This window comes from Copadichromis virginalis, linkage group LG14 (genome assembly GCF_057382275.1).
Source record: "Copadichromis virginalis isolate Kocher_CV1m ecotype Utaka linkage group LG14, C_Virginalis_male_GT1.1, whole genome shotgun sequence".
In the NCBI taxonomy this organism is placed as follows: Eukaryota; Metazoa; Chordata; class Actinopteri; order Cichliformes; family Cichlidae; genus Copadichromis; species Copadichromis virginalis.
The window spans coordinates 42,943,072-43,084,095 of NC_140631.1; the positions used below are offsets into that span (position 1 = coordinate 42,943,072).

Sequence of the window (141,024 nt, forward strand, 5' to 3'; positions counted from 1 at the left end):
TTTTTCCGGTGTTCATAGAACAAGTAGTAGAATCGATCGTTTTCACCCCCAAACGATCACTGGGAAACATTTTGGGATGTACAATAGGCGATATTATTATATCAGATCATGCGCCGGTCTTTGTTCAGCTAAGTGATCTAAATCCTGTCCCTCGGTCTCATACCTGGAGATTTAACAATTTTTTGATTCACGACCCAAAATTCGAAATATTTTTAAATGATCAGCTTGAACATTTTTTAAAGGTTAATGCAACCCCTGAAGTTTCTCCAGGCCTGCTTTGGGACACCCTGAAGGCTTACACCCGTGGACTGATTATATCATATTCAGCAGGCCTGAAGCGGAAAAATCAGATGGAACAACGGAAATTGGAACTGGAATTGCACAAACTGCAAGCTAAACATAATGAATCACCATCAGAGCAATTAAGAAATGAAATTCAGGTGGTTAAAACAGCTTTGGAGGCACTATTGACAAGAAAGGCTGAGAAATCTCTTTTCTTCATGAGGCAGAGGTTGTATGAGTTTGCTAATAAACCTAACCGCTATCTGGCCAATCTTCTTCATAATAAGGGTGCTGGTTGTAATATCCCATGTGTTAGAGACTCATCTGGTTTACCTAAATATGACAATTTAATTATTAATGATACTTTTAAAACTTTTTATAAGCAGTTATATACCTCCCAGTTTAAATCAACATTGGAACAAGGTATGCATCACTTCTTCTTAGGACTAAATTTACCTAAAGTTACTGAAATCCAAAGGGATGATTTATGTAAACCTATAACGCAAAGTGAAATTTTGAAAGTTATTCAGATGCTTCCAAATAACAAAGCCCCGGGTCCAGACGGGTTCACGGGGGAATTCTTTAAGAAATTTAGTAAGATTCTGACTTCCCCACTGTATAAGATGCTTCTGTCCTCTTTTGAGGCAGGCACTCTCCCCCCCTCCTTAATGGAGGCTAATATTTCGCTAATTCTGAAGAAGGGGAAACCTCCAGAAGAATGCACCTCCTATAGGCCTATATCTGTTTTAAATCTTGATTTGAAGATACTTGCTAAGGTCCTGGCTGTACGTCTTGAGCCAATACTACCTTCGATCGTTGAGAATGATCAAACTGGTTTTATACGAGGGCGGTATTCCACACATAGCGTGAGGCGCCTACTTAACATTATTCAGCACTCATCTTTGTTCAACCCTGAGGCTCTAGTCATCTCACTTGATGCTGAAAAGGCCTTTGACCGTCTGGAATGGCCGTTTCTTCTTTTCACACTTCAAGAATTTGGTTTAGGTGACAACTTCGTTAAATGGATCCAGATCCTTTATACTTTCCCTCTTTCGGCAGTGATTACCAATGGTTATAGGTCGGACAATTTCAGTATTGAACGTGGCAGTCGGCAGGGCTGTCCGCTGAGCCCTTTGTTATTCGCCCTGGCTATGGAACCCTTTGCCACAGCCATTAGGAAGGATGCTGCTATTGAAGGACTCTGTTTGAACAATTCTCAACATAAGATTTCACTTTATGCAGATGACGTCTTAATTTTTCTAAATTCTCCTGCTCACTCAATTCCTAGATTAGTTGCGTTAATTTCCCAATACGGCTCCTTCTCAGGCTACAAGATCAATTTTTCTAAAAGTGAGGCTATGCCCCTCTCTGTTCTAAATGAGGTTGATCCAAACATTTCTCAGCCTTTTCGTTGGTCTCCCTCCGGTTTCACTTATTTAGGGGTAAAGATTTCACCGAATCTAAAAGAAATGTATAGTCTGAACTACACCCCTTTAATTCAGACCATCAATCGCGATTTGGGTAGGTGGTGCAGCCTCCCTCTGTCTCTCTTAGGTCGTATTCATCTGGTCAAGATGAATATCCTCCCTCGCCTCTTGTATTTATTCCAGATGTTACCGCTTGCTCTGTCCAAAAAGGTTTTGTCAAAATTAAATGGTTCAATTATTTCTTTTATATGGCGTAAGAAAAGACCTAGGCTGAGATACAGTTTTCTGTGTTTGCCTGTTCAGAAAGGCAGTCTTGCCGCTCCCTCCTTCCCACAATACCTCTTGGCTGCACAGTTTAAATTTCTTACAGAATGGTTTATGGACGATCCGGATTCCATTTACCTCAGCGCTGAGTCCGCTTCTTTAAAGGGTATCCGTTGCGGAACCTGCTATATATTTCCTCAGGTAAAGCCACAGTTCTAACACAAGATAATATGGTGCTAAAGAATATGCTCGTTATTTGGCGCAAAGTCAGGCACCTGGAAGGATATTATAATTGTTTCTCCCTTCTTACTCCTATTCATGAAAACCCTGACTTCTTACCTGGTCTTCAGGCTGGTTTTGCGGACTGGTCTCAAAAAGGGATTAATACAGTGGGTGATCTTGTTCATGAGAACTCTCTTCTTACTTTTAATCAACTGAAAAGCAAGTTTGGTCTGACCAATAAGGATTTTTTGAAGTACTTTCAGGTAAAGCACTATATTACTTCTAAATTGAAGGATTTGAATGGAGGGTTTGGTCTTTCTCCTATAGAATCACTCATGGTAAAAACTACCCAACTAAAATGTATCACTAAAAAGATTTATAACATTCTCTCTGAATGGATGACTCTAACAAAATCAAGGGCCAATGGGAATCAGACGTAGGCGCTATAGATGCTGAAGCTTGGGATGAGTTGTGTTGTCGTCCTTTTAAAGCCTTGGCATCTAATTCTATTTGGGAAAGGCAGTTTAAACTTATAAATAGGCTTTATATTACACCCGAGAAGAGACACATAATGTATCCAGCTTTGCCTAATCTCTGTAACAAATGTCAGTCTGCTGTTGGTTCCTTTTTTCATTGTCTGTGGAGCTGCCCTGTTATTCTACAGTTTTGGAGATCACTTATAGACAAGCTATGTACTATATTTAATTGCCGACTGCATCTGGGTCCAAGGACTTGCCTGTTAGGACTGAACGATGAGCTACCTGCCGGCTTTCGCAGCAAAGATCTCCTTCACATACTGCTGCACTACGCTCGAAAGTGCATTATGGTACTGTGGATTTCTGATAAGGCCCCATCTGTCAACCAGTGGCTACAGTCTGTGATATGTATCATGCCAATGGAAGCCTTCTCTACAGCACTTAAGGACAAACCTTTCCTTTTCTATCGCATATGGGACCCTTTTTTGGCCCACCTGAACACTCCTTCTGCTCAGAGGTTGAAATCGGGCTTACGGGATTTAGCCTGGCAACAAAGGGACGATTGTTAACCTTTTTCATTGTTTATTAATATTGCTGTTGGCTTTCTCTTTCTGCCTCCCACGTCCTGCTATACATGTAGATGCATCTTTGTCCTGTGTATGTATATGCTGGTGACTGCTGTTTTCCTGCTTTGCAATTAAAAGTTCAATAAAGAAAAAAAAAAAAAAAAAAAAAGCTAAGCTCTTTAAACTGAATCACTCTCATGACAAAAATTAGGAAAGGCTTTTTTTATGACAGCTGTCTGCTTAATCTGGTATTTGTCTTTGTTTATGTTAATGACACAGCTCTCAGTGGCTGAATGATTGTGTTCTCAGCCTTGAAATAAACTCACAGCGAAGCCAAAAAAAAAAAGAACAGGACCCACAGGTTGAGGCCTACTGGTGAGCCTGTTGCTCCTCACAGACAGGACTGAAGCCTGTCACAGTGGTGCTTATCACACTGGGTGGAAGAGGCTACTGTGATGGTGTGCAAGTCCCAGGACTGCAGCCTCGTGGGGCCTTTGGGGTGTTTCTGTGGGACACATCTGCACACGCCGACCATGATTGTGTCACAGAAATAGCTTTTATATATGTGGTATCGTAAGGAATTATTTGTTTGTATAAATATATTTGTACACGTAGGCATAACAGTTATTATTTACAGATACAGACATGTTGACTTCATGTTTATTTTGCTGAAGAAACACAGGATTGTGTGAAACACGTTACTTTGAACTGACTGAAGGGCCTACAGCGTTTGTGTTTGTAGTTTTCACGGCGTTCAATAAATGCAGCAAAGCGGCGTCTTGAAGAAGCCGTGCCTGTCGCGGAGCTACAATGATGATGATCCATGTGACCCTCACTCACACACTCAGTCCTTAGTGTGGGCTCCTAGAGACACGCAGACCTTTGGAAGCGCTGACCTGCCTGGGTGGCGGAGTTACAGGCTTTGATGCACGTGATCCAGGAGTGGCGCCGTTTCCCACAGCGAGACACTGAGTGCTGCTTGAAAGAGAAGGTTGGTCACTTGCATAACACCGGTTCTCTGAACACCGAGTGAGATATCTCACCCAACTGCCCTACCTGCATGGGCAGAGGGCTGGGGATCCCCGTGTCCTTTGCAGTGATTGGACGGCCTCGCACAGACCAATCACAGGAAACGGAGGTGGTGGAGCTTCCGTGATTGTTCACACCAGAGGGCACTTCCCATACATAATGGACTCACTTTGCAGAGAACGGGGGTTACACAAATGACCAGATTTTTTGTTGAATTTATTAGAAATAACGGCTTTATTTTCTTTTTATTACCCATAAAAAATGGAACTGTGAGGCAGAGAGAAAAAGTGTATTATATTAGGGCAGCGACGAAGCTCGGCAGGTGTAGCCGAGTTTGTGTAAATGAATCCAATTAAAAGGACCCGACTCTGGGGCACCGGGTTGGCTCAGTGGGAGAGCAGGTGACCGTAGTCGCAGAACAGCAGGCCTGGGTTCGAGTCCGACTTACTTTGTTGTCTATCAGCACTCCCACGGCCAAAAACAAAAAAACTCTGGTGACAAATAAAAACAAAGGTTTCACTGCGACAAGAAGAAGAACTGGTCTCATGCTCTGTTACACAGTTTATTACTGGACAACCTCCAGCTGAGACAGAGGACCGCTCGCCGCTCGCAGCCACGGGCAGGGCGTGAACATAAGGAACAAACATCCACTCAGTCTAACCCTCTGGAGGCATGCCACACCTGTCAGATAAGCCCCGCCCCTCAACTAAAAACTCAATCACAGACGCCACCGTCCCTCTGTGCTCTGCAGGATGGGAGGCGTGGTCTGTAGCTCCCAGGGACCTCTTACTGTCCGATCTGCAGCTCCTGCAGCTCCTTCAGCAGCTGCTCCTCCTTCTGGATCTTCTCCACCTGCAGAGGAAAGGTTAAGCTCAGAGTTAGCGCCGCTGTGCTCGCAGCACCAAGATGTCAGCAACCGTTACCAGTCATCGTCTACAGCGTGATCACAGTTCCTCCAGACACCACCCAGGGCCCGCCGATGACTGCGGCGTTTGCCCCTCATGAGTGTCGGGTTGTCAACAAACATCACCTGGTTCTTCTGCAGGACCTTCCCCGATGCCTGCTGCTCCTTCAGCTCCTCGATGGCCTTCAGTTTCTGAAACGTACAAAAGTCACTGAGAGACTGACCAATCAGAGCACCACACACCACTGACCCCACCCCCAGGCTGAGATCCACCTGACTGACGTTCACAGAAATAAACCAGCCTTCACCTTCTTTAAGTTCTTGATCTTCTTTTCCACCTCTGGGTCACCGATGCTTGCCTCTGATTGGCTGTTACTGACAGCGGCAGGGTCAGTGGGAGGTTCTGGTTCTGGTTTCGCCTCCTGTTGAAATAATCAGATCAGTGACCGTGTTCACGTGACTGCCTCGAGCACCTTACAACATGGCAGAACCCGGAGTAAGAGGAATGCTGGCAGGCGGTGTGAGATCCAGGTGAGAGCAGACAAAGATCCTCCACACCTGAAACGAGGCTGAAATCATCAGTCAGGCTTTTCCTGTTTTTAGCAGATGAATATCAGCAGATCACATGATCACACGTCAGCTGATGATGAAGAAGCCTCTCAGCTTCTTCATCATCAGTCTGTCTGTCTCCTCATCATCCTCTGTGATGATGACACATGAATTTAATCAGACGCTGAATATCAGATGTTTCATGTAAACAAGTGTTTCACAGTAAAAGCCAAACTTTAGAGTGCTTTTAATTTGAAAAAGGCACAGCATGTGTAGTGTTTGTATAAACAGCTGATGCAGGAAGAGAGCAGGAGCAGGTGACCATTGCTTCTCCAGCAGCAGACGTCGACGCCGTGCGAGCGACGGTGTGACGGCGTTCAGCTCGCCTGGATTTCAGCACCTGTGCTCACAGGTACGTCACACTTTCGAGTCTCACCTGCTTCGCTGCCTTCTTTGCTTCTCGTTTCCTCTGGTTCTTCAGAGCAGATTTAGAGAGACTCTTCTCTCCCGAAGCTCCGGGACGAAGGTCCTGAGGAGGCTCGTCCTCGTGCTGACAGGAAAAGACAGGTGAGGTCAGGTTACCATAACGACGACTTCTGCCTAAATAAACCAGAAAGCCATCGTCATCTCACCAGTTTGGAGCTGGGCGTGGCGGGCAGGTGTCTCAGTGCGGGTGGCCGGTACGCCTGTGTGGGCGGGGCCTGTGTGGACCCCAGCTGGCTGGGCGCTGCCTGGTACTTGATTGGTCGCTTGGGGAAGCTGCCGTCGGGGAGCGACTGCCAGCGCACCTCCCACAGCTCCGAGCCGGCCGCCACGTCCCATTTCTGAAGCACGGAGCCGGTGTAGTGCCAGATCTTATAACCGTTACTGACCCGCAGCCGAGGAGAGCAGGTCGCCGTGACGATATGCTCACCATCGGGACACCAGGAGAAATGAGTGGCGTCTGGCGCCTGAGATTTGGACACCTTGGACGAGACAGGTGAGACTGGTGAAGCCAAACACGACAATGATGGAGTTTAAAGAGAAACCGATGGACAAGACGCCAACTCGTTCGATTAAATCACTGATTCTTCCTGTAAAGCTGCCTGTAACAGGACAGCTCAATGAGGGCTGGGTTTACAGTTCAATTCATTAAATCCTGAATGACTTTTACATATAAATGTATTTTATCAGAAACGTCAGAATCTCAGGTTAAAGCTCACAAAACTATTTCAGCAAACAGCTCAAACTAGGGCTGGGCCATATTATACCGTTCACGGTAATACCGGTATAATGTTAGGCAAAGATAGGAAAATGAAATATCGCAATAGAATATGAGTAAAACGCGCATGCGCAGTGCCTTTGTTTTCATACGCACATGGCCGATTGTTGAGTGAAACAGATGAACCAGAATTGGTTTGTAAAAATGGTGCAACTTCAGTGATGTGGAACTGGTTTGGTGTTTGTCCGTCAGATACACAACAAAGCACATTTTTTTGCAGAACATGCAAGCGGCCGTCGTTATTGTCATATTTGTCGGACTAAGATGCTCTTAAATCTGGGAGTAATCTGGGTCCTAAACTCCGTATGCTTCAGGTCAAACAACACTGCAGCATCACTGAGAGTTAAAAACTGTCTAAATTCTTTCATCTTTAATAAAACGATCAGCATTGCTGCTTTACCAGGTGTAACTATGAAGTTTAACTTCCAGGCATCCATGAAAAAAAATGTATTACATTTAACGGAGTTAGAAGTTAGCAGGAAGCTAGCGGAAGTTAGCTCGCTAGTTTCGCTAGTTACCTAAGCATGATATAGCATGTTCTGACTGAGAGATTTCTGGAAAAATTCAAACGTACAGCTCTGCTATCACTTCCAACATAAATGAAGACAGGAAACTAAACAGCAGTGATGTTTGTAGGGTTACTGAAGTTGGGCTAGCTGCTATATAATGATGTGCTACGTGATCGCTAGCGACACAGCTATGTTAGCATAACATAAACAGTGAAGCTGGAGGATGAACACTAACACTTTCCCACTTATAAAAGTTAACGTGAAGGTTCTTCATGGTTAGAGACAAATGCAATCGCATGGCAGGATGCTGTAAACGGACCAAACTTCAGTCAGGAGAACAACTGAGATAATCCATCCACAATACGAGGTTAGTCATTAATATACTGCAACAACATGGGAATAGAGCAGCTGCCAGAGAATTCAACATTAATGAATCAATGGTACAGAAGTGGAGGAAGCAAGAAGAAGGAGTTTAATAAAGTTTGATTTATCTGACTGCTTTGTTTCGCTTAATGTGCCTTATAATCCCGTGCACCTTATGGTCCGAAAAATACGTACTGCACACTGCAGTTTAATGTTGCAAAGCAGCTCTTTTTAACTTCAGTGGATATTATACATGGTTATGCTCAGGATATGTCAGCCCATTTCTACTGGAAATGCCTTTTGGTTAAACTTTCAGCAAGGAATTTGCATTTGCACTGTTACATTTTTATAAAGCTTTAATGTACATAAAAACCAGCTTCTTGTTTAAGTGAAAATAAATGGAAGGTTGTCTTTTTGCGCTAGTAATGTTGTGGAGTATTTTGTCTCGCATCAATTATATCGTCGGTTATATCGTTATCGCAAATTTTCAAATATATATCGTGATAAATATTTTTGGCCATATCGCCCTGCTCTAGCTCAAACAATTAAAGAGTAGGTAAAAACGTGGAAACAGAGCGTGGATCGTCCACAGACGCCGTCGGCGCTGAGAGTCGACGGCTCACAGATCCTGAAGCTGCAGGTTTCGTCACTCTGACCAACACTGACTGAACCAGCGGCAAAAGAAGATCAAACTGCGCTTCACGTTTGATAACCATGCTCATGAGCTCCCTCTGACTTTGGCTGCTGTACTTCCTGCACAGCTCTCTCTCTCTCAGCACTCAGAGACCAGTTTACCATCAAATCTCTGCTTCCTGCATTATTCTCTGTTTATTAGCCACCAGTCTGCTGCTGTGTTCAGTGCTGTCGGCCTCTGACAGCAAAGCCTCGTCTCTGCTGTTCAAACTGAACGAATGGAAACAGATGACTGCTCAGCTGTGTCTGTAATCAAACCTCATCAGGTCATGTTCACATGTTGATTCATGGTTTGCTTCAGTTTTTGATCGACTGCAGAATATTTTTAAGGTTTTCTGCTATAAAAAGCCAGAACAGGAAAACCTGCTTCATGTTTCTCTGTTTGATCCTCAGTTACTTTTAAATTTCCAAGGTTTAGAGGGTTCTTTGGACAGCACACATCTAAATGATCAGAATTATATTATTTCTGACAGTCTGAGTCAAAAATGAGCTGAATTGAATCAGTGATGATACGAGCTGTAAATAAGAGCATCGCTTTGAAATGTGATAACAGAAACACACAAACGTGACGGAAAATGCATACGAAACAATAAAACTGTGTAATGATACAGTTACAATAAAAAAAGCTTCAGTAACAGTCAAATCAGACTGAACACCATCCACAACCACAGATGGAGCGGTTTGACCAAAGAGCCGGGACCAAAGAGCCGGGACCAAAGAGCCGGGACCAAACAGCCGGGACCAAACAGCCGGGATCAAACAGCCGGGACCAAAGAGCCGGGACCAAAGAGCCGGGACCAAAGAGCCGGGATCAAACAGGTCTCTTTTACATGTTTGGTGTTCTTGGTTTGAGGCTCCACCATCGGGGCAGGGGTCAGAGCTTTGTGACCTGGCCTGGTGTCCCTCAGGGCTCCAGTCAGCGCCCCCTATGACTATCGTGTGAGCCGACAGCGTGTTGCTGAAGAATGAAACTCACGCTGGGCGTGTGCTTCAGCACTAACCGCATGGCGCTGTGACGCTCACAGGAAGTGAAACACCGCTGAAGGTCCATTTACCTGTTGCTTTTCGACCCACCCCCACCCTCCCTCCGCAGGTGTTTTTCCCTCACCTGTTTGTAGTTCTTCACATCCCAGACCTCCATCTGACCTCGCAGGTTACCGAAGCCGGCCAGGATCAGGATGTGGCCCTGAGGGCTACAGACAGGGAGACAGACAACATCCAGCAGTTTAAGGTTTGACATCCAGCCTGATTTCCCCTCACAGTTAAAAGCTACCAATCAGGTGCAGCCTCTCACAGGAAGCATCCCATCCTACTGACTACACTAGGTCAGCAGGTTTGGTAGCCGTTACCCACCGAGGAGCCAACCACGTTTTCTGCTGCGGTGATACGACGCTTTTCCATCACGTACCGACCTCCTCCTGAAGACGCCGTATGGCTGAGCCCCCGTCACGGTGGCATCATTAACAGACGTGACCAAAGAGGCGACAACACGCCGTCGAGCACAGGCGGATTCTCACCTGTAGTACGCTGCATTTCGCGGTCCGGTCCCAAAGTCGTAGACGGGGTCACATTTGAGGTTGAAGACGGTGGCTTTGGCCGGCATGAAGCCATACACCACGCAGAACTCGGTGGAGCTTGGACTCCACGCCACGTCGTAGATTGGGCCGTTCTTCGCTGTTTCAAAGCGATAAAGAAAAGTCGTTACACAAACATTTCCTGTCGCTATCGCCATATTTTACCCCTCAGGTGACCAGCGCTGGCGCTGCAGCGAGAAGCTAAACTGGGAAGTAAAAGGAGGATTTACACAGCTGGACCAGCGCCGTCTCTCCGTTAACGCCGAGGTAATGCAGCGTCTGCTCTCCATAGTACGACGCGCCAGTTTTATCCACTTCAGTACTCGCCGTCACCAGCACGGCCGAGGCTGCGGGAAAGACAGGCGGGTTAAAGTCAGCGCTCACAGGGGTCACGGTTCTAGCTGTCGGGACTCGGGACACCTACCTTTCTTGTTCCACTGCATCATCACTCGGTCAGCCTTGAAGAAGCTCTTGTTGGCGAGTGCAGCAGTCGGCCCTCCAAACGCCGGGTACTGATACAGGCGGACGAACGAAGGAGCTCCTTTGCTGCCCGGAACGTAGACGGCGACCTGACGGGGACAGACGGTGGGTGGGACCATGTTCAGGTAGAATGAACTATGCTGCTGGACGCTCCGCTCACCTTGCTGGGCTGACCTCCAGGCGACAGCGCAAAGTCGGACACCTTCTGCATGTGGAGCTTGTTGGCGATGGAGTCTGGGAAAAACGATGGCGCAGACATCAGCTGCTGGTTTCACAGCGACAGAGCCGCTGGCTACCGCTGCACGCGTCCTTACCAAAGTCGTTGTCCTCATAGAAGTGCAGCTCGTTGTTGACGATCCTCACGCAGATCTTCTCGTCTTCAGACCAGCTAGGACACCTGCAGACCACCACAGACATCAACACTGACAGGCAACAACCAATCAGTCGATCAATCAATCAGTCAGGGTGCGTCAGGACTCACCACGACTCGACCTTCTTCTGATAGAGGGCTTTGATGAGTCGTCCGCTGCGCAGCTCCCACAGCTGGAGGTTGGCTTCCCCCTGAGGACTGTCCTGAGTCTCTGCAGCGTCACAGAGTCAACTTTGTTTAAACAGCACCGTTCACACCAGCACGACACACCGAACACACTGAAACACGCCAATCAGCAGAAAAACTGACAATTTAGATTCAGACACAGCAGCTTTCCTCCTTAAAAACCGTTATCTGCAGCAGGCCACACCCCCACACAAACTAAAGCCACGTGCCGCTGACACCTGAAAGGGTCAGTGTGGGTTTAGCCCACACAGGAAATGTCCCTTTCCACCAGACTCCATTCACAAAAACAGTCATTTAACCTCAGAAAGTCTTTACCTGTGAATTTTTCTTACATAAAAAAGTAAAAACAGCTCCACCAGGTGTGCAGACAGCCCTCACCTGTAAACGCCTACAGAACTCAATTTCTTTGTTTGGATAAAATGAAACATGCCATGCTGCAGGAGAGAGGCTCCGTGCAGACACAGGCACACCTGCCTGCACAGGGGAACAAAAAGGAGTATCTGCGCAACCGGTCTAGTGTCACTGTCTCTGCGACTGAGCGTGAACTCCGAGTGCAGAGGAGAGTCTGCAAACAGCTGAGAAATGTTTATGTCACATGACATCAGTCTACCTGTCTGGGTGTAGAACGTAGGTGTCAAACTCTGGCCCGCGGGCCAAATTTGGCCCACAGCCTAATTACATTTGGCCCGCGAAGCCATACCAAATTACTATCAGAGCTGGCCTACTGGTATTATACAGCTAATATATATATTGTTTAGTATCAAGCTTTGCTTGTTCCATATTCAGTTTTTCAGCAAAACCTGTTTGAGTCCATAAGAAAAGATTCATTCTTATATCTGGAGGAATAAATATATTTCAATAAATATTAACGTTAGCCCGCGACTTTGTTCCAGTTTTGAATTTTGGCCCACTGTGTGTTTGAGTTTGACACCCCTGATGTAGAAGGACTCGTGACCTCATGTGAACTTGTTTTATCTCTAATCTCTCTACGGACGTGAAACTCCCTCTTCTTCTCTTACTCGTGTACAGTTGCCAGGTAACCAGGATGTTGTTGAGTGGAGAAAATTCCAGCAGGGCTGTCTTCGGGAGGTCAAAGGTCGACACCACAGCGCCATCTGAGGGGTTCACGATGGAGACACTGATGTACAGGCAGACAGAGGGTTAGAGGTCAGAGGTCAGACAGGGTGCAAGACAGATGTTACTCACAGGGATGGAGAAGCTCCTACTTTTGTCCGTTACACCAACCAAAGAGTGTCCCGTCTGTGCTGAAGGTCACACATCTGCTGGGCCGGCAGTCCCTGCCACACACACGCACACACACACACACTGTAAACAAACAAACTGTGTCCGTGTGTGTTGGTGACAGGGTGCGTAGGGGGCAGGGTTACCTCTGGAAAGCTGCATGTGGCTCACAGTGGGGGGGGCCTCGGAGCAGAGACGTGCCATCGGATCCTCGCACTGAAACACAAACACACCAGAAGTATGTGGACGGCTCACTGACGCGTCTGAGACTCCTGAGCACTGACGTTAGCTCAGCGCTGTGAGGGACGGTCTCACCGTCGTCAATGCTCTCTAATATTTTTGAACTTTTTTTAGTTGTTCATTCCTACAATGTTTATCCTTAAGACCTCAAATGTAAAACTGATTTTCATCGGAGCTTTTATTTTATTTAACTGTCATTTGAATGTAAACATTTTAAGTTCTTTCTTTACGTTCGCTGGATTGTAGTCATACTGTTAGGAGTCAACATGTCTTCGTGTTTACGGAGCTTCTGAGAATCTGTGAGACTGAAATTAAATTACAAATTATTCTTGCACCTGTTACTGTGAACAGGTCAGATTAAAGCGGCTCGCTCCTTCAGCGGTGAGATGCTGTTGAAAACAGATGCTTTACATCAGGGGTGTCCAACTCCAGGCCTTGGGGGCGTGTCCTGCAGGTTTTAGATGTGTCAGCTGATTAAAGTGGCTAAATGACGTCCTCGCCATGTGTTGAGGTTCTCCAGAGGCCTGGTAACGAACTAATCATGTGATTCAGGTGTGCTGACCCAGGGTGAGAACCTGCCAACACCGGCCCCGAGGCCTGGAGTTGCACACCCCTTTGGTTGCAGCACGGTGGTTAGCACTGTTGCCGCACAGCAAGAAGGTCCTGAGTTCAATTCCACCATCAGGCCGGGGTCTTTCTGTGTGGAGTTTGCATGTTCTCCCCGTGTTTGCGTGGGTTCCCCCCAGGTACTCTGGCTTCCTCCCACCGTCCAAAGACATGCAGCTTGTGGGGATAGGTTAATTGGAAAAATCCAAATTGCCACTAGGTGTGAATGTGCGAGTGAATGTGAGTGTGAATGGTTGTCTGTCCCTGTGTGTTAGCCCTGCGACAGACTGGCGACCTGTCCAGGGTGGACCCCGCCTCTCGCCCTATGACAGCTGGGATAGGCTCCAGCGCCCCCCCGCGACCCTGAAAAGGATAAGCGGAAGCGAATGGATAGATGGGTTGCGACCATTGGTCTCAGATATCAACACAGTTTGGAATAAACCGAAGAGTAAAAGAGGCCCTGAAAGAGCTCCATTTAAAAATCCCTTAATGTAACGTAATCCCGATTGAACCAAAACAGTGTCACGTGAGTTTACAGCAAACGCGGCGTTTGAAGCGCACAGCATCGCCTCGCACATCGGCTCTAACACAGACCCTAACGTAGCTGCTGCTCTGCTGTTGTTAAGCTCTTTGTACCCGAAACCTCACTGACGTGAAACAGAAAACAGCGTGGTAAAATTCAACCAGCTCAGTTTTATTAACGGAAACACACACGGGCGTTATTTTACAGCCGAATCAACCCAAAGACTCCACCGATTTAAAAACATACAACACTTTCATTGCGAGCGCACGTGACTTTGTTATATTCGCACAAATTAATATTTTATCCGATTCCTCACTGGGTTTGGCGGGCTGCTGGCTCTACCTAACAGCGCGGAGGCTTACGCTGGTCGTGGCGGATGTGTGACTTTGTGTCGTTGTCCGTGGGTTTTAAAAAGACAGACATTTTTATATAAATCAAAATAAACAAAAATGTACCCACCTGCCAGCAACGGGACGGGGGGCGCCATGTTTATTGTGCCGGAAGAAGAAAACAGCACCCCGGAAATGCTTCAGACCACCGAGAGGTGGGTCTATCAGCGCCACGTCAGCAGACAGTCAGTGACACGTCGTTAAAAACTGAAAAGAAGACGCTTACTTTATCATTTATTAACATGTAATTAACGATTCTCTGATAATCGCGAGCTTATAAGATCAGCCACGTTCAACAATTATCATTAAATATCATTTCTTTTTGATGTAAATTTGAGGTCAAAGTTGCATCAAAAATGTCGGAAACTGACTAAAAGGGATTCCGCTTTTGCTTTCAAAATAAAAGGCATCTGAAAGCGAAGGAAGGGTAGGAAAAATGAAGGACCTCAGTCGAAAGGTTTTATTTAAATCAGCTTTATAAAAACAACAGTTTAAACAGTAACACTGAAATGGCAGGTGGTGAGGGTGGGTAGATGCGTTTCCAACAGCATCACCATCAACACAGGAGCACCTCAGGGATGTGTCCTCTCGCCACTGCTCTACTCCCTCTACACTTCAGACTGTGTGGCCACCCATGGCTCCAACACCATTGTGAACTTTGCTGACGACACAGTGGTGCTGGGTGCCATCTCCAACAACGATGAGGCGGCCTACATGGATGAAGTGAAGAATCTGGCATCGTGGTGCCAGGACAACCACCTCCAGCTGAACGTCAGCAAGACCAAGGAGCTGGTGGTGGACTTCAGAAGGGGTCAGCACAGAGACTACAAGCCCATTATCATCAATGGAGCTCCAGTGGAGAGGGTGCAGTCCTTCAAGTATCTTGGTGTCCACATCTCCTCAGACCTGACATGGGCTGCCCACATTCAGGTCCAGACCAAAAAGGCTAGGCAGCGCCTGTACCACCTACGACAACTGAGGAAGTTCAGGGTCTCTCCAAAGATCCTCAGGATTTTCTATACAGGCGCTGTGGAGAGCATCCTCACACAGAACATGACATCGTGGTTTGGGAACAGCTGTGTGAAGGACCAAAAAGCTCTCCAGAGAGTGATCCGTACAGCAGAACGCTGCTGCAGGATTGCTCTCCCCCCGCTTCAGGACACCTACACCAGGAGATGCCGGACTAGAGCAGCGCAGATACTGAAGGACCCGTCCCATCCTGGCAACAAACTGTTCCAACTTCTGCAATCTGGTAGAAGGTTCCGCATCTTCCGGGCAAGGACAGAGAGACTCAAGAGGAGCTTCTATCCCCAAGCCATCCGTGCCCTAAACACACACACCCGCCCTCTCACATCATCTATAATTGACTGAGTCAGGACTCTTCCAGACACTAAACCAAGGCACAATGTACATTTCAATTCCTTTAATTTTAAATATGTTTATATTGTCTATCCTGTAAAATAGTCAGATGTCTATTCATATTAATGTACAGAATTCACCTGCTTGCTGCAACTACTGCACATTCACCCAGTGTATATACTATTACCCCCCCCCCCCCCCCCCTTTGCACATGTCGAGGAGCGTGTCAGGCTACATTTCACTGTGTGTTATACTTGTATAACTATGCATGTGACAAATAAAGAACCTTGAACCTTGAACCTTGATAAATCCACAGTGGAGAGGGGAACTTTTTCAAACACACATTTTATCAGAATTTTCACTGAGTCTGTAATTGTTTTATATGATTGTAAATAAATAAATTGTATGGCTATTAAAAAGATAAAGATGAAAAAATGTGAACCTTTCCTTTTGACTGGTTGCAAGTCATTAAAGAAAACTGATAATAAACAATTCAACCTGTTTTATACTTTATAAATTACAGCCTTCAAATTAAGTAACAATAAAGGATTCAAAATAAAAGCTAACAGATATTACATCACAAGTTATTACGACACAGAAAGGATATAAACTTGATTTAAACATGATAAAAATGGAACCACGTCCTCTTGAACGGCAGACCACAACTGGCTTTAATTTTGAAAGGTCCTGCAGGAAATCATGTTTGCGCAGTAAGGCGCTTTCCATGGAGTGTGGGCGTGACCAGCACGAAAGGGGGCGGGACATCAGGTTTTTGAGTACGTCGACAAACAAGAGTCGGTCCCAGTGCGTGAAACAGCGGAGCGACGAGCGCGAGGACGAAACGACGACAAACAAACAAACAAACACAAACAAACAAACAAACAACAGCGACGACAAGATGGTGGCCAAACAGAGGATCCGCATGGCGAACGAGAAACACAGCAAGAACATCACGCAGAGAGGAAACGTGGCCAAGACCACGGTGAGTAAAACCGTCATCATCATCGTCAGGGCGAAGAGCGCGAGCCGAAACTGATCGATAAACGATCAGAAACCGATCGATCGCGTGAGGATCCGTCGTCAGGTCCAGTCAGGCCAACTTCAGGAGCACTTCAGCTCCCCTATAGACAGGCTGTAACAGATGTGTTTAAAAACAGGAAAGGTCAAAGGTCAAAGATGATTGTTTTAAAGGTGAGACGCTTTAAAAGTGTCTCTACAGGAGAGTAAAGCGCAGGTATTGATCACAGGTGATCGAGTTTAGAGCCAATGTGACTCAGAAGTCTGAGAATTCCAGAGAAACGGGCTGTCCGTGAAGGCAGCGCACTTGGAGCTGGTCCCAGCAGGCCTGGGAGAAAGGTGGGGTACACCTGGACAGGTGTCAGGTCTAGTTTTAGTCACAATCAGAGTCAAACCCACAACCTTCCTGCAGCGAGGCGACCGTGATAACCGCTGCTCCACCCAATCCTCAATAAACACAGATCGGGATGAGCGTGATGGGCTGATCAATAAATTGTGTGTGTGTTTCAGAGGAGCCTGACTGATGACAAAGGTGTGGGGCCGTGGCTGCTCGCCCTCTTCATCTTCGTCGTCTGTGGATCAGGTGAGTCCTCCTCTTCTTCTTCGGTCATAAAGGTCTGCTTCACGCTGACGGCTCGTTCATTGTGTGTTATAAACGTGTCCTTTGATTTTCTGGTTTATGAAAGATTTAAATAACTGTTGACTAAAGAGCTGGAAATGGGTGGGGCCTGTCCCTGTGATGTCATGGCACGCCGTGCTGCTGTGACCTTTAATTGATGACGAGCACCTGGTGCTTCAGGTGTGTTTGATCAGGGTGATCTGAGCACGCTCAGACGTGATCACAGAGGTCGTGTCAGGTTATCTTTAATGGAAACTACTTTTAAAAAATATATTTCAAATAATATAAAATCAAAGGGAGAAAAATGCTTTAAAAAGTTCTGAAAATGTCATAAATATTTAAATAAACTGAATATTTTAACTTTAGGGCAAAAAAATCGCATTAATACTAAAAATAAGTTTGTTTTTTGAATAAAAATGTAAACAAATCCTTTAAATAACATCAAAATGATGAAGAATCACATTTTCCACGTGAAATCGTTTTTCACATAACTCGAGTGGTGTGAATAAAATCACCAGTGATTATTTTATTCTGAACGGATTAAAGACAAACGTGAAACGCAGTAACGCTGATGCCTCGTCTGTCCCGCAGCCATCTTCCAGATCATCCAGAGCATCAGGATGGGCATGTAGAGTGATGTCATCGACGGCGGCGGGGCCACGGAGGCGCGGCGAACGCCAGCACCATCAGAACACCGTGTTGCCGCCCCAACCCGACGAAAACATTCCTGAACTCTGACCACCGTCACCTGAGCAGACCAACCCCCTGCCCCCCTCTCAAACAAACCCCGCCCCCTGACACCAGCCTGTTATCTGTTGATTTAACCTGTCGCCACCCGCTGTCCTTCTCACAGTGTTCATGTTTCACTCTGTGCCTTTCTGTGTTTACCTGAGCTTTGGCCCCGCCCCCCTGCGGGGCCAGCTGCAGACCAAAGTGATGGTGGCGTCTGGACATGAAGGTCTTTTGAATCAGAAGGTAGTGAGGAGCTCACAGGTGAGCCTGCACCGTGTGCAGCTGCACCTGAACATTCCCGATCACTCAATAAAGTTCACTTTGAATACGGAGCGCCGTGTGTGTGTCGTGTCTAAGCCCCGCCTTTCCTCGCTCACCAAGTCAAAGCTGTCGGCACGATCGTCTCTAATCAGTCATCAGACCTGAGACGGCGACTCCGTCAGAGTCAGACGTCTGTATCTGTGAGTGTAATCAGATTACACTCACTGTGCCTTACTGTAGAGTCCCTGATTACATCACAGCGATCAGTCGGCGGTCACTGGTGGGTGTGACGGTGTCACAGTCGCAAAGACGATGAAACTATTTGCAAACTGAAACGAGGGTGTTTACAGTGTAATCAGATTACATTTAACCTCACAGGTGGAGAGTCAGTCGCTGAGTGATGTCACAGATTTCAAATCAAAGGTACCGTTAGGATTCACGCTCTGTGACGAGGACCGGCAGCTGTTCCTCTGAAGTCTGTGATGATGTCATGAACTGACTGATCAGCTGATCAGTGTTGAAGCTGCTTCCTGGATCAAGGCCTGTGCTGACCTCTGACCTCTGTGCTGTTACTGTGACCAATCAGATCTGAGCAGCTTTGGCTAAGTTGGTTCATCCTCCAGGGGGCGCTGCAGGGTTAGAGCTAGGGTAACCCTAACCCTCACTTTAGGACCAGGAGTAAAGGTCGTTGAAAGGGGAGGAGACATGCTGCTTCCAAACAGAGCGCCAGAGGGAGTGTACGCCCAGGGCGCCAAACAGGCTAGGACCGCCACTGCACCCGATGGATTAATAAAGTTTTATGTAATCTAATCTAATAACTTTGATCTCAGCCAAACCGATTTACTCACGAACAGACCTCCCTCTGGGCTTCTCTGCTTGGGCTGCTGCCCCCACGACCCGGCCCCGGATAAGCGGAGGAAAATGGATGGACGATGACATTTTTAAGTGACTTATGTATCATGTTTAACCTTTTCCAAATATGTGACGTCTTGATAAACCGAGCAGATATTTGAAGTTTACACAGAAACATTCTCGCCTGAAAATATCTTAAACGTTTATTTTGTGACCCAGAAAGATTAGTAAGAGTAATATTAAAACTGAGCAGCTGCCACCATTGTTGGAAACACTATGAATGCTGGGAACGCGGGCCACGAAGGATACACCGGACCCATCCTTCAAATCTGGAGAACAGGAGGACCCGTTTGGAGGAGTCTACAAATTTGGACAGCCTTTGCTGCGTCGCTGTAATCGGACTCAGGACGATGCAGCCTATGAATTTGGACATCGCAGGTGGCAGCAGGGAGCTGCTGCAGTGTCCCTGTTGGCCCACCAGGTGGTGCTGTGTGAGTGTGAACCATGTTTTCAGGCCTCATTGATCAGCGTAAACAAACAGCTGATCAGTCAATAATCTGCAGTCTGGACTTTTGAACATTTCAAACGTATTTTTACATAATTACATGAAAATAATAAAATGTTTCCATTTATTAAATACGATATAGAAACAACAACAACATGAATACACACATAAGACTGTGTGTGTGTGTGTGTGTGTGTGTGTGTGTGTGTGTGTGTGTGTGTGTGTCAAACTGGTTATGTACACTTTTGTCCTGAGCTGGTCTTCACTGTGAATACTTGTTTTTCATAGATTTTATTATAAATATTATTTTGTATCTTTTTACACTAAATGTAAATGTACACAAGTTGAGTCTGTTCATCTGGATGGTTTCAGTGGGAGAAACGTTTCATCATCATCAGCTGACGTCTTCAGTCTCAGCTGACTGCAGGTTCCAACCTTATAAACAGGACATTTGTACAATGACTGAAACCAGCAGCACTGAAGGAACAAAGGGCTGGGAGGTCACCTTCATCATAATTATGCAAATTCTCATGACCATTGATCAACAACCACTGATCAATAACCACGAGTCCCATTCACAGAGAGTTGGGGAATGGCTGCAATCACAGCAAGTAAGATGGCGACAGATGAACCCTTAGGCCCCTCCTCCATTCAGAGATGGTCTTTGCCTTTCACGTAAATGGAAGCCACTCGCATCACTTAGTAAATGTGTTTTAATTCTGTCATTTCTTGTTTTTAGTTTACTTCCTGTTTGGCTCTCGCAGCTCTTGCTGATTTGTTTGTTTATTACTGATAATTGTGTAAAAATCAAAAATATCACAAAACAAATCTTTCATTTACTTTTAAAATATTAATATTTCAGATGTTTATTTTGTTTTATTTATTAGTTGTAGTTATTTATTTTATAATATTTAACTTGAGATTGTTAAACTTTATTTGTTTTTGATTTTTAAAATGATTTTGTCGGTTTGTTTGTGTCTGCAGGGTGAGCGACCCACGCTAACCCTGCAGACACTCTTTGTTCTCAGGCCTTTGTTTCCACAGACAGTGTCTCTCTCACACACACGCACACACACACACATTCATCATCCAACCCATTTCTTTAAAGTCTGACCTGTTTTCATCTGAATATTTGGAGCACCCTCCCCCTCCCTCCCCCCAAAGAGAGCATGGACGACCTGAGAGCGTCTCAAACCTGCGTTCTCTCTAACGGCCACCAGGGGGCTCCACCTCTGAGAACTCGTACCTCGTACGAGCTGCGTCCAGCAGGAGAACATTTACTAAAATGTTTCTGTTTATTTCTGTAATTTGTCAACAAAACAACAAACAAATTTCACACATTAAGGACAGAAAGAGGACACCACCAGTTTACTGGGTGAAGGACTCACACCTGTCATAGTGCCCATCACTCGCATTCAGAGCGCTGCCGTGCTGTTTGTGAGGCGGGATTAGTCTGAACTGTGAATCATGCAAAGCTGCTCTACGTCAGTCCAGCACTCAAATCGTGGCGGTGAGGACGGGCCGGCGGGGGAAACAGGAAGTGCACAAAGATGTGAAACGGCTTCCCCATGATGGAGGACAGAGGAACAGCGTCTGACAGGACACAAGTCTAAGCAAAGGTCAAAGGGCAAAGAGGGATTACATGACTGTCGTTGCTAAGTAATTAACTCAACCGCTGCAACTAAAGTGGGCGGGGTCAAACGCCACAGTTCCTACAGGCTACAGAAATATTCTCACGTAGATGAGCAGCAGGCTGCTTATCACCAAAACGCCATCCAGTCAGCTCAGTCACCACTTTACACATTGTGATGTCATTCGCAGTCATGAGGATGTGGCGCCGTGACATCACAGAGCTGCCAATGGTTCGTTGTTCTTTAATGTTTAAAGTCCCTTGAAGTCAGGAAAAAAGTCCACAGACGCCATGCTTCCTGTCAGGTCACTTCCTGTCTGTCGTCTTCAGCTGTTGGATGCCTGCTCCGGCTTCAGTCTGATAGCCCAGGAGTTTGCAGAGACGATGTCGCCGCGGCGATGGACGCGGCAGGTGTAAACGCCTTCGTTGAACTCGTTGGCGACGATGCGCAAGTCTCGGTCCTTCATGACGATGTACCCTGGAATGGATGAGAGGATCTGCTCGCCATCTTTGTACCAGCTGCAGGAAAACCACAGACACCACAGACCTTTAAGCTTTCAGCTCCGCCCACAATCATTCAAACAGCTGTACAGAAAATGACCACAAGCCCCGCTCGTTAACTGTGACTCGTCCTGGCTCCTGAAACTCTCCGAGAAAGATTTTAACCTTGACGAGCTGTGTCCATGACCAGTGACGCCGCAGCATTAGCTTCAAAACATGAACAAGGAAAGTTTGAAGCCTAATCTTGAAAGTAGAGATAGTGTCTGTCTCCTGAATCCAAACTGGAAGCTGGTTCCACAGAAGAGGGGCCTGAAAACTGAAGGCTCAGTTATTGTAAATTTTATCAGGAAATGATCAGACAGGAAACTCTGTTACATGTTCAGTTTCTATGCCACATGTTAAAACAAGATCTAGAGTGTGATTAAAGTGGTGGGTGGGTTCTTTTACATGTCGACAGAAGCCAGTTGAGTCTAATAACAGATTAAATGCCATGTTGAGGCTGTCATTCTTAGCATCTACATGTTAAAATCACCCACAATAATGATTACGCCAGCATTGATGAGCTGACCTGATTTTGGGGGGTGAGCGGGTGCTTTTGGTCCCACAGCGGAAACCCACCACCTTTCCCCGAGGAACCATCTTGATCTTCATGTTGGCTGCCGGCGGTGTTGCTGTAGTGACCACCTCCAGAGGCTCTGCAGTGGGAACAGGATGGAGACGGGCAATGAGCGTCGTGCGGGCTTCTGTGAGGGTGTCAGAGGTCAGAGGGGCCTCACCGTAGCAGAAATCACAGCGCTGAGGACAGTTCTTCTTCATGAACGTCTTCCTTCGCTCGCAGAAGCCGAGCCGAGCCCACGGGTCGCAGACTCGCTTCTTATCCAGACAACCTGCAGAGCGACAGACGTGTCCAGTCACTTAAACACAACAAACACACGTCACATGATGCAGCGGCGTGTTTCCGCCTGTCTGCATCAGGGGATGTTTATTTCTGATCGGTCAGAGCAGTTTCCCCTCAGTCCACCTTAAATATCTCAAATGCATAAATGTGCTGTTTCCCAGCTTTGCAGCGAACAGCTGTAAACCTGACTGAAGCAGGACGAGCTCGTTTCCGGCCGCGCTGGGGTTTACCGTAGAGTCTCTGGATACCCCACACGTCGTCCTGGGCGATGTTCCTCTGTCCGGTGTAGGTGGCGTTGGGATGCATCAGAGCCTGAGGGTCTCTGGAGTGCCACAAACCCAGAGCGTGGCCGATCTCGTGTGCCGCCACCTGGACCAGGTCGTTCAGCCAGACTCCTGCAGGAGGAGATTTTTACATCCAATCATTATCATCCTCAGAGCGCCGGCTGCAGGATGGTAATGACGTGTTCTCAGAGGAGCGTCACTCCTGCTGCAGCCTCCTACAAACAGACCACGCCCACCACACTCGCACAATGATCTCTGAGGTTTCTGCTGTGCTCTTCCTGTCTGTCATGTTTCAGGAGTTTGTTTAGATTTTTATCATTTAAGAAGCATTGAGGAATAAATCCTGTCACGATACCAGCGCTGCTGTTTATAACACACACACATGTTATAAACTCAAAAAGTGAGGAACACCTAAAACAACATTTGTGCTGTTTCTTTCATCTCTCAGACTACGGTGGCCTTCTAGGAACACACTAAACACACACAGAACCATCCTACGTGCTCCAACCTTGTTTCCAGCTGAAGCGCGACTTCCCGAGGATCCAGAACTCGTGGTTGTCAAAGTGAATTTCTCCCCGTGGTGGCAGGAAGGCGTGCGCCAGCTCGCCGTTCAGCCCATCGAAACACGGGTGGAGAGGAGACCACCAGCAGTCCGTGTGGTTGAAGGTGTAGAAACCTGGAAATAGGAAACTGAAGTGGAACATCTCAGAGGACGAAAGCAGAGCTCCTCATCCTGCAGACGTGTTCGTGTCCTTTCATGAGGACGACCTACTGAACGCACTTCTTTAATTACCACCAGCAACATGTAGCTGCAGCCTTCACCAGCAGGGGGCAGAGTTTTACTCTTACCGCCGCTTCGTCCAGAACCTTCAGCTTGTCCAGAACCTTCAGCTTGTCCAACCCACTAGTAAAGGTTCGGCTGACTCACTACGCCATCTTGTGGTACAAACTGGTATAACATGAAACAACAGCCTGTCTCCATTTTAATATCAGCTGATATCTGTTCAACACAACATCGATGCCATCTCTCCACCTTCTGTTGATACTTTGGTTGGTTTTTCTAAGGTTTGAATCACTTTGAACACAGGCAGTTACAATTACGAGGCAATTTTTTAATGATATGGACTAATCTTGTATTAAAATAAAGTACCTGTGACCTGTTTAGTGCCAGGGTTAGGGCTCTAATCCATCACTTTAAGCAGAAGTTGGCCCTTTTCAAATGAAGTCTCCCACACAGAGAGAGGTGCGTGTTAACCTGACCCTGTGGGTCCACAGCCAGTTAAACGTTCAGTCCTACCGATGGTGATGTCAGCGGTAGCGTTGCCGTCAGTAACCTCGGTGAAGGTCAGCGGAGACACGTCACTCCACTTTGTGAAGGCGATGCCGATGGCCTTCCTGGTGTCCTCCACATTCAGGGTGTTGGGGAACTTGATGATCCTGAGATGGAAGAGACAGACAGATAACTGGACTCTGATTGGTCCTCAGAGAATGATGCTCCGCCTCCTCTGATTTCAGTTGTGTGATTGGTATAGAAATACAATGGGAGGGCAATCAGTGAGGTAGGTACTCATCAGCATGGAATCAGGAAACAAACGAGCCAATCACGATGCTGCGCCATTCGCTTTCTTCATCGTCATCTATGAACGTTTTTCAGTCGTTAACAAAAAAACCCCCAAAAAAACTGGTTGTCAAAGAAAGGACAAAATGTTGTTCCAGTCACCCGGGCTCCGCCTGCTACTACAGGCCCTTTACCTGCATGGAAGGAGCCAGAATGAAAATAACCACCCAAATAACTGCCTGCAGGCGTTACAGCGAAGGGTCCTGAGTGTCAAGATTGTTTCTAGACTTTGACCTGAGGCTGCTGCTCCTGCTGCCGACGATGAGGAGGAGGAGGAAGGGTTGGTTCCTGCGCTGTTTATTGGTTAGACTCTCGGACACCAGAGATTATTCTCTGCCTTGTGGTTTATATTCTGCTCTTTATTTTTGACTTGTATAAATTGGAGGCCGAACACGAGGCTCTGTGTGAGGGTCACTTTCTCTGTTCAGGCTCCTGCTGGGTGACATCCTGAATCACTGTAGATATGACAGCCAGCAGGCCCTCAGTATTAGCTTGAATTTCAGGCTCCAAATGTTTACCTTCATAATTAAATATTCTACACGTAGAATGTGCTTTAATACAAGCTGTGGCAGAGGTCCAACCAATAAACGCTGAAATGCAGCAAAATAATAGAAAGACGCAGAATTAGACGATGACGACATTAAATCTTTAACTTACACATGATCTTAGAGGACGATTAGAGAAACAGAGCATTTTGAAGTTCCTGACCTTGTAAAAGCACACGTGATGACCTCAGAGCTTCACTGAATGAATTACAGGATGTTACTAAGTCTGCACAGGTGTTTCTCTACCTGTACGTGATGTTATGGTGAGTCCACTTGTGTCCTAGAGGGTTGATGGCATAGCGTTTGCTTCTTGCTGCTCGGTCCCCGAACACCTCCATTGATCTGCTGCTGTCAGACATCTGAAACACAGCAAACATGCAGAGTTAATAACCAATCAGCTTCCTTAAAATCAGTTGCAGTGCCTCTAGCGTCCAGCAGAGGCAGCACTGAGTCAGTCCTCATAGACTCCCGTTTTTAAACTTTACAGCAGAATTAAACACGTTTACAGCCAGATACACAAACTGTTTGGTCTCTGTGGATACGCGACGTCTGGACCGTGTTTGTGCTGTTGGGGCCTTTGTAATGACATCATCTGACCAATAATATGTCTGCTGTGAGGTCACTGTACTAACAGAGCGTCCACAAGGCTGAGCTCTGGGTTTAATGCGGCAAAATGGAGGATTTTGATTGTATAGTACTGAGCCCTAACTGGCCCGTGTCTGTGGATGCAGACCAGCTCATGACTCAGCCATGCTGGCTTTGCTGGCTGAGGCTGTTTTATCGAGCACGGCGAGCTCCGTCTGGAGGTTTTCTGTTATTGATGATTTGACACCACCTGTAGTTTCAGGAGGTCATAGGTCACATGAATGACTGGTTTTACCAAAGTCAGGAGCTGATGCAGCTGCAGCGTTTTGGCCTAGCAATAACTTCCTGACCTCTGTGATTTCCTGTGACTATTTCAAAATAAAAGCTCAAGTCTCAGCAGCCGTGCATGATACGCTGTTCAAACAGAAACAGAAATACTGCAGCGCTCTAATGAAACAGGAGACTCTGGAAGGCTCTGTGCACAGATGTGGACAGATGTGGCAGTAGGGTGATTCCATACAGATGTGAAACACTTCCTTCTTTGTCTCTTTCATGTGTGGCTTTGATGTGCTGTGATTCCCCCCCCCCCCCTCCCCACGTTTCTGTCAGCCACATGTGAACTCGGCTGAACCTCCTTTGCCTCCACGTTTCACTCGCTAGAAAGTCTGCTCACACATCTGAGCGCTCAGACAGAAAGGACCCCACAGGCTCCACCCAGCGCCCCTTGCTATGTGGACACCACCTACAGGTTCTGCTTTGGCGCTGTTCATTCACACGTTTATGCTCTGCTCCCAGCAGCTGTTTGCTGTTACTGCAGGAAACTTGCAGAGCGCCATCTGGTGGACAGACTGTGCAACACCAACACTCCAAGCCTGGCTGAATGGTGTTTCTCCTGTTATCAGTGCTGACACTGACAGATCAGCTCACAGATAACATCAGCAGCCTCACGTTTGTGACACCGAACAGCAAAAGTTGAATATTTGATCTGTTTCTGATCTGGATCGACTGAAGGAACCAAAACTGTGATAACGACGGGTGAGTTCAGACTGACAGCAGACTGCAGGTGATGCTAACACCCCGGGGACCTGAGTGTGACTGAGGAAACAAACCTAAGACCTGCCTGGAGTCCGTTTCACAGGAATCGTCAGACTTACAGAGTTTGATCAGATTTCAGACAGTGTGAACGTTTCTACACTGAGTCTGAGACACGAAGCAGTAAACATTTTAATTAGCAGTGCAGGACTGTGTGAGGTCACCTCTATGCTCTGCAGGCTTTTAAAGGCTCATTCTAAATATTCAAACCAAACCAGTCAGCTATTTCATGGAAAATCATCTCAGCAAAGTCAACTTAAGATGTTTAAAGAATCATTCCAAAAGTTTTAATGAGCACAAAGAAATGGCAGAACCACAGAGACCACAAAACGTCTGCAAACGTCTTCAGAGAGCTTTGTGGAAAACAGACTCAGACCACATCACAAAGAGACGCAGCGAATAAAAAGATTACAGCGCAGACACACTCTCATCACGTTTCAATTTTGTTTCCTGACTTTAAATAGAAGAAAATCTTGTAAAACCGTTTCACAGATTTACGTTTCAGTGACTTTTCAGACCCAGAAATCAGCTCCCCACCCACTCTCACAAAAGCTGCAAACTGATGTTGGAGTCAGTTGCTGTCTGACCTTCAGGGTCCCTCAGCTGAGAGCCAATCACGTGACTCCAATCACGTGTTTTTTTTAGTTTGATGTGTGAAAGAGTAAAAAACGCTCAGATTCATCTTCAGTTTATCGTCAGAGAGAAAGAAAAGCGCAAAATCATCTGAACTCAGAAACTTCATCATTTCTAAGTCTGAGCGAATAAGAGCCGGCTCCAGCGCCAGGGTGAAGAGGAGGAGGGTTATGACCTGTGTCTGACCTCGGGCTGACTGCGCGCTCTTTGTTCTCTACCAGTTTGTCTGAAGTCGGTCCCGACACTGACCTTCATCATCACCATCATCATCATCATCATCATCAGCTGAACGGGGTCCATGGCGAGTCTCGGACCGCGTGCCCGTCAATATATCAGTCAAACAATCGATCGGTGAGCGCGTGCGTCATCCCACGGAGTTTCCAGGCGCGCAGATTTACGCACGCACACTCCGCGGAGCTAAAAGTCGCGCAAGCTCCACTTCAGGCAGAAAATCAAAAAGCGGGAAAGATCCGAACCCCGGAGACCCGACCCGACCCGCTCCGTGCGCGTGCTCAGCGTGGTCCGGGACCCGTGGGAGGAACGCGCTCCGCTGGGGAACAAACTGAGTGAAGTTCCCGGAGTGTCCGCTCGCTGCTGCAGCGGGGCTGGTCCGGAGGGGCGGGGTCAGGTGAGGAGAACAGTTTAACCCTTTCCCACCGGAACCACAGTTCTGTTTAAGCACTGAGCTCACTCAGCGGATAAACAAACCAGACCCGCTCCCGGTGTTTCCCTCTGGGGCCTCAAGGGCTCCAGACTGCAGGTTGGGCCACCCTGAGGTGTTTTCCCAGCAGCAGCGGTCCAGATGTGCAGCAGTTGTTTCGTCTCTGCTAAGAACATCTGTCCAAACACTCAACAGCTTCCTGTGAGGGAGACACGAAAACAGCAAAAACCAAAAATCGTTTACAAACTGAGAAATACTAACAAAACAGACCTGTAGACCTAAAAATACACACATCAAAAACTCCTTACAAATACTGCACTACTAGTACTACACACACACACACAAAGGTCCTGCGATTGAACAGGTTGAACTCGCTGCAGGTTTCTATCCGTTTATGACTTTACAGAAATAATTAAGAGAAAAAACATGATGTGGGAGGATTCAGAAGAGAAACCTGCGATAAAACTCAACAACGTGTGGAGTTCCCCAAGGCTCCGTCATCGGTCCTCTGATGCTGATGGTCTGGCTTTATTGATCTGCTTCATGCCATCTTTTGATGGGCCTTACATGTTTAGACTTTCAGTTTGGGGTTGAGGAGCATCCACAGTTAGCTGCTTATTCACACAGCAGCGATGGAAACATCCAGTCACGTTTTCTGTTGAGACTTGTGCTCTGAATGTGGTTGTGACCTTTTTTACACACCCACAGTCATTAATATTAAAGTATTGATTAATGTGGCTGAAGCAACAGAAAGACAAAGCCCTGCTGATGGATTAATTCTGGATGTCTTATTGCCTAAATTAATCTGGGAGGGGTGAATTAATCACTCCTTGCAGCCCCCTCAATACCCCCCCCCCCCCCCCCCCCCCCCGGCCCGGCTTGCATTGTTGTCTTGTTTATCTCTCCGCCCACACTTGGCGTCTCTGTCCAGCTCGCGGTCACCTTCACTCTGACAAAGTGCCTGCAGAGGCATCTTTAGAGGAGCTCATCATATGGTGCATGTTAAGCAGCTCATTAACACTGCATTGTGAGCTGAATGAGGTTTGAATGTTGGCAGCTGAGCGGCCTGGCAGATTCCCATCATGCACTACAACACTGCTGTGACCTCACACCGACTCACTCTGTGCTGGCAGGGTGAGAATCGATCGATACGTTGACAGAAACCTGAAACCAAAATTCATCCGAGAGGCAGTTTGTTAGAAAGTCAGTGATCTCCTGAGGAAAGTGAAGGTCAAACTGAGAGAAGAGCCGTGATTACGCTTTGGTCCCTGAATGTCTCATCATCACTCTTTCTTCACCCTGACGTTAGTCTGCAGGACTTGTATTTTCCACATTTCTCGAAGAGCTGCAAACACACCGTGCTCTCCGGCCAGGAGACGGTTCTGCAGCAGGTACTGCTGATACTGAGACTGCTGACATCACACGCAGTGCCATCCAACCTGTCTTTGTCTTTATTGTCACTATAAATACATGAAATATAATGAGATCAATGAGATCCTTTTGACAACAGTCATTCACATCATTGCACCTGTAACTCTAATGTGACACCATCACATGTGACGGTGGCAGAACGAGGTGGACGCACCTGAGCGGCATAAACGATCACGCTGTTCCTGCATTGAAAGGGTGAACGAGGTTTTTGGGAAGTGTTCAGTTGTGTGTGTGTGTGTGTGTGTGTGTGCGTGTGTGTGTGTGTGTGTGTGTGTGTGCGCGCGCGCGCGCATCGTGACAGCCACAGAGTAATAACAGAATCCTGAAAAGTATTGAAATGTGTTCGCCTCCGCCGTGTGTTTATCAAAGTGGACAGAACAAAAGAGACCTGACTTCAGAGCATGGAGAGATTACTGCCCACTGAACATCGTGGATCCTCTGTGGAGGTCGTCAAGAGCTCCAGATTCCTCGGTGTCCACCTGGTCCCTCAACACCAGCTCCATAACTAAGCTCTGCTTCCTGAGGAAGCTGGGAAAGCCCATCTCCCTCCATCCATTCTCACCACCATCTACAGAGAGACTATCGAGAGCATCCTGAGCAGCTGCATCACTGTCTGGATGGTAACGGCACCGTATCGGATCACAATGCTCTACAACTGTTAGTGAGAGCAGCTGAGAGGATCATTGGAGCCATCACAGAGGCCTGTCACACCTGCTGAATCGGCAAAGCCACCAGCATCGTGGAGGACCCCACACACACTCTGCTATCACTTCCAGCATAAATGAAGACAGGAAACTAAACAGCAGTGACGTTTGTAGGGTTACTGAAGTTGGGCTAGCTGCTATATAATGATGTGCTACGTGCTCGCTAGCGACACAGCTATGTTAGCATAATATAAACAGTGAAGCTGGAGGACGAACACTAACACTTTTCCACTTATAAAAGTTAACGTGAAGGTTCTTCATGGTTAGAGACAAATGTAATCGCATGGCAGGATGCTGTAAACGGACCAAACTTCAGTCAGGAGAACAACTGAGATAATCCATCCACAATACGAGGTTAGTCATTAATATACTGCAACAACGTGGTCAAAGGAGCTTGCAAAGAAAAGCGTCTGGACTTCTTTAAGTTACTTGAAGACGTTTCACCTCTCATCCGAGAAGCTTCTTCAGTTCTAAGGTCAAATGGTGGAGAGTCCCAGATTTAAACCCAGTGGGAGTGACCCCCCAAAGAGGGACAAAAGGACCCCCTGACCCTAGAACTCAAGAAGCTTCTTCAGACAAGACAGTAACGCGTTATGCGTTACTGTAATCCGATTACTTTTTTCAAGTAACGAGTAAAGTAAGGGATTACTATTTCAAAAAAGGTAATTAGATTACCGTTACTTTCCCGTAGGAACGCTGCGTTACTGCGTTACTAAAACCGTGATTTTTTGCGAGAATGTCTCATGACAGTGACGTAAGCGAGTGCGCCGTTCGTGACAACAGCTGTGTGCAGATCAACAGTGGATCATATATCAAGGGGAGAGAGTATGAGCGTGCAGCGTTTAGAGCGTGGAAGTACTGACCTTACTTTGAGTTTGATTCCATAAAAAGTGACAAAAACATTAGTGTCCGCTGTGCGTGGGAAGAAAACTTCTTTTTACAGCGAAAAAACCCCTAAACTTCCAACAAGCACCGAGTAGCTACGATGGGAATATAAAACTCACAGAGAAACTCGCAGATCCTTCCACTGACGGCTGCAGCACACCTGCACCAGGGTAAACCTCCGCCTGCCCCACTCCTGCTAAACAGGTGAAAATAGAGCAACAGGACCGCTGAGTCTTTGACTTTATTTATGTTCTGCTGTGTTTTACTTGCATCTATTTGAAAGACTGAGTGTAAACACAAAAAACATTTTATTTTATGTGCTGGAATGTGCAGAAAATAGGTTTAAATGTTAAACTAATTTCTTCCAGTCAGAGAGTGTTGCATATAATTTAATTTTTGCTTGATGCATAAAGATTAAAACTGATAAAACAAGTTTAAAAAGAGACTTTTCCATTTGATTACATTTTGTATGATGGATTATGCAGAAAAAGTAGAATTGGGATTGAAGCGATTGAAGATCTATCGTAAGGGTCCATAATCCCAGTCCACGAGGGCCGGTGTCCCTGCAGGTTTTAGATGTGTCCTCGAACCAATACAGGTGGTTTAAATTGATAAATTAGCTCCTCAACATGTCCTGTAGTTCTCCAGAGGCCTGGTAATGAACTAATCATGTGATTCAGGTGTGCTGACCCAGGGTGAGATCTAACACCTGCAGGGACACCGGCCCTTGTGGACTGGGATTGGGGACCCCTGATCTATCGCGTCATTACCTATTGAGGGTGTAAAGTAACTAAGTAACTAATTACTTTCAAAAATAAGTAATCAGTAAAGTATTACTTTTGGGGGGGAAGTAATCAGTAATTAGTTACTGATTACTTTTTTCAAGTAACTTGACCAACACTGGTCGTCAGCATACAGGTGATAGGAAATATGATTGTTAAAAAAAGAGAACTGAACCAAAGACAGATCCCTGAGGGCCCCACAAAGCAGAACAGCAAAACACCTCTCAGAAAAATGTGACATGAACCATTTTAAATCATCAGCAGAGGAACTCTTCTCCATTGTTTATGGGAATGTCCTAAAATCCAGGAATTTTGGAAAGATGTCATCAAATGTCTGACTGAAGTGTTTAAGGTAAAAATTCCTTTAAATGGTAAACTCTGTGTACTTGGAATATACCCAAGGGGATTTAAGCAACTGGAAAAACAAACTAAATTACTGGACTATGGACTACTTCAAGCCAGAAGAGCCATTGCACTAAGAGGATGCTCCCTCCATGGGACTCTGGAAGAAGGAAATTGCAGGCTCTAGGCCTGGAAAGACTAACATATATTGCAAAAACTGGGACTTTGTGAATATGTGGAAGCCATATATGGACATTTCAGGGAGTGGAGGTGAAGGATGTTTATGAGAAAGAAGGAAAAGAAGAAGGGAAGGAGGGGAAAATCTTGTTTATCCTTATCTGTAATTCCTTGTATTTTTGTATTACTGTGAGAACTATGCTCATTCTACATTTGAATATGATGTAGGCAGGTTTGATGTATGGATGGGTGTGTGAATGTGAGGTTGTTCAAATATTTGTTTGTATTGTACAACAGAAAATTTCCTGTAACAGGAGCGTACTGGGTCAGCCTTGGGAGCTGCTTAGCTCTGTAGCCCAGTCTGATGCTAGAGTACAGCTTGTCCAACGTGTTGAATCTTCTGGTAGTGCAATTTACACCTTGATGGAATTTCTGCAGCGCTATCTTCGATCCACATGATTGAAGTCCCCGCAATAATAAAACTGCATTTGGGGGGGGGGTGCTACTACAATAAATACAGTTATAAGCACAGTTTAGGAGGTGGGACTGTTGGTTGCATTATAGTATGAATAAAAATACGGTTTATAAATAAGGTGTAATGTCCATGGGTGTTGGCAGTGCAGTTATGCTCCGATCAGGGTGGAGGTAGGGGATGTTTGATAGCCTGTGGGTAAAAACTTCTGTTGAGTCTGTTTGTCTTCGTCCTGATGGACCTGTAACGTTTACCAGAGGGAAGGGGGGGAGTGAGTGTCCAGGGTGTGAGGGGTCCTTGATGATGATGCTGGCTTTCTGCTGAAGTCTGCCAGTATAAATGTCTCTGAGGGGGTCAGTGAGGTGCCGATTGCCCGCTCTGCTGCCCTCACCACCCGCTGCAGTTTCCTCTTGCCCTCCATGGTGCAGCAGTTGAACCAGAGTGTGCAGCAGGAGGTCAGAAATCTCTCGATGGTGGAGCGGTTGTGGTTAATTAGCAGTCTCTGGGGTAACTGGGCCTGACGTAGTTTCCTGAGGAAGTACAGCCATTGTTGTGCTTTCCCTACCTGGTGGGAGATGTTTGTGGACCAGGTGAGGCCGGCCGAGATGTGGGCTCCGAGGAACTTAAAGCTCTCCACCCTTTCTACCTCCTCCATCAATGTAGAGGGTGGAGTGCTCAGTCGATTACCATCTCCTTGGTCTCGGCTGTGTTCAGATGCAGGTTGTTGTCGTCATCGCTTCAGATGCTGAACCTCCTCTCTGTAGCTGAATCATCGCTGTTGTCGATCAGTCCTATGATGGTGGTGTCAGCAAATTTTATAATGGTGTTACTGGTGTGGATTGGTGAACAGTTATGGGAGAAAAGTGAGTATAAGAGGGGACTGAGGACACACCCCTGTGGGACACCTACATTCAGGATGAGGGTGGAGGAGGTGTGCTCTCCCATCCTGATGTTCTGGGGTCACGCAGGAAGTCCAGTATCCAGCTGCACAGTGAGCTGCTGAGTCATGAGTTGCTTATTAACCAGTTTGTGGGGTTGGACTGTGTTGAAGGCAGAGCTGGTCCACAAACAGCATTCTCACACAGGTGTTGCTACTGTCCAGGTGAGGGCTGTGTGAAGAGCTGTTATTATGGCGTCCTCTGTCGACCTGTTTGCCCAGTATGTAAACTGGTGTGGATCGAGGTCTGCAGGGATGGCAACTTTAATGTGTGACATGATGAGCTGTTCAAAACATTTGGTAATTATGGGTGTTCAAGCAACTGGATGATAGTCATTCAAGCAGCTCACTTTGCTCTTCTTGGGCACTGGAACGATGGTGGCTGACTTAAGGCAGGATGGTACTACCGACTGTAGCAGTGAGTGTCTTGATCCCCTGCCACAGGTTTCTGGAGTTGTTTGTGTTCCTTGCTGTTTGTATTTGCGCTCGGCTTCTTTTATGCCTTTAAGCAGAGAGTGGCGTGCCTCTTTGTAGACTTGCTGGTCTCCTGATCTGAAGGCGCTGTCACGTGCTCTTAGTAGGGCTCTCACCACACTGTTGAGCCATGGCTTCTGTTTCGGGAACACTGTAACAGTCTTTGTTGTTGTTATACTCTCACTACAGAAGTTGATGTATGAGAGTACGGCAGATGTGTGGCCCTCCAAGTCTTCTGCAAATACACTCCAATTCGTGTTATCAAAACAGTCCCGTAGGGCTGTGGTGGCTTCCACGGTCCACACTCGTACTGTTTTTTCAGATGGTTTTTGCCTTTGAATTAGAGGTCTATAAGCAGGGATCAGGGACAGAGAGAGATGGTCAGAGAGTCCGAGATGAGGCGGGGAGGGCTTTGTAAGCATCTGGGATGTTGGTGCAGACTTGGTCCAGTGTGTTGTTTTCCCTCGTTGGAAAGCTCACGTTTTTAAAAAAAATCCAGGCGGGACAGATTTCAGGTTTGCATGGTTAAAATCTCCAGCCACGATCACAGCGCAGTCCGGGTGTGTTGTTAGCTGTTTATTAATGGAGCACTGGAGTAGCTCCATGGCTGACTTAGCATTAGCTTGCAGCGGCACATAAACTGCTATTATTGTGATCGCTGTGAGCTCGCTCGGCAAGTAGAAGGGTCTACACTGAACCATCATGTACTCTGTGTCCGGACAGCAGTGGACGACTTTAACTGTGTTGTTGGTGCACCAGTTATTGTTCACAAACACTAGCAGACCTCCTCCGGACTCTTTGTTCCTGTCCGCTCTGAATGTAGCGTGGCCCGCTAGCTCAATGATCATAACAGAATAATCCAAACAGTGTAAGGTGATCCGCAGTCGTAGCTCATCCATCTTGTTATTTAGTGACCGTGAGTTGGTGAGGAAGAGACTCGGAATAGCCGGTCTGTGTGGGTTAGCACATAGCCTAGCACTCAGCCCTGCTCTCTTCTGTTTCCTGTGCCTCCGTCGCCTACGCCACTTCAGCGGTGGTATGGTGGAATTAGAGTCCGTGTCCCTCCGGATCTCAGGGGGAATTGAGTCCCAGTCATTGTCAGCAAAGGTTAGCATAGTTAGCATTAGCAGTTGGTGGAAGGTAAACAACAGTGTACTCCCTTGGTACGTAAAAGGGTCTGCAATTCATTTACTCCAGGTCAGGGAAGCAATGGCTGTCCACAGTAACTGTGTCTGTACAGCAGTTATTGTTGATCTACACACACCCCACCTACTCTTCTCTAACCACGGTCCTGATTTAGCACCATGTTGTTAAGTCCGTTAGCTTGATGGCTGAATTCGGGATGAATGGATGAAGTCAGGATTCTGTGATCATAAGTACACAGCTATCCCTAATGGTGCAATCTGTCACAACCTGGAGCCTTAGTTCGTCCATTTTGTTGAAGAGGGATCTGGCATTGCTGATGAAAAGACCGGGAAGCGCTGGTTTATGAGGTTGTCTCTGTAATTCCAGCTCTGCAACCTCACTTCTGCTTCCTTTCCTTGCACCACCTTCACTGCCTTGTGCTCTGAGCTGAAGGAGCACCTGCAATGCTGGAGGACGTGTAAGTGTTATCCATCTTAGTTCTCCTTTAAAAGCACTTTGAATTATTTTTACTGGGTTTTATTTAGCGTGACTTCAGATGCATCGATGCTAAATGAAGAATTCTGCTCCTGCAGCTCTGCTGGAGTGACTGCAGGCTTCCTGAAGGAAGTTCAACCAAATGCCCAATGAGTACAGAAAATGAGCCAGGTGCCAACAGGTGGGCTTCCTGTTCAGGTGCACCCGAGGGCTCATCGTCTCCCATCTTTGAGTATAATAACTATGAATGGAGATCTCCACCCCACATAGCAGAAACTGAACTGTTGTTTTCATACTTTTTAAACAAACCTGAGGAAACACCCTCACAGCTTACAGCCTCTCAGGTAACACCTGCTGGGTATCCCATCATGTCTCAGTGTTTCTGGCCCACTGCCCGGGGCCCACGGCTTCCTGGCTCGAGTCCAGCTGGCTCGGAGGCCCGGCGCATTGGGAACCTGACGGCACGTCACTCAGAGAGACGGAGGAGAAGACAGACTTTCAGCCGGAGCTGAAGGATGACGATTTAATTACACTTCTGTCCATTCATCTGTCCATCCACACACACACACACTCGTCAGCAGGTTCCCACACCTCACAAACAGCCCCTCCATCTTGTTCTTTTCTTGTATTTTTTCGGGTCGATGAAAAGAAACGATTCTGTTTTTACAGGCTGCTGGTTGCCGTGGTGACCGGGAGCGACCAAAAAATGTCCTGCAGGTCAAACTAGACGCCTCGACCATCAGCAGAGATGAGAAACCAGGTTGCTCAGTTTAACTGAAGCTCCAGTTTTATGACTGAAGATTATCACCTCTGCAAAAACTCTGTGTGTGTGTGTGTGTGTGTGTCGCGAAGTAGAGCAGCTTCAGGTTTGTGTTGTCTTTAGTGTCACAGCCTCAGTGTGAGCTGCTGTTAGACTGAACCTGAGATGTCCAGCAGGGGCAGCAGTGAGTCCGTCTCCATAGACTTCCATGTTAAAGGTTCGCAGCACAAACAAACATGTTTACAGCCTGAAACACAGACAGTCATAACACGCCCCACAGGTGTTATGAAGGCGGGGGAAATGTTTATATAACTCAGCTCTTTGCATTTTTAGGGGTGTGGCCTCTTTGACTGACAGGTAGATGGGCCTGCTCAGCATTTATCTACATGCCACGGAGCATGAGTGGATGTTAATTGCTTAATTGTACCATGCAGTGCACCTGTGTGGAAACATCTGCACTGGCTGTGTCTCTCCACTCATTTATTCAGGGTTTTTCTTTTAGATAGCCTCATTTATTATTGCAGATGTTTTGCTTTGCACGGGATGACTAAATTAGTCAGATATTGTGATTGGAGTGCCTTTGTTTATCCGTGATGCAGTCCATGTTCAGTACAAGAAAAAAGAAACACTGTGGCAGACATGAGGCAAAAAAATAAATCACTCAAAACTCTGGAACAGTGAAAGATTTTTAAAATCTTCCTTTCAAAATCAGTCATTACAAATAAGGGACAGTTGTATAAATAGGATAGACCATAAAATAATTAACAATAACCCATGACTAGACTCTTATCTACGCACATAAAAAGCGTTTTCTTATCAGCGAGACCATTAAATGTTGCTGTGGCTAATGGTCACTTATCCAAACAGAACAGAGGTCTTACGCTTTTTATTTACATGAATTGTTCCAAGTGTTGATGCCAAATTGTTGTCAAGGTGTAATGTGCTAATGTAATTTAGCTTTAAAAGAAAAAAAAAAGATCTTTCTAAAAAAAAGATCTTTCTAAAAAAAAGATCTTTCGCACACATCTACAAGCCGTGAACATTACCAGTCAGTTGATTTTGTGCTGCGCTCTTCTCAAACTCCGCATTTCAACACACAGCATCTGCAGTATCTGCAGTGTGGACCTCTGGACCAACCCAGTATTACAGCAAAGCGTGTACACGCTAACCTGTGTTTACATGTAAAAGTTTTAATGTCTGTTTGAATGTTTCACGTCATAATTTCCATGTTGGCTTGAAATGTCTCCCTCTGCTGGCTCTGCAGCTTACTGCACATTTGGAGGGTCACAGCATGAAATGGACACTGTGGACTGCGTGTCTGTTACACGCTTTGCTGTGATATCAGGACTGGACGTGTTTGTGCTGTTTTTAATGACATCATGTGACCAACAATATGGCTGCTGTGAGGTTACTGTACAGAGTGTCCACAAAGGCGGAGCTCCAGTTTTAGTGAAATTCAAGGATTTTGATTGGATGTTACTAATGCGCAGGTATCTGTGGTACCAAGCGTCAGCTGATGACTCCATCCTGTCATTTCTGATTGGATCAAAGCAGCCTGGAGTCCATCTTTTATTTACAGTCTACTGTGAGTAAGCACGCGTCACGCCGCTTTCACTGGTCCAGCACCAGTCAGCACTGGTGGCTGAAACAGGCTGCAATGTCAAATCAAAGGAGTCTAATCAGCATGATGACATCGTCAGCGTGATGGGCGGGTTCACGTAAACAGACTGAGACACTCGGAAAGTTTATTTTCACTCTGCTTTACTGAGGAAGATGGAAACGCTCTGACAGCGATCACAAACAGGAAGTGCACACATCAGCCTCAAACATCCAGCTGTGGCGTGATCGCCGAAGGTCAGCGACGCCTCCAAGACTGTCACACCTGAACAAGCCACAAAACCTGAGGAGGAGGAAGAGGAGGAGTTAATCAGCAGCAGATGATGAAGAGTGAAATTCAGCGTGTATGTGACGATTTCCTGTTCTCACCTGAAACTTGATGAAGGTCACAGGAAGTGTGCAGACCTCCTCACGTCCAGCAGCCTGGTGCTTGGCGCCCCCTGCAGGAAGTTCTGTCAGCGCTGTATTTTCTTTAGGTTTTGATTTTCTTGTCCAACGCTACAAAAATCAAAACCTAAAAAAACCACAGAGCCGCAGCAGCAGCACAGCGGCACCATGGGACACGCCCCTTCCTGTTTAGGAAAAAACAAACAAACCACACACTGGAGCTGTGTCCCAAAACGTTGGCTGCATCCTTCGGAGGCCGCATTTGAAGGCTGATTACGTCACAGCCAGGCGATAAAGGCTGTCCCAATTCGTCGACTCCTTCAAATGCGGCCGACAGATACGCCCTTTATTTCCCCGAATTTGAAGGATGGGTCGGGTGCGTCCTTCGTGGCCCACCATATCCCAGAATTCATAGCGCAGCTCAGCCAATTCCAGTTTCCAACAATGACAATTTACATATTTTCGCGTGAATGCAGCTGTGTAACCTTCAAATATCTGCTCGGTTTATCAAGATATCACATATTTGCAAAAGTGCTCCGACGTTTTCAGAGACGTCTGCTACCCACCAGCTCGATAGCTGACTGGTAGGGGTGCAACAATACACAAAATTCACGGTTCGATATTTTTTCGATACAAAAAATGTTCATACCTTTTTAATTTGACATTTATTAAAATTATAAATATATATTTTAACTCAAAAGTACAGTTTGATGGAGGAATCACTCATCTTTGGAAAAGAGAGTTTATTACAGAGAAATGGCTCTTTCAAAATAAAAGCTCTACTATACGCTTCTTCTGGGCTATATTCTCAGCAGCATATTAAACATATCAGGTCCCCATAAGGAGAATCCTGTGCTAACAGCTGTCTAAATGACTCGGGTAAAGTTTGTAGCATGCTGCTTGTTGTTTTTGTCTGCTTCCACTTGTCTTTGCACTAGGATGATGTCGGAGTAAATGTGCAGTCATATTCGTTGTGTTCCCACTAGTGCTGTCAGCGTTAATCTGAAATGACGTTAACGCCACAACACGGCAAATCTCCATTAACGAGCTACCGCGGATCGCCCTGTGCGTGGGGCTGGACGACCAACACGTTAACGAGCTAACTGCGCTAACGCACTAGTTCCCACCCATGTAATTGAGCATTGCATGGCACATCCAACATACTGTTTTACTTTAGTCCATGACGCGCTTACCTTCAGGGTCATACGTCACATGAAAACCAAAATCTGAATAAATTTGCCATGTTGCAATGAGCTTCGCTTCTGTGCTTGTGCTGCGCTCAGTGGATCTGCGCTCGACAGTGCAGCCTAGGCGGAGTAGTCGAACGCAGATCCACTGAGCGCTTAAGACAGACAGCATCGTCAGAAGAAAAGTTGATAAAATAAAAAAAAAAATTTTTTTAAATTTGTATTGTTCGATACATATGCCACACCTCCAAACACGTCGGTCAGCGCCGCAGTTTTCGGTCACGCCCTCCCTTAAAGAGGAAATGTCCTCCAGCCCCGATCTGCCATGATTCCTGACGGCATCCGTGCAGCGATGCAGGAATGTGGTCAGAGCTCGCGACCACTCGCTCGATGTCAGAAACACTCAGTAATAAAAGGTCAGAGCAGCGTGCCAAAAACTCAGTGTCTCCACAGGTCACGTCTCCACAGACGTGACCTGTGGAGCTGAGCGGCGGGTTTTACCGCACGGTCGCCGGGTTGGCGTCGCTACGTCAGTCCTCAGGTGGTTGAACAGGACAGGTGAGCACTCTGGGGTTCCTGTTCCTGTCACCTGCACCTGACTGTATCCAGATATCAAACATGGCCGACACCGCGGTGATCGTTACAGACCCCGATGCACACGCACAGTTGAGCCAACATCGTAAAAAAAGCTCTCCGTCATCTGAGACTGCCTCCTCAGCCTGAACACGAGGTGATCGGGGTCGTCCGGGTCAGAGTGCGCTACGTGTTTGATCCACTAACGTCCACGCCGCTGCCGCTCCAGCTGTTCGAACGCTGCGCTCAGACGTCTCCATTATACCCGAGGTCCTGACGGGCCTGTCGGAGCAGACGCTGTGCATCGGCTGGAGGTTGGACCAGCGAGCTCACCTGTGAGCCCGGCGTCACTCACTGAGCTTTCCATCAGCGCCGCAGCCCTGCTGCTGTTGCCTAGCAACAGGCTCCCTCTGCATGTCTGCAGGACCGAAGGAAGCTGCAGAGCGTCACGTTCAGCACGCAGCTCTGCAACGGCGGTGGGAGAGCACCTGCCTCAGGGCTCCATCGCATTTTTTAATCACTAGGGTTTGAGAGTAACGAAATTTCTATTCTCTGTATGTCCTGTACATGTGGCAGAATTGACAAATAAAGTTGACTTGACTTGATCACCATCGAACAGCACAGCACACCGTGTGACTCCACACTGCCTCTGATTGGTCCAGGAGAGTCGTGGTGCAACCGTGAGATCAGAGTTTAAATCTAAACGATCAGCTTCACATCGAAGCAGCCCCGCCTCCTGACGCAGACTCAGCATCCAAAAAGAGAGTGAAGCGAGGCTGCGGTAACCACGGGAAACGGCCGACGGTACAACGAGCTTCCTCCACTCACCGTCATCAGACAGATGGCTGGATTCGAGATTAAATGGAAAGCTGAACCTCGGAATGCTTCAGTGACAGCGCTGCAGAGGGCAATCACAGGAAGCAGCGTTTGGTGCAGCGTCTCACCTTTGACCCCAGCTGACCGTCACAGATTAGGTTCATTCTGCATTTACAGCTACTGACGAGCTGTCACATGACCAGGTGTTCCTGGTTTCAGTTCTGGGCCGGATCGATCAGTAATCAATCAACATTAATGAATCTGTATGGATGACCTCAGCGGGCTCGCTGCGTTACATCCTGTATGGGTGTGGAAACACTCCAACATCTTTACCATGGAAACACGTTTCCATGGTTACTGCTGGAGGATGAACAGTGAGGGCCGTTTAAGACTTTTCTACTCTGGGATCTATATGACATCATAAGCACCATACAGATGCCTGTGAGGGTCAGCCAATCAGAAGCCAGCTGTCTAAAAGGGGAGGGGCTACAGTAACTTCGGAGTATGACTTCGAGCCCTGAATCATGCTAGGTTGCCCTGAGTAAAAGATTCTGAGCATGCTGTCATGGTGACAAGCTCTGGAGATCAACACCTCCCCCGCAATCGTGGATGAGGTGCTGACACCGTCAGTCAGAGCCAATCATAACGGAGAGTTGCAGCTGCACAGACAAGAACAGGGCGCAAGTTATTACAGGCAGCGCCTGGGAAACACTTCACATAGCAGAGGGCACTGTTCCCGACTCGGAAAACTCCATTCCTCCTGGTCGTTGAGCTATCGATCCCGCTTATCGGTTCTTGCACTCGTGCTATGATCAGCTGATTTTAGTTGGCGTGTCGGAGGAGGAAAACGGCGGTGCAGTCTCCAGCGTGGATATGCACGTCACTTTTATTTTATTGCACAAAAGGGCGAGATACAAACTGCAGTCTGCTGCTAACACAACTTCACTCTTTACAAGCAACTGCACAGACAGCATGTTAATGCTGAGCTAGCCAAGAACCCAGAGTGCACCAGGTAACAAACAGATGAGCCGTCAGGCTGCAGCCTCCTCTACCTGTTCAGAATCACCGTGGCGACCGCTTTTTGTGCTGGTTTTCATTTTTGCGTTGTACCAAGACAGGGGTGAGCAACTCCAGGCCTCGAGGGCCGGTGTCCACGATCCAACACAGCTGATTCAAATGGCTAAATGACCTCCTCAACCTGTCTTGTAGTTCTCCAGGAGCCGGGTAATTAACTAATCATTTGATTCAGGTGTGATATCTAAAACCTGCAGGACACCGGCACTCGAGGCCTGGAGTTGCCCACCCCTGTACTAAGAAAAAGACCTGAGAGAGGTGCGTGCTGCTATGTGGGGCTGTAGCCTCATGGTTATATCGTTAGATGGTGATTATAAGCGCTTCAGATCATTTTACAGAGGAACATGAAAGTAACGAATAGTAGAACGAAGTGTTCTGTGTAATATGTTACCGAGTACAAAGAAGAAGGAAACCTCAGCACGCTCAAACATGCGACCCACAGCGTGTGATTCATTTACATGACTGTAATGTCTTAGTGATGCTGGTGAAAAACAATCCATAAGAGAATCAATACTGGAATCGCTAAATTCCTATCAGTTCCCATCCCTGGCCAGCTGATGACATAATGTTAAACTGCAACATGAAATGTGGACCTCGGCATCCATGCACAGAAACATCGCTCAGCTGGAAATGAATCCGCAGTAATCCTTATGACAGGCAGGCAGCTGAACACTCTGAAATCTGACTGTCAGAGCAGCACCTGAACAGAGCGTCGTAAATAAAGCAGAGTCCATCATTATTTTAATTTCACACGCAGAGACCAGCTGTCAGTTTACCTTCTTATAAATATACATCATCTTTTCTAAAGAAAGCTCGTTTGTATAAATATGAAGATGCATTTGTGGTTTCCCTGTAAACGTCAAGCTACACCACTCCGTGCGGATGCTTCAGATTATAAAGATGAAGCGTTTAAATGCTGGCGGACATGTTCTCCCCTTTTATTGTTTCATATGACATATTTATTTTAATCGTAGACACGAAAAGGCGTTTTGATATTCACATATGTGCACACAACAGGAACATCTCCACACTGAAGGTTAAAATGTACGCTGACAGCCTGCAGTTACCCGCTGATAAACCTTAAAAGGGGCGCACTCCGAACTCCATTGAAGAAATCTCCGTTTTAACGTTGGTGTTAAATTTCCCGGGATGGCGAAGGAAACCCTTCACATCGTTTAGCGGCCGGTAACGGCAGGCTGTGCCGCTGTTTTCGGCAGCCTCGTGTGTCCCCCCAGTTATTTGTACCTGGACGGGAGGACTGATGTTTCTACCCAGTCACGTAGGTTTCGGCGCCGCTCACGAGAATGGTATTTATCGACGACAGCGACACATAAAAACGCTAAAAAGGTTCGTTTGTCTTACACGAAGCTTCCTTATGGGTGAGCCGAATTGAAGGGCGGCTCCTCGGCTCTCACTGTGGACAGTACACCGCAGCTCAGGCGGGAAAGACGGGAGCGGTCAGCGCCAGGAGCGAAAACCGGGATTTCTGACGGCTGCTTCGGAGCTAGCCGTTAGCAGCTGCTGCTAGCGCTGCCGCAGCGGTCAGCCACCGCTGCAGTGCGGACGGACGGACTCACGGGCAGAGCGCGGACCGCTGCCGGTGTTCCCCGGCCCCGCGGACAGGCCGCTGGCTCCCGGCGAGGATTCCTCCTGGACCGCGAGCCTCGCCGTCGATCCATCGGGGCGTCAGGACCGGACCCTCCGTCTTCACCGTTCGGTGCCAAGATGTCTGCGCCGCGGCGGAGCTCCGCGTAAGCTGACGGAGCCCCGCCGGCCGCGTCCCACTCAGAGCACCGCCTTCCTCCCCCGGGACACTCCCTGCCCTGCGGGACCCCAGCGGCTCCCTGTGCCAGCGGCCCGGGGCCTGGTGTCGGTGTGGTTCGAACACCGGCGCGTCCCGGACCCCGCCGTGCCCGCTCCCGGAGCCCGAGGCGGCAGCTGAACGGTTTGGGACGCGTCCCAGCAGAAAAGAGCGAACCGTGAACGCGAGCCAGTGACGTCACCGTCCGGGCCCAGACATCAGGGGTCCCCAAAGACCAAGGTTAGGCTTCAGGGTGACCGTGGGAGAACGTGTTCACCAGAGGCGGAGCCAGACATTTGAAACACCCGGGGCTTAGCCCTAAAGGGTAGTATGTATGTGGGATTTTTTTTTATTTTTTTTTTGGGGGGGGGGGGTTTAGAAATGACTGAAAGATTAATTGGCTCTGTAATAGAGTGAATTGTTGCCCCCCAGTGGTAAAATACAGAAGTGCCTGTTACAGGGCTAGTTCTTGGTTGACCAATATATAACAACAAAAAAGGGTAGTTTTCTGCACCGCTAAGAAACAACAAGTTAGTGTGTGATGTCCTGCTGTTCAATAAAGGCACCTATCCACGTCCTTCTGTCCTGATCCTTTTAAGAGCCTAATCCAGAATATCACAACTGGCGACGAGGATTCTAAAGATTTCCACAGCGTGACAGAGGCTGTAGGAGGGCTGTGTTCACATGTAAAGAAAAAGACAAATCAAGACGTTTTCTTCACGGCTGCAGCGGAACAGCTTTTGGTGAGCTAACATGGCGATGCATGTGGGTCGTGTTGAAGAGTATAATGAATCGAAGGAAGATTTTGAGTCATATTTGGAGCGGTTGGAGCAATGGATGTTGGCAAATGATGTTTCCGATGAGAAGAAAGTGTGCACGTTTCTCTCTGTGATCGGAGCAGATACATACAGGCTGCTAAAGAATCTTGTGTCTCCGAGGGTACCGAGTACCATGGGATATGCAGCGCTGACTGGGGCGTTAAGTGCGCATTATAAGCCGACTCCAGTGGTGATAGCTGAGCGTTTTCGTTTTCAGAAACGTAACCAGAAAGAAGGGGAGGCAGTTTCTGACTATGTTGTCGCCCTGAGGCAGTTGTCAGCCACATGTGATTTTGGACAATATTTGGATGAGGCCCTGAGGGATCGTTTTGTTAGTGGGCTGCGTTCTGATGCTGTGCAGCGCAAGCTACTATCGGAAAAGGATCTTACATTTCCACGTGCATGTGAGATTGCCGTATCCATGGAACTCGCTTCGAAAAATACGATGGAGTTCTCAGGACGCCAGGACCCTCACCACGTAAATGCCTTGACAAATGCTCCAAATTTTTTCAACAAAGGATGGAAAGGACAGAACAGGCAAGAGGGCAATAACAAGCCAAAGAACTGGAAGGGACCTAAAAAAGACACAGGAATGAAGCAACCATGTTATCGTTGTGGTGGAAAGCATTCAGCACGTGAGTGCAAATTTAAGAGTGAAAAGTGTCATGTTTGTGCAAAAATAGGACACATTGCACGTGCTTGCAGGAATAAAAAATTCAGTCAGCAAACTCAGTATTTGGAAACTGAGGATGAATGCTCAAGTAGGAATAATGAAGCTGAACTTTTTGGAGTATATTCAATGTACTCCATCACCTCCAGTGAGAAGGGATACACAGTGGATGTTGCGCTTGGGAACAAGAACACCACCATGCTGCTGGATACAGGATCAGCAGTGTCGGTGGTATCAGACAAGTATTATCAGATGCATCTCACTCATTTCCCTATAAAACCAGCCAGTGGGCTAAAGCTCAAGTCCTACTCAGGCCAACACATTGCTGTGCGTGGATATATTATGTTACCAGTACAGTATGGGACTCAAAACATCACCCTACCACTGATCGTTGTTCAGGGAGACAGACCAGCTCTGATTGGACGAAACTGGTTAAAGAAACTACAGCTGAACTGGAAACAGATTTTCACAGTACACAAGGTACTGGTGCAGAAAGAAGCAAAGCCAGGAGTACTAGAAGTGATTCAGCGCCATCAGGCAGTGTTTTCGGATGACCAAGGCTGCATAAAGGGATTTAAAGCTAGAATCCACACTAAACCAAACACTGCACCAATTTTCTGTAAAGCTCGCCCAGTTCCTTATGCACTAAAAGAAGCTGTGGAAAAGGAGCTGGACAGATTGGAAAAGGTGAAGGTTATTTCAAAGGTTGAGAAAAGTGAGTGGGCATCCCCTATTGTTACTGTGCCAAAGGCAGACAAAACAATTAGGATATGTGGTGACTACAAAGTCAGTGTCAACCAGTGTGTTGAAGAGGAAAGATATCCACTTCCAAATACTGAAGATTTGTTTGCCACTTTAGCTGGAGGAACATCCTTCAGTAAACTTGACCTTTCTCATGCCTATCAGCAGCTACAGTTAGATGAAGAATCAGAGAAGTATCTGGTCATCAACACACACAAAGGTCTCTATAAGTACAATCGCCTCAGCTATGGTGTTTCCAGTGCTCCGGCTCTTTTCCAGTCTGTGATGGATCAAATCCTTCAGGGGATGGAGCATGTCACCTGCTTTTTGGATGACATCCTCATCACTGCTTCATCTGAAAGGGATCATTTGAAGAGGTTGGAGGAAGTACTCACACGTCTGGAGAAGCATGGTGTCAGAGTGAAGCTTTCCAAGTGCCATTTTCTTCAGAGCAGTGTGGAGTACCTGGGACATCGTATTGACAGGGATGGTCTGCATCCTTTAGAGGAAAAGGTAGCAGCCATAGCAAATGCACCAGAACCAACAAACGTCACTGAACTGAAGTCCTTTCTTGGTCTTCTAAATTACTACAGTCGATTTTTGGAAAATCCATCCACCATTCTTCAGCCTTTGCATAACCTGTTGAGAAAAGATGCTAAATGGATTTGGACCATGGAATGTGCAAAAGCATTCAGGGATGCAAAAAGTCTACTGCTGCAGAACAAAGTGTTGGTGCACTACAGCACAAATCTGCCATTGAAGTTAGCCTGCGATGCATCACCTTATGGATTGGGCGCAGTCATCTCTCATGTCATGGAAAATGGAGAGGAAAGGCCTGTGGCTTTCGCATCAAGAACATTAACTGAAGCTGAGCGAAAGTATGCCCAGATAGAAAAAGAGGCCCTTGCCATAATTTTTGGAGTAAAGAAATTCCATAAATATCTGTATGGAAGGAAATTCACCCTCATAACAGATCATAAGCCACTGCTGGCTATACTAGGGCCAAAGTCAGCTGTCCCAACACTCGCTGCACTAAGAATGCAACGCTGGGCTCTTATCCTAATGGCATACAATTATGACATTGAATATAGAAGATCAGCTGAACATGCTAATGCAGATGCATTGTCACGTCTACCTCGGAATACGCCAGACAACATTGCCGCTGAGGGAAGTATCTTCTATTTCTCACATGTGGAAGAGCTACCAATAGTAGCTAAAGACATTGAGAGAGCAACCATGAAGGATCCAATCCTCAGCAAGGTCTGGAGCTACACCATGAATGGGTGGCCAAGTTATATGCAAGACGAATCACTTAAGCCTTACTTTACACGCAGACACGAGCTGTCAGCAGAACAAGGATGTGTTCTTTGGGGACAACGGGTCATCATTCCACCGGTTTACCAACAGAAAGTGCTGGAAGACCTGCATCATGAACATCCAGGTATCTGTCGTATGAAAGCACTCGCTCGCAGTTACCTGTGGTGGCCAGGCTGTGATGGTGATATACAAGAACTGGTTCAAAGCTGCTCAGTCTGTCAGGCTGTACAGAAGTCACCACCCGTTGCACCACTCCATCCGTGGAAGTGGCCTGAGAGAGTTTGGCAACGGATTCACATTGATTTCGCTGAAAAAGGCAAGCAGTACTTTTTAGTTGTCATTGACAGTCATTCAAAATGGTTGGAAGTGTTCCCTATGCCATCCATTACCTCACACAACACCATTGAGGTTTTGAGAGGGTTATTTGCTTCATATGGACTTCCAGAAGAGCTTGTTTCAGACAATGGACCTCAACTTGTGTCAAAGGAATTCAGTCAGTTTCTGGAGTTAAATGGGATCAGACACACAGCTGTTCCTGCCTATCATCCTGCATCAAACGGGGCAGCAGAGAGGTCAGTACAAATCCTGAAACGATCCCTGATGAAAAATGTGCTGGAAGCAGATGGTAAGGCCACATTGCCACTCAGTCATTGTTTGGCAAACTTCCTCATCATGTATCGCAGTACACCGCACACTGTGACGGGTCGTACACCAGCAGAGTTGTTCCTGAAACGTCAGATCCGGACTCGCTTCAGCCTGCTGAAACCTGAACTAAGCAGACACATTGAACAGAAACAGTCTGAGCAGAAGCGACACCATGATTACAAAACCCAACCTGTTCGTGTTTTTTCGGAGGGAGACGCTGTGCGTATCCGAAACTTCGGGGGGGGAAACAAAATGGACTCAGGGAACAGTTCTGAAGAAAATGGGAAGTGTTACTTACCTGATACAAGAGGGACAGAGAACACGCACAATACATGTGGATCACCTGTTACCATGGAGACAGACTGTGGAGAAACCCCCAGTTATATTTTCACCGGTTTCAGAGGGACGGCCAGAAGTGATTATGGACAGTGTTGTTCCAGAGATACCACCAAGTCCACCTGGGATTTTAACATCACACCCCTTACCTCCTGAACCACCTAAACAGACAACCGATGAACCACCAGTATCCACCCCAGAAACCACCCAAAGCCCATCTGTGGAACGCAGATACCCAGAAAGACGCAGAGTTCCCCCAAAGAGACTGAATCTTTGAAAATGTAGAGTTATGTTTTAGCTATTTACTGCCAGTTATTTTAGAAGTGAACAGTTTAATAATAAAAGTAATGGCTACATTTGTTCTTTGTTCGTAAGGGCCACAGAATATTTCTTTTTGGTGGGGGCAGTGAAATACATTCTTTAAAGGGTTGCTTACTTTAATTACAAATCTAAAAGGGGAGGAATGTAATAGAGTGAATTGTTGCCCCCCAGTGGTAAAATACAGAAGTGCCTGTTACAGGGCTAGTTCTTGGTTGACCAATATATAACAACAAAAAAGGGTAGTTTTCTGCACCGCTAAGAAACAACAAGTTAGTGTGTGATGTCCTGCTGTTCAATAAAGGCACCTATCCACGTCCTTCTGTCCTGATCCTTTTAAGAGCCTAATCCAGAATATCACAGGCTCTGTTTTGAGTTTTGTTAAAAAAATGACTTCATATAGGGAAAAATATATATCACATGTGCAGGACACCTTAAACTAGTTTTTTAATTAAGCAGCGAGGCAGAACAAAGTCAGGGCTGTATCAAGACACAAGGCCTAAACCCCAATTCAACCAGACCCAGAACTGATCCGGAATTAATAATGATAATGAATTGGATTTATATAGCGCTTTTCAAGGCACCCAAAGTGCTTTACAATGCCACTATTCAGTCACACACTGGTGGAGGCAGCTACAGTTGTAACCACAGCTGCCCTGGGGCAGACTGACAGAAGCGAGGCTGCCATATCGCACCATCAGCCCCTCTGGCCAACACCAGTAGGCAAGTAGGGTAAAGTGTCTTGCCCAAGGACACAACGACCAGGACAGAGAGCCCAGGGATCGAACCGGCGACCTTCCGGTTACAGATGCGATTCCCAACCCCCTGAGCCACAGCCAAGTGCAAAATCAGGACTACTGAGGACTTAACCAAGACAGAACCAGAATCAGAACTAGATGATAGCAGCACTAAAAATCATCATAGACCTGCACTACACTTATTTTTTTAATTCTACCAAAGTTTATATAATTATTTAGCCTTGTTGTGCAAACAAGCTGCAGAACTTAATAAATATAGAATTTGAAAAATAGCAAACCTAAAAAGAAACACGAGGTACGAGATACATGAGGACCTGTGATACGCTGATACTTCTGGTAAACAACCATTTGACTAACATGTGAGTCTCACCTGCTCTTGTTCCCTCTCTTCCTCTTTGTGCTGACAATCATCAAATATACAGTTATACAGATATTTACAAACTCTTCAGATAAAAACACTTTTTTAATTGTAACATCAAATCAGACTAAATGTTTATTTTTTAGATAAATATAAAAACATATTTGTTAACTTTAAGAGTAAAGAGAGAAACTGTCTGTATTTCTTGTAAATGGCACCAACTTGTATTCAAACTGAGCCACACTTATGGAGCTCCACAGTTCTGTTCCTGGTGTTTTGTTGACATCTCCTGATGTTCCCATGTCACAGAAACAGGCTCTGTGTTTTGCCTTATATGCATCCACAGCTGTACCACCAGTTTACTCACATGGACTCTACGAACCAATCAGAAGCTTCTTCAGCTCAGAATGGAATCGTCTGCAGTTTCTTATTAATTTACAATAAACTTAGTGTACATGTACTCCTACATTTGATGAAAGTGATAAAAATAGAAGCTCTGTCTCTCTTTATTCTGACATTTAACTAATTCAAAAGATATTTCAATATTTATCTAAAACAAAAGTTGACTCTAAATTGATGTTGTACAGTAAAAATGTTTTGTTTTCTCCATAAAGTGTAAATATCTGGTTTAAACTGTGAATATCCTGCTGTGTACTGAAACCCCTCTTGTTTTGCATAGAAATATACTGAACAACATACAAAGCTTAATATATAAAATAACATCTGCCAGAGTTTTTTCTTTGAAAGAAGCTCCTTATGTCCATGCTTGTACATCAGTGCATTACTGAAACCAGTTTAGAGAGTTTATTTAGCCGTGGAGGGAAACAACTGAAAATATGAAATAAACACACGTAAGCTGAGACTCTCTAAAGAAACAGCATTGTTGTTGTTCGGCTTTTCATTTCGCCATTTGTTGATTCACTTGAAGAGCGAGTAACGTAATATGGGTCAAGTGATCAGTTTCATATCAATCTTTAGTGATGCACCGTCATATTTACATTATCTGTACAGTACGAATGATTTGCTTTGGTACCTGCTCAAACTTCAGCTCTCCTCTGTCTGCGCTTCTCTAACAGAGCACTCGTAGGCAGCAGCTGCCCCGCCCCGGTTAGTGCCTGAGCTCGGATCATACCAATATCAGGGGGGATTTACACACAGTCGTAAATTCCCACAGTGTGCACTATGTGCTTCGAATATTGTGTGTACTTTTTGTTTTATACAGTTGTCAGCCAGACATCTAACTATGAAGAAATTACACTCCAAAAGACCCCGGGCCTCTGACAAAAAGACCCGGGCTTAAGCCCCCCCCCGCTCCACCACTGGTGTTCACTACAACGCAGTAATGAAAGAGGTTTTGTTTCTGAGTGGAAAAGTTCAGATTGAAGCTCTTCGGGGTCACCTGACACAATTCTCTGTTTTTACATGTTCTAGATTGTTTTTTCAAATAATAAGATAACCTTTATTGGTCACACACGTGGAAAATATTTCCTAGTCTTTGACTTTTACACTACCGGTATAAATGAATAAGTTACTTTATTATTTTTATTCATGTGGATATTGAACATGTATGTCTATAAATGCACATCACATGAAAAATAACACGTTTATTTTGTTTTAAAAATAAACTTGTGATATTTATGTCATATGCACTATATCCACATGAATAAAAAATAACAAAACAATTCTGACCAGCTCTGCCCTACATTATACATGCTTCCCTTAGGCAGTATCATCAGAAGACATAGCATACATTTTCACCCAGCTCTATCTGTCCATGAAGCCAGGTAACACACACTGGTATCTAACCAGATTCTTACTCTGGGTGGTGTTCACCTGTCTCACAGAGCCTTCACGGCCCATGAGGCCTCTGTGTTTTGTAGTTTTTGTCCAGCGCCACCCATCGTTCAAACAGCCTACTGTAATCAGCTCAGCGTGCAGATCGGAGAGAAGCATTTCACACATTTCAAAGACTTTTATTGTTTTAAACAACTCAAATGTCTGCAAAGGACACACAGCGTTTCTCTGAAAGCTGTGATGGAGCAAGAAGGACCATCCTCCGACCATGTTGCTGGTTTCACTGGGTTTTTATTTCTTTCAGGTTTGGTGTTTATGCTTTTCTATACTTTCAAACGTCTCATTCACTCTGCTGTCACTAATAAACAAGTGACCCGAAGACACGAGCAGCTGAAGTGTGCGCAGGAAACCGGGTCAGCACGGACTCGAGGAACCGTCAGTGAGCTGGACCTGCTGGACCTGCTGGACCTGCTGGACCTGCTGGACCTGCAGGCCTGCGGACGACAGCCGGGTTGGCAGGGCGTATCTGCAGTTAGTTCCCGTTTCCTCTCGCTGACCTGAACCTGCTTCTGCTTCCGGTTTGGATCTCCTGTCGAGCCCAACCCGGCACACGATTCAACATCCAGCAACTTCTGGAGACGAAGCTCAGCTTTCCCTCTGCGACATCCTCACGGACAGGAACCAGAGAACCCCGCGTCGATGGAGAACAGAAGAGCCTCAGAGCGAGGTCCTGACGTGATAACGGATCAAATCAAACACTCCCGGCCTCTGAGCTGCTCCGATCTTCAAACACGTGAGGATGGCGGGTTGGACAGTGCTGGAGGCAGGTGAGGTCAAAGGTGTGCCACTTCACAGTGGAGGTTCATAAATAAAATCTAAATATGACGAAGAGCAAACTTTCCTGAATCAGCTTCATTCAAACTACGAACTCAACAGTTTATAATCACGGAAATGTTTCCAGTTCCCAATGTGATCACATGACATCCACAAAGAAGTCGCCGGGGTTTCCCATGGCCATGCGGAAGGACTGGCGGGAGGCGGAGACTCCAGGCTGGGCTGTTGGAAGGTCATGGTGCTGACCTCTAGATGACGGCAGGAGGTCTTCAAAGCAGCTCAGAGGTCGCTGGACACGACTGTCACTGAGAGGCTCCGCCTCCAGACGCTTCTCAGGAGAGGCACTCGCTTCCTGTTTGGAGGCTCTCAATTCGCTCCCTCCTGCTCCTTCCTCCTGATTATCGCTGCAGTTCGAGCCGCTGCTACAGCTTCCTGTGAGGTCACAACAAACCATCATTACTTCAGACATCATGATGTCAGTCATTTCACAGCGACCATATTTGGACAAGAGCGGCCAGCTGATCAGTAACAGCCAATCAGAACCCACTGCGAGTGTTTGTACACGAGCACGTTTGTTACCTTCACTACATGGGCCTCCTCCTCCTCCAAGGGCCGGCAGCTGGTGGAGCGGGTGGGGGGAGCTGTAGGGGTGGGGGATGGGGTACTGGTAGGGGAAGGTGAGCTGGTCGCAGTCAGACCCTCGTGTGGAGGCTCCTTCCTGATCCATCAGTGACATCACAGCCATGTCTGAGGAGGAAGCACAGAGTCATGATCAGCGCAGCAGAAACCTCAAACTCACGCTCTTATTATGAAATGGTTTTAACTTCCTGCCCTCACCTCCACAGAGGTCTCCGAACACATAATAGCACTGCTCGGAGAAGGTCACCTTGTTGACGGTGTGTCGGATGAACCCGGCCTTCAGCAGGTTGCTGGCATACTTGCGAGCCTCGCGTCGGTCAATGAAGCCATCCACGTTGCGGTGCAGCCAGTCCACCACGTCTGAACCTGCAGGGGCGGAGGGAGGCCGTCAAAGGTGAGGCACACATAACTTCCCGCTTTCCTAAAACCAGCCCTCGCTGCAGTCCAGCCACCAAAGCTCTGCGGGGATCCGAGGAACGTTCCTGGAACCAGAACCAGCTCTAACTGGTACTTGCTCGCTCTCCGAGCCTCGTGGAGTGAACGTCCTCACAGGGCGCCATTCATTGTCTGACGGCTCCTCGCTAGCACACTGTGGTTGCCTAGGTAACCCTCCAGCGTATTTACTACCAGTGTAGTATCCTGTGCTCTCATTGGTTAGAACCTTAGTTGCTCATCTCAAAGCTGATAAGGGTTTATCTCGGGACCCGCACACTTCAGTGTGGTTAAAAAATGCCTGGCACACTGATGATGATGGTTTTGCTACCATGGTACCCCGCGGGCGACATACCTCTCCGTACTCTTACGCTAGTACTGCTAGCTGCTGTCGCATCTGGAACTTCAAAGCTAACGTTAGTCTGGGTTCTCCAAAAAGTTGATTCTGTTCATCTGGACGTAGCGTTTTGTGGGAGAAACGTTTCGTCACTCATCCAGGTGACTTCTTCAGTCTTCTCTGAAGAAGTCACTTGGACCAACATTTTGGAGATTTACTTTCCTGGATGATTGAGAATGCATCAAGACGTTAGTCTGGGTTCAACATGGCCAGTGACCAATCACATTGTTGTGATGTCATAGCAATGTGGAAAAAAACCTGTTGCTGTCCCCTCGGGAAAAAAATCCCAAAAAGGGGGCGGTGCTGTTCCCATGGTCCAAAACAATGACATCACAACAACGTGACAGGTCACCTGCCATGTTGAACCCAGACCAACGTTAGCTTTGACGATTCAGGAACAACACCAACACGGGGATACCAGAGCGAGCGCCTGCTCCTACAGGGGAGTGTGGGTTCGGCCGGCGGCCACGTCCCGGTAAACCGCGCTGGCTCGCAGGCTAAACGAGCTGAGGGTACCACACAAAGGGCCACTGTGTGTGACGGACGTCATTCGTAGCTCTAACATTGGTGGTGTAAAAAGTCACAGAGTGGAGGGACGGTCTGGATCGGCTGAGGGCGGAGACCAGGTCAGAGCGAAGAGCGAGTACGTGAAGACGAGACGATGAGGTTTCCTAAGTGACTGAACCCACACATGATGGTCATCAGAGGTTAAAGGTCACGGTTCCAGGATTCAGACCAAAATATGAGCCGGACTTCTTACCGATGAAAGCGTTGGGGATGGTGATCTTCAGCCACATCCTGTCTCGGACCTCCAGGCCAGACTCGGGATTGGCCATCGCCTTGACAACCATGGTCATGTCACTGTGGATGTTGAGGTGGTTCTCCTCGTTCACGCCTGGAAAAAAGTAGCAGGTTAGCATCTGATGGACAGGTGACGGGAGGTGCAGAGGATGGTGGGTGTAATACCGTATAGTGGGAGGAGCCTCCCCGTCATGGCGGCGGTGTGAGACACCCAGGCAGCAGGGTCGATGGGACGGACTGGCTCGCCTGTGGAGATTTGGATGTGTCATGTAATCATTTTACTTTATGTAACACCTCTTGTGTGCCAAACAAATACCGACGATAACTCACTTCTCGGCAACGTGAAGCAGCCTCGCGGGTTCGGATCCCAACACTTTGCCACGGTTAGCGTCACCGGACTGAAAGGAAGATGACACAGATCGGTCATTATTCAAACTGTAACTTTATTCACACAGCAGCCTCTGACATGTACATAGACGGTGTCTTGGCAAGTTTTCAGGATTTGTCACACAAACTTGACCTCCCTCGTTCAGCTTATTTAGATACTTTCAAGTTCGCCACTTCCTTCAGCATCATAACCCTGACTTTCCAAATATAACTCTACTTATTGCTGTAGATGATCTGTTGAACCTGACATTTAAGCCTAAAGGTCTAATCTGAAGAACTAGTAATTGTATAGCCTCCTTTCAGAATAACAATGCCAAAGATCAAAGCGGACTGGGAGGATGAGCTGGGGGTGGACTTAGAGGAGGAGACCTGGGAGAGCGCTCTTTTAAGAGTAAACAACAGCACTTTCTGTGCCAAATTAAACATCATACAGTTCAGGATTTGACACTGCATTCATTACTCCAAGGCAAGACTGGCCAAAATATTTCCAAACATAGATGCAAGCTGTGAGAGATGTAGAAATCCCTCTGCAGATTTAACACGTGTTTTGGTCATGTCCAACTTTAAAAGCAATTTTCAAAACACTGTCTGAAGCATTGAATGTTGAGCTTCAACCCAATGCAGCTATGGGTATATTTGGTGCTAGAGATAGAGGACATGGAACATTAAGGAAGTCATAAAAACACAATCGCTTTCACTACACTGCTTGCACGCAGAAGGATATTGTTGCATTGAAAGTCAAAGAAGCCACTCAAAGCAGCTCTGTGGTTCAGTGACCTGACACAGTTCATACAGCTGGAAAAGATAAGTACGCTCTCAAGGGGTCGAAGGGGAGATTCTTTGCTGTTTGGGATACATCGCTAAAACATTTAGAGAAAATTAAAACCATACCCACCTGATAGATGCTTGACAGCTGCCGTACATCCTTTTTCTGTGTGATTGTGATTAATTTTGTGCAAACTTCCCTTTAAGTGCACATCTTCAAATATGGTGAATTTCCTTGCACCTCATTTAAATTCACTTTATTCATTTATGTATTTAAATTTTTCCCCTCTGGATCGCTGTCCAACATGTTCTTGGGGTGGGGTAGATATATAGAAGGAGCATTGTGGCCTTGCTACATGTATATCTTCGTACTACATTGTTGATGCTCAATAAAAAGAAAACAAACAAACTTCTCCTTCGGTTACACTCACCTCCACCCACCCCCCCTGCCTGCACTCTCCTCTTCACCTCTCTGTGGATGGTCAATCCCAGGTATTCAAAGTCCTCCACCATCACTACCTCTGCTCCCTCCACCTGTGCCCCTCTCGTTCGGATGGGGCGACCGTGTCTCAAGAGTTGGCAGTTCGTCTTGTAACCTGGAGTACTGCGCTTTGAGTACTCCAGGAGAGTAAAAACGCACTATATAAGAATCAGTCCATTTACCATATGCCTCCCCAGACCATCAGTGACGGCAGAGCACAGCCAATGACTGCCCAAAATATTCATTGTATGTGCACAATGACAATAAAAGGCTATTCTATTTTATGTGATTCTATTCTCCCCATCACCAAACCCACCATACCCAGTATGAAATCATAACGTTCTCAGACCCCTTCACATCTGTCACATGTGCTCAGAGTGAACCTGCTCTCGTCTGTGGAAAGTTTGGGCACCATTGGTGGACCTGCCAATTATGGTATTCTATGGCTAATGCCTGTCGGGCTCCACGGTGCCGGGCAGTGAGCACAGGGTCCACTAGAGGACGTCGGGGCCTCAGACCCCCCTCGTTAGTCTGTTTCTGATTGTTTGGTCAGAGACATTCACACCAGTGTCCTGCTGGAGGTCTGTAGCTCTGAGGACGCTGTTCCTCCTTACAAAGAGGAGCATTTACCGGTCCTGCTGATGGGTTAAGGGCCTTCTACGGCCCTGTCCACCCATAACTGCCCATCTCTCTGCATGGTCCTGAGACCGTGCTGGGAGACACATCAAACCTTCTAGCAATGGTACGTAGATGCCATCCAGGAGGAGTGCTGGGAAGGTTACTTTTAAAATGTATTCCACTACAGATTACAGATCACATGCCCCAAAATGTATTTTGTAACGTATTCTGAATACTTTGGATTACTTAATATCATGCTTTTTACAACTACATAAATGTCCTATTGCTGTGTGATTCATTACTGAAGGTTACTCTCCACACCAACACCAACTAGATGTTTAAATCTTAATATAAACGAGTAACAGCAGGTGGACATTAGGTAAGGCTGTACAGGCATTAGAGCCTCTCAATGAGCGTTTTATTTGGGTTTCCACTGGCATGAAATTACCAAAGATGGAGAGGGGACAGCCTAAGTTATGAAACAGGAAAAGACCGTTGTGTAATCCATTCATTTCAAGTAACTGTATTCTGAATACCACCTTTTTAAACAGTAACTGTAATGGATTTTTCTGATGTGAAATATGTGCCGTGGCTCCAAAAGATTGGCGAACACTAGCTCAGAGCACCTGCTGTTAATTTCATTCAGACCAAAGCAGCAGAATCGGATGAACCCCAACTCGGAGCTGACCGCTTTGACAGACTCCACGGTCTGGTTAAAGCGTTCCTTTGATGCAGCGTCTCCACTGCGACGCAGGAAAAACACCTGAGCTCCCGCACGGATTCATTTGTCAGATAAATCAAAGCTGACTTTAAACCACGTGATCGGCCTTGGTTACCATGGCGAACTTACGGATGAAGCAAAAGGTCTCACCCCGGTTTGTGGACGATCTCTCGGAGGACTCGGACGGCGTCGTCGTTGCTCATGTTCTCGAAGTTGATGTCGTTCACCTGACGGACACACATACGACACAGCATCGTGAGCCTTCTCACCACCACCTTTAAAACAGGAAGCGGATTAAACGGCATGAGCGGCACCTGCAGCAGCATGTCTCCCGGCTCGATGCGTCCATCCGCCGCCACCGCTCCGCCCTTCATGATGGAGCCGATGTAAATGCCTCCGTCCCCTCTGTCGTTACTCTGACCGACAATACTGATGCCCAGGAAGTTGTACCTCTCTGACAGACAGGCAGGCACACAGCAGGGTTACCCTGAGCTCTGCTGCTACGTGCAAACATCCCTGTCACTGCGAGCTAACAGCCGCTCCATAATAACTCTAGCTTCTTAAACCTGCGTTCTCTCTAATGTCCTGCAGGAGGCGACTTCTGACTGTGCTCCTGCATGAGCGTGCTGCTCAGCTCGTGCTTCCAGCTGTGACTGAACAAGCAGCAAGTTACTTTTGGTCCAGTTGGAGTTTCAGAGAAACAGGAAGCAGGGGAGGGTTTAGGGCGGGGCTACGGTGTGATCGGCAGCAGCGCTCACCCGTACTGAAGCGTACTCACCCATGTTGAGAGTTACAGTGATGATGTTGAGCGACATGGTGGAGTCAGTGACACTGCTGAAAGACACAGACTGACAGACAGACGGACAGAGAGAGGAGACAGTTACAGACGGACGGACAGACAGACAGTAGAGGAAGGTGAAGGACGGCCCCCTCAGACAGGAAGTTCATCAGGTAACGTCACTGACAGAGTCCACAGGTGTCCGCAGTCCTGAGTCAGCTGACCGACTCATCAGCGGCACCTGCTGTCAGCCTGGACCAGTCACATGACTGACTCTGACCTCCGTGAGCTCAAAGGTCAGACGGCTTTGGTCACAAAGACCGCCCACATTAAAGCACCTGCGTGTGCGCACAGGTACGAGGAGGCAAAAACCAGCCTGCAGATGTGAGTAGAACCGCTGCATTAGAATTCAGTAGAAAAGACTTTCACTGAAGTTGGTTTGTCACCTGACCTGTGAGGATTAACAAATCACCTGAGAGCAGGAATGTTGTCACCATGGTAACCAACGCACGAGACCCCACAGGCCTCCACACAGTGACCCTGACCATTGTTGGTCCGTCTGTCTGACCTTTGAACCCTGCACACTCCCACAGGTCGCCTGAAAACTCACATCTGTTTCCTGTGCAGCGCCGCCACAGCTGAGGAGGCGCCGATGGCCTCCGACCAATCAAGTCGTTTGTTACAGGAAAAAATAGGAAGTGTCTGAACTCTGTCAATAACGCCATCTGATGTCAGTGTGCGTGCGTGCGTGTGTGTTTACCCTCTCCATCCGCTGTGTTTTGGGTTTCCGGTGGCGGCGGCGTTGACGCCTGATGAGACGCGGTGAGGAGCTGCTCTGCTCTGTTGATTGGCTGAACCTGAAATGATGTCACAGAGGGAAGCACACCTGGTTCAGTCCGACTGACTTCACAGCTTACAGATACCTGTGTGGTTGGGCGTGGTCACTCAGTCGGGAAAAATTAAAGACAAAATGTCAATATTTGTACAAACAAACAGGAAAAAAGCTCGATGTGTTGAAGGAAAGCGGACGCACGAACCCACGCGCCTTCACTGAGATCTGTTGTGTCTTGTTTGTTGTCTCGGCTCCTCTCTCAGTCCCCTGTTTCCCCCTTTATGTGTATATGTGTTTGTGTGTATCCCGAATGCTGGCTTAGGAACGTCATCGGGAAGCTGAAGCTGGCCACGCCTGCTGTACATCGAGCCTCGCTGGCTGAGCTTCAGTCGGCTCTCGGGGGGAAACGTTTCCTCGCCAAACTAATTTCTTTGTCTGGTCAGGATGTGGGAAACGAGCGTGTCACGACTCACGCCACAGAGCATCACCGCTGTGCCGAGGGTATCACTTTGTTACCTTCACTGGACATAAACTCACTGTCTGTTTTTGGAAACGTCCGAAAGGTCTGATTTTATGTTAATAAAATGAATAAAAGGAAGTGAGACTAAAAGTCGTCGCTGTCATTTATTATTATCATCAATATTAAAAATTATTGATGAAAGTTTAACAACAGTCATCAAAATAAACATCATTTGTTCACAGATTAAGTCCAAATAAATACATGATTATTTTTATCACTATGATCATTAAAAGAAAGGTGACATGCACATACCTGTGAGCGATGTTTCATAAAAATGTTGCGAGGCTCAAATTTAAAACTAAAAAAAAATCTAAAATCCAGAGAAAACCTGCAAAAACGGACGGACAGAGGCGGGAACACATTATTTCTGCTCATGGATGAGCTGGGACGCTTTTATCTGCGGGACAATACAGACTGCAGCGCTAGTCACCTGACCTGCAGCAGCCAATCAGAGCAGGAGAAGGAGAGCGGCGTGTGAACAGGATTACTGGAGCAGAAGAAGCAGACCCAAGGGCGGCGAGTGCATGTCATAGCAAACCCACCAATCACAGCGAGGTCTGCTGATGATGTCATGAGCTTACCTTACATACTTAAAGCAGAGGGAAAGTGTTAACCTGCTGATTATGAGCATCATCGAGAGGTCAGAGTTCACTGAGGGTCCTCACAGGTACAGGTAGGCGTGTCTGTGAGTGAGACTGACCTTCCTCCTGAGTCTTCCTCAGAGGAGCAGAAACTGGTTGTTTCCAGTTCGCTGCTCTGCTGGGTCGATGAACTGTCGCCGCCACCTGTTGGCTCCACCCCCCTCTTATCAGCTGGGCAGTGGGCGTGGCCATTCAGGCGATCACCTGTAGAGACCACAGCCAATCAGCAGATGGCAGGAAATGCCTGTCACTGTTTAATAGGTGTGCAGGTGACACCTCTCTCTCTCTGCATCTTACCTTGCTCACCCACATCTTTCCTCTGCAGCCTCTCTGAAACAGCAGGTTTGACCTCTGACCCCTGCAGCTCATCATGGCTCACAGTGGCAGCACTGAGACAGACATGACATCACTTCCTGTCAGCATTGAGGCCTGCACTACAACACGTGTTGCATTCTGGGCCCCGGTGTACTCACTGGAAGGATGGCGGTCTGGAGTCTCCGATACCACCTGTCCTCTCTATAGGGGGCGGGGCTAAATTGGTGGGCGTGACCACAGACTGGACATCTGAACCTCTGAAATCCAGCTGGCAGGTGTCTGATGACACCAACTGCAAGGAGAGACATGATGAACACCTGAAGGCTCAGGACACACCTGTGTGTGTGTTTGTGTGCGAGTTGTGCCTGTTTACCACCACTGTGAGGACACAAATTACAACTGACATTGTGGGGACAAAGAATTTTCTGTAATAAAGGTTTAAGAGTGGGGAAGCTTCTAATTAGAATCCATTCAGTGTCTTCCAGTTATCCAATAAATAACACAACAAAATGTGTTTTCAGTCTTTTAATGTGACTGAAAAAAGCTGTTGTGTGCCTGCAGGTGTGCATGCAGGTGTGCATGCAGGTGTGCCTGCAGGTGTGCATGCAGGTGTGCATGCAGGTGTGCCTGCAGGTGTGTGCTTTGGCTGACTGTGTCGTTTTGAGACAAAGGAACGATTTTAGAGTTTGTCCTCAATCATCGTCAACAGTCCTCATAAACTCAGCTGTACCATGTTCGTGTGTTACTGACCCAACAGACGACCCGTCCGTTCACACAGGGCAGCCTGGCGTCATCATCGCTGATCTCCTCTTTGACCACCCTGTAACACATCAGGATTAGCCATGAAAGAAAATTAAACATAAGTACTTTAAAAATATCTAATAGTACATGTGGGCATATCAGGTAGACAAAAGCCACACCCACCTGCTATCAAAACCTCATATTTGTGAGGGGCAGCCAATTAGAAGGAGAGAGATGCAAACAAACTGGACTAACATCACGACAACAACGCTGAGGGTCTAAAGTGGGCGGTGTTATGGTTGCTACATACATCTCATATTCACAATCTGAGTATTACTGCAGCTGTGGCGGGGACACAAACCCCGCCGGGTGTTCTCCTCCTCTTTGTTACACTCAGAGTCACAGATCAATACTGAGCAGAACAATCGATCATCGCAGCATCAGCTGAGAGGGGTCACACACATGTGCTGGTCTGCCTATTTTTGTGAGGACACATAGTCACAGACACCATCCCCCAAACCTGAACCTGGTTATAATCCGAGCCCTGAAACCAGCTCTGCATCTCCACGCAGCCGTACAGTCTGTCATAAAAGCCCTGTGTGTGTGTGTGTGTGTGTGTGTGTGTGGGATTATAGAAGCTCAGATTATTAAACAGTTGTTTCATCAGCGGTTCAGAGTAAATGAGTGAATAAAAATGAGGAGAGCTCAAACTGAAACACAGGCTGGACTGCTGGACACACAGCAGTGTGTAACTGCACAGACTGTGACCTGTGTGTGCAGAAGGGTTTACAACCACACAAATACAAAGACGAGTTTGAGGCGTGGAACCTGCTGCAGCGTGCCCACGTCACAGCGCCGCTCCATAAAAGCTCTTTCACGTGAAAACAGCAAAAACCAGAGTAAGTGAAACGTGCAGAAGGAGCCCCGGAGCGCCACCCTCAGACCGGAGGGCGGGAACATGTTGGGGAGCCCGATGTCACGGGGACACCACAGATGTGAACAGATTTGAAAGTGGGTGGATGAAGCGGAGCAACATGTTCTCCAGAGAACTTCCTGTCAGGAAGAACCACCCAGTCTCCGCCTTGTCCACCACAGCTGCTGCACACGTGCGGTACAGCGGACTTGCCCACCTTTGACCCCGAGGCCACAGGTGCAGCATCGGGTGGAGCAGCTCAGCACCAGGCTCTGACCGGGCTCTGCTGCTGCCACCTTAAGGTTTCTCCAAGTGTAGGACTGCAAAGAGGGCGGAGCACCCCCGATGGCGCCAAAGGCGCGGCTCCAGGCTGACCTCTGACCTCAAGCTCTGAGGGGACAACACCTGTTCCACCTGGACAGGAGGCAGGTGGGGGGCGCTCCCTGTTAGGTGCCTGAGGTCCTGCTGCTGCTGCTGCTGCTGCTGCTGAGGGTCAGCTTCAGCTGCTCCACCCTGACATGCGCAGGAGGGTGATTGTACCTTAAGAATAACAAACATCGCGTGACGGGAACAATACACTCACCCGACCACGGATCAATGAGCGCACGGACCACGTGACTCACCCGAAGTCGTCGTCCACAGACTTGAAGAAAAATTTCACGTTGGGTTTGTTCAGCACGTGCTTAAAGTCCGCCAGGGTCACGCGCTCCGCGGGCGCGTTGATGCGGACGAGGTAGGGGGTGTCCTGGTCCTCCAGGTGGTAGATGACGCGGGTCTCCTCCGCCATGCCCGCGAGCCCGGCTTGGCGGTCACGGGATGACGCTGAGGAGACACAGCTGTGCACCTGTCCGCGCGCCCGCGCTCCGTTCGTGCGCGTCTCCGCTCCAGAGATTTCGCTCTCGGTCCAGATGTGTCGGTCCAGCTTCTGCGTGTCTGATGCTCCGTCTCCTCCCGACGCCGTCAAGACACACACACACGCACGAACACACTTCCGCTCGGACCCTTCAGAATAAGAGCTGAATGAACACAGGCAAAAATAAAAAGAATATCTGGACTCTGAGAAATGATGACACACACACACCTGCACGTTATTACGTCACAACGTCAGAGGTTCAGTCTCCACGTTAAAGGTCATGTTTCTTTTGGGGCTTTTTGTTCTTAATCAGTTTTATTTATTAATTATATGTTATGTAGTTCTTTTATCTTATTTTTTAAATTACGTTTACCAATTTATTTTGTAGGTCCGCATATTCAAACTCCCTGAAGGTACAGAACAAATGTCCTCGACCCAGAAACGCTTTTCTTTTTCCCGCCGTCCTGGTTGTGACGTCACGTCCCTCACCTGTATCCGGGCTGAATTCATGAGCTCACAGCAGAATCCAACCCCTGAATAAACTCGAGCCCGTGACGAGTTTCCGGCTTCCGCTGCTCGGACGAGATCAAACGAACCGCTGAATCATCCTGTAACGGACCGCTCCTCCAGCTTTTATTGTGAACGGAAGGCCTCAGAGCTTCCGGCACTTATGCCCCTTCAAGCTAACGCCTAACACGTCCGACTTTTCCGGCCTGATCTGAGAGTGAAAGCACCCATAGAGACAATCATTTTATTGTAAATCAAACACGTGATCAAACAGGAAACAGTTTCAGTTATTGACACGCTAATTCATGAATATAAATAAAAGATGCATTCATTCGGTTCTGAATTTTCTCCATGGATTCTGATTGGATATCGGTGTTTATTAAAGGGTCAGCAGTTCATAAAAACAAACGTCCATAAAACAGTAAAAACAAACAGGCAACACGAGCTCGCCCATCGGACCGGTCCGTGGGCTCGTTTAGTCAGAGGTCAGGTAAACATGAGGTTATCTTCAACATTCAGAGAGCGAGGAGGCGTTCAGTGTCGGTGGGACGTTTCAGAGCCAGGACAGACAGAAGGCCGCGTGTTCCCAGCTGCACGAAGGCAGCGTTAAGGTGATCTGCTGGTGTTCTGAGGTCCTTCAGGTGAGTCCACACAAGCGGAGGTAGAGTTTAAACACTGTCACAGAGGCTCCGCCCACACAGTGATGGGGGCAGAGACTTCAACAAGGCAAAGGCACTCACGGCGAAACCAACCAGCAGTGAGCGCACGGGCAGAGAACGAGCGTAAGGCTGAAATGTTTTTCTCACTGAATCATCAGCAAGCATGGCGTCTCCGTCCCTGCCCGGTCGAACTCCGCCCACACAGCCTAGTCGCTGAGCGAGTTAGCACGAACGCAACCTAATTACACGACGCCGCTCTGGTGGCGCGTTTCTGCCAGAAGCTGAGAAGAACGACCTGACCTCTGCTCTGTCGTCAGTCGCATAAAAACACTCTAGGGTCCAACCAGGGCCCTCCTCGGGGGCGCCAGACACAGGTCAAGCTTTCAAGCAGTGACCTTTGACCCACATCAACCCTTTTAAAACATCTGGAGTGAGGCTTCCTGTTGATTGTTTCTACTTCCTGTAGTCCGGGCATCACGCCGAGACGTTGACATCACGCAGAGCAATGGTGGCAGTTGTCCCGGTGGCTCCGCCAGGGGAGGCAGTCGCCACGGCAGCGGTTGGCTCCTGCGGGGGGGTGGAGCCGGAGGAGGGAGGCAGAGCGGAGCCATTCTGATTGGTCGAGCTGGTCTGGAACAGGATTTGCTGCAGCGTGCGTCTGAGGTTCGGGTGCAGCCGCCGCTGTGTCTGGTAGAAGATCTCCACGGCAACACACTTCATCACCCCAGCAACCAGGTCCTCATACAGCGGCACTGTGTACATCCTGGACGTCTGCGGAGAGGGAGGGGCAAACATGTGACAGAGTAGCTGAGCGACCCCCTTAAAACTATGTCTGTTCTGATCGGCTCAACGTCGCAACAGGCAGGTGGGCGGAACTTACGTGTTTGTGCAGGAAGGCTCGCACTCGCGGCAGGTCGGGGTAGAAGCTGTTCCTCACCACCATCTGCAGCCAGCGGATCTGCACCTCGGCGTTCAGCCCGTCGAACAGCGACGAGTACGAGTCCGACAGGCTCGCCATCACACCTGCGCAGTGACATCATCATTCATCACTGAACCTTCAGTGGACACCTGTCACATCACTTCCTGTGTTCTGCGCGGTGAGGAACATCAAGGCAGTTTCTCAACATCTGTACTTGTGCTCCGGCATCAGTCGCAGTACTGTTCCCGTCAAAGTAACAAATCTAACATCAAAATATTTAAATTCAGGAGGAAGCAGTTTCACCGGGAGCAGAAACGGCGTGCTGATGCGTGGAGATCCTGAACGCTGCTCCAACAATGATCTGATTATTTGTTCCAAACCAGCTGTCTGCCCTGAGTGTTTACTAACGCTATGTTGATTGGGAGACACGTGTCATGTAGTGATCGTGCTTCACTGTATGAAACTGATGATCCGTCAAAGTGCTGAAGATACTTTTTGAAATATCTTTTTCCTGAAGTAAATCTGCTGCATCATGTGTAACAGTTAAATTAAGAGGGGGTGGAGCTGTGATGTCATCACGTACACTGCCGTTCCAATAGCAGAACGATCGCGCTGCGTTCTCGGGAAGTCCGAACTCCCGTGTGAACTTACAGAGTCCAGACTAGCGAGGACGTCAGTACAGACGTGAGTACTGAGAAACGGCCCACGTCCTCGTCACCAACCATTTGCAGCAAACAGGATGTCACATGACCCCTTTCATCAGTACTCGTATGTTTCATGCTGCGGAGTACAAATACTCGAGTACTTTGCACTCGAGCAGATTATTGCAGGCTCTGAATGATGTGTTGCAGTGTTTCTACGGCAACTTACTGTGCAGCAGCGGCGAGTGGTCCAGCATGCGGTCCAGGAAAAGGACGATCTGAAAGGTGCTCCAGGTCGAGAGGTCAAAGGTCGCGAGCGCCTCTAGGTCAGGGGGGTCAGCGTTCCTCCACAGGTCGCACAGATCCTGGACGGGCCCGATAAGAGCGCCGCCCGCTGACAGGTCTGGCTCGTAGAGAGGCGGGCCGCAGCCGCTCAGCCAACGCTCAAACTCTAGACCTGAGGACGAGCATACACACAGGAAGTGATGTCACAGAGAAGACTAGGAGGCTGCTGATGAGGTGAGCTGAAAGTGTCTCCTGACCTTCTCTCTTAGCGACGGCGGCATCCTTCAGCTCCGGGAAGTAAGACAGGAAGTAGTCTATGAGGTCCTGAGCCACCACGCTCTTAAACTTAAACTCTGAGATGTAATCCTGTGACACACACACGATGCAAACGCTGGTCACATGACTCTGAGCAGCATGTAAAACATCCTGATGAAATGTAAATCTATGGAAACGTGGAGCAGAAGTATGTGGACGCTGTGACTGTGAAAGCGACTCAGCTGCTGTCCACAAACAAACTGTCACTGCTCGAACACACGTGACACATGTATGACTCTCCAGTGTGTGTGACTGTGTGTGACTGCGTGTGTGTGTGACTGTGTGTGTGTGTGTCTGTGTGTCACTGCGTGTGTGTGTGACTGTGTGTGTGTGTGTCTGTGTGTCACTGCGTGTGTGTGACTGTGTGTGTGTGTGTCTGTGTGTCACTGCGTGTGTGTGACTGTGTGTGTGTGTGTCTGTGTGTCTGTGTCACTGTGTGTGTGTGACTGTGTGTCTGTGTCACTGTGTGTCTGTGTCACTGTGTGTGTGTCTGTGTCACTGTGTGTCTGTGTGTGTCACTGTGTGTGTCACTGTGTGTGTGTCTGTGTCACTGTGTGTGTCACTGTGTGTGTCACTGTGTGTCTGTGTCACTGTGTGTGTCTGTGTCACTGTGTGTGTGTGTGTGTGTGTGTGTGTGTGTGTGTGTGTGTCACTGTGTGTGTGTGTGTGTCACTGTGTGTGTGTGTGTGTCTGTGTCTGTGTGACTGTGTGTCTGTGTCACTGTGTCTGTGTGACTGTGTGTGTGTGTCTGTGTCTGTGTGTCTGTGTCACTGTGTGTCTGTGTGACTGTGTGTGTGTGACTGTGTGTGTGTGTGTCTGTGTGACTGTGTGTGTGTGTGTGTGTGTCTGTGTGACTGTGTGTGTGTGTGTCTGTGTGTGTGTGACTGTGTCTGTGTGACTGTGTGTGTGTGTCTGTGTGACTGTGTCTGTGTGACTGTGTGACTGTGTGTGTGTGTGTGTGTGTGTGACTGTGTGTGTGTGACTGTGTGTGTCTGTGTGACTGTGTGTGTGTGTCTGTGTGACTGTGTGTGTGTGTGTGTGTGTGTCTGTGTCTGTGTGACTGTGTGACTGTGTGTGTGTGTGTGTCTGTGTCTGTGTCTGTGTGACTGTGTGACTGTGTGTGTGTGTCTGTGTGTGTGTGACTGTGTGTGTGTGTCTGTGTGACTGTGTGTGTGTGTCTGTGTGACTGTGTGTGTGTCACTGTGTGTCTGTGTGACTGTGTGTGTGTGTCTGTGTCTGTGTGACTGTGTGACTGTGTGTGTGTGTGTGTGTGTGTGTGTGTGTCTGTGTGACTGTGTGTGTGTGTCTGTGTGTGTGTGTGTGCTGACCCTGAGGAAACAGTCGAAGCGTCTCACGTCTCCGCTGATCTCCGACAGATACGACACGAAGCAGAAACCTTTCTCGTAGGTGAACAGGTTCATCAGCGTGCTGGGGTTCACACCTGGAACAGGTCACAGTGATGTCATCTCACCTGTGCGAGTGGACACCACACCTCCATCTGTGTGTGTGTGTGTGGGTGGGGGTCACCTGACTCAAACTTGACCTGCAGCCTGCTCACGGGGTTGCTGTCTCCAAGGAGACGCAGCTGTCTGTGGAGGGCGTCCAATCGCACAACAGTCTCCAGGCAGGTGAACGGCTCACCTGAGGGCGACAGGTAACCCGAGGTGACCAAAAGTATGTGGACTGAGGCTGAAGTCGTGTTTACTTTAAAAATCAATAATCAGCTGTTCGTGACTTCAGGTTCAAACACGTAAAACTGAAAATGTTTTAAAATCTCGCCAACAAAAACGTAAATTCTGAAACGGTGAACGCAGCGTTACCGTAGGCCTCCGTGGTGATCCTTCGCTGGGCGTACGTCGCCAGGCCTTCGCTCAGCCACATCTCCTCCCAGGTGGCGTTGGTGACGGCGTTGCCGAACCAGCCGTGGGCGATCTCGTGGATGACGTCAATCAGCAGGAACTCGCTGCTCTCCAGGATGGAGGCGATGATGAACGTGAGGCAGGGGTTCTCCATGGCGACGATGGGGAAGGAGGGAGGGAGGAAGACGATGTCGCACCTGAGGACGAGCCGTGTCAGCATCGCCGAGGATGTTTTAAAGAAAGTTTGGTCAGAAACTTAGAGGCTCACCTGCCCCACAGGTAAGGTCCAAACAGGTCCTCGGCGACGCCCAGCCAGCGCTCCACGCTGCCCCCTAGCTTCTTCACCGCGCAGGACAACAGGCAAGGCTCCGCCCACAGACGACTCCTGAAAGAAGATTGGCCGAAGGTCAAAATGTGTTTCTGCACAGATGTAAATATTTTTTATGATCATCTTTGACCTTTAGCTCACGTTTATCTTTCATACTGATTTTCACTGCTTTACATTACTTGAATAACTCGAGCCTCCGAGTGCTGCAGGTTTTAGACGAATCAGCTGATTTAAACGACTAAATGAAAACGTTCCCAGACGCCTGGTGATGAGCTCGTCGTGTGACTCAGGTGTGACCCAGGGTGACCCCTGCAGGACACCGAGGCCTGGAGTGCCCCCCCCCCGATTTAACATCAGGAATATGAAAAATGATCTGTTTGTTTGCCTAAAATCATTTTTACTGTATCATGTTTCAAACTCACTCGTCGGCAAACACATCGAAACAATATTTGGACTCATTTTGATAAATAATGAAAACGTTATTTTACGCGGAGCGACCTCGGCCCGACGTCTACGTGCTGCAGCTCGCCGGCCACCAGCGCCACCAGGTAGGAGGGTACAGGAAACTCCATGGAGAACTGGAAGACGCGGTCCTGTTTGGAGTACGAACTCCGAGACGCACTCATGAGGACCGTCACGCCATCCGGGACCTGCCGAGGAGGACGAGCAGAAACGGCGTGAGTGCAGGTGTTTAAGGAAACGCCTTCTGTCACCGCTCTGATGTTACCTGGGCTCCGTGTGACTCACCCGGACCGTGGCGGTGTACGTGCTCTTGACGGCTGGCGTGTCGAAGCAGGGGAAGAAGGAGCGGTTACACACTGAGTGACCCTGAGTGAAGACCAGAGGACGAACCTGACCGCAGGTGAGCTCCGAGTCCAGCCACCAGATCTGCAGACACACACACACACACACGGGTCACGCTGTGGTCACCTTCAGCATGCTCACGCTGTACAGACGCCGTGTCGTCTCCTTACCGCCGGCCCGTCCGTGGTGGTGTAGCGGACCGTGATCTGGACCGCCCGGCCTGGTTTCACTGCCGCGGTTGGCAGGCTGATGCTGAGCGACGAGCCGTAGTCGGTGAACGGGTCCACGCGGTACGTGAGGGACACGGGCTCCTGCTGCCCGGCCCCCGGCACCTTACAGTCTATGGAGTGGATCAATAAAGAAGGGTGGGAGTCCAGGATCAGGGAGCAGACCCCCGGCTGCACCGGAACCAGGTCCAGAACCAGCCAGCCGCTCATCTCCTTCACTGCAAAGTTCAGCCGCAGGTCCAGGTGGAAGTGACACAGCTGGAAGCTCCTGAAGTTCGATGCGGACGCCACATCCACCAGGGGGCAGCGTTGGGATTCCAGACCCAGGCCCGCAGAGGGCCGGGCCAAGTCCCCGGAGCACCGGCCCCCGGAGTCCGGCAGGGATTTACGGCAGCAGCACAGCGAGGTGGGCGCCTGGTGGAGCTCTGCCATGGTGAGCTAAAGCTGGGACCAAACCTGCTTAGACCGGAACCAACTGCATGAGACACGAACAAGAACACACCTGTGAGGGTCGGGAACACAGAGCAGAAACCCACCAGGCCCGCCTCAACGCTCAACACCCAGTACCGATGCCAACAGCACCCCAGTTTAACACAGTTTCCCCAAAACTACCTTTAACTCACAGTTTTAGTCCAATTAAAAAGCACATGATCCAATCCAGAGTCTAATCCTAACCACAGTAAACTGACACCCACCAGTGAACCCAGTACACAACTCAGGTACTAACCCAGTTTAACTCAGGACTCGATGCGTAGCCCAGTTTAGCCCAAATAAGTAACTTTAACACAACAAGAGGCTTAGCGTCAAAACTCCATTCAAAACCTCGTTAAAGAAACGTCTAATTTTACGCCTAACAGAACATTAAGCCCCCGGTGAAAACTCATCCTGTGTGTCCCTGGATCCTCGATAAACCCTGAAGTTTGTATTTTTAAATCATTTTAACATTTTATAAACAGTTTAGGGCCAAATGAAAACTTTTAATCCACATCTAAACCCAGCTTTACTGGTCAGCCCCGGCCCACCCCATTCAAAACCTCAATCACACAACATTGAATTTAATAGTCAGTCCGCTGAAGACTGAAAATAAAGCCGAATAAAGGCTTCGCTGAGCGTGGGCTGACCTTCTGCCTGCTTCTCTTAGATTTAAGGAACTGTTTCACGAGTAAACTTTGGCTCTTAGTCCATTTAAACAACATTTAATCAAACTTAGCAAACACTGACAGGCAGTGTTTATCAGCCCTACTTGTTAAACCGGAGTTAAACTTCATATAAACAACAAGTCCAATTAAGTCAGAGACCCGAAAGTGCTCCGACACCCGGGAGACTCTCAAAGCCCAGTTTAAAGCGCAGTTTTAGGGACTCGGAGGAGTTACAGTGGCGGCTAGCAGCGCTGGAAGTTAGCAGCTTTAGCTCGAAGTGAGTGAAAACAGCACTTTAAGGTCAGCGCGTTGAACTGACCTGGTTAGCAGAGCCGGCTAATCAGCGCATTAGCACGGCGCACTGTTGCGGCTTCACGGGGACACATTTAAGTAAAATCCATCGGGACCGCACGGCGGAAGAACCAGGCGGACACCGGCTCCCCGGGAGAGCTCAGCCCGGCTCCTACCCGCAGTCCCGGACACCGAACCCGCGTCCTCCCGGAGGGTCGACGGAGGATGGAGGTGAGCTGTGAGTCCGAGACCGAGCGGCCACACACGGACACAAAGAGGCAGAGGACACCGGCGGAGACCCGGGGGACAGTCGAGGCTCCGCTCCGGACTAAACAGGAAGTAACAACAGCGGGAAAAAAGTTTATGCAGGCCGATGAGTGGCGCTGTGGAGGCGGGTACACGGAGCGAGAGGGCGGCTCCATCCAGTTACCTGTTCATCCACCCATCAACGTATCAGTCTATTGATTCGTTCCACGACCACGATGCTCCATGTGAGGACTACACAGGACTACATAACGTGCAAAGTGTGCAAAAACTGCAACAAACAAAACAAAAAACAGTGCAAAAGAAAAGTGCAACAATGACAGTGGGTTGTGCAAAAGGTAACTTGATGTATTAAGGTGTGTGTGTGTGTGTGTGTGTGTGTGTTCAGGAGTCTGAAGTTCTGGGGGAAGAACCTGTTCCTCAGTCTGGCAGTGAGGGCCCGGATGCTCCGGTACCTCTTTCCGCAGATGCAGCAGGTGTGACAGGTGTCTGATGGAGGGAAGAGAGGCTCCAGCCTCTCAGCTGCTCTCACTAACAGTTGTAGAGCATTGTGATCCGATACGGTGCCGTTACCATCCAGACAGTGATGCAGCTGCTCAGGATGCTCTCGATAGTCCCTCTGTAGATGGTGGTGAGAATGGATGGAGGGAGATGGGCTTTCCTCAGCTTCCACTGGAAGTAGAGACACTGCTGGGCCTTCTTAGTTATGGAGCTGGTGTTAACCAGGAGAGGTTCTCCACCAGCTGGACACCAAGGAATCTGGTGCTCTTGACGACCTCCACAGAGGATCCATCGATTCAACCATTCATCCACCCATCAACGTATCAGTCTATTCATCCATTTACCAGCCAACACATCAGCTCAGTGGAAGGATCGTGGTTTTCTGGAGTGTTCTGTGCACACTGAGCAGAATGGAAACATTAACATTGAAGCTCCCACACACAGAGCAGTACCTCCACCCTGTGGAAGGCAGACTCAGGAGTCTTCGCCACCACGACGTCCCAGTGTCCTTCAGACCCAGCCACACATGCAGACACAAACTAAAAAACGTAGTGTAGCTGTGCAGCAAGGACAGCTCAGAGCTGTACACTGGAGACACCAAACAGCCACCTCAACAGGACTCAGCTGTTCATCTGCATCTAAAGGTCAAAGGTCAGTCTTTGAGGACGCCAGTGTCCACATGTTGAACTGGAAGACATCTATGGCTGTGTCCCAATCCAGTGACCGCACGCATTTGGAGACCGATTATGTCACAGCGACGCACGAAGGGTGTCCCAATTCAAAGTGTACTCCAAATGCAGTCAACAAATGTACCGTTCATGTCCCCAAATTTGAAGTGTGGTCCGGTGTAGACTTCGTGGTCCCATATATCCCACAATTCATAGCGCGGTGGTGGGTGTGGATAATTTGTTCGGAAAAAAACGATGGATGCCTGAAGCGGAGCGGCCGAAGAGTAAACTTTCAAAAGTAAGTACTGAATATTGTGTCACTTATTTATGTACAAATGTTTAATAATGAAGAACATTAAAACATTACTGTTGGTCACATGTCGGCAAAGTCATGTGACATTGGTGATGTTTGTACTAACTTGGTTTTAAAGCCTTTAAATATGCGCCGTTCAATAGTCGACCTTGATCTTACAGAGAATGTGATGATTTCATGGATAATTAAAGTCAGTCATATATCCACAAACACAACAAGCTGAAAGTCAGTGATGCTGCTCGGTTTGCAGTCCTGAACATCACGGCACAAGCAGGATCCACTGCACTGTTAATGTGAGCTGTGTTATATTGCTGCCTCTGTTCGGTGGTGTCGAGCCAAACGGACTTTAACGTGTGTTTGAACGAGCTGACGGTTCACTCGTTAAGCTGAAAGAAAGATGCTTTAATCACAGCAGTCACACATGTGTCCACTGCACCATCTGGGACTCTTCTTGTTTACACTCGTAATAACACAAACACTAAATCCTGCTTCTCTGTGCTGTTGTGTAGCAGTGTGTACACCTGAGACTGTCACCTGTCTGTCTGTCCTGCACTCTCTCTCTGTTTCTTTCTCTCTGATTGTGGAATAAAAGTATGAACATGTGTTTATAAGTTACACTTGTGTTTGAATCCTGCAGCTTATCACACATTTGATTTCCATGTGTGACGACTGCAAGTGTCCAGAGTGAGGACAGACTGAGGGACCCACTGCTGCACATCATCTGTGAGGCTTTGCACCCCTGATGATCCACCAGGACAAACTCAGCAGTGTGTGAGGAAGAGGAGGAGGAAGAGCCAGCAGCAGCTGACAGATGGAGAGAATAGACAGACTGTTCCCTGTTTGTGAAGGACTGCTAGGAAAGTTTAAAATAACTGTCTGTGCTGAATCAGTCTTATTAGGTAATGTTCAAATAATGTGATCATCCCAGTGTTTCCAGTGTGGGAGAAAGTACTCAGAGTACTCAGGGCCTTCAAGTTACACACTATGAAAGGCAGCAACAAGTTTAATGTTCAGAAACCTAAAGTCTGTATCAGCAGCAGAATGGAGCTAAAATAAATGTTGGTTTCAGTTCTATGAAGCTTTGAGTATTTTGGATCAGTAGCTGCTGTGTTTGTTGCATCATATTGCTGTAACTGTTTATATGCTTTATATATTCTGAGCTAAGTTGATCTATAGTGTTACATCATATTCTATAAGGATGTTATGTGTTTGTAGACTTTCTGCCCAGTTTGACCAATACTCGCCCGTACTATGAAGCGTGCGGTCGCTGGATTGGGACACAGCCTATGTCCACTGTGAACGACCATCTTTGAATAGAGGGCGGGGCTTACCACACCAACTGTCTCCCAGGGCTTTGGAGAGGGCGTGACCACCGAGGCGCCATTTTAGCAGGCCAAACAAATGGCTAGAGGAGTGCAAGCATCAGTAATGGTTCGTCCTTGCTGTGTTGTCAGTTGTTAGATCGGACGATCGGGAAGGGAATAAGCTGGAAAACGGGCTCTCTTTTTACTCTTTCCCCACCTGGAAGCATCACGAAGGAGCTCATGTATCGGGTGTTACCAAAAGAAGGCGTCTAGCCTGGATAGCAGCTGTGAGACGAGCTGATATCCAGTTCGCTACCATCCCCAGATATCTATTGGTGCTACAGACATTTTCATTCAGGTAAGATCCAAATAAGTTCATATTACTCTTTATAGCCTATTAGTTTTATTTTCAATGCGCTCTGAGGTCATAGCAAATTAGAACAAACATCCTAATGAGTGATTTTGTAGATAAATGTTCTATTTATAGAGTTGCTAATTGTTTTTCATTATTGCAGCAAACCAGCCTATGAAATGGATGAAACACATCCTGACTGGGTTCCAGCGCTACACATGGGGCACTACGAAATCCCTGCTTCAAACTACATGCTACATACCACCATGCCAATCAGATTACTTCTTCCATGTGAGGGTGAACATGTGCCCCAGTGTGGTAGTAAAACCAGGGAAAAATACTACGGTGGCTGGGAAGTGCAAATCACATTTAAAACATCAACAACAAAATAACATTTCCGAAAACATTTTAACAAGTCTGCAACAAATTAACAAGTGGCTCTTGACAGAAAGGGATTGTCTGAAATACCGGAAGTGACTCAACGATTAGGCTTACTCCATATTTGTAGTACGGAAAAGTGATTTGTAGTCAGCTAAGCGAGGGCTTTTCAGAGAAGTAGTGTTCAGTTAATGTTTGAAGAGATTTTACAAAAGAGTATGGGTGAGATAATGATGTTCAGATTTTTAAATGTCACGGGGATTTTCTTAAGAAAATATCCAGACCTTAAAACCGTCATGGTCCACACTCCAGCCCAGCAGGTGGCAGTAAAGTGCCTTTAAATTAGCGGCAGAAGAATAAGCAGCAGCTAAACGCGGGATGTCAACAAACGTCGAGAAAGTAACTCCTCATTGCGCTTCGTTATTACCCTGAAGGTGCTCGCTGCACTAAAAATAGCTGGAAAATGTTTTGCCCGTTTTGTGGTGTTAGCTTCAGCCTCTTCACTCCTTTTTGTGCTTCCTGTGGACGGTCTCTGGAGCTTTTGCGGGACACAGACCAGGCTGAAGGATCAGACACCTCAGGGACATCAAAACAGACAGAAACTTCTGAACAAAGTCATTTTGATATATGAATCACTTTTTGTTCTCTTCATACAGTCTATGCTATTGCAGTTAAATGGCACGTTTATTTACCATGTTGGCTCTGGTTTTGTATGACGGACATGTTTGTTCTGGTTGAATGAAAAAGGTTTAACATCAAAACGGGGTTATAAGCACTCTCCATTACTAAACGTAGACGAGAATACAGGATAAGCAAACTGTAACGGTGGACCCAAGAAATACCAGCCGGAGCGACTTTGACAATGCAGAACTTTTTATTAAACTCGGGGTTGTACGTGGACACATATACTCCCGCACTCTCTTTCTCTGCTGTCACTTCCGTCTCCGTCTGTCACTGCCAACATATAAAGAGACACAATCACTGTCAGATCCCAGCACACCTGTTCACCCCGCCCCTGCGCCGCCCATCCCCACCGCCCGACTGAGGCCGGGGCCCATCCGGCCGAACCTACTCCCCCCCCCCCCCCCCCCCCCCCCGCGAGCGAGAGAGGAAATCGGCCACGACCATCTGCGCGCCCGGCCTATGGATCACCTTGAACTTAAAGGGCTGCATGGCCAGATACCACCGAGTGATCCGGGCGTTGGCATCCTTCATGCGGTGGAGCCACTGCAGCGGGGCGTGGTCCGAGCAGAGGGTGAACGGGCGGCCCAGGAGGTAGTAGCGAAGGGAGTCGACCGCCCACCGGATCGCCAGGCACTCCTTCTCCACGGTGCTGTACCGTGACTCGCGGTCCGTGAGCTTCCGGCTGATGTAAGCGACCGGCCGGTCAACTCCCCCCACCTGCTGGGACAAAACGGCCCCCAGCCCTCTGCTCGAGGCGTCAGTCTGCAGACAGAAAGGGAGGGAGAAGTTAGGTGTGAACAGCAGCGGCTCTCCACAGAGAGCCCGTTTCACCTGCACAAACGCCGCCTGGCACCGCTCCGTCCACTGGACCAGATCTGGGGCACCCTTGCGGGTGAGATCAGTCAGGGGGCTGGTCAGGTCCGCGAACCCTGGGACGAACCGCCGGTAATAGCCGGCCAGCCCCAGAAACCGTCTCACCTCTTTTTTCGTCTTGGGACGCGGGCAGGATGCAATCGCCGCCGTCTTCTCCACTTGAGGTCGCACCTGCCCGCTCCCCAAGTGGTACCCCAAATACTGTACCTCCCTCCGTCCAACCGCACACTTCTTCGGGTTGGCCGTGAGCCCCGCCTGCTTCAGGGACTCCAGCACCGCGGCCACACACCGCACATGCCCCGCCCACGTGTCACTGTAAATGATGACGTCGTCTAGGTAGGCGGCAGCATAGGCAGCGTGGGGCCGCAGCACCCGGTCCATGAGGCGCTGAAAAGTGGCAGGGGCGCCGAACAAGCCGAACGGAAGCGTCACGAATTGGTACAACCCATACGGAGTGGAGAAGGCCGTCTTTTCCCGGGACTCTGTAGACAAGGGAATCTGCCAGTAGCCCTTGGTTAAATCCAGAGTCGTAAAAAAGCGAGCGGTGCCCAACCGGTCCAGGAGCTCGTCGACCCGGGGCATGGGATAAGCATCAAAACGTGACACCTCATTCACTCTGCGATAATCGACACAGAACCGTATAGACCCATCCTTCTTTACTACAAGGACGATGGGGCTACACCAAGCACTGTGTGATTCTTCTATTACTCCCAGCCTCAGCATTTCCTTCAATTCCCGGAAAACAATTTGCCTTCTATGTTCCGGCAGCCTGTAGGGCCGTGAACGCACCGTCACGCCAGGCCGCGTCTCAAAATGGTGCTCTATGAGAGAAGTACGGCCGGGCAAGGGGGAGAACACGTCGGCAAAGCGCTGTTGCAATGCAGCAACATCCGCCCTCTGGGCCTGTGTGAGATGGTCACTGCAATGGAGGGAGGCGGGGATGCTAGACTTTGGCGCCTCCGGCCCCAACTCATCTCTCCCTCTTACCAAGCTCACTAGAGAAGCGGTCTCCGCCTCCCTCCAGGCTTTGAGGAGGTTGAGGTGGTAAATCTGCGTGGCCCCGCCCCTGTCCGACCGTACCACTTCATAATCAACGTCCCCCACTCGCTGTGTGACCACGAAGGGTCCTTGCCACTTGGCGAGTAATTTAGAGCTGGAAGAAGGAAGTAACACAAGCACCTTATCTCCCGGTGAAAATTGCCTGAGTCTAGCCCCTCTGTCATACAGGCGTCACTGCCGCTGCTGGGCCTGGAGCAAATTCTCCCGTGAGAGCCTCCCCAGTGTGTGCAGCTTTGCTCGCAGGTCCAGCACGTACTGAATTTCACTTTTCGCAGGGCTCGGACCTTCCTCCCAGTTTTCCTTAATCAGGTCGAGCACCCCCCGCGGCTTCCTGCCGTATAACAGCTCGAAGGGAGAAAATCCCGTGGAGGCCTGGGGCACCTCCCGCACTGCAAACAACAGAGGGTCTAACCAGCGATCCCAATTGCGTTCATCCTCGCGAATGAACTTACGAATCATGGATTTTAAAGTCTTATTCAGCCTCTCCACCAACCCATCAGTCTGAGGGTGGTAGACGCTGGTCCGAATAGATTTAATACCCAGTAATTCGTACAGTTCCCGCAATGTGCGCGACATGAACGACGTGCCCTGGTCAGTCAGTATTTCTTTCGGAATACCGACTCGGGAGATGACCTGAAACAGTGCCTGCGCCACGCTCTTCGCTGAAATGGTGCGTAGCGGCACTGCTTCCGGGTACCGCGTTGCGTAGTCCACCAGGACCAGCACAAAGCGATAGCCGCGTGCACTCCGGTGCAATGGCCCGATGAGATCCATGCCAATACGCTCAAACGGGATCTCCATCAGCGGTAATGGGCGCAACGGCGCCTTTGGCACGGCCGGCTGGTTAACCAGCTGGCATTCGGGGCACGACGCACACCAGCGGCGCACGTCGGCCCAAATGCCCGGCCAATAGAATCGGGCCATTATGCGCTCCAGAGTTTTCTCGCCACCCAAGTGCCCTGCCATGGGGTTCGAATGAGCTGCCTGGAAAATCATTTCCCGGCGGCTTTGCGGCACCAATAACTGTGTGCGGATTTCATTAGTGTGAGTGTCACGGCTCACTCTATAAAGCCGATCGTTCCGCAATTGGAAATGAGGGTACGTTCGCGCAGCGTCGGGGCGCACCGAGCGACCATCAATATCCATCACTTGGTCATAGGCTGAGCGTAGGGTGTCGTCCCGAGACTGCTCTAGTGGAAAATCTTCCGTGGGGTACACAACGGGAGGCGGCGGGGCTTCCGTGGAAGTCCCCGCCTCCTCCTCCCCCCCAGAGTCAGCGTCGGTCGACCCCGCGTCACCGCCGAGCGCCGCGCAAACGTCACACGAATTTACAGACCGCGATCGCATCCCCGCGTACTGCCCCAGTAAGCTGTGGAACCCCGGCCAATTCGTACCCAAAATAAGGGGATGCGACAGGCGCGGGCTAACCGCCGCCTTCACTCTATGCGTTTTGCCCCTGAATTTCAGCAACAGTGACACTACTGGGTACTTGTGAATATCCCCGTGCACACATTTAACCTCCACCCAGTCAGCCTCCAACAATGCCCCGGGGCGAACCAAACTTTGGTGGACCAGAGTCTGCGTGCAGCCCGTGTCCACCAAAGCATGGCGAATACCCCCTTGACACCTTACCGGCACGCGGTACGTCACTCCTGGACCGGGGGCGGGCGCTGGAGCGCCGGCAACGCGGAACACCTGCCCCACCTCCATGAGCGGACAGTCTCGGCGCAGGTGCCCCGGCCGCCCACACTTCCAACAGTCCGGCCCCGGCGTCTGTGCGGCTCCCCGTGGCTCCGGGGCAACCTCGGCGGCCGCCGGGGTTCCGGCGGGAAGCAGCGGCCGGAACGGGTTCCTGGGGCTCCACCCTGCTGCCTGCTCCGTTCCCGCAGGGCCGCCGCCTCTCCTCTGCGACGCCGCCGCCGGTGGCCTGGGCAGCGGAACACGGGCGCCCCGCCGCGGCTCCTCACGGCCCGGTACCGGGTCGGCCGCCAGATGGTCCTCTGCCAGCGTCACCGCCGCCGTCAAATCCGCCGGGCGGTGGCAGCGAACCCAACGAGCCGTCGCCTCGGGCAGGCCTCCCACGAACTGCTCGAGGACGACCATGTTCAGCATCCGCGTCTCCCCAGCCGAGGGGCCCGGTCGCAGCCACCTCGCTGCCGCATCCTCCAGCTGCCGAGCCCAGGCAAACGGCCGCTCCCCCCCCGACATCCTGCTGGCCCGGAACTGACGGCGGTAATCCTCTGGGGAGAGCCCCAAACGATCCAGCACCGCCCGGCACACGTCCTCGAACACCCCCCGCGAGCCGGGGGGCAGGCTCAGCGCCGCCGTCTGGGCCTCACCCGACAGAAGCGGCAGCAGCCGGGCGGCCCACTCCTCCTCCGGCCACCGACAGGCCACCGCCGTGGCCTGGAAAGCCTCGATGAAAACCAGCGGGTCCTCCCCATCCCGCATCCGGTGCAACGTCACCGACAGCGGAGGGGCGGGAGCCGGCGCGGCCGCATTCCCCAGCAGCTGCCCCAGAGCTGCGGTCTGCTGCTCCGATTGCAGGCGAAGCAACGCCAACTGTTGGTCCTGCGTGGCCGCCTGACGAGCCGCCATCGCCGCCATGTCCACCATCATCTGGCCCAAGATCTGCAGCGGCTGGGCGGGCGGCTGGGCGGGCGGCGGGGCGGGCGGCGGCGCCGCCGGGGGAGCAGGGGGAGCCGGCAGGGGACCGGACATCACGCCAGGGTTTCGGCACCAGTGTAACGGTGGACCCAAGAAATACCAGCCGGAGCGACTTTGACAATGCAGAACTTTTTATTAAACTCGGGGTTGTACGTGGACACATATACTCCCGCGCTCTCTTTCTCTGCTGTCACTTCCGTCTCCGTCTGTCACTGCCAACATATAAAGAGACACAATCACTGTCAGATCCCAGCACACCTGTTCACCCCACCCCTGCGCCGCCCCGGGAGCTCACTGCGTCACGCCTCCTCTGCAGCTGGCCAAGGACCACACCCACGCCACACAAACATAAAAAGAAACCATAAAAAAAATCTTGTTCATGACCTGTGCAGCATGTTAACACTATTGGAAGTAAAAATAACTTCAACTCCAATTTTGAAAACACAACTTTCTTTTTTTTTATTTTTTAAATAAAGCTCTGACTTGTATTCTGAGTCTGTGGTCTGGGAGAGAGTCTGTAACTCTGTCTGCAAAATACAGTAAATAATGACCAATGTTGGGCAATTAATTATATAGTTACTTCTTCAAAAAAGTAACTGAGTTATGCAAACAACAAAGTTTTTTGCAGCTTTTACCTAAAAATGCAGCCAAGGCGTTTTTTAAACAAACATTTCAAACTATTTACAGAACAATCAGCTGTTCTGCATCAAATCTGATGCCACACAAATTATTTGTGCCGCTCCAAAAAATAATTTCTGTCCACTATGAGATGAAGGAGAACAACAGCCTGATACCTGCAGGCCTGACAGCAGCAGATGTATCACTCCTGTAACACCTGTAACACTCAGCAGGCGCCTCATTGTTCTGACACACACAACACAACTATTGACTACACTACACACTGACTACACACTAACTACACACTGACTACACACTGACTACACACTAACTACACACTAACTACATAAGATTTGCACTGAACGTCACAAATCTCTCACATCTCAAAACACGCCGTCACTCTTAGAACTTCCCCCTCCCTAAACTAAATGCCACGTTGCCATATCATTTTTTGATTGGTCCACATGGTACATTTTTCCACCAATAGGAAAGGTGGGGGGAGGTTTGTTTTTGTTTTTGCTCACAGGCTTTCGAGCGTTTTCCTTATAAAACGCCGTTTTCACCATTTCTTCCCGCAGTAAATATAAACAACGACAGTATTCAGGAAGAAAAACAAACATTGCAGATATTTTATCATAACTCTGGTTTTACGTAAATGGCCTGTATTTATATAGCGCTTTACTAGGCCCTAAGCCGGGGCTCGAACCGGCAACCTTCCGATTACAAGACGAACTACAAGGCCACGATCGCCCAACGTGGCCGATCAACACAATTTAAAAACTGGTATAAAGTCCACACTTTTTCCGTCAATTGTTCCGTCTGTCCTGCTCACATCTCCAATGGACTTCTTTAAGTTGCTTGAAGACGTTTCACCTCTCATGCGAGAAGCTTCTTCAGTTCTAAGGTTAAATGGTGGAGAGTCCCAGATATAAACCCAGTGGGAGTTTCCCCCCACAGAGGGACACATGACCACCTGATGATCCTCTAATCACCTGAGCCAAGGTGTGAAACTGGGTGTGGGTCACAATCAGCCAGGGTTTCGGGTGAGCTCATTGTGAAACCTGGCCCCACCTTATCATGCGAATTCCTGAGGTCAGATGGCCCAGGATGTGAGTGGGCGTTAAGGCGTCTGGGAAGGGATCTCAAAACTGGATTATAGATGGCAGAGAGTTGGTGTCGTAAACCCCGCCTCTGTTCAAAGATGGTCGCTCACAGTGGACATAGATGCTTCTTTCACTCCTCTTTCAAACCATCTGTCCTCTCTGTCCAAAATGTGAACATTGGCATCCTCAAAGAGTGACCTTTGACCTTTAGATGCAGATGGACTGCTGAGTCTTGTCCTGTGGAGGTGGCTCTTCTGTGTTGTGCCATGCACTTGTGAAGTGGCTGTTTGGTCTCTCCGATGTAGAGGTCTGGGCATTCCTCGCTGCACTGTACAGCATACACCACATTGTTAAGTTTGTGTTTTGGAGTTTTGTCTTTCGGGTGAACCAGTTTCTGTCTGAGCGTGTTGCTGGGTCTGAAATGCACTGGGATGTCATGCTTGGAGAAAACTCTCCTGAGTTTCTCTGATACACCGGCTACATAGGGGATGACAATGTTGTTGCGTCTGTCCTTCTTATCCTCCCTCGCTGGTGTCTGGTCTTCTTTTCTGTGCCTCTTTGCTGACTTTAAGAACGCCCATTTAGGATAGCCGCACGTTTTGAGTGCTTCCTTTACATGTGTGTGTTCCTTCTTTTTCCCTTCAGGCTTAGAGGGAACATGTTCTGCCCGGTGGTGTAGGGTCCTGATTACTCCAAGTTTGTGTTCCAGAGGGTGATGGGAGTCAAAGAGGAGGTACTGGTCCGTGTGTGTGGGCTTCTGGTAAACTTCGATGTTGAGGTTGCCGTTCTCTTCAATGTGCACAGCGCAGTCCAGGAAAGGCAAACAGTTGTCCTTTGTGTCTTCCCTGGTGAACTTGATGTTTTTATCCACAGCGTTAATGTGCGCAGTGAAGGAATCCACTTCTTGTGTCTTGATTTTGACCCAGGTGTCGTCCACATATCTGTACCAGTGGCTGGGTACTCTTCCTTTGAAAGAGCCAAGAGCCTTCCTTTCCACTTCCTCCATGTAAAGGTTGGCTACAATAGGTGACACGGGGGAGCCCATGGCACAGCCATGTTTTTGTCTGTAAAAGCCTTCGTTGTATTTGAAGTATGTAGTGGTGAGGCAGAGGTCTAACAGTGTGCAGATCTGATCGGGTGTGAAGTTGGTCCTGTCCTCCAAGGAGCTGTCTTCTTGTAGTCGTTTTCTGACCGTCTCCACGGCCTCCGTGGTGGGTATGCAAGTGAAGAGAGAGACTACATCAAAGGACACCATGGTTTCATCTGGATCCAGGGGAAGTTTCTGGACCTTGTCGGTGAAGTCGGTGGAGTTCTTGATGTGGTGTGGGGTGTTCCCCACGAGAGGTGCAAGGATGGTAGCAAGGTGTTTTGAAATGTTGTAAGTGGCTGAGTTTATGCTACTGACTATGGGCCTGAGTTGGACCCCTTTTTTGTGGATCTTAGGAAGTCCATAAATGCAGGGTATGGCATCCCCTGGGTAAAGCCAGTGATATGTACAGTGGTCAATGATTTTGTCCTTCTCAAGGTCTTGAAGGCAAGCTATAACTTTCTTTTTGTAGCTGCTTGTGGGGTCTCGCTTTAAGGCTTCGTAGGTAGTTTTCACACCTTGGCTCATGTGATTAGTTAGAGGATCATCAGGGGGTCCCTTTGTCCTTTTGTTACTCCCACAGAGCTTAAATCTGGGACTCTCCACCATTTGACCTTAGAACTGAAGAAGCTTCTCGGATGAGAGGTGAAACATCTTCAAGCAACTTAAAGAAGTCCAGACGCTTTTCTTTCCAAGCTCCTTAGACTACGATGACCTGGATGACTGAGAACCATCACAGACATATATACGAATGTGAATCGCATCATTGGCTGGACTTTGGGATAAGGTGGCATCGTTCTGATCCCATACGGGAGCAGCCAGTCACTTACTGACTAACACTGCAGAACAGGATTGTTAAAGTTTTAATTTTGATTTCAATTTAGGTTAGATTTTTTTTCTGTGCGCAATGGCGGACACGCACAGCTTAGAGGGAACATTGCTGTTAGCTGATGCTATTTGAACACGTATACCTTTCTGTCATTTAACATGGACATCTCAACATCCACAGTATTTCTGTGTCACACTACAAATATATTGGTGTGGATCCAAAGTTACTCAGCAGCTGACTGGAGGAGAGCCGTGTGCTGTGACTTTTGAGATCAGTTCTCACCACTATATCCCTGCAATTGTTACTTTCCACAAAAATTAGCTAACACAATGAAACACACCTTTCAGCTGTTCATGTGTTTTCAAACCAGGTTTTTGGGTTTTTCCTGTCTGTAACGCACACAAAGGTGGGAACGTTTTTCATGTTTGACGTTTATTTTTTCCAAAGGAATAATAAACACAGTTCAGCGGGCTGCATACTGAACTTGATGGATACAACCAAAGTACCGATACTAGCGTTGGTATCGATACCATCCATATTTGGATCGATCCATACACCTCTATCCTCTCGAGCTCTCTGCCGAGCCAATCAACACCTCTTCCTCTTCTGTGATGTACGCTCTTCTTCCTTCATCTCTCTGACTGTGGCACTTTTTCCTGAACTGAAAGTGTCAGCTAAGCTCACGAACCCAGCTCGAGGCAGACTGCTCTGCTATTTATCGTTAACCACGTCTTTATGGTTCAGTCTTGCGCCGACTGAACCATGAGGCAGGGCGAGTCCGACTGTGCTATGTGTTCATGAAAGATGATGTTCGGGTGAAAATCGATGACGGCCCCGATCCTCTCAGAGCTTTGAGTGTTTGATGTGAGGTTTCAGTGTATTCTTGATTTCTCAGTATGTTGTTGATTCCCATTATTTATGTGTCTGCTATATTTTGTGAGTCTCGTCTTATTTTTGTAGTCTGTATGCTTCTGTGTTACGGTCCTTTCTCCATGTTTAGTCAGTAACTTCCTGTTTTATTTTGACAATCTCGTGTCTGGCCTTAGTTTTAGACCTGTAATAGATCCTGCACTGTGTGACCACGACGGGCAGGTAACGTGTCTTTAAACATGGTCAGACTGTGAGCCACAGAGAATTAAACCAGCTCTGAAGGAAAAAGGAGCTCCAGTGTCATACCTAATAAAGTGACCAGTACAGGCCTTCATTTCATCTGTGGTTTAAAAGAAGCTGATTCAGCTCCGCCCCCTTCAAGACAGTGTTCCTCTGATTGGCTGCTGCTCATAAACAGAAGGTCTGTCGTACTGCAGGTGGGTGGAGCCTCTTTGTGACAATATCCAGATCCAAGAGTAGAAAAACCTGTGAGGTAAGTTTCCAGAGGAGCTTTAACTCGTTACAAACTTCAAACGTGAACATCGAGCAGTGACCACACGACAGGAAGTAAGGAGGACAGGTGGAGTTAAAGTCAGTAGTTTATTTATAGGAACAGCTACAGAGACACGCTGACGTGTGCACAGCCCGAGCTCGAGCCCCGCACACTGCAGTCAGCATCGGTTTCTCGCTTTCACATTAAACAAAGACGTTTAAGAGAAAAAGAAACTCCATAAACGGAGGAAACAGAAACATCAGGATTAATAAATTGCTGTTTTCATGTGCGTAAATGTCATGATGTCTAATCACGGAGCCACCGACACGAAGCCTGAGCGCAGCCGCTACACAAACACAAAGCGGCTGCGCTATGAGATTAAAAGCGGCATTTTTCACTGATATCAAACAAGTTACAGAATCATTAACAGTCCAACCGGACTAATATGTACTTACTGTGCTTCTCCTCTAGAGGGCAGCACAGGCTTCACTTACGAACTAACAATCAAATCTACACAAACGTGCAAAAAAGAGACTATAAAAATGTAGAGAAGCTCACGTGTGTCAGGTTAGAATAAAAACAGTCCTCTTTACATTCTGAACAAATTCATAAATAGCTGATCAGCTTCTGGATCAAAGGAAACCGCAGTCGAGGCGAAACAACATCGATAAAAACAACAAAGAAGATTAAAGTACAGCGTCCTTTAGCCCCGCCCACCAGACAACGTGACAGATGTTTGAAGCACTTCAGTGAGCACAGACCTGCTTCGCATCAGGTCATAAAAACGACGGTCACATGATTCGAGAGAAGAACGTCGCAAAAAAGCAACAGTAAGTCAGAGCGACTCCTGCGAGCGCCACCCTGAGGTCAGTTACAGTACAGCAGCTTCTTCGTCCTCATCCTCGCACCGAGATCTTGTTCTCCACGGCTGCCAGCATCGAACACAGCCGTGAGTTCTCATTGGCCAGCAGCTTGGACGGCTCGTCGAACTCCACCACCTGGACCAATTAGAGACAGGGAGGCAGAGCAGGTGAGAGTGTTAGCGGAGCTCGACAACACTTCAAACACAGAGACCAGATCTTCTGTGTCAGCATACGCGACACGAGCTCGTCCACACACTTATGGTCACGCGTGTGTCACTGCTCAGTGCGAGGCGTTGTCTTGGACGCAGCTCCCGGGGCTGAAAATGAACACCTGAAACCTGCACTCTCTAAAACAGACACCAGGGGGCCATACCTGTCTGTTTACAGAGGTGCGTGTTATGTCTGTTTTTTCTCTTTTACAGGAAACAAAGTTTCGATTTTGGGGTTTTATACCGCTTGTTACTTTGATTACTAATGACACAGGTGTCTAATTTATTCTAGTGTTCCATATTTCAGGGAAATAGTTCCATTCCAAACCACTCTGAGCTCCGCCTCTCACCATCTGTGCGACTTTAACGTCACAGTTTTTATTTTCATCATTTAAAGAAACAAAAACCTTCAAACTAACATGTGACTGAAGCTTCAACGTGTTTACACTGATCTGCTCACACACAACCAGCTATGCTCCTATTGGCCGCGGTGGTGCATGTCTGAGCTCCCATTGGCCGTACCTGCCCCTGGTTGAGCACCATGATGCGGTCGGAGGCCAGGACAGTGTGGAGGCGGTGAGCAATGGTCAGCGTGGTGCAGTGGTGGAACGAGCTCCTGATGGTCTCCTGGATCAGGGCATCCATCTCGGCATCCATGGCCGCGGTCGCCTCATCCAGGATCAGTACCTGAGAGAAGAACGAACCGATCAGAGACAGAGGACAGGCCAGGGGCGGAGCCACTCTGACCTCTCAGGTTCTCACCTTGCACCGTCTCAGCAGCGCACGGGCCATGCACAGCAGCTGACGTTCCCCCACCGAGAAGTTTTCTCCGTTCTCCACCACCTCCGACTCCAGCTTCAGGGGCAGCTGGGACACCTGAGGGGCACATGACGGTCATATAATGTCAGTGTTACAAACACTTGTTGCTGAAGAAGAAGAACGGCGTGTGGTACACAGTAAGCAGCGTGACACTCACACACTCCTTCATGTGACTCCTCTCCAGGGCGTCCCAGATCTTCTCCTCGCTGTACTGGTTAAACGGGTCCAGGTTGGACCTGAAACACACACACACAGTCTGAGTGTGACACCTCCTCACGGGCCTGAAGTGCCTCAGGTGCTCTCAGGTGCTCGTACCTGACGGTGCCGCTGAACAGCACCGGGTCCTGAGGGATGATGGACAGTTTGCTGCGAAGGTCGGCCAACCCGATGTCACTGATGTCCACGCCGTCGATCAGAATGGAGCCGCCACAGCACTCCACCAGCCGGAACAAGGCCACGCCCAGAGACGACTTACCTGAAGAAACACGGCAAGCATCAGCACACCGCCTTCTACAGGCAGGGAGAGGAACTACACACACACTCACAAACACACACACACTCTCTCTCTTTCGGGTCCGACCTGATCCGGTTCTGCCCACGATGCCGACCTTCTCCTTGGGTCGGATGGTGCAGGAGATCTTGTTGAGGACCAGAGGGAGGTTCTCCTGGTACCTCATCTCCACGTCCTTCATCACCAGTTCCCCTTCCTGCGGCCAGTCGGGCGGAGGGGCTCGACCTTTGACCCTGGCTGGCGCCTCCTGGGACAGGGACTGAGACACAGACGGCACATCAGAACCAGAATCCGACAAAGCCAGGAGATGCAGGTTAGAGGTACCGCCGGTGCAGCAGCTTCGTTTCAGATCCTGTCAAAAAACTACGAGTGCTTTTAATTTGGAGGAGTTTTAATCTGACAGGAACCAAAACTGAGCAGAACTGGACCGAGTGTAGAACGATCCAGCGAGGGGCAACAGTACCTGGATGTAGTGATGGATTCGTTCGACGGAGGTGAAGCGAGCTTCGGTCTCAGAGGCCAGGCGCACAGTGAACTGGAACAGACCTGTTAACTGACACATGATCCTCCACTCAGTGTTACTTCATTTCAAATACAGCACAGTTTCACAACAGCAACATCTCACAGAGCATCACACTGCAATCCTCAGCAAGGAGCACCTGGTGACAGTGGGGAGGAAGAAACCTGCGTTGGATTGACTGTCCATGAGCAGCGAGGTCAAAAATACCCGTTTACCTTAAAGGTCCTACAATCGACCAAGTATCCATGTCAATGTCACACACGGGCTGCTGTTAGCTGTCTGTAGCTTTAAATCAGCCAATGAAGCAGCCAGCGGGAGCAGAGTGGCTCACTCTGCACGCTGTCGCAGGTCATTATAACTGTAGAGAGAGAGAGAGCGCTCCACGGAGGTCTCGCCTCATAGGATGAGGATGATCCTGAGGAAGGTGGATCAGCTGAGAGCCGTGGAATAGAAGAATGGCTCGGTTCACTGCATTGGAGGGAGTGTTTACAGCAGTGGCGGTCATGGAGCCTCGCAGCAGTTACCAATGTTAGCTGCACAACAGAGCTACAGCAGCACAAAAGACTGTGTGTTATCAGCACACATCCAGCTGCCCGATTAGCACTCGCAGGAACTCTGTGAAGGCTACACGACCCACTGATGACCCGAATTCAGAACCCACGGCGACAGGACTCTGGATCAGCCCAAAACCACCCAGGCAGAGCTTGTTAATGTGCTGAAGGCATCTGGGTCCACAGCCACCAAGAACACCATCGCTAACACACAGACAACATCCTAATGACTCAGAGAACCTTGGGAGAAAGTGTTGCTGTCAGATGATCAGACCTTCCCCACAGTCGGGCACGGAGGTGGCAGCATTCTTTGGTACAGAGCTGATGAGCCACGTACCGTCAGCGTTGGGGAGTAAAGGGAATACATGTACCGCCATTACGTATTTAAAATACAAAATATGAGTAACTGTATTCCGTCACACTTACCGTTTAAAAGGTGGTATTTAGAATACAGTTACTTTGTTGAAATAAATGGATTATACAGCGGTCTTTTCCTGTTTCATATGTTGGGCTGTCCCCTTTCTATTTTTGGTAATTGCACGTTGGTGGAAACCCAAACAAAACACTCACTAAGAGGCTCTAATATGAACGCAACAGGCAGAGTGTTACAGGCATCACCCTAAAGAATGTAGCCTCATGGGCGGTGTAGCCCAGCTGTAAGTAAGTGTTGGGATTAAATAATTTGCAGTCTCAATAACGCTATGCTTTTTTATTAATAAGTGTTATAAAGTTATATAGTGTAGTATTAAGTGGACACAGCCCTGAAAAATAAAGGCATGAGACCATGTGCTCTTGGGAAGTAGAGAGCTGTAGACTCTCGCTCACGCTTGCCTGGGAAAATGTAGATAAGAGGGGACCATCTCTAGTGGAAAGTTACTGAGACACTGTTGTTTAGACTAGAATGAGAGAGCTTCTGTAATCAGACTGTCAGGGGCGCACCACCATTTTGAAATCCGCGGCAACGTGTCATGCAGGACGCATCTCCCCTCTAGAAGTAATGTGAAGAGAAATAAAGTTAAATGGTCTACTGAGCAGTGTTTTGTCTTCCATCGGATGCCTCTGAGGAATCAAAAAGAACTCGGTGAAGTGTTGATATTAACTACTGGGGGCTCGTCCGGGATTCCAATACGAGGCTAAGGAGGATGGATTGGGCGCAGTCTGGGGACTCAACCAGCGAAGCGAACAGAGACCAAATTGTATTCAAACTGAGCCACACTTATGGAGCTCCACGATTCTCTTCCTGGTGTTTGGTTGACATCTCCTGATGTTCCCATTTCACAGAAACAGCCTCTGTGTTTTGCCTTATATGCATCCACAGCTGTGCCACCCTCACATGGACTCTACTAACCAATCAGAAGCTTCTTTGTGTTAGAACGGCCCAGTCAAAGTCCAGATCTAAATCCAATCCAGAATCTGTGGCAAGATCTGAAACTGCTGTTCACAAACGCCGTCCATCTAATCTGACTGAGCTGGAGCTGTTTCAAAGAAGAATGTGCAAAGATTCAGTCTGTAGATGTGCAAAGCTGGTAGAGACAGACCCTGAAAGACTGGCAGCTGCAACTGCAGCAAAAGCTGGTTCTACAAAGTATCGACTCAGGGGCTGAATAATTACACACACCCCACTTTGCAGTTATTTATTTGTAAAACATGTTTGGAATCATGTCTGATTTATGTTCCACTTCTCACGTGTGCACCACTTTGTGTTGTCTTTCACCTGGAAGTCCAATAAAATTGATTCATGTTTGTGGCTGTAATGTGACAAAATGTGGGAAAGTTCAAGGGGGCCGAATACTTTTGCACGCCACTGTAAACACACATGTAAGCTAAGAGTCTCTAAAGAAACAGCTTTGTTGTTGTTCGGCTTTTCATTTCACCATTTGTTGATTCACTGGAAGAGCGAGTAACGTAATATGGGTCACGTGATCAGTTTGATATCAATCCTTTGTGATTCACCGTCATATTTACATTATTTGTACAGTACGAATGATTTGCTTTGGTACCTGGTCAAACTCCTCTGTCTGCAGCAAACTCACAGGCGGCAGCTCCCCCCCCTCTCACAGGCGTCAGTGCTGTGCTCAGTCACCTAGTGCCTGAGCTCGGACGATACCAAAATTAGGGGGAATTTATGACAGTGCGCTATGTGCTTCTAATATTGTGTGTAGCTTTTGTTTTATACAGTTGTCAGCCAGGCATCTAACTATGGAACAAATTACACTCCAAAAGACCCCGGGCTTCTGAAAAAGATGACCCGGGCTTAAGCTCAGTAAGCCACGTAAAAGTGGTCTTGAGGCCAGTCTTGGTCTCCAGACTGGCTTCGAGACATCCAACTCTAGATTCCAAGCTGGGTTCATTGGCCGCTGTAGCGCCTAGAGACTGTCTGGGTTAATTTTGGGGTTAGTAAATTAGGCTTAAAGTTGAAATTTGCCTCTAAAACCGTGTGTTTGGATTTTGCAGAGCGAGACACGCGCTCTGTATGGTGTGTTGAGTGTGAGGGAGAAGTGTCTCCCAGAGCACAGTGAAGCAGATAGAAAGAGGAGGAGCAAATGACCCAACTCAGAGGGGAGGAGCTGAGTGTGAGGTGGATCCAAGGAGGCGCTAGGAGAAGCAGTCTGTGTGACTGCAGGGGGAAAGTGTCTAAAACGGAGAGTCAAGAGCAAAAAACAAAAAGCGGTAAATTATTATGAATTATGCATAAAAACTAAAGCAGAACGGGAGGAATTGGGAAAAGAAGGCACAGGATTATTTAAATTAGCAACAAGGGGAAATGTGTTTAAAGAATCAGGGAGAGTGTCAAATAACCAGTGATGAAATTGATTTTAAATAAATCTCTTAGTGTGTTAATACAGGTAACTACGGACCTGGATCAACCGTCCACCACGAGCACAGCAGCCGGAACAAAATGATAGATTAACATAACCCAGCAAGAATCAGCAGCTGTGGAACGGACAGCAGAGAACTAAAGGAGAAATGAAGGGTTTAAGAGTACATCGAAATTGGGTCGAGATTTGGGGCCAACTGACTTGTGGAGGTTGAGAAAGTGTCCGGAGCATCGCAACAAAAGGTGAAACAAACACACACACAGGCAGAGAAACGTGAGAGGAAGGCTCCTTTTAAGGAAACACCTTTTGGAGAAAAATGGGAGCTAAGGCAGAGAGAGGCTTTGCTGGATCTGCAGCTCCACTAAACACACATACAAACCTGTCTGCAAACACACACACATGCAGCAAAAGTCAGCTTACACTCATAAACACGTCAGTACTTCTCAGCAATATTAACTTAACACACACTTGTTGTTAAAATGCTGATTTTATCCACTACTGACAAACTAAAAAAAGAGACTGGTATGACCAACCAGTGATGAAACAATAAATGTAGTGGTTAAGAGTCAAATTGTGAGATGTTTTCTGCTGCTTGAGAAACACAAGTAATTACTGTATGAAGAAAATTCTATTTTGTGGTAATATTTTAAATATGCATCTCTGTTGTCCTGTCATCCTGGTGAGCTATGAGTTCATTATATTATTTAAAAAAGCAAACAAGGGGGAGAAACGCTGACACAGGACAGTGTTTCTCTGTAACACAGCAAACACAACATCATTTCCCTGTTGGTCCACTCCTCTCTGTTTATGCTTGATTACAGGCTGCTTTGCCGGCCCTGGAAGCCGAGGCTGACCTGGACTCCTGCTCTCCCCTCTACCATCTTTGACGTGGCCCTGACCAAACGCTGCAGCAGCTGGACCCACAACAACAATCTGAAAATGTCAACAGTGCTACAGGAAAGGATCTCATGCAGCGGAGATGGAGGGCGCTATCACTACACGGGGAAATTCCCCGACAGCTTCAGCTGACAGAGCTGTGATGAGACGCCCATTAAGCACGGATGAAAAGTGAGGCCGAGCAACAGAATGCTGACCTTGGTAACTCTGCATTAACACTGTGCACAGTGACGGACCAACACGGATGATCGGGCAGCAGAGAAAGGGCGTGGCAGAGACAGGAGGAGTAACTGAGCTCAAAAGGCACCTCAGAACGGACAAACACAGAAGAAGATGCAGGTTTCACCTGCAGTGAGCATGGACACTGGAGAAAGGAAGGACCGCCCCAATGGGATCAGAACCAGGATGGACAGAACTGTGAGCAGCAGCAATGGACGCAAACAGACTGAAGAGGAGGGCAGGACCCCAGGGCACGCTTCAGGCCGTGGTTTACCCCAGACACCAGAACAGGAAAGTGATGAACACACACATCTACACACACTCTGACTCAGCATGAAGTCAGACAAACACATGTGCACTTGTTGATTGAGTGAGAAATGACACACACATCTAAACCGAAGTGCTGATTCACTGAGAAGTGATCCACACACAAAATACACACACACAGACCCACATACAGACTCTGTTATAAGAAGCCACTGATTACACAGAACGCATTTATGTTATCCAGAGGACACATATGTACATTTAACAAACGAGGTCTATCATTCTCTGCTCATGAAACGATGTCTGTGTGGTGAGAGTGGAGTTTCTTGCACCTGACTGCATGCCTCGGGATGTTTATGGCTGCTCAAGGCCTGGACTGAGTTGTTCACTGGGCTTCACACAGCCAGATGAGAGATATGAGGAGCAGTGGTACAGAGTGAAAATGATGAATTAACTGTGTAATGTATAATTCGGAGCACTGCATTTTCTATGATTGAGATTTGATCCCTGGAGAAACTTGATAGATCAAGTGACAGCAGGTGGAAAGACTGTCACAGAGTGACACTCAAGTCTGAGTTCAGACCAAGAAAGTATAAGAAACTAATTAAATCCAGGAGCAGTCAATGCAACTCTGCATGTTACAGCATCTGAGGTTCTAACTCGCACACAGTATTGTTCTATGGGGAACTCCTGTGAGTTTTCTGTTGATTTTTCTTAGCAGTAGGTTGAGTTTATCAGTGAGGTTTGGATTGTTTTCTTCCTCTATGAGAAAGACAGTTTTGTGCTTAGACATGTCTGGAACTGGCTCTAGTATTTGTTATTTTATTATGATTTTATGGTCTGAGATAAGGAATATGAGACGTGTGATCCAACGGTGGTGATATTTTGTGAGCTCATGATTTAAGAATCTTTTATCCAGGCCTGGAAGACTGAAATTTAAAGTTCTATCAAATATTCTTACTGGAAACTGTCGCAAAGTGTGTTTCTCCATGATTATAATGGGCTTTGGAGAAATTCACTTATATGGGACACTGATCACATGAGATAGTCCTGAGTCTGAAGGAAGATCCAGGGGGTCAGTGTTGACATTGTGGAGGACTATAAATACCTTGGAGTACACATTGACAATAAACTGGACTGGGCTAAAAACACCACAGCACTTTACAGGAAGGGCCAGAGTCGCCTCTATTTTTTGAGGCGACTGAGGTCCTTCAACATCTGCCAGAAAATGCTGAGGATTTTCTACGAGTCTGTTGTGGCCAGTGCGATCCTCTATGCTGTTGCATGCTGGGGGAGCAGGCTGAGGGTCGCAGATGCCAACAGACTCAATAAACTGATCCGTAAGGCCAGCAATGTTGTGGGGATGGAGCTGGACTCCCTCAAGGTGGTGTCGGAGAGGCGGATGCTGTCCAAGATAAAGACAATGTTGGATAACACCTCCCACCCACTCCATGACATGTTGGTCAGTCACAGGAGCACGTTCAGTGAGAGATTACCCATAATGCACCACTGAACGACACAGGAAATCATTCCTGCCTGTGGCTCCCTCTACAACGCGTCCACTTAACACACTGGTTACTGCTACAGCTACACCCTTCTTGCACGTTCTTTTTCAGCTATTTATTAATAAGTGACTTTATGTATATATATGCCTGTATATATTATATATGGTGCTATTCTTAGTTGTGTATTGTCTGTCTTTCTACTGTTTGTTTATAATGCAGCACTGTAACGAACAATAATTTCCCCCAGGGATCAATAAAGGATTCTGATTCTGAGAACAGCGTGCAAGGCGAGCAGATGGACGGAGATGTAGCTAGCCACCCCCACGCAGGCTTCCAGGACATCATTACTCACTTAAAGCAGAGTTTAAAACTGAGTTTGCCACGAATAAGAAAGACATCAAACAAGAAATGAAGGACGAATCCGACGGCTTCAAGAAAGACATTAATATAAACCAGGCAGAAACGGCGAATGAGCTAGCTAGCCATGAGACCAGACTCGAACAAGCTGAAAAAAGACTGGAAGAGATGGAAAGGGGGAATATGGCCGCAAAAGACGCACTAACCCAGTCGCTCCAGCAACAACGGAGTATTCAGATGAAACTTGCTGACTTGGAAAGCCATAGCCAATTGGTAAATAGATTTGATGCACTGTGCTTTAGCGGGTTGGGACGCTCATCTTGTAACCAGAAGGTTGCTGGTTCAATCCCCAGCTCTGTCTGGTGTACTGTTTTCCCTCCTTGTAAATCTCACATTTGATGATGGACCACAGGTTCTCAATGGGGTTCAGATCAGGTGAACAAGGAGGCCATGTCATTAGTTTTTCTTCTTTTATACCCTTTCTTGCCAGCCACGCTGTGGAGTACTTGGACGCGTGTGATGGAGCATTGTCCTGCATGAAAATCATGTTTTTCTTGAAGGATGCAGACTTCTTCCTGTACCACTGCTTGAAGAAGGTGTCTTCCAGAAACTGGCAGTAGGACTGGGAGTTGAGCTTGACTCCATCCTCAACCCGAAAAGGCCCCACAAGCTCATCTTTGATGATACCAGCCCAAACCAGTACTCCACCTCCACCTTGCTGGCGTCTGAGTGGGACTGGAGCTCTCTGCCCTTTACCAATCCAGCCACGGGCCCATCCATCTGGCCCATCAAGACTCACTCTCATTTCATCAGTCCATAAAACCTTAGAAAAACCAGTCTTGAGATATTTCTTGGCCCAGTCTTGACGTTTCAGCTTGTGTGTCTTGTTCAGTGGTGGTCGTCTTTCAGCCTTTCTTACCTTGGCCATGTCTCTGAGTATTGCACACCTTGTGCTTTTGGGCACTCCAGTGATGTTGCAGCTCTGAAATATGGCCAAACTGGTGGCAAGTGGCATCTTGGCAGCTGCACGCTTGACTTTTCTCAGTTCATGGGCAGTTATTTTGCGCCTTGGTTTTTCCACATGCTTCTTGCGACCCTGTTGACTATTTTGAATGAAACGCTTGATTGTTCGATGATCACGCTTCAGAAGCTTTGCAATTTTGAGACTGCTGCATCCCTCTGCAAGATATCTCACTATTTTTGACTTTTCTGAGCCTGTCAAGTCCTTCTTTTGACCCATTTTGCCAAAGGAAAGGACGTTGCCTAATAATTATGCACACCTGATATAGGGTGTTGATGTCATTAGACCACACCCCTTCTCATTACAGAGATGCACATCACCTAATATGCTTAATTGGTAGTAGGCTTTCGAGCCTATACAGCTTGGAGTAAGACAACATGCATGAAGAGGATGATGTGGACAAAATACTCATTTGCCTAATAATTCTGCACTCCCTGTATCTGCAAAACCGCTCTCCAACTACAAGCATCACTGCTGTGCACCAACAAGGCTTTCTCCACCAAGTACTATGTCATATTTTACTTTGGCTGACTTCACTCAGTGATATGCAGATCAAATAATTATTTCCCTCACAGTGTTTAAACTGAGCTCTCACGTTTCTCTCACTGAAGCTGCAGGTTTCCGTGGTCTGGTTTGTGCTTCAGCACATCAGCTTCAGTCGAACCAGCCGTGAGCACAGCGCCAACAGTGCAGCTGGCTGTCTTCACAGAGCGCTCTCTGACAGCAGCTTAGCATCGATCTCGACTCTAACTGTGGGTCATTTTCATGACCCGGACGACCGTTAGACATTACTCCACTGGGGACCAGTAACGCCGTCGCATCACATCTGCAAAGGTTTAAATGTTAAAGTTACCTGGACGGCGTAGGAGATGGCGAGGCCGGCGTAGGCAGGGGAGATCTTTCCATGCATCACAACCATCATCAGAGCTGTGATGCTGATCAGAGCCACACTGATGATGTCCAGGCGCACAGCCAGCCACCGCATCGCACAGCTGAAGAGGTAGAACGGGGCCTGGTTCTGGTCCAGCAACACCTGGTACCTGGAAACAACAGCACACAGTCAGCGGTCAGAACTACATCCTGGACATCGGAGCGGGTCATTCGGTCCGACCCAGACCTGTGCAGGAAGTCGCGGCCTCGATCATAGGCCTGCAGCGTGGCCAGGCCGTGGATGCTGGAGGTGATGTGGGACATGAAGGGAGACATCGTCACATTGTCCAGTCGCTTCAGCTCTCGTATGAAGACCCTGGAGATGCTGTGGAGCACCGCAAAGAGCAGGACCAGAGGACCCACTGCCACCAGGAACCACGGGAAAACACAGCTGATCACGCCCAGGCAGAAGAAGACCAGGATCACGTTCTGGATGAACATCTCCGCTTGGAACGGCAGACGAGTGTCGACTAGATGGAAACAGAGGAGACGGGACTCGGTTAGACCCTGGACCCGAACGGCAGCTCAGACCCTCCAGTCCCACCGTCACCTTCATCCATGTCCTTGGAGAAGCGGTTGAGGAGCCGTCCCGTGGGAGTCGTGTCAAAGAACTTCATGGGGCAGCGCAGGATCTTATGGAAGAGCTCGTCATGCAGCTTAGAGGAAGCTCGCAGGGTTCCCTGAGGAGAGACCACAAACACCACGCTGTAACAACAGGCTCGCTGTAACCACGGTAACCAGTATTTTACAAGCAGGCTGAGAGCAACTGCAGCAACAGGCCGGAGGGGACCTGGGCTGAACTCTGACCTTGACAAAGGCGACCCCTCTGATGAGTTTGAAGAGCAACATGACTCCCATGGAGGAGGCGTAAATGGCGGCATATTGTTGCATCATGGGATTATCTCTCATGCTGATACTCACCGCTGAACTGTTGCCAAGGGTTACCGTGGTGTTCTGGGAAAAACGGAGAAAGAGGAGTCAGAGGGAGAGCAGGGAACAGGAGGAGACGAGAGGCGGAGAGCAGAGAGGAGGAGACGCACCCCGCTGCCCTGATTGATCCAGTAACTGAGCCACCAATGGCAGAAGGCAGAGCTTCCCACATTCAGGACAAACAGGGCCACGATCAGCAGGCAGGAGGCGGAGCCACCACATGCTGACATGTACACCTGGAACACAGGCCACACCACAGCCCCGTGCTGCTGCTCCTCCCCTTTAGGGTCACATGAACAGGAAATGGGACAGAAACAGAGACAGAAGGTCCCTCGTTTAATTTACCTGAACGCTGTGCTCTCTGTCACTACGAAACTTTCAATAGAGCGGATTAAAAAATCCTACCGTTGTCCTTGACGACCGGGATGTTCTTCTTCAGTGATCCTGGTTTAGCGTCCGCTGGTTTCCTCTGAGAGCTGCCATTCTTCCTGCTCGGAGCCTGAAACAGGTGAGACAGAGACAGAGACATGTGAGCTGCAGTCAGGTGAGACAGAGACAGCTGAAATACAGGTGAGACAGGTGAGATACAGACAAGTGAGAAAGACAGGTGAGACAGAGGCAGGTGAGATACAGACAGGTGAGACAGAGACATTTGAGATACAGACAGGTGAGACAGAGACATTTGAGATACAGACAGGTGAGACAGGTGAGATACAGACAGGTGAGAAAGACAGGTTAGATACAGACTACAGACAGGTGAGAAAGACAGGTGAGAGGCAGACAGGTGAGACAGAGACAGGTGAGATACAGACAGGTGAGACAGAGACAGGTGAGATACAGACAGGTGAAATGCAGACAGGTGAGACAGAGACATGTGAGATACAGACAGGTGAGACAGGTGAGACAGACAGGCGAGAAATAGACAGGTGAGACAGGTGAGATACAGACAGGTGAGACAGACAGGTGAGATACAGACAGGTGAGACAGACAGGTGAGATACAGACAGGTGAGATACAGACAGGTGAGATACAGACAGGTGAGACAGACAGGTGAGATACAGACAGGTGAGATACAGACAGGTGAGACAGACAGGCGAGAAATAGACAGGTGAGACAGGTGAGATACAGACAGGTGAGATACAGACAGGCGAGATACAGACAGGTGAGACAGGTGAGACAGAGACAGGTGAGACCGAGACAGGTGAGACAGTCATGTTAGATATAGACTGAGGAGACAGGTGAGATACAGACAGGTGAGACAGAGACATTTGAGATACAGACAGGTGAGACAGGTGAGATACAGACAGGTGAGACAGGTGAGACACAGACAGGTGAGAAAGACAGGTTAGATACAGACTACAGACAGGTGAGATACAGACAGGTGAAATGCAGACAGGTGAGACAGAGACATGTGAGATACAGACAGATAAGACAGGTGAGATACAGACAGGTGAGACAGACAGGCGAGAAAGACCGTTGAGATACAGACTACAGACAGGTGAGATACAGGCAGGTGAAACAGGTGAGACAGAGACAGGTGAGATACAGACAGATAAGACAGGTGAGATACAGACAGGTGAGAAAGACGGTTGAGATACAGACTACAGACAGGTGAGATACAGGCAGGTACCTCAATGTGTGGTTTGTCTCCGAGCAGGAAGAGGTTAAACATGGCGGCATAGTCCCCACTGAGTTTCATCAGGTTGTCATGGTTACCCTGCTCCACGATACTCCCCTCCCTCATCAAGATGACATCATCACAGTCCACCAGATACTGCCCACCGCCACACACACACACACACACACACACACACACACACACACACACACACACACACACACACACACAGGTCATCTCCATGGTAACCACCTGCAGAAAAGCTCAGTGGTGGCGAGGGTGCTCACCTGTAGCTGGTGGGTGACGAAGATGACGGTTTTGTGGCGAAGCTGCTTCCTTATAGCGTTGTGGAAGATGTGGCTGGCCACATGGGTGTCGAGGGCGCTCAGCGGGTCGTCCAGGATGTAAACATCCCGGTCACTGTAGAGGGCGCGGGCCAAGCTGATTCGCTGCCGCTGCCCACCACTCAGGTTGGCGCCACGCTCTCCGATCTGATTGGAGGAAAACAGCAACATAAAACGACGCATCCAGAGCCTTCTATCTACACACAGGTACACAGGAAGTGATGTCACCTCTGTGAGGTCAGCGCTGGGCAGAAGAGCGAGGTCGGTTCTGAGGCAGCAGGCGCTGATGACAGACTGAAATCTGCAGAGAGGGGGCGGAGTTAGTGTGGAACAACAGAAGGGCTTCTGTTGACTGGGTGATGTCACTTCCTGTTTGGCGTCCAGCTCAGTGTGTCAGTGTGTGATGTGCAGGTGTCTCTGCCTCACCTGTCCTCCTGATACTCCAGCCCAAAAAGGATGTTGTCTCTGAGCGTGGCGTTCAGGATCCAGGCCTGCTGGGCCACGTACGCCAGCCTTCCTTTGACCGCCACGCTGCCCTCCAGCACCGTCATCTGCCAACACATCAATGTTTAATAATGAACCGATAATGGCCAACAACCAACACTGATCACCATGGCAACAGCAGGGAAAGGAGACATCACCTGTCCCAAGATGGCTGAAACCAGCGAGGTTTTTCCACTGCCGACACTTCCACAGACGCCGAGCAGCTTCCCCTGAGCAGACAGACAGGTGTGAGTGATGTCCCACCCCCACTCAGGCTCAGATGCTACTAATGCCACGCCCCCACTCGGGCTAAGGTGTGACTGATTGGTGGATACCTGCTGGATGCTCAGGTTTATGTTGTGCAGCGTGCTCTGCAGGCGCTGAGGGATGGAGGGGGTGGGCAGCAATGGAGGACACGCCTCCCCGTCTTCCTCCTCCTCCGGACTTCTCTCCTCTCCTCCTTCTCTTCCTCTCAGCAGGGAGTCCTTCACCTCCTCCTCGTCCTGCTCCTGGATGACGGCCGAGTCTCTGCACCTGGACACCAGCAAACACACACCTGAGTGCATCAGCGATCAGGGCAGATCAATACAGCTGATCAACACGAGCTCGTGGGTTTACTTTTCTCTCTGTCGGTGTCTGCTGGCCCCTCCCACACTTGGACTGGGCTGAGCGCTCTGTCCGCCTCCTTCCCACGCCAGACTGGCACCGCTAATCTCCACGGCAACCTGAGGGTTGACAGGCAGCGCTCGGACCCCATCGACCTCAGGCAACAGGAAGAGACTCTGAGGAAGGAGGGCAGGGCATAGATGAGATCAGGAGGCACAGGTGTGTGCAGGTGTTCCTGTGAACGTGCAGTACGCAGGCGTAAGTGCACGAAGTCAATAACCAACCTTGAATCTTTCCACAGCAACGGAGGCCTCGGACAGCGACTTGACAGAAAATGGTGTGACCTTCAGGGCAAAGGTCATGGCGTTAAACACCGTTACCACGGTGAAGGCCTGGATGGGTAACGGGAAAGGGCATCTGTTATCATACCAGACTGTCAACAGGTAACCGGCACAGAGAGGACATGAATTGCGGTACCTGAGCAGCTGTCAGGTCGTATCCTAGCAACATGTGGGCAGAGAATGTCGCCACGCTGGCGATGACAACAACGATGGGAGCCACGCCCACTGTGATGCTCTGGAAGTATCCCGTGAGCTCAAGGATCCTGCGCTCCTCGTCCCGGATCCCTGAAAGGAAACACAGACATGATGAGTGTTCGGCTGTGTTACCGTGGCAACCGCTGAGCGCGTGTGAGGTGAGCGCGTACGGTGGACGTCCTGCGAGAAGGCTTTGACCCAGGCATACATCTTGATGAACTTGATGTAGCTGAGAATCTCGTTCATCTTCTGAACACGCCTGTCGGTGACGGCCATGCCCTTCCTCCTGAAATACGCCGTCATCCTCGAGCTGAGCATCTAATGGCAGATCAATACATCGCCATCAATACACTTAATCGCGCTCGATAGGTGCGCCTGTAGCACGTCTGAGGCTCGTTTAAGGACAGAAACAGCTTACAGTCACAGCGCCGTCTCACACTGCCTTTAACCCTTTCACACATAGTGGTCACCACAGTGCACAGCTCTTTAAAGGCTGTTTTCTTGTATTTGTGTGAGTGTTGATGCTGTACTTGCACATAAAACACAACATTGGACACTGATGTGTCACTCCACACCCTGCCACCCACTCCAAAGGTAATCTTATCCACCTAAGTGGACGTGTAAAAAAGTCTTTGAAAAGTACATGTTTAAAAAAAATGAAGTTCAAAAATATTTTTTTCATGCCTAAAGATGAATAAAAATACTTAAGAAAAAATCTTGATTGAGGTTGTCATAATTCATGCATGAAAGGGTTAAAGAGTAATCATTTAGAAGAACACAGGTGTAGTCAGGTGAGCACAGGCGGGCTCACAAAAGGTCAAAGACTCAGTCAGACTCGGCGAGTTTTAAAGGTGCTGACCATGGTTGGGTAGAAAAGGATGAAGACGGCGGAGCCCAGCAGAGAGGTCGGTCCCAGGATGAACAGATTGTAGGCAACGCCGAGGACGGCCACCAGGGGGCCTCCTGCTAGCAAACTGCCCACGGCTGCCGCCTCAAACATCCTTTGACCGTCACTGGAGCACATGTTCACCAGCTGACAGGAAGGAAGCAAAAGATGACAGCAGAGTGAAAGGAAGTAGAAAACAATAAGAGTATTAAAGTCAGCGCAGTCAGGTAACCACACCTGTCCCACAGACTTGTCCCTGATGCTGCGCAGACGCAGGATCTTCTGGAAGGCCAGGCTGAGGATGGCTCCCCTCAGTCTGGTCCCGGTCCGGTAGTTCAGGGCCCAGGTCAGAGCCAGAGACCAGGACCGCACCAGCTCTGCCGCGAGGAGACCCAGAACCAGCAGCAGCCCGTAGCCCAGGTCGGCCTCTTCCTGTTGGGTGTATTCGAGCAGACGCTTCACCACGAACGCCTGTGGGGGGTGGAGTCACTGGTTACACCACGGCAGTCTGATGGCAGTAAGGCAAACGTGATTCTGGCTCTGAGGTTCTCACCGGCCCGCTGAACCCGGCCACCTGAGTGACGGCGAGGCAGAGGATGGAGAGGAGGAGGCGTGTCCTACAGAACGCCCAGACCACTGAACACAGAGAGGCGCTCGTGCCCTTTGACCTCTGCTCTTCCTTCCAGAGAGCCCACAGCCTGTGGACACACAGTCTCACAATAACACACACATACAGACCAAAGGCTTTGAATACATGCCTTCATTAGCTCCTCCCACCTCATGCTGTTGTCATTGCAGCTTTCCCGCTGCGACACGGGCCAGACATCATCCAATAGGAGCTGTTTCTTCCTGCGGGCGCGCATGGCCAGAGGAGTCAACCAATTAAACGTCATGAAGGAGAAGAACCCAGCGCTGTCGACGGGATGACACCACCTGAGGAGTAACACACAGGTGAGTGCACCTGCCTGCCTCTTAGGGACGTACCAGGTCCTCACAATCATAGCAAAACAAATCTGTGTGTGTGTGTGTGGGGGGGCTTACCTGTCATCCTCTCCACCTTTGCTCTGCTCTGCATCATTGGCTCTGTCCTCCTCCAGCTCTTCACAGTGGCAGTCAGTTGATCTGTCCTCCAGTGAAACCTGACCACACGCACACAGACACACACAGACACACACAGTACACACCTGTTAAACTTCTACTGTCTCTACGTCTTCAGCATTTAAAAGGCTAAAACCCAAACTGGTCCCCAAACACACTGACTCTATATACACAGAAGAATGTTCTCTGATTGGCTGTTAGCAGTTTGCTGCAAACCTTCAGGTAACCATGGTAACAGGACCGATGTGTGTCTCATTGAGTTTCAGGACTAGCAGCATGTGGCTGAGGGTCCTTAAAGAGAGACAAGTCTCTGTGTGTGGCTGCAGCCTCCTCTCTGAGCACGCTCACTCACAGCAGCAGAGCTGCATCCACCGAGCATGTTCAGAGCTCACGTTCCTGCCTCGTGATGCCTACACACATAACTTCCATTCACTCGCCCTCGGCCAATCAGGTGCCTCATAGACCCTGAGACTCAGAGCCTCAGCCAATCACACAGCGGGGTCCTCAGCATCGGGAGTGGGCGGGGCTTCGTTATATAAACAGACTGCAGCTTTGTCTGCTTTTTATTTAGCAGTGCAGTAGAAGCTTTTATTTTGAAGCAGAAGCTCACGTTTCCTGTCTGATTTCTGATCACATCATGTATTAATTGAATCTGATCAGTTATTTATTGATTACTCAGATATTCAGGTCCGCAGAGGGTTTAATGAGTTCATCAGTCACACTGATGAACACTGATCAATCGCTTTGGCTGTGATTTCTGGTGCAGTGGTCACTTTATTAGGAACACCTGGAACGTCCACAGGTGTTCCTGTTTCTGACCTGACCTGGCTCTAGGTTTTTCCACTGATCAATAGAAAGTATTGATCAGCAATTGCTGTTGAGGTGACCTGGCTTCACTGTGCTCCCAAATGCAATATCGATGCAGTACTACTGCCCTCCTGAGTGGCTGTACCCGAGTACTCACCTGCAACCCCGGCAGAGCGCCGCAGGAGGACCCCGACTCGCTCTGTCCAAAGTCATGTTGTTTCATCTTCTATCAGACCACATGGGACCGTGACCTCTGACCCCGCAACACCAACAACCTCAGGAAAAGCTCCTGAAGACAAAAACAGATACACATTAAAAACACTGCAGTAAGACTACTCCAAATATTACATCTAGCAGTACTACAGTGATGCCAAGACTGTAGTACCAGTTGCACCAGCATAAATATCACAGTAATACTGCAATACATACTACAGTAATACTGGACTATATCCCGCAGTAATACATGAGTAAATACTGTCTTTACAGTGATATAAATATTGCAATACAATCTGAAAACGCTGCATTAATAGTTGCACTGCACAAATTGCACTACTACTGTAGTAATTCTGCAGTAAATACTACATTAGTACTACTAAAAATATTTCAATACTACCTTAATAAATACTCCAGTAAGTAACTAAGTGAGAACGCTGCAGGAACATTTGAACAATTACTACAATAATACTTCAAATACTGTAAAATATTCTGTAAAAAACTTAAAATACTGTAAATACTGGAGGAACGCTGCTTCTGCCTTTAAACCGGTAGGAGTACTGTAGTAGTACTGGTTTAAATACTACAGGCACACTAGTATAGATACTGTGATAGAATTAATATAAATAACACAGGATTATACTGCAGTATTAATGCTATCAACACTGCAATTGTACCAGTATAAATACTGCAGTAGTACAGGTATAAATACGGTTATGGTAGTAGTATAAATACTGCATCTCCTCCAGAATAAGGTGACGGGCTATGGCTCCTTCACAATAAAAGCCTGTGATGCTGCCGTTAGAGAACAGGCTGTCCTCGCGCTCGGACACGGGCAGAGAGGAGCTGCTGCCCGGTGTCCGGGCTCACCTGTGCGGGTCTCACTTGTCCGTCCGTTCCACAGTCTGCCCGCGTTCCCGGTGTGAGCGCAGCCTCGGTCACTGTCCTCCTTCAGGTCCGCGGATCTCTGGTAACTGAAGCTGCGGCTCAGCAGTAGCAGCGGTGATGCGCGGGGCAGCATGGGAAATGGAGTTTAATCCGACCGAAGACCCCCCCCCCCCCTCCCCCCGACATGACGTCAGCACCGACGCTGATCCCTCAGTCTGGTCTGTCAGGGCGCTCGCGCTCACTGATCAATCCCACAAACCTCATCCTGGTCATCTGAGTCACGTGACAGCACCCAGCCTGCACTCACCGTGCGGAGGGAGGGAGGGGACTGGAGTACCAATTTACAGATTTTGTGTAGTTGTGCTATATTAATATGTCAATATTAAAAACTGTGGATTTGAAATCTTTGGTTTCTCAGTGTGATCACATCATTACACATCAGCAATACACAAGTTAGTAACAAGTACAGTATCATGTATCATCAACCATGTGACCCTTCTCCCAGATTCCCTTGAGACTGAGGCTGTGTCCCAATTCAGGGTCTGCAGCTTAACGGTCCACAAGGGCCGCATGATCAAAGACAGCTCAGGCCGGAAGTGAGAGGCTTGTGAAATGGGACGGTCTAGCCTCCGTCGCGCTGAAAAGGTTGCCTAGCGAACAAGATACTAACAGCTGGAAACGTTTCAGACACCTTTGTTTGACAGAAATGAAGGAGAAAACCTTTTATTCCAACACCTTCTCACTCCCAACTTGGCACATGTGTGAGGCATGGTCAGGCTCCCTCTGCGTCACTTATCGACGCGCAGGGCCCTCTCATTGAATACTATAGAGCTCCCTAAACGTTGCTTATTGACGACAAGAGATTAATATAATATATATATATATATATATATATATATATATATACATATACATATATACATACATACACAGTGGGGCAAAAAAGTATTTAGTCAGCCACCGATTGTGCAAGTTCCCCCACCTAAAATGATGACAGAGGTCAGTAATTTGCACCAGAGGTACACTTCAACTGTGAGAGACAGAATGTGAAAAAAAAATCCATGAATCCACATGGTAGGATTTGTAAAGAATTTATTGGTAAATCAGGGTGGAAAATAAGTATTTGGTCAATAACAAAAATACAACTCAATACTTTGTAACATAACCTTTGTTGGCAATAACAGAGGTCAAACGTTTACTATAGGTCTTTACCAGGTTTGCACACACAGTAGCTGGTATTTTGGCCCATTCCTCCATGCAGATCTTCTCGAGAGCAGTGATGTTTTGGGGCTGTCGCCGAGCAACACGGACTTTCAACTCCCGCCACAGATTTTCTATGGGGTTGAGGTCTGGAGACTGGCTAGGCCACTCCAGGACTTTCAAATGCTTCTTACGGAGCCACTCCTTTGTTGCCCGGGCGGTGTGTTTTGGATCATTGTCATGTTGGAAGACCCAGCCTCGTTTCATCTTCAAAGTTCTCACTGATGGAAGGAGGTTTTGGCTCAAAATCTCACGATACATGGCCCCATTCATTCTGTCCTTAACACTGATCAGTCGTCCTGTCCCCTTGGCAGAAAAACAGCCCCATAGCATGATGTTTCCACCCCCATGCTTCACAGTAGGTATGGTGTTCTTGGGATGCAACTCAGTATTCTTCTTCCTCCAAACACGACGAGTTGAGTTTATACCAAAAAGTTCTACTTTGGTTTCATCTGACCACATGACATTCTCCCAATCCTCTGCTGTATCATCCATGTGCTCTCTGGCAAACTTCAGACGGGCCTGGACATGCACTGGCTTCAGCAGCGGAACACGTCTGGCACTGCGGGATTTGATTCCCTGCCGTTGTAGTGTGTTACTGATGGTGACCTTTGTTACTTTGGTCCCAGCTCTCTGCAGGTCATTCACCAGGTCCCCCCGTGTGGTTCTGGGATCTTTGCTCACCGTTCTCATGATCATTTTGACCCCACGGATGAGATCTTGCGTGGAGCCCCAGATCGAGGGAGATTATCAGTGGTCTTGTATGTCTTCCATTTTCTGATGATTGCTCCCACAGTTGATTTTTTCACACCAAGCTGCTTGCCTATTGTAGATTCACTCTTCCCAGTCTGGTGCAGGTCTACAATACTTTTCCTGGTGTCCTTCGAAAGCTCTTTGGTCTTGGCCATGGCGGAGTTTGGAGTCTGACTGTTTGAGGCTGTGGACAGGTGTCTTTTATACAGATGATGAGTTCAAACAGGTGCCATTCATACAGGTAACGAGTGGGGGTCAGAAAAGCTTCTTACAGAAGACGTTACAGGTCTGTGAGAGCCAGAGATTTTCCTTGTTTGAGGTGACCAAATACTTATTTTCCACCCTGATTTACGAATAAATTCTTTACAAATCCTACCATGTGGATTCATGGATTTTTTTTTCACATTCTGTCTCTCACAGTTGAAGTGTACCTCTGGTGCAAATTACTGAACTTGCACAATCGGTGGCTGACTAAATACTTTTTTGCCCCACTGTATGTATATATACATACATATATATATATATATATATACATATATACATACATACATACTGTGCTATTTCTTTTTGTATTGTCTGCCTTTGTTAGTGTTTGTACTGGAGCATGTAACCAACACAATTTCCCCTATGGATCAATAAAGTATTCTGATTCTTCCGATGGATCTCTCACATGTCGTTCTGCTCTTTATAATAACTCCTGTTCTTTCTGTGACGGGAACATTGAATCTTACAGATGTATTTACTGTAAAGCCCTGTGGGACTACGTGCACTACAGGCTTTGCCCAAAGATTCCAAACTTACTTGATTTTTCTAAAAATTATATTATTTTTGCATCTCTAAGAAAAGAAACCTGAAAATGTCTTAAATGTGATAATTATGTGTAAATTCTTCATTCACAAATGTTGATTTCTGAAAACAAAGCCAACCTTTTTCACTATTCACAAAGAACTGTGCCTGACAAAAAACACGCTGTGGATCTGCACTAAAACCTTTAGAAAACACAGAGGTTAGAATTCTGTCTTTTAATTTGATTAATTTCTTTAGTTACTTATGTTTATATTACTTTACATATTGAAATACAGGCTGTTCTGCTGTTACCTCAAGTTGCAAAAAAGTCTTTGAAAATGCTGCCATTGTTGTACTTGTTACATTAATTAATAAAAAGAAAACCATGTGACAGCTGGACCAATCATTCTGAGCACGCTCACTTTAGGTGCTTCATATACAGTCCGGTTATATAACAGCAGTGTTGGGGAGTAACGGAATACATGCACCGCCGTTACGTATTTAAAATACAAAATATGAGTAACTGTATCCGTTAGTTACTGTTTAAAAAGGTGGTATTCAGAATACAGTTACTTTGTTGAAATAAATGGATTACACTGCGGTACTTTCCTGTTTCATATTGTCGCGGGTCAGGACTGTTTGGGTTTGTTTGACAGCTACGTTCTGTTGTTCCAGGCGGCAGCGTTACGGTTGCCATGGTTACAGGGCGACGCTCTCTCTCTCTGCGACTGTGTGTTTCCTGGGTGAGAGAGCGCCTTTTTGTTGTTGTGCTAAGCTAACAGGCAGAATGCTACAAGCATAGCTCTAAAGAATGTAGCATCATGGGCAGTGTAGTTCGTGCTGCAGGGAGAATGGACTGCCATACACGTTATGGGTCTGTGAGCGAGGAGGGAGAAAAAGGGGAGTGGAAAGGTACGAGTTGTCATCGAGGAAAAACGGGAGCTGGAAGCATGTAAATATAATAATAACCACTGCAGCCAAGAAGAGTGCCTGACGAGCCCAGTTGTAAGTAAGCTATTAAGACTCGACTGTACACCGTGTTCCTGTTTTCCTCTGAAAACAATAAGTTCCGTTGGAGCAGCTTTTCAGCGCCTCTCTCTGTCTCTCGCAAGAAAAGTTGACCCACACAACAAAGTAAAGCTAGTTTTCAGCTACGAGCCGACAGGGACCCCGCCGTATTAGTCAGAGGTCCCTTTACTACAGTTCGGAGTCGCGGACCTTCAGTAATAGTAATAAATCACACAGCAATAGTACATTCAGCATGATAATATATTAAGTAATCCAAAGTATACAGAATACGTTACTCTCATTGAGTAACATAACGGAATACGTTACAGAATACATTTTGGGGCATGTATTCTGTATTCTGTAATGGAATACATTTTAAAAGTAACCTTCCCAACACTGTATAACACTTACACCTGGAGTCGATTCCAAACTTCATTGTGCTGCACCACCCACACCTGAATCCCCACCAATCATCACCGTTGTCCTGACAACCTGACAGCCTAAACTCTGGACATAACACACCCTTTAAATCAGCGGTCTCCAACCTTTTTTGCCCCACGGACCGGTTTATGCCCGACAATATTTTCCTTTAAGGTGTCGCGGATAAATACAAGAAAATAAAACTAGTACTGGTACCGAAAAAAAAGATGATTTATTCATAACACACGTGGAAAGACCCAGGAAAACCGAGTTAACGATAAAAACGATAACAAAATGACACTGAAAACCGATAAAAACCCTGAAAACTATACATTTCACACCTGAGCCTCAACTCTCGCGGCCCGGTACCAAACGACTCACGGACCGCTACCGGTCCGAGGCCCGGGGGTTGGGGACCGCTGCTTTAAAAGACCTCTCCGAATGCTTTGCTGCCCCCTGCAGTCAGAAGAAGAGTGAGAGACTCCTGTAGATGAAGGCTGTGTGTGTGAGAGAAACACAAAGCGGGAGTCTGACCAGATTATTGATCACTTTATTGTTTCTGTACAAACAAAGAGTCGCTGCCATCTCCGCCTCACACCCGGGAAGGATACAGCATCTGCACACAAAGAGGAAGTACACTGTCACAATAAAACCACGCACAGGAAATGAACTTCACAATACAACTACCACACAGGAAATGCACACAGGAGGAGAAACCACAGAAGAAGTAAGCGGCGAGAAGACCTGAGACGCCTTCAGAGCATCAGTGCGGCGAGCGAGGTGGAAGATATGGCGACGGTGGTACGAATGCGCGTGTCACACTGTGAGCAAACACCTGTGACAGGTGAGACCTCTAGATGTGACTCCGAATGACTGAACGCCATTTCTGCAAAATAATATGGTCAATCAGAGTCATCAGATCTGCGCTCAGCAGCATTTTTTCTCTTGGTACTTTTTTCTAAATACTGCTCAGAGCTGCAGACCCCCCCCCCCCCCAGGTCTGTATCTCACTGTAAATCTGTATAGTACCTATCCAGTTGTTCAGTGATGACGTGACGAATCCTACTTCCGGGTCTAAAGTAGTCTGCGTTTAATATGGCTTTTGTGTTGTTAACATGTTTAATGTTTTGTATTTTCTTCTATTTAATCTCAAAAAGCTCCTAAAACAGTCAGTGATCACTGTTGACCTCCCTCGGCTTTTATTACCACTAATCATTTATTTAAGCTCAGTTTTTAAAACCTTAGGATGTAACTACAGCCCAGCCCATGCAGCAGTATATGAATGACTAACCTCATATGTGGATGGATTATCTCAGTTGTTCTCCTGGCTGAAGTTTGGTCCTTTTACAGCATCCTGCCATGCGATTACATTTGTTCCTGACCACCGAGAACACTCACATTAACTTTTATCGAGTGGAAAAAAAGTTAGCTTGTTTATATTATGCTAACATAGCTGTGTCGCTAGCGGTCACGTAGCACATCATTATATACCAGCTAGCCCAACTTCAGTAACCCTACAAACGTCACTGCTGTTTAGTTTTCTGTCTTCATTTATGCTGGAAGTGATAGCAGAGCTGTACGTTTGAATTTGTTTCCAAAACCCCGCAGTCAGGACATGCTATATTGTATTTAGATAGAAGCTAGCGAGCTAACTCCCTGCTAACTTCTAACTCCGTTAAATGTCATAAATTCCGTTTTCATGGATGCCTGGATGTTAAACTCAATTGTTACACCTGGTAGAGCAGAACGCTGATCATTTTATTAAAGATGAAAGACTTTAGACAGTTTTTCAACTCTCAGTAATGCCACAGTGATGTTTGATATATGGACCTGCAGCGGAGTTTAAGCCCAGACACGGCTAGTGACGTCAGACTTAACGACCGGATAAAGACTTTCTATTCTCACAGCTGTACACCAACAGCAGCAGCCGGGTGGAGCGGGCTGTCAGTCTGATGAACATGCTCTAATCTGAGTTTATCTGACAGAATGATGTGCAAACGTTACTCAGCCTCTCGTCTTGCTTGAGTTTATTCATTTATTCAAATATTGATAAGCTTCCTCAATGCTGCTGTCTGAAGCCACACCCCTCAGTCTCGTCATATTGATTTCACGTTATAAAAAAGAACCTGTAAATGACGCCTCCAGCTGTGGCTTCATGGTGAATAAATCAAATTTAAAGACTGAGCGCACTCAGGTAGCGCTCTGAGCCAGAGCAGGTCAAAGTTCGCACGAACACTTACTCCTGAAGCGTATTGGAAACGATCTGATGGCATGATAGGAAGCAGTGAACACAGAAACGCCGCGGCAGCCAAGACGTCTGCGAGGTCGTAACCCCAGCCGATCAGGTCATGTGACTCACCACTCTGACTCTGTGTCCAATGGCTTTGGCCGGCAGGTTGCTGCTGAACTTTGCTCGCACCATCCCGCTGCTTCCGTGTGCCCGGGTCACCTTCCCCCAGATCACACGGGTCTTGTTGGGCTTCCCGCCGGGCGTCACCGTGTTCCTGCGTGCACACACACACACACACACACACACTTAGAAACACGCCAACCTTAACAGTAAATGAAAGATGGCGGTGTGGCAGCTCACTTCTTGGCCTTGTAGACGTAGGCGCAGCGTTTGCCGAGGTAGAAGTCGACCTCGTCCCGGCTGTAGCAGCCCTCGAGCTTCAGCAGCGCCGTGTGCTCGCGCTGGTTCCTCAGGCCGCGCTTGTAGCCCGCAAAGATGGCCTTACTCCACAGTCTGAAAGAGAGACTGCGTCAGACCATGTCACCACCACCTGCTGACACGCCCCCAAATCTGACCAATGGAAAGAGCTGCTCATCTCCAGCCCAAGCGTGACCAAAGGTTTCACCAAAGTCAAAGCACAGCGTGTCTTTTTCACCCAGACATCAGCTGGTGGAGCTCACCCTTCCATCACACACACAGAAACTGCACAAAACAGTCGCCAAACACAGGAGGCGGGAAATCAATCACAACGACGGAGCTACCCTCCGCATCTCTCTAACAGACCTTAAAACATCTAAAGCAAATCAAACCTGCAGAATGATCAGTAATCAGACTGATCAATCAGCCCAGAAACAGCTGACAGAATCAACATCATCAAAAAGCTGGAGTGGGAGGAGCCACGGGTGAATGTGACCCCCAGAGGCCTGTGCCGCTCTGGACTGATAGACGTCAAGTATTGATTTATCTGCTGCCAGCGTTCTGTGCAACGTGATCAACTCACTAATCAGACACAAATGATCAATAGAACTAAAGTGAGCGGCAGAAGGTCCCAAAACAACCAATAGGAACTCCAGTGCTTATTGATCAGAGCCAAACCGTGACCCACTCCACCAGCTGATGTCACCGTGGTTACTTCACCCTTCTCCTCCGATCTGAGGATCGAAGGTCGTAACCCTGCACCTGCTTCCCCTGTACGCTCCACAGATCACCAGCAACGACCCACTGACAGCGCCCACAACTGTTTCTATAGCAACAAGGACCCAACTCTAAGGTGTTTACGTGTCGACGAGGAAAACTGAGATTTAGTCACACAACATCAAAGGTGTGCGAGACGTTACTGTTCACATGAGATGAACTTCTACAGTGACAGAAACACTGCTGCTGTTACACATAGTTACTGTCCCTCTGTTTACACGACTATGTGCCATCTTTGCTACTCGTTCCCTGCCAGGCTTCTGAGTTTCACCGTTTTTTGCGTTTACACATGGACACACATACTTTTTCTGCCTAAAACACTCGGCGGGGCTGAGATAGATTTTGGTCGCCCGACCGGAGATATCGCTAGCTCCGGGACGTTGGGCTAGCGATTTTGCGAGCCCTGATCTGTGCACCTCCAACCATGACATCATCACCATCAGCGTCTCTGCAGCGAGGAACAGCGTCTCTGACAGATCACGGCCTGTTTGAATAAAACTTTATTAAACCCATCCCAGAATCACTGAAGAGCAGACAGGAAGTCGCTCTGCACTCACAGTTAACTCACTTCCTGTCAACACCTGTCTGCCCTCTCCTGTTTCAGAACTTCAGCAGGTTAAATCGCTCACACAGACATACATCATGTGACCACAGAGTGAAATGATTGGCACTCACCTTCCAGGCATCTTGGTCGTTGTGGTCTTCTTCAGGTGAGTTCACCTGCACAGAAACAGTCACATTAACACCTGAAACCTACTGTAGCATCACGTGATTGACGGCACTGGTAACCAGCATGTTTTCCTGAGCTCGCAACTTTGTACCCGCTGTGTTTTCAGAGGAGGACACATCACCATGGCAACTAATAATACGAGTTTTTAGTGCCAGGCCCTGATAACTGTAGGTTTAGTCAGCTATGACCTCACAGGTGGAGGACTGAGCGTGCTCCAACCTGGGATGCGTTTACTGTTCTTAAGAAACACTTTATGTGGGAACAGCACGTGCCACGCTACCAGGTAAAAAGTCACGTGACTTATTCAGAGGCATCTTGGACCACAAGTAAAGTGTCTGAGGTTGTCACAGAAACAGTCCTGTTCAGAACCCGTGTGATTCTGCGGTCAGCCCGTCACTGATCGATAACCGATGGCTCCCTGCATACAGCACGTAACATTCGGCTCTTTCCGTTTCATTGTTTCACGAGAAACTACGAAAATCCGAGTCAGCTCCGGCCGGTGGCTCCTCTGGTTTGGCCCGTTTACCGGGGGAGCTCCAGCCCGCCGCGAGCATCGGGGCTCCCACACACCCTTTCCTTACCGCACGTGTGCGGCAGCCGGCACGCGTAGCTCGGAAGCCGCTCGGTTACCCGCGGCCCTGCGCTTCGTTAGCCGAGGCTAGCTTCTCTATCCGGAGCGAATCTCCGCCATCAGCGGCTCAAACGCAGACACAGACCGACCGAGCAGCGCCGGGGCTCCTGCCCCGGCCCCCCTCGGGACTATCAGCCGCCCACCGCGCAGATTAACGGGCATTTTTCAAGGATGTGCCGGCGGACATGTTGACTCTTACCTGCACCGCGTCCGCAGAGAAGGAGGAAAAGGAAGGGCGAAAGGGATGCTGGGAAATTAGTGTAAACAGAGGTGTCCGCGGAGCTGCCTGAAAAGAAAGGCTCGTTTTATTTTCCCGCTTTTTAGATTTTAATGTAATCAAGGAAACAATTAAAAACACGTTTACAGAATTTCATAACACACATTTTAATAATAATATTAATACATGTTTATGGCTTCATGTTTTGTCTTTGTTAATGTAATATTTTTACGTTAATTTTCAAAATCCACCGCATTAACGCGCTTTATTGAAGATAATATAAACAAAAATTTATGTTTGATTTGTGAGAACTAAAACTGGTAACTAACAAATGACGTCACATGCAGCAAATGTAACCTATCCAGTCACCCCAGCCATAAACTGTTCAGACTATTTCCATCAAGCAGGAGGTTCTGCAGTATCCGGTCCGAACCAGCAGACTGGGAGACAGCTTTTTCCATCAGGCCATCAGACTGCTGAACACTTCATAGACACCTCACCTTCACTTACTTCAACATTATGCACTCCATATTGTACATAAATGCCACTTGTTTTGCACAGTAAACATCTGCTGACCTCTGTATATTTTATTTTTATTTAATTTTATATATATATATAAACACACCCAGCACGCCCCTGCGGGCGGTTTATCCTTCAAGCTCGGGTCCTCTACCAGAGGCCTGGGAGCTTGAGGGTCCTGCGCAGTATCTTAGCTGTTCCCAGGACTGCGCTCTTCTGGACAGAGATCTCCGATGTTATTCCCGGGATCTGCTGGAGCCACTCGCCTAGCTTGGGAGTCACCGCACCTAGTGCTCCGATTACCACGGGGACCACCGTTACCTTCACCCTCCACATCCTCTCGAGCTCTTCTCTGAGCCCTTGGTATTTCTCCAGCTTCTCGTGTTCCTTCTTCCTGATATTGCTGTCATTCGGAACCGCTACATCGATCATATATATATATATATATATATATATATATATATATATATATATATATATATATATATGCATATATACACACACACACGCACACACAAATATGTATATATACATATTCAGTAACGCGCCTGCACTCTTATATTTGTACATATTTATTCTTAGAATTCTCAGATTCCCATTCTTATACTTCGCTTGCTCTTATGTTTCTTGTATTTTGCACACCTCTTTTGCTTGTGAAGCTTGCACACAAGAATTTCACTTACATGTGCTGTATCAGTGTACCTGCACATGTAATCTGGCAATAAAAGTGATTTGAAATGAAATTGAACTAAAATACAAATATTTGACTTTATTGTATCAATAAGAGGGCGGATTACCTCCCTCCATCCCACCCTGTCAGGTAAGTCTCCAGCTGGCTGTAGGATAATGAGCCTCACCTGCTCCCAGGTAAACGCCTCTGTGACTGTGTGGTGATTGGTCTGAACGGCAGCGTTACCTGTTTAACCCAGAACTCCAACGTTGATTACAGTCTGTTTTCTCTGACCTTCTCCATCAGCTGTCTCACCTGCAGACACCTGAGGTCTGCACTATGAAGCAGGATTGAGTCTTATCTGATGTCACCCCAGGAACAAACACCATTCCCCAAAAACTGCTCATGTCCTTTGGCTGCCCAGCAACAGCACGAAATGCTGTCATCCCTGTGTGCACGCAGAGCTGCACGGCTCCGCTGCCTTTGTAGTTTGACTATTGCTTTACTTTATTTGTATATATTGACCTTTTTATATACCCTTCACTGTTTTGCTCTTCCTTTCCTTTTCATACTTAGTTTTGTTCAGTAGTGCATGGACGGAGCCTGATGTCATTGTTACAATCAAAGCACACTTCGGGGTTCCATTCATGTCTTCATCTAAGATGGCGCCACACACACACACACACACACACACACACACACACACACACACACACACACACACACACACACACACACACACCATAATAACTGATGGGATGTCTGTTTTTTACCTGCTGCCATAACAACAAGATGACGTCATTATGTATTCTTGATGTTTTCAATGATGTATATTTTTCTTCTTATTAGTGTGAATGCTTGAAAAGCACACTATTGTTCTTTGAATCTTTATTATTATTTTTCCGTAAGTTTTTTGGACGCTAACTCCTTCAAAACTGTTCAACTTAGAAAAACCATTCAAACACCATTAGATTCCTCATCTTTTGGACATGACTGCTTCTATTTTTCTCATTTTTAACATTTATATTTTTAATTTTATTCAACTTTTTTCAACAAAAATTTCCCATGTATTTCAATCTGGAGACCCTTCAAACCCTCATTCAACTTACTTATTTTTCAACTCCTACTACTTCCACATACATTGACATAGAGCCACCATTCAAACTTTAAAACGAAGCCAAGAGATTCAACTATTCAACTTGTATTTATCTTTTCAATATCTATTATACTTTTTCTTCAGTTCTAGTTTAAGTTTCATGATGTTTTTTCACCCGTTTCAGAGTTTATAATGGGTGTGTATGGGACGGAATGTTGGGGCTAGAGTGAGACAGCTCAACTGCTAGAGTGAGAGGAGCAAAAAAATCTTTTTTAAAACTGCTGCTGTGTCCGCAGCGTTTGCTCTACAGGTATGATTTTACCCTCAAAACTTATCCATCGCTGTCCTCTTTCATCCAATGTGTTTACTATTGTACTAGGTGTTATGGTTCTTTCATAAATGTCACCAATGCACAGCCTCCTCCCTCCAACTCTTCCATAGACTCTAATGTTAAAATGGCTCAGAAGGTTCGTTTGAAAATCAGAAGAGCATGGTGTCTTTACACTGTCACCACGTCCATATAATAAACTCCACAGGCATGACAACTGAGAATCTGGTAGACTGGACATTGCTGCCGCTCACGGTGAAAGAATTTTGTCAATACGACTTGTACTTTTCATTTGGGAACGATTTGTTTCGGCCTGACTTTTCTGTTCATTTTAAGCAGCAAAAGTGAGGTGCATGTCTGTGTACGTGTGTATGGAGCCATTGGGTGCGGTCACTATAGCAACCAGGCTCACACCTGCCTGCTTAACGAGCTCTCTCTCTCACTCTGCCAAGATTCATCTTAAACACTTCTCTTTCAACTGCTGCTGTCTCCACAGTGTTTGCTCTACAGCCATCATTTTACCCTCAAAATGTAGCCATCGTTGTTTTCTCTCCAACAGCGTGTCTTTCAAAGCTCAGACATTTAAACTTTTTAAACTGTGTGGATACAAGTGGAGGGATCACATTTTAGTCATTCAGTGATTCAAAGAATATGACCTTTTAATATTCTTTCAGATGTTTTCTGACTCGAAAATGTATTTTCTCATTACTTAGGTTTTTCTAATTTAAATTTAAAAACTTTTCAGCTATTTTCCAACTTCTTCTGTGTGAACATCAAACTCTGTATTTTCCAGCTCATTCAACATTTTTAGCTTAATATTCAATAATTAATTCATTTCAGCTCATACATTCAGATTCAAGCATTCACACTGCAGTTTCTTCAGAAAATGCACTTTCTAGTTGCTCCTATGTTGTCTTGTAAAATGTGCTTCTATCCCTGGCTCTTGCATCTTCATATAATGATGAATAAACACTCATTAATGAGGAAACCATAGGGCCACTCTTTCATCACAAGAGCGTCTGGAACAGTTGAAATAATCATAATAACAATAATAATAATAATAATAAATTTTATTTAAGAAAGCACCTTTCAAAACACTCAAGGACACTGTACACAAGCAATAACAACAACAAACATAACAATTTACAAAATAATAAGGATAAAACTTTGAGCAAATAAATAAAACAAATTAAAGTAGCAGGATGGAAAAAATTATGTGTAATAGGCTAATGTGAACAGGTGAGTTTTGAGTCTGGACTTAAAAAGAGGGAGGGAAGTGATGTTTCTTATCTCAGGAGGGAGGGAGTTCCAAAGACGGGGGGCAGAGCAGCAGAAAGCCCTGCGCCCCACGGTGGCTAGCCGGGGGGGAAGGGATGGAAAGCGAAAGAGAGGAGGAGGATGTGAGACACAGAGAAGGAACGGTGATCTGAACCATGTCAGAGAGGTATGAAGGCGAGAGATGATGGGTAGCCTTGAATGTGTACAAAAGTGTCTTGAAATTGATGCGGTATTTAACCAGAAGCCAGTGAAGCTGCTGCAGAGCAGAGCTGATGTGGTGCATAGAAGGAGTCCTGGTGATGATACGAGCAGCAGAGTTCTGGACACGTTGAAGCTGATGGACAGATTTTTTTTTTTTTTTTGAAAATATTTTTTATTGAAAAAAGAAAACAACAGTACTTGCAGTTACCAAAATACAATCAACCTTTCTTCATTTTCCTAAGTAAATAAACACACATATATATGAAAAAAAACCCCACAACGCCCCCCCCCCCCCGGTCCCACACAGATCAACACAACCATCAAACATATTAGAGGAATATAATGATGGACAGATTTTTGACTACGACCAAAAAGAAGAGAGTTGCTGTAATCGATCGGGGAAGTGACCGGGCTATGAACAAGAATGGCAGCGGCATATGGGGAGAGAAAAGGACGGAGACGATTAATGTTGGAAATATGCAGTGATGTCATTGACGTGGGAGTTAAAAGATAGAGTGCTATCAAGGATGACACCCAGATTTTTCACAAATGGGGAAACGGAGACCGGCGAGTTATTGATTGTAATAGAAAAGCTATTAGTTGTGAATAGCGTTTGTTTAGTGCCGACTAGGAGGAGCTCAGATTTGTTACTATTGAGTTTGAGAAAATTGTAAGAGAACCGCGAATTTAGTTTGGCTAAACAGAGGGTGAGGGAGGACGGGGGGAGAGCAGAATCAGGTTTAGTGGACAAATAAAGCTGGGTGTCATCAACATAACAGTGAAACAGTGAATATTGTATTTACGAAAATGTGTCCAAGCGGATGAAAAGAAGGGGCCCTAGGACAGGTCCCTGGGGCATACCTGCAACCAGAGGAAAGAAATCATCAGCTCTCTGTTTCACATGGACCTCGACATCGAAAGTGATCCATGGAGCTGGCAGTCAGGTCACCACCAGATGGTACATGGCCATTTTACCAGATAACTGGTGGAGGCTCAAACAGCCTGACGTTAAAGCTCTGCTTCATCTCACAGTGAAGCAGGTGTTTGAGGCTCAGGTTACACACCTGCCCACTGATCCGTGAAGACTGATCAACAGCTCACTCCTTAAACAGATGACCTTCATCGTCAACAACAGGGCTGGGCCGTCGCTCCTTACCAGCTGACCACCTTCTGAACCTTCCAGTGAGCTGATGATGCTGCCCTCTCTGTTCTCACCTGTTATTAATCTGTCTCTTTTCCACAGCATGTCTTTATCCTGTCTTCCTTCTCTCACCCCAACCAATCAAAGCAGATGGCCCCGCCCCTCCCTGAGCCTGGTTCTGCCGGATGTTTTTTCCTGTTAAAAGGGAGTTTTTCCTTCCCACTGTCGCCAAAGTGTTTGAAGATTTAGGCTTAAAGCTGAATTTAAATAAATGCAAAATTCAGAGCCAAGTATTTGGGAGGTGTGATTATTGCGTCTGATATGACACAGTTTAAAGCACAATGTTATCTGGGGCCTCAGGGCTTCCTGTGAGGACGCTGCCGCACGTCCTGTAATAAACCACGCTGTTTAAGAACACCTCACTCCAGGACACCACAGCATCAATGAGAGCACACACTGCGTGTCATTAAAGAATGTGAAGTTAGACTGTTCTTCATAAACAGCCCTGATGTGACACGCTGTCGCTTGGTTGATTTCCAAACATACTTTGAAAAGATGTCACAAAATCCTACCGTGAAACATGATTATTGTTCTCCAGAGGAGTCATGAATACTTTCAGTCACAAACCGGTGTTACGTTATATTAGACTGCACTTCCTGTCGCAGCGTCCTGACCCGGGAACAGAGCTGCAGACGTGACGTTCACCTGTGACAAATATTTCTACTTTATTCACAGAAACAAAAACAAAAAACACCAAGGAGAGAAAAACAGAAAACATAGGAAACATTTACAGTATGAACACAATCAGCTGATGGTGTTCTTGTTTTTTGGCCACATGTTTTTCACCACTTCCTGTGTGCGGTGTTGAGACAATAAAAGCATCAAAGCCACATTCTATTTATTTTATGACTGAAACAGCAAAAACACACAAGTGGAAAAACAGCCGCCCACGTCACGTGACCCGCTGCTGCCACAAGACGAGCGCCTGAAGAAGAAAACATCTGTACACCATCACCTTTCTGAAACCTCTAAGCCACCACACCTGTCCCCATCAGGTTCACTCAGATCTCAGGTGAGTCCAGTTAAGATGAGCTGATTGGTGGAGGTGGTTCGGGGGCGGGGCCCAGCCTACTTGTCATAATTCAGGTTGTTCAAGTTGTGCTCTTGTGCTCTGTTCAGGTGACTGAGAAACAAAGTGAGGCTTCAGCAAGTGTTTAGTGTAGTGTCAGCATGCTGATGTCCTACGCCACCTGAACACAGCACCAGCCCCCTTTACTCATCTTTACAGTTTAAATTATAAACACAGTCTTCTCCTCCGGTTAGTGAAGCAGCAGCAGCTCAGATTCATGACATCACTGTACACAGAGGCCACGCCCACTGTAGGATGGCAGGATGTGTGCTGCAGTTCCTCTAATGTCCAGCAGAGGCAGCAGTGAGTCAGCCCCACACACGTTTACAGCCTGATACACAAAGGGTCTGGCCCCTTCATGACACCTGTTTGCATTATTAGGGGTGTGGCTTCTGCCTGACAGGTGGATGGTGACACAAGCGGCTGTAGCTGCTAGCAGTCTGCTTCACCTGAGCTGCACCTCCTGACTGTGTTTGTGCAGTTGGAGCCTTTTGGAGCTCCAGTTGGAGTGAGACGCTGAGCAGGTATTGCTTTGATCACTGTTGTCAAGACGAACTTTTATAAATAAAATTACAGTACAGCAGCTGTTTGCTTACTTCACTGACAGGAGAAGAAATCCCCCCCCCCCTCCCCCCATTGTTGACATGGCAACACAAACATCTCTGTTGTCGTAGTAACACCCAGGTTTCGGCCTCATATACAGAGCATCATCAGTAAATTTCTATTTACAGGATATATTTGTACACAACAGTCGGGCCACCTTTACAAGGTGAAAAATGTCCCAGCATGCAACAGAAACCACCCAGTCGCCTTCAGCTGCACAAAGGTCTGATCAGGTGATCACAAAGCCAGGTCACATGATTGACCTAAATCACAAGGACATGAGTAAAAACTGTACAGACGACATCCTCCTCTTCATCAGCGGCGAGATGAAGGTGTTTACCATAATAAGGACAGTTGGAGACGAACAGAGCCAAACTGAACCACACTTTGTCCTTGCTGCTTCTTTTGGGATATTATTTACTGTTAGCAAGTAGCTCACATTTGGGTGAGTGCCCCACAATGGAAGACTGGCAGAGGCCCCGCCCCCTAAAGCAAAACTAAAAGCATAAAAAAATAAATAAAACTAAATAAACTATAAAAAAAAACAAAAAGGAAAAATAAATAATTTCTTTGACAATACTGGGCACGATCAAACCCACTACTGTAACATTAGCATTTAGCAATCATGCTATAAACTAAGCGATCGTCGACCGTTTTCAGATTAGAAACAAGCTGTTAGCTTTACCTGACTTTATCTTAGCTACCTTCTGTGGTTAGCTCGACATAAGAGTACCATTAGTGTTAGCTTTCTTCAGCAGGTAGCCATGTTAAAATAGTTACGGAACTTTTGAAATGTCAGTATTTTTAAAGCTAACTGTGTCACATATATAATATTAAGTACTGTTATCTAACAGTTCATAAAGTTAGTCTTATTATAGTCTTACCCAGAGATAGCAGAGAGTCTATTCAATTTTAGACTACTGCTTACTCGTTAGCTTAGGCCACTTCCTAGCTGTAGTTCATGTTAAGATACTTTTATAGCTACCTATTTCAAGCTAGTCTTCCAGCTAGCTGGTTTCTGTTAACAGACTGCTACGTAAGTATCAGCCTGTGTCTCTGCAAACATGACAAGCATGATCAGCGTGATCCAACACATTTACTCTGTTTTAATAGTGTTAGCCTTAACAGTCAGTTACATTTTCAGACTGAAGCAAATTCAGAATCGTCACTGTTAGCGATGGGTAATCTGGGAATAGTTTTCTCTTTATTATTATTATTTTAAACTAAGCACACTCATCTTAGCTAGGTCACCGCTAGCCATTAAATGTAGCTTACAATAAGTTTATCTTTGCCAATATTAACTTTAAGCTATATTAGCCACAAGATACATTAGTGTTATTTAAACAAAACAAAACTGCTGTTAGCTTCCGTTAGCCTTTAGTAGCACTGCAACTGTATCTCAGTGTGCAGACCGGACAGTTTCAGACTTTATTGATCAATCAGATGTTACTGAGAACATGAAATACTTTTTTTTTTTTAAATTAAAGTGCTTTTCCCTTTCTCATTTCCTGTTTCTGTGGCAAATGTTCATGTTAAACAGGAAGTTCAGTGTGTCTGCAGCTACTGGGAATTATGAGGTTTTTTTTCTAGTCATTGATCTGTGTGATGTCACAGAGAAAAGCTCCACCCATCTGTTGTTCAAGTCTTCTGCTTGTGAGATACAGCCAATCAGAATAAAGCACGTTTAAAGGCGGAGGAGCTAAACCGGCTTGTGTGAGACAGCGGCTGAGCTGAGGCTCAAGATGATGGGGACTCATGCTAAGCCGCTCTGTGAGAGCTAACGTTGGAATGAGCAGAACGATCCACCTAACAGAGTTTTATGGTTTTGAGTCGTCTGTGTTTAACACTGGCTCAATAATTATGCATATTAGTTTCTAAGCTCCGCCTACACAGGTAACCAAATGCATGTAGAACTAATGTCACACAGATGTTGAACTGCATGGATTCACCCGTTAGAAAACTTGACAAGTAGAATAAACCACCTCCCACTTTGCCTCTGGGTTATTTTTCTGACATCAGAGGATCATTTTACCTTCTTTACCTCAGACTCAGGGGGCAAAGGTCAAAGGTGGTAAGCTTCTATCTTTTCGCCTTGTCACACGTGGAGGATTTCCTTTGGACCGCTGCTCAAACACAAGCAGATGTGGTTTCACGGTGAGGGCACTCATTATTATCACTTGTAATAATCAGCAGATGGAGTAGATTAGCTCCGCCTACACCAGGTACAGCATTAAAATCTGGTCAGATTATTTGCTCCTTCCTATCTGGTCTGCTCTGCGGCTCTGTCATCTGTGATGAGTGTAATAGGTCCAGAGTGAAACCTCCACCTGTGAGAAGCTGATTTCTAACAAACCTTGCAGCAAGAGTAAAGATCAGTTCAGCTCGACTCGTCTCCATCACTGCCCATCAGCCACTCCCTCACCTGCAGAGCGACGGCACAGGTGGGATGGAAGCCCATTTCTGCCCACAAATGGAAACACACTTGCTGCAAACGTCTGAACGTTTTACTCTACTTTGTATTTTGGGGGCGCTGAGCCTTTATTAGTCAGCAGAGAGCGGGCAGGAAGTGGCCGTGGGGAATTGAACCTGCACCTATGAGGTGCCTGAAGGTCTCACCTGTGAAATATTTTTTTGTCATTCAGACACGACCTTAAATATTCGATTCATCTTTTACTTTAAAATTCATTTCAGCCGAGGTCATTGGGTAGCATCCCCCCCCGAAATGGGCTTCCATACATACAGCACTGACCAATAGGAGCTCAGAACCCGTCACTGTGGTATTATGTCGGTGCCAGCCCCCTGCTGCAGGAGCTTCGGACACTTTCTGATGACATCATGCAGGCTTTAAGAGACGCTTAGCTCTGATTGGCTGGTACAAATGGGGTGCAAATATGGCTAGATGGTGACAGACGGCCCCGGTGGGGTTGATGGCGTCGTGGGGGTCGCTGTGGTGCTGGAGTGTCGGGGCGGGGCCAGGTTGAGCAGGGCGCCGACGGTCACGGCCACCTGGGGTAGCCCTCGCTCCTCCAGGATGTGAAGAGGAAGGCACAACTGACTCTGCACAGACAAACACCACAGAAGACACAGCGAGGGGCAGGGGGAACGGATGGAAAACGAAATCAACAGGTAAAATAACTGAAACCATGGCAACGCAAGGATGAAAACAAGGAACGGCAAAAATGATGGAGGAGGAGGAGGAAAGAAGGGGCGGGGCGTGCAGATGGAAGCAGACAGGTGAGAGAGCTTTGAACAGAAGGCTGTGGGCCAAAGACGGGGGCGGAGACAGAAGGAAGTAAGAGGCGGATGGGAAGTGTAGTGCCACAGCGGCAGGTGTCAGTTTTGAGCCGGCTGCCATCAAACACGTACAGATTTAAACTCCAACACATTTGCACGGTGACGCACCAATCAGCACACCTTCCACACAGCTAGGAAACATGGGAGTTTATCAGCACTGAGGTTAATCGATCACCTGACTAACAATAACCTCCGAGTTTAGCTCAGTGAGGCCTGAAAGCAGCGACTGCAGCACAAACTTGTCAGGAAGCTCGGATCAGGATCACGCACTCATGCTTACAGAGAGGGGAGCACCCCCTGCTGGTGGAGGAAGAATAAGGCACTGCCTTGTCGTCATCTTCACAACACGCGTGCTAGAAGCTCTGCTAAGGTGTCCTGGGCCACACCAGTGGACCGACTGCAGTGGCAGGAGCTGGTTTCCACTAGGACACCAGTCCAGTGTCGGTGGGTTGCAGGCGAGTATGAAGCATGAAATTAATGTGCTGACATCAGTTTACACCTTGACTGTGTTACCTGATGTCGGGTCTCTGTGAAGAGGATGAAGCGGCCATTGCTAGCATCGATGGAACAAACCAATCAGGAGGCAAAGACCTCCAGGTGTGTTTGAAAGACAGACAAGTGAGTCGAGCGGCTTTACTGAACTTTATTGATGGAGCTCTAAAAGGAACAGAGCAGAGGCACAGGTCTACAAAACACTCAGACATCCTCATCCTCACTCTTCATCGTAGAACAATCCCATCCTGTGACGCTTCGGCGTGCTCCGGCCGGTTGGAGCCACAGGAAACCCGCCCACGTTGAGGCCGAGTCCCCTCCCACTGCAGGATGCCTCTTTGTTCTGCTCGAGTTTCCACCGTCACAGACATAAGAGCGATGGCGAGGCCATCACAGGTCGGTGTCCTGACCCTGCACACCTGTGGGGGTTGCTGCTAGTCCTGCAGTGGGAGGAGTCTCCAGAGCCTCGGTACAGGTGACACTGAAGGTTCCTGCGCTTCGACCGGAGAGCCACCCGGGAGGTCAATGCAGGCATCAGACCACATGTGAAATGCTGATGTGGTGCTCAGAGGTCGTTTCCAGGGAGACGTGTTTCTGATGGGAGGGGCTGACACTTCAAACAGTAAAAAATGGAACGTAAGGCACGGGGCAGAACGCCAACAGGCAGGACGCGAGCGTGAGGGCGAGCTTTGGGGGATCGTCCAGGTCCAACTGAGGGGTCACATGGTCCTCTGGCTCAAACACTCAACTCTGCTGTGCCTCACGCCTTCTACCTGCCCACTGGGCGGAGCATCGGTCACTCAAAGGGTCACGGGGGGGGGGGGGGGGGGGGGCTGGATGTTCATCGTCGTCAGCAGAAAATGTTTCTGTTAATCAGCAAGGAGGCTGCGACACGCACACCTGTACAGGTGAGAGAGGAACGGCTTATGGATGATTTCAAAGCATATGGGAGAGCATTTGATCCAGCTGCTGGAGTGAACTCGCTCGGATGTTCCTCTGAGCCCACAGCTGATTGGCCGATGACAGACGCTCTAACTCGAGTGGCGAGCATCGCCCCACGCTGATCTGAGTCTTCACCTTTGACCTGAACACGTCTACAGGGCCAGGATCAGAGCCTCAGGAGCAGCGTCAGGTCCCGCAGATGGGCGTGTCTACAGACTAGACGCCGCTACACACGTCAGGAGACAGACGGACCAATCGCAGCCAGGCTCTTCTCCTCGGCCCAGCTTTTGTGCTAAACTAACGTAACCTGAAAGGTGGCAGTACTACGACAGATCCAGGGCAGGATTCCTGCGTCACTGTGGTGAACGGAGACTCTGAGGGGGACATTGCTGGGATAAATTCACGCCCGCTGCGTGCAACTTGGCGAGATCGCCCTCGGCTCGCTCGGCGTCAGACGTGCGGCGCCAGGTGCACATAAATGGCACACAGCACCGACATGACAGACAGGTAAAAGAGGGCGAAGCCGGCCAGCTGGACCTGAGGGGACAGGCTGACCAGGGGAGGAGCCATGGAGAGCAGCACCTCCACTGTGGCATAAACCCCGCCCCCTTTCCCCTCCAGGACGTCGCCCACTGAACAGAGATGGTCCTGAGTGCGTGCGTGTTGGGTGAGATGGACACGGTGGAGGAAGAACAGAGGAGAGACGCACGGAAGGAGGAAGGGAGCGATGAGAGGCGGGACGATGACAGAGAGGAAGAGAGGCGTTAGTAGAAGAAGAAACTTCAAACTTCACCATCAGTCGTCCAGCCCGATTGGTTGGTTCGTTATGATAAACCGCACGCGTATTTATGACTACCCAGCCCCGCCCCATCAGTCATGGCGGCGTGCTGCAGATCGCACTGAGATTTAATGACAGCGTCAGCAGCAGAGGCCGAACCCGTGTCTGAAATCTCCGAGCCGGGGTCAAAGGTCACTCTCAATAAAAACCCCAGCGGGCCCCGTTTCATTAAAGGCATCGGCTCGTCTGGCAGGAGGACTGATGGGGAACATTTGGATTTGCTGTTGTTCGTTCATCGCTCAGGTGTGCATGGTACCTGTGGGACTCCGATGCGGCGACACGCCTCCAGGAAGTTCTCCACGTTTCTGCGGCACTTGGCCATGGTGAGTTTGGGCTGCGGGCAGACGGGACAGTCAGCGGGGCACACCTGAACAGCAGCGCACACATTAACACTTTACTCACCACGGCAGGGGAGGGGACGTGGATGCTGGGGACGGACCGCGGCCTCACGTGATTGGCCAGGTGACAGAGAACCACGCCGTCCGTCAGGGCTGCTCCCAGGTCACTCGGCAGTGACACTTTGAGACGAGCCTCGATGTTCTTGGAGGGAGAGAGAGGGCTGATCAGTCACCTGTGAACAAGGTAACCCACCCAGGTGAGTCCAGGTACGCACCTTCCTGAGCTGCTCCACCACCTCGACGTCCTCTGCAGCAAGAGGAGGAGCGGCGGGAGCCTCCTCTTGGCTCGGAGGAGCAGAGGTGTCACCTGGAGGACAGAGAGGGAACAGCAGTCACACAGAGCACACCTGACAGGTGAGTGAGGCTGAGGACACACCCCCACAGGACCTCACCTTTCCTCTTCTCCTCCCTCTGCGCGAGCCGGAACAGGAAGCTCTCTGGCCGCACATTGGTAGTTCGACAGGAGGCCACGCCCCCCGAGCTGGGGTAAGACGGCGACTGATTGGCTGAAAGAAGAGAAAATCCAGGTGTGAGCGGGAGGCAGGCGAACACTGGGGAGGGGAGGGGCTTCGGTAAACTGTCGGTCTTACCTGTAGGAGAGAGAGCAGCTCGGTCCTCACCCTGTGGGACAACACAACACAGTCACACAGCTGGACACACCTGGAGGTCAGTGCGAGGCAGCGAGCTTCAGGTGTGCTGCTAGCTCCAGGCTGCTCAGGTGTGTCAACGCTAATGATGTCATTTCAGGTAAAATACTGATTAACATTCAGTGGAATCACTCAGGTACTCTTCACAGGTATTTCTGATCATGTGACTGAACAAAAACAGCTGCTCTGGGGGCGGGGCCGAGACCACTTCTTTCCTGAAACAGTGAAATGACGTCTGTAACTGGGACGTCCTGCAGTGGACACCGGGCCTCATTCACCGAACACGCGTCAGCAAAATCACACACGTGAAACATGAACAACACGACAGCGAATCGCAGTCATTTCTCACTTTAATGAGAAAGAACGCCAGAGGACGCTCGGCTTCCACGGCAGCGGTTAAAAACACCGGACTGAAACACAATGAGGCTATGTCCACACGTACACGGGTATTTTTGAAAATGAAGATTTTCCGTTTTCGTTTATACAAAAAAATCCCGTTCACACATAAAAGCCAAACACGAAGGAAAACGCTGCTAGGAACAGCAGCTATATTTCTAGCCGTGTAGAAATGTTGGCCAATCAGAAGTCGATAAGCCTGGGTGGGAAAGAGTAAACAAAGATGGGGCATAGAAGCAGAACTGAGTCGTCTGTGTGGAGGGACAGTAACTGTGTGTGTGTACGCATGTAAACACTGCAGAGTAACAGTAACAGTGTTGTAGAAATTCATTTCACCGAAACAACGTGGCGCACAGTGTGACGTCAAAAAAGGCGCACACCTTTGACACTGCGTTTTCTGCGTTTACCTCGTCCACACGTAAACGCAAAAACTGAGTTTTTGAAAATCTCCATTTTCAGTGACCGAAAACGCCGTTTACGTGTGGACGAAAGGCGCAAACGCATAGAAAAATCTGCGTTTTCAAAAATACCCGGGTACGTGTGGACGTAGCCTGAGACTCGTGGAAAAACGAAAAGAAAAAGACCTGAGCGCCGACGGAAAGAGAAGGAGGAAGTCAGCAGACAGGCAGCACCTGACAGAAGACTGGTCTACGATCGTCGCCATGTCCAACGCCGTTCGGCCCCGTTAACATCACCACGTTTGTTTTGGTTTTTTCGACTTTTTGCAAACTGAAACGGACCAAAGAGAAACGACGTGCAGCGAGACACCTCAAAGGACCGTCCCACGTTTACCTGTCCAAGGTTTGCGAATGAGGCCCAGTGACACCTGGTGTTGCTAATGAAATATTGTAACGACAAACCGCTGACTCCGCCTCCTAGAAACTGCCTCACTTTGAAGGTCAAGCATGCGGACACAGTGCAGCATGCACAGTGCAGTACCTGCAGCAGACAGGAGGTGGCGCTATCAGAAGTGTGAGAATAACAGCCGTCTACAGACAGTCCAGCCACAGACTGAGACACAGACAGACAGACAGACAGGGGAGGGGCCAAATAAAAAGAAAGGAAGAGCAGTGATGTCAGTGAACGTTGCGTCCAGCAGGGACGGACGCGTGGAAGGCGTGTGTCACCTGTCTGTGTGAGCCAGGTCGCCTCTTTATCGTGTTTGTGTCAAAGTCGATCTCAAACACCAGGACACACTGACACACAGACAGACACGCAGACAGACAGGAAGGAAGGTGGCGAGGGCGGCGATAAAAAGAAAGGGGGAGGATCAAACTGAGGAGGAAGTGAAGATGAGGAAAAAAGAAAAGGGGAAGAAGAAGAAGAGAAGAAGAAGTAGTTAATGCAGAGATTCAGGTGTTAATGACGTGCAGGTGCTTTCAGCTCATCGTCTGTTTCAGTGAATTTAAGCTCCGACAGCTCGGCAGGTTCAGGAAACGCGTCGCACAAACTTTACCACCTCAGTCTCTCCACAGGAAGTGCCGATGCTCACGGGACACACCCACAGCGTTAATCACCTCTAGGTCCAACGATTTCAGCTCCAGTGAGACAATCAGTGTTTGTTCTCCTGGCTGTGACAATAAAGTTTTTCTAAGGATTTGCGAGCACCGCCGTCACCGTCGGTGATGTTTAGAGAACAATGAGGTCAGCTGACACGTGATGATGCTACAGAAGCAGAGCGGCCAGACTGTTAAACTAAAGTTCACAACGAGGGTCTCTGCTGGGCGGAGACAAACATCACCATGTGACAGGAAGTAGATGCTGAAAAGAGACCAAACTGAACCTGAGAGAGTAACCGCTGCTGCTCGGGTTACTCCTGAACCAGTTTAAACCAGTTTATGGACGCGCCGTGTGACCCTTTATAGACTAACATGTCATCACCACAGTCACAGTAGCCACTCAGAGCCCAGAGGAGTAGATAGGAAAGGGGTAAAGGGAGAGGATAAGGACAGGTGGTGCTGGGTGGGGCTTAGAGGAAAGGTGGACAGGTGTGTTCATGCTGATTCAGTCCTCAGAATACCTCGGGTTTGTGTGCTTTTTCAAAATAAGAGCGCTCTGCTAACACAGGCTAACACGGCTCCAGTGCGATCGAGCGTGGGGTCAAAGTGATCCACAGAGAGAAACACGTCTGTCTGCGTAACGCTAAAATGAGAGCTCGTTTCTCACCTCGACCTTTAACCTTCATTCAAGTTTGTCACTGATCTGGAGCTCCTCCATGTCACGACATCAAAACTTTGACCGTGCCGCCGGTTCACGTGGTTCATACAGCGGCGAGAAGCCAACCACGAGATGAAAACGAACCCGATAATCAACCACGTAAAACATATTTACACCCAGACGAGTTTCACGCGCTCGAGCCGAGACCACAACACTGAGCAGCTGATAAATATATTTACAAAATAACAGCACGATGAGGAAACGCAGTGCGGACGCAGTTTGTCCTCCAAACGCTTCTGCACACAAACCCGAGCGACCCTGCTCTGAAAATCAGTTAGTAGCTGTTGGGGGTGGGGCCATACTCTTACCATGAACAGGGCGGAGTCGTCTGTGTGGGTGGAGCGTCGGGAGGGGTAGACGTTCTGAGCGCACAAACAGACACCACAGACACACAAACACATTAACAAATACTAACATACAGGTGAGAGCGTGGCGAATGAGGGGTGTGGTTTAAACAGGGGCGGGGCTAGACTCACTGTGCGAGCTTCTAATAACCATCGCTATTAGAAGATCGTTACCTGCTGAGTCGTGCAGCTTTACGTTTTCTCTCAGATATTTGGAACAAAAACGATTTTCCACATTGCTCCCATGTCAGAGGTCAGAGGTCATGCGTGCTTGGCTCCACAGTTTGAAACACTCTCAGCTCTCAGCACCGGTCAGATGGGACAGATCAGCGAGTGAGGGAGCGGGAGTCGCCCTGGGTCACCATGGGCTGTGGAGGCGGGGTTAACTTACGAGACAGGCCTGACCCCGACAGGATGACCCTTGACCTCCATGTCTTCATTTATCTTTGTTAGACGTTTGAAAGTGAACGCACGTGCCGATAAAAACCGACCGACTAATCGCGCCCACACTCGCCGGCGTTTTTCTGTCAGCCTCACACAGCACCATGTTTACCTCTGAGCCAACCAATCATCAGCAAGTGAATCACACGCCTCCATCGTTACAGGAAGTGACACAGGAAGTGAAACGTTATGACTCTGATTCCATCAAACCAATCACGAATTATTATTATTACATCATTTAACAACACCTGTTCACAAAGAGGTACACACCGACTCACACACACAGACACACACACAGACACATACACACACACACACAGACACACACGCTCACACAGACTCACACGCTCACACAGACTCACACACACAGACACACACACAGACACACACACAGACTCACACACACAGACACACACGCTCACACACACAGACACACACGCTCACACAGACTCACACACACACACACAGACTCACTCACATACACACACACACACACACACGCTCACACAGACTCACACACATACATACACACACACACACACACACACACAGACTCACTCACATACACACACACACACACACACGCTCACACAGACTCACACACATACATACACACACACACACACACACACACACACACACACACACAGACTCACACACATACACACACACACACACACACACACACACAGACACACACGCTCACACACACACACAGACTCACTCACACACACACACACAGACACACACGCTCACACACGCTCACACAGACTCACACACACATACACACACACACACACACACGCTCACACACGCTCACACAGACTCACACACACATACACACACACACGCTCACACACACAGATTCACTCACATACACATACACACACACACAGACTCACACACACATACACACACACACACACACACACAGACTCACACACAGACACACACGCTCACACACACAGACTCACACACAGACACACACACACAGACTCACACACAGACACACACGCTCACACACACATACACACACACACACATACACACACACACAGACACACACACGCTCACACACACAGACACACACGCTCACACACACACACACACACACACACACACACACACACACACATGCACAGACTCACACACACACGCTCACACAGACTCACACACACACGCTCACACAGACTCACACACATGCACACACACACAGACTCACACACACACACTCACACACACATGCACACACACACAGACTCACACACACACACACACAGACTCTCACACACACACACACATGCACACACACACAGACTCACACACACACGCACACACACACACACACACAGACTCACACATACACAGACACACACGCTCACACAGACTCACACACAGACACACACGCTCACACACACAGATTCACTCACATACATACACACACACACACACACACACACACACACATGCACACACACACAGACTCACACAGACTCACACACACGCACACACACACAGACTCACACACACACGCTCACACAGACTCACACACACATACACACACACACACACACAGACGCTCACACACACAGACACACACGCTCACAGACACACACGCTCACACACACAGACACACACGCTCACACACACAGACACACACACACGCTCACACACACAGACTCACCTCTGTGTCAGGACTGGCCTTCGTGGGACTCGGAGCTGCTTTATGCTGAAAAGCATCAACAGAGTTTCGATCAATAACAGCTGATCAGCGATCAATAACGTGCCGTCACCAGTTAAACTGGTACCGTTCGTACCTTGGCGTGTCCGCTCACGTTGTCCCTCTGCAGCGAGCGGTTCTTCTGCCGCTCCTCGTCGTACCTCATGGCGGCAAGCTGCGCCTCCCTCCTCATCCTCTCCACGCCGCCTCTCTGAGGACACAGACCGTCAGTGCTGCTGCAGCTGTGCTCAGCTTCTACCTCACAGGTAAATGGTAAATGGCCTGCATTTGTATAGCGCTTTTCTAGTCCATAGGACCCCAAAGCGCTTTACACTACATTCAGTCATTCACCCATTCACACACACATTCACACACTGGCGATGGCAAGCTACATTGTAGCCACAGCTGCCCTGGGGCGCACTGACAGAGGCGAGGCTGCCGGACACTGGCGCCACCGGGCCCTCTGACCACCACCAGTAGGCAAACATGGGGTTAGTATCTTGCCCAAGGACATTTGGCATGCAGCCAGGATGCAGCCTGGGATCGAACCACCGACCTTCTGATTAGTGGCTGACCTGCTCTGCCACCTGAGCTACAGCCACCCCATGGACTGCCTTACCTGTCCGTGTGAGCCAGATGCGGCCGCGGCGCTATCGACTCCACCCCTGAGGGACAGGAGTTGACACAGTAAGCGAGACAGGAAGCCAGACAGGAAGTGAAAAGAGCAGGTGTGATAAAGGTGAACGAGGACCGTACCTGCCGTGTCTCCTCGGGTCTTCCATCCTCGAAGAGCCGCTTTTCACAGGAGAACCCTGAGCACAGAGACAGGAAGTCACACAGGCTTTTCACAATAAAGCTCAGGTTTTACACCACAATTATCAGTTTATACCTCAAACCACCGACAGACTCGACCTTTGACCTTTCAGAAGTCTGTGTAAAAAGGCTTACTGTAAAGACTGTAGTTAAAAGACGACAAGCAATTGTGGGGTGCATGTGAGTCGCAGGTGTGACTTCCTGTGGGCGGAGCTCTCACCTCTCTGGTGATGCGTCTCTCGATGTAAGCCATGAACTGAGAGCTCAGGCTGGTCCTGTCTCCTCCCCCACGACTCCTCCCCTCCTCCTCCTCCTCCTCACCCGCACAGCTGTCGATGAAGTCGATCTGCTCCAACTCCCCATCTGACACACACACAGAGGAGGAGACGATCCAGACGAGAAGCACCAATCAGCTCCATCACTCACCACATTCACTCTGAGTACTCTGGATTCCGACTGGCTGGCAGCTGTGGAGCGTAACTTCGAACCAGCTGATGGAGACGTCTGTGCAGGTGAGAGCTTCTACCAGTTTCACCTGTCCTAACCATGAGCCACGTCACACTGATCTGAATTGATGATGCTGAAGCAGCCGGAGCCAACCTTCCACTAACACGCTCGGCTTCATCTTCCTCAGCAGTGTGCCAGGCTCAGGTGCGTTTGTTTTACCGCCTCAACCTCTAAACTGATGTGAGATCAGAGAAACGCTCACATGTGCCATTAGGCAGTGCCGCTCCTCCCGCCGCGCCTCCTCGCTGCCTCTGGTCTCGGCTGATGTCGGCCACTCGCTGCGGCAGCTCCGACAGCTCCTCTGAGGCCTGCACAGAGGAGACAGCGCGGTTTCTGCAAACGGAGCTCGAGCAGGAGCGAAATCAGCGGCTCAACACCAGCAGGCTGCGATGGGTGGGCTTATTATTCTGTGGGTCGGCACAGCTCTGATCGTTTAGCAATGCCTGACGGGCTCGCCCTGGTGTGAGCCACGCTAACCACACATTTATCTGCTACAGCACAGTTCATGTAAAAATCCTCCACTGTTAAAGGGTCAGGGGTCAACAGGGGTCAAGATGGAGGAAACGTGTCGTCGACTCATTAAACTAAAAGAAAACAGAACATCGAGGCTGCCGTGACGAAACACTGTCTGTGTTTGTGTGCGTGTGTGTGACCTCGTTGCTCAGCCATCTCTTGTCTCCGCTGTCGACGCTGTTGAAGCCGGAGTCGAGCGCTCCGTAGGGACGCCCGGGGTAAAGCTCATCCACACTGATGGGGCAAAGTGAGAGAGTCAAAGGCTTTTATTGTGAAAGAGCAGCAGCTTTTGTGTGTGTGTGTGTGTGTGTGTGTGTGTGTGTGTGTGTGTGTGTGTGTGTGCGCGCGCGCGCGCGCGCAGACCAGGAGCTGAAGGTCAGAGGTCGTCTGTCGTACTCGGGCAGGTCCGGCGTCGTCTTGCTGGCCTCCAGATTCAGGTACTTAAATATGTGAACTTTCCCTTTAATGCAGATCTGCAGACAGGAAGCAGACGTTAGCTCTGAACCGACACCTGCACAGGGACGCCTGCGAGGTCACTTCCTGCGTACCTGAGCGGGCGGGGTCTGCAGCGGGTTGTTGTCGAGGACGATGGTCTGCAGCTGCGTGAGGCGGCGATAACAGACGGGGATGGAGGTCACTTTGTTACAGGAGAAGTCGAGACGCACCAGAGGCAGCTCGGCCAGCTCTGCAGGGACGACCAATCAGATTACTCCACGAGCCATCACGCTTCACTTCCCAGGTTTGACAACACAATGACTCAATTCTCTTCTTCTTATGGTTCCATCCGTTCTTTTGAGGGGTGGAGCCTATCCCAGCTACCACAGGGCGAAAGGCGGGGCACACCTAAATACTACTAATTATTACTAATGGCCACTAGTGGACAATTGGCAGTACTGCACGTGTTTTTTACTGTCTCATCATCCTGGAGGAAAATTAAAGAAACCAAGACGACCTATGACTGCTGTGGATCTACACTGCGCCCAGGCACGTTCAGATCCCTGAACGTGGCGTGGAGTATCGCCTCGCATTGCTGCCGGGACTGACTGCTATGTCTGGTTTTGATCTGGGTGGATAAGTGAGTTTAAACGAGCTGTGCTGACCGCCGGGGTCGCAGTGGAGCGTCAGCGATTGGTGTGATTTGCCATTCGGTTAAACTCAAAGACGTGCAAACGACTATACTGTTTTTACCTGCTGGGTGGGCGTGTCCCCGTAGCTCTGACGTCAGGTGAAAACTGTGGATCGCCTGTTCTAGGATTTTACTACTCAGCTGTAAAAAAACGAAATCTGACTCGCCGTCAGAACTCGCTCAGGAGTTCACAGACGAGTCGAGACAAGCAGAGAAATGTGGCGGCGACTGAGCTGTGAGAGAGAGAGCAGCTCTTTGGAAAGATAGCAGGAAATGCCGCGGCCGCTTTGAAACCTGAACACAACAGCGGGCGCTTCGTGCCATTTTAATCACGTTGCTTTGACGGGTGGAGATTCACGACACTGATGTTTGGGTCAGAGGTTAAAAACTGCAGCTCACCCGTCTGCATGTGCACTGGGGGAGGAGGAGCTCCACGCTCACACAGGAGCACCAGACCCATCAGTGGGTTAGTCTGGTCTGAGCCATGCCCTCTGCCGTGGGCTGACTGACAGCTCAGTGGGAGGAGCTTAGATTGGCAGCGCGATCCAGGTGTTTTATTCCAATTTAACCTGCAGTCATTTATCAGGGCCTGAGTCAGCTGATCGGCTGATACAGAAACAATAACTGATAACAGACAGCGCAGACTCCAGGCTGTGAACACAGCGGTCACCATCGTTTCACGCGTTTGTGTGTGTACCTGGTGGCAGTCGGACCAGGTGGTTTCTCCTGATGTTCAGGTCTCTTAGAGCCTCCAGCTGGCCCACCTGAGCAGGCAGAGTCTGGATCTCGTTGCAGCTCACATCCTGTGGGCGATCAAAGATAACGATAATCAATAAGCGCTGCGATCGGTCAGCGAGGATGCCGACGTGCGGCGTGAGAGGACCGACCAGCTCGGTGAGGTGCCTCAGCTGTCCCAGCTCCTCCGGCAGGGAAACCAGCTTGTTGTTGCAGGCGATCAAAACCTTCAGAGGGAGGCCGCAGACGACGGCGGGCAGCACCGACAGCTGGTTCCGACTGAGGGGAGGGGCATTAAGAGAGGGGCGGGGTCACAGACACAGGCATCCAGCTGTCATCGGTAAACATGTGACAAGTGTGCATGTGACAGAGAACAGAGGAAGAGGAGGACTACGAGACAAAACAGAATGAGACAAAGAAAAGAAAGACGATGAAGAGCAGAGAGGAAGAAGAAGAGGAAGACAAAAAGCAGAAGAAGATGAGGAGACGCTTCCAGATTCCTTCTGGTCCTGCTGATGACACCAAAAGTGGGCTTCATGGTTTCCGACCAATAAAATCAGCAGCATTCAAGCCGTCGGTTCAGTGAGCAGCACCCACAGGTCACCCACAGAAAAGCACGCCACAAGGTGAGGACATGCCAGAGGACTTCCTGTTTGGTGCCGTCTGACAGAGCGTGGAGCTCGTGATAAATGAAACAGACCTGAGGCACACAACTGCACGGGTGTGTGTGTCTTTGTGTGTGTTACCTGAGGTTCAGGTAGGTAAGCGCCTGCAGGTTGAGCAGGCCGTCAGGCAGCGACCGCAGACAGTTCTGGTACAGGTTCAGACTCTCCAGAGACACGAAGAGACAAACCTCAAGAGGAAGCTCCGACAGCCGGTTACGAGACAGATCTGCACACACACACGGTACAGGTTAACCCGAGATCACACACACGGTACAGGTTAACCCGAGATCACGCACACGGTACAGGTTAACCCGAGATCACACACACGGTACAGGTTAACCCGAGATCACGCACACGGTACAGGTTAACCCGAGATCACACACACGCACACGGTACAGGTTAACCCGAGATCACACACGTGTTCCTGAAGCTGCTGGTGACCCGCGCACACACAGAGCTCACACATGAACATAACCCGCCTCCGAGGACTGCAGAGCGCCGAGGGGACGCTTGGCCCCTGCTCACTCTGCACACACAGAAATGTGAGATACTCTGAGATGGGCGATGTTGTGACTCTAAAGCAGAGATACAGAGCGAGCTGAGGAGTGAAGCAGCTGTGAAGCCTCAGCTCAGAGAGAGGAGGAGCCTGGACAGGTATGGACAGGTACTGCTCACAGACCCGCCTATGAAGCATTTGTTGTGCTGATACAATCCTGCAAGGCTCAGGATCCGCGGAGCAGTCTTCCCCCCTCATCCAACATCAGCCTGGTCAAGCATCGCACCTGGGCGGCACTCACTCAATTCATGGCACACACGCGAAACACTCGTGTTTGTTTGTTTCCGGTCTCGTGCTTCCCGAGTATGTCCAGGGAGATGACGAAACCCAATCAAACACGTTAAACTGTGACGTCATTGCAGGCTACGTACAGCGAATATCGGTTTGGGTGCAATTTAGTGTGAATGAAAGGAGCACGCGCAGCATCAGCATGGCGGGCTTCGATCAGCTGATCGATAATCAATGCTGTTTGTTCTGTACGTTTGTTTTGCTCGGCACGCCGGCCCGGGCAGGCGGAGCCGCCTCTGTGTCCTCCTGGCTCGTTATCTAATCGAGTCGAACAAAATAAAGCCAGCCAGGTGTGTGGTCACCTTTGGGCCCAGTCTCTGACTTCAGCCCCCCCCGCGGGTGGTCAGCCTCCCCTCGCCCCGGTGACCCCGCACGCCTCCTCCGCAGTGTTTACAGGCTGTCGGGGGCAGAGCTAACATGCTAACAAACAAGCTGGCAGGTGAAGCAGCACGAGCCGTCACCTCTGAGATCAGGTGACAACCTCTCAGCCTCCCCGCAGTGAGAGCCGTTAACCGCAGCTTTAAACGCGGCGGCAGCACCCAGGTAACCGCGCTAACCTTGCTAACATGCTAAGAGCAGCTTACCGGGCTCAGACCCGAACCGTCCGGTACAAAAACGCCTCTGCCGGCGGGCTCGGTCCCCGGATTCACTGTGACTGCCTGTCTGCGCCGGTACTCTCCGCTCGGAGAGCCCGGTAAAGGCAGCGGAACCCCGACACGGTGCCGATTTCTGAGTTCGATGTTTGTCACAACACCGGCCTGACGGTGTCCCAGCCTACCCGCAGCCTCAAACCCGACTTCCCCAAAGCACTCCGGACTAAGCCACCGCCCACGGCCCGCTATACACGGCCCGCCGCCGGGCCGGGTCCCGGTGCGGTTCACTCACCGGCCCTGGTGGTGTCGGTCAGGTCGTGGTTGGCGGCGCACCGGGGGAACTCCTTCAGCTTCCTGCCGCTCAGGTTCAAGCTCCCGGTGGCCGCGGCTTCGTCCAGCGCTCGGTCCAGAGAACGGTTCCAGGGCGCCGGGCCCAGTCCGTTACTATTCCCGGTGCCGCCGCCCCCGATGGTGAAGCTGAGTCCGGCGCTGTCCGCAGAGCCCAACAACACCGAGGCCGCCATTACACGCTCCGGCTGTTAGCTCGGTGCTAACGGCTAACTCCCACCCTAAAGTCCAGGCCGGAGCATGCGCATTGCGGCGCTGGACAACAAGACGAAGCGAGCAATGCTGTAGTATTACTGCAGTACTACTACTTTATTACTGCTATAGTGCAGCTGCAATACTACTGTAGTATTATTAGTACTGCTGTAATATTGGCATCACTATACCACTATAATTTAGTACTATTGTAATACTACTAGTCAAACTGCAATACTACAGTACTATTAGATAAGATATATAACTCTTTGTTGTCATTGCACAGTTATAGAGTACAATAGTTCAATGAAGTTGGAAAACTGTCCTACGTCGGCACTACATGTAACACGACACGATACAACACAGTATATTAACTTAGTAATAAAAATGAATAACTGTATGTGTATTTCACACTGTTATTATTGCACATTAGTCATTATTGCACCTTGTTATAAATATAAATATTATTATTGTTATTGTTTTTACCCCCCCCCCCCCCCCCCCCCCAAAAAAAAAAAAAAAAAAAAGTCCAGGGAGGTATCCAGTCAGGTCAGCTGTTAGCATTGATCAGGGCTGTTGCCCTGTTGTAAAAGCTGTCCTTGAGTCTGTTTGTTCGGGACCTCAGCAGCCTGAACCTCCTGCCAGACGGCAGCAGCTTAAACACCCGGTGTCCTGGGTGTGTGCAGTCCCGGAGGATGCTGCGTGCCCTCCTGAGACAGCGAGTGCTGTACAGGTCCTTCAGGGAGGGAAGAGGATGTCCAATGATTTTTGGGCCATATTGATGACCCTCTGGAGTGCCTTTCTGTGTGGTGTGGTGCAGCTGGAGAACCACACACAGGTGCAGTACGTCAGCACACTTTCAATGCACCAGCGGTAGAAGACGGTCAGCAGCTCCTTCAGGTCCATTTTTCTGAGGATTCTCAGAAAGTGGAGGCGCTGTTGGGCCTTCTTTAAACCCGCTGTGGTGTTTGAGCTCCATATACTAGTAGTGTAACACTACAATTGAGTGAGGAGACTCATTACTGGAATATTTCTAACATTTTGAGTTATTTTCCAGTGTTAGAAAATCAGCACTGCTCAGTGTTAGCCATTGTTGATCTTCAAAACTGACTAGGTTACTTTTAAACATATAACATAGTGTTGTATTTAACACTCAGAGGAGTGGACCCATATAGACACTCTCTAGTGTTAATTTAACACTGGAGATTTTGCTGTGTAGAGATGGGCAGTAACGTGTTACTGTAATCTGATTACTTTTTCAAGTAATGAGTAAAGTAAGGGATTACTATTGCAAAAACGGTAATTAGATTACTGTTACTTTCCCGTAGGAACGCTGCGTTACTAAAACCATGATTTTTTTTGTGAGAATGTCTCATGACAGTGACATAAGCGAGTACAACGTTCGTGACAACAGCTGTGTGCA

At 48.3% G+C, this 141,024-nt stretch overlaps 9 protein-coding genes, 1 long non-coding RNA gene and 1 pseudogene across 15 annotated transcripts in view; 2 read left to right on the forward strand and 9 right to left on the reverse strand.

Moving 5' to 3' along the window:
• Positions 1-4,814: 4,814 nt before the first annotated feature.
• Positions 4,815-14,286, reverse strand: eif2a (eukaryotic translation initiation factor 2A). The gene is made up of 16 exons (XM_085431061.1): positions 14,226-14,286; positions 12,544-12,613; positions 12,382-12,453; positions 12,175-12,293; positions 11,081-11,180; positions 10,914-10,996; positions 10,760-10,833; positions 10,544-10,688; positions 10,350-10,466; positions 10,063-10,219; positions 9,654-9,738; positions 6,352-6,684; positions 6,156-6,269; positions 5,479-5,592; positions 5,297-5,362; positions 4,815-5,118 (listed from the first exon to the last, which is right to left on the reverse strand). Exons 1-16 carry the CDS (start codon positions 14,251-14,253, stop codon positions 5,053-5,055), a joined length of 1,743 nt encoding a protein of 580 aa, XP_085287187.1. The 5' UTR covers positions 14,254-14,286; the 3' UTR covers positions 4,815-5,052.
• Positions 14,287-16,285: 1,999 nt separating this feature from the next.
• On the forward strand, positions 16,286-18,214 carry serp1 (stress-associated endoplasmic reticulum protein 1). Its single transcript, XM_085431062.1, has 3 exons — positions 16,286-16,496; positions 17,042-17,114; positions 17,742-18,214. Exons 1-3 carry the CDS (start codon positions 16,413-16,415, stop codon positions 17,780-17,782), a joined length of 198 nt encoding a protein of 65 aa, XP_085287188.1. The 5' UTR covers positions 16,286-16,412; the 3' UTR covers positions 17,783-18,214.
• Positions 18,215-20,682: 2,468 nt separating this feature from the next.
• Positions 20,683-27,883, reverse strand: mmp23bb (matrix metallopeptidase 23bb). The gene is made up of 8 exons (XM_085431063.1): positions 27,536-27,883; positions 25,223-25,335; positions 24,111-24,250; positions 23,322-23,489; positions 22,760-22,924; positions 22,408-22,518; positions 22,200-22,326; positions 20,683-21,649 (listed from the first exon to the last, which is right to left on the reverse strand). The coding sequence occupies exons 1-8, from the start codon at positions 27,584-27,586 to the stop codon at positions 21,457-21,459; spliced, it is 1,068 nt and encodes a 355-aa protein (XP_085287189.1). The 5' UTR covers positions 27,587-27,883; the 3' UTR covers positions 20,683-21,456.
• A 9,316-nt stretch (positions 27,884-37,199) lies between these two features.
• LOC146694788 (uncharacterized) lies at positions 37,200-44,244 on the reverse strand. Its single transcript, XR_014914947.1, has 3 exons — positions 43,763-44,244; positions 38,518-38,720; positions 37,200-38,431 (listed from the first exon to the last, which is right to left on the reverse strand). It is a non-coding gene; the product is annotated as an uncharacterized LOC146694788 (long non-coding RNA).
• A 6,493-nt stretch (positions 44,245-50,737) lies between these two features.
• Positions 50,738-63,569, reverse strand: dvl3b (dishevelled segment polarity protein 3b). The gene is made up of 15 exons (XM_085431065.1): positions 63,180-63,569; positions 61,653-61,722; positions 61,061-61,194; positions 60,885-60,976; positions 60,647-60,791; positions 59,355-59,451; positions 58,595-58,664; positions 58,131-58,270; positions 57,967-58,043; positions 55,175-55,242; positions 55,010-55,090; positions 54,804-54,938; positions 53,413-53,580; positions 53,155-53,322; positions 50,738-53,007 (listed from the first exon to the last, which is right to left on the reverse strand). The coding sequence occupies exons 1-15, from the start codon at positions 63,341-63,343 to the stop codon at positions 52,715-52,717; spliced, it is 1,902 nt and encodes a 633-aa protein (XP_085287191.1). The 5' UTR covers positions 63,344-63,569; the 3' UTR covers positions 50,738-52,714.
• Positions 63,570-64,146: 577 nt separating this feature from the next.
• Positions 64,147-71,821, reverse strand: rnpepl1 (arginyl aminopeptidase like 1). The gene is made up of 12 exons (XM_085431064.1): positions 71,412-71,821; positions 69,897-70,428; positions 69,670-69,810; positions 69,421-69,572; positions 68,863-68,979; positions 68,556-68,791; positions 68,263-68,376; positions 68,064-68,176; positions 66,678-66,786; positions 66,365-66,592; positions 65,456-65,598; positions 64,147-65,346 (listed from the first exon to the last, which is right to left on the reverse strand). Exons 2-12 carry the CDS (start codon positions 70,383-70,385, stop codon positions 65,050-65,052), a joined length of 2,139 nt encoding a protein of 712 aa, XP_085287190.1. The 5' UTR covers positions 70,386-70,428; positions 71,412-71,821; the 3' UTR covers positions 64,147-65,049.
• Positions 71,822-82,048: 10,227 nt separating this feature from the next.
• Positions 82,049-83,863, reverse strand: LOC146694791 (uncharacterized; annotated as a pseudogene).
• A 1,879-nt stretch (positions 83,864-85,742) lies between these two features.
• On the reverse strand, positions 85,743-105,496 carry abcc5 (ATP-binding cassette, sub-family C (CFTR/MRP), member 5). The gene is made up of 30 exons (XM_085431066.1): positions 105,325-105,496; positions 104,399-104,530; positions 103,378-103,475; positions 103,114-103,269; positions 102,890-103,034; positions 102,574-102,807; positions 102,310-102,483; positions 101,621-101,768; positions 101,392-101,540; positions 101,199-101,306; positions 100,927-101,090; positions 100,644-100,842; positions 100,467-100,538; positions 100,252-100,376; positions 100,054-100,126; positions 99,769-99,972; positions 99,494-99,637; positions 98,270-98,363; positions 97,975-98,144; positions 97,742-97,888; positions 97,485-97,614; positions 97,122-97,404; positions 96,858-97,044; positions 88,312-88,401; positions 87,918-88,107; positions 87,653-87,812; positions 87,495-87,573; positions 87,281-87,394; positions 87,041-87,205; positions 85,743-86,444 (listed from the first exon to the last, which is right to left on the reverse strand). The coding sequence occupies exons 2-30, from the start codon at positions 104,462-104,464 to the stop codon at positions 86,343-86,345; spliced, it is 4,170 nt and encodes a 1,389-aa protein (XP_085287192.1). The 5' UTR covers positions 104,465-104,530; positions 105,325-105,496; the 3' UTR covers positions 85,743-86,342.
• Positions 105,497-110,103: 4,607 nt separating this feature from the next.
• On the reverse strand, positions 110,104-114,607 carry rpl35a (ribosomal protein L35a). Its single transcript, XM_085431126.1, has 5 exons — positions 114,554-114,607; positions 113,669-113,713; positions 112,160-112,312; positions 111,929-112,073; positions 110,104-110,185 (listed from the first exon to the last, which is right to left on the reverse strand). Exons 2-5 carry the CDS (start codon positions 113,677-113,679, stop codon positions 110,162-110,164), a joined length of 333 nt encoding a protein of 110 aa, XP_085287252.1. The 5' UTR covers positions 113,680-113,713; positions 114,554-114,607; the 3' UTR covers positions 110,104-110,161.
• Positions 114,608-122,622: 8,015 nt separating this feature from the next.
• lrch3 (leucine-rich repeats and calponin homology (CH) domain containing 3) lies at positions 122,623-139,704 on the reverse strand. 6 transcript variants are annotated; one of them, XM_085431077.1, is made up of 21 exons: positions 139,354-139,704; positions 137,706-137,850; positions 137,112-137,238; positions 136,922-137,027; positions 135,647-135,783; positions 135,462-135,571; positions 135,239-135,332; positions 134,788-134,893; positions 134,299-134,441; positions 134,022-134,077; positions 133,885-133,930; positions 133,363-133,476; positions 133,230-133,274; positions 129,671-129,739; positions 129,483-129,554; positions 128,091-128,121; positions 127,893-128,006; positions 127,716-127,807; positions 127,505-127,642; positions 127,359-127,436; positions 122,623-124,593 (listed from the first exon to the last, which is right to left on the reverse strand). In XM_085431077.1, exons 1-21 carry the CDS (start codon positions 139,583-139,585, stop codon positions 124,432-124,434), a joined length of 2,217 nt encoding a protein of 738 aa, XP_085287203.1. In that variant the 5' UTR covers positions 139,586-139,704; the 3' UTR covers positions 122,623-124,431. The 6 variants fall into 6 exon arrangements, with proteins under 6 accessions (XP_085287203.1, XP_085287205.1, XP_085287202.1 ...); XM_085431076.1 differs by lacking the exon at positions 122,623-124,593 and adding an exon at positions 125,460-126,912 and having other exon boundaries at positions 139,354-139,702; XM_085431079.1 differs by lacking the exons at positions 129,483-129,554; positions 129,671-129,739 and adding an exon at positions 131,069-131,122 and having other exon boundaries at positions 139,354-139,701.
• Positions 138,856-141,024, forward strand: part of abcf3 (ATP-binding cassette, sub-family F (GCN20), member 3) — a 20,547-nt gene continuing 18,378 nt past the window's right edge. The window contains exon 1 of the mRNA XM_085431087.1: positions 138,856-139,011. The gene's annotated coding sequence lies outside the window, so the exon portion shown is untranslated. The remainder of the gene's footprint in view (positions 139,012-141,024) is intronic.

Coding starts and splice junctions, on each gene's coding strand:
- eif2a (XM_085431061.1), bottom strand. CDS start 14,253: ATGGCGCCCCCCGTCCCGTTGCTGGCAG. Junction 9,739..10,062: donor CGAAATGCAGCGTACTACAG/GTGAGAATCCGC, acceptor CCCTGTCTGTAG/CCCTCAGGGCCACATCCTGA. Junction 5,363..5,478: donor AGATCAAGAACTTAAAGAAG/GTGAAGGCTGGT, acceptor TGTACGTTTCAG/AAACTGAAGGCCATCGAGGA.
- serp1 (XM_085431062.1), top strand. CDS start 16,413: ATGGTGGCCAAACAGAGGATCCGCATGGCGAACGAGAAACACAGCAAG. Junction 16,497..17,041: donor GAAACGTGGCCAAGACCACG/GTGAGTAAAACC, acceptor TGTGTGTTTCAG/AGGAGCCTGACTGATGACAA. Junction 17,115..17,741: donor CTTCGTCGTCTGTGGATCAG/GTGAGTCCTCCT, acceptor TCTGTCCCGCAG/CCATCTTCCAGATCATCCAG.
- mmp23bb (XM_085431063.1), bottom strand. CDS start 27,586: ATGGACCCCGTTCAGCTGATGATGATGATGATGATGATGGTGATGATG. Junction 25,336..27,535: donor TGATGATGGTGATGATGAAG/GTCAGTGTCGGG, acceptor GCTGTGTTTCAG/ATGTCTGACAGCAGCAGATC. Junction 22,327..22,407: donor GCGCTGTGATTTCTGCTACG/GTGAGGCCCCTC, acceptor TTCCCACTGCAG/AGCCTCTGGAGGTGGTCACT.
- rpl35a (XM_085431126.1), bottom strand. Junction 112,074..112,159: donor TACGTCTACAAGGCCAAGAA/GTGAGCTGCCAC, acceptor GTGTGCACGCAG/GAACACGGTGACGCCCGGCG. Junction 110,186..111,928: donor TTGGACACAGAGTCAGAGTG/GTGAGTCACATG, acceptor CTTTGTGTGCAG/ATGCTGTATCCTTCCCGGGT.
- rnpepl1 (XM_085431064.1), bottom strand. CDS start 70,385: ATGGCAGAGCTCCACCAGGCGCCCACCTCGCTGTGCTGCTGCCGTAAA. Junction 66,787..68,063: donor GCTTCGACTGTTTCCTCAGG/GTCAGCACACAC, acceptor TGTGTGTCACAG/GATTACATCTCAGAGTTTAA. Junction 65,347..65,455: donor GAGCCTTCCTGCACAAACAC/GTAAGTTCCGCC, acceptor CCCTCTCCGCAG/ACGTCCAGGATGTACACAGT.
- abcc5 (XM_085431066.1), bottom strand. CDS start 104,464: ATGAAACAACATGACTTTGGACAGAGCGAGTCGGGGTCCTCCTGCGGC. Junction 101,307..101,391: donor ACGACCTGACAGCTGCTCAG/GTACCGCAATTC, acceptor TTACCCATCCAG/GCCTTCACCGTGGTAACGGT. Junction 98,364..99,493: donor GAGACAAACCACACATTGAG/GTACCTGCCTGT, acceptor CACCTGTTTCAG/GCTCCGAGCAGGAAGAATGG.
- lrch3 (XM_085431076.1), bottom strand. CDS start 139,585: ATGGCGGCCTCGGTGTTGTTGGGCTCTGCGGACAGCGCCGGACTCAGC. Junction 135,572..135,646: donor TGCAGACCCCGCCCGCTCAG/GTACGCAGGAAG, acceptor TCCTGTCTGCAG/ATCTGCATTAAAGGGAAAGT. Junction 127,643..127,715: donor TGGTGGAGCAGCTCAGGAAG/GTGCGTACCTGG, acceptor TCTCCCTCCAAG/AACATCGAGGCTCGTCTCAA.
- dvl3b (XM_085431065.1), bottom strand. CDS start 63,343: ATGGCGGAGGAGACCCGCGTCATCTACCACCTGGAGGACCAGGACACC. Junction 60,977..61,060: donor TCCAGACCGCCATCCTTCCA/GTGAGTACACCG, acceptor TGTCTGTCTCAG/TGCTGCCACTGTGAGCCATG. Junction 54,939..55,009: donor GAGGCTCCTCCCACTATACG/GTATTACACCCA, acceptor ACTTTTTTCCAG/GCGTGAACGAGGAGAACCAC.